The sequence below is a fragment of the Colius striatus genome, chromosome 25, assembly GCF_028858725.1.
Source record: "Colius striatus isolate bColStr4 chromosome 25, bColStr4.1.hap1, whole genome shotgun sequence".
In the NCBI taxonomy this organism is placed as follows: Eukaryota; Metazoa; Chordata; class Aves; order Coliiformes; family Coliidae; genus Colius; species Colius striatus.
The window spans coordinates 1,522,853-1,635,871 of NC_084783.1; the positions used below are offsets into that span (position 1 = coordinate 1,522,853).

Sequence of the window (113,019 nt, forward strand, 5' to 3'; positions counted from 1 at the left end):
AGGGGCTATTTCTGAATGCCACTTGTCTCCCATCTGCCTCAGGGAACTCATGTCCCAAGTTTCCCTGAGGCTCATCCAGCCTGTTTTTAACCACAAGAGGCAAAAGCTTCAGCAGAAGGATATTCTCCAGCTCTGGAACCCTTCCAAGAAGTGAGGGCAGAGCAGGAGGCTCCCCACATAGTGATTCCTCCAGGTACTTCTGACAGAGGCTGGAGAGGGGAGGAATTGCCAGACAAAAGTATCAGAGCACTTGGAGTCAGGCTCAGAGCACAGCCATGGCTTCTCTCTGTCTGCTGAGGCACCAAGGGTGCAGCCCTGGGAAGGATCTATGGATGCAAGACCAGAGGGAAAGAGAGGACTCTGTGCTGGGGTGGGGAGAGATGTGCAGATGGCATGAAGTGGGGACCCAGGGGGGCAGGGGAAGCCCTGCTTGGTGAGTCACAGTCCACACATGGACCCTGAGTGCTCCAGTGTTGCTCTTCTCTTTGTGGGGCTTTTCCCATCTCCTCTGGCATTAGGAAGAGGAGCTCCCAGGACAATGTTTTTCTTAGGTGTAGACCCAGGGATGTGATCCAGGCTTCCCAGAATGACGGGGGTTGGAAGGGACCTCAAGAGCTCCACAAGTGATAGAGAACTGCTGGAGAGAGGCCAGTGCAGGGCCAGCAAGATGCTGAGGGGATGGGACATGTGTGTGAGGAGGAAAGGCTGAGACCTGGGGCTGCTCAGCTGGAAAGAGAAACCTGAGCTCAGGGGAGCTCAGCAGTGCTGCTCAGTCCCTGCAGGGTGGGTGTCAGGAGGATGGGGCCAGTGTGTGGTGGCCAGGGACAGGACAAGGGATACCAGGCACAGGCTGGCACACAGGCAGTGCCCCTGGCACAGGAGGAGCAAGTCCTTTGGTGCTGAGCTGAGGGAGCCCTGGCCCAGGCTGCCCAGGGAGGGTGTGGAGGCTCCTTCTCAGGAGGTTTCCAACCCCACCTGGACACGTTCCTGTGCCCCTGAGCCAGGGGAAGCTGCTGGAGCAGGGGCTGGGGCTGGAGCAGCTCTGCAGGGCCCTTCCAGCCCCAGCATCCAGGGATTCTGTGGTTCCTGCTCAGTGCAAAGAGACCTGTCAGTGTCAGAGCTGCAGCCTGCTCTGCTGGAGACAATCCCAGCAAGGGAAATCCTGTCCAACCCATGGCTCAGCTCACAGAGAGCCCTGCCTGAAGTCATTGTGTTTACACAAACAACCATCATCAGTGTAATGGAGATCAAATCAGCAGGAGCTCATTGAGATGCAGCCACAGTCTCCAGCATGGAGCTGAGCTGCTGGCACAGGCTGGCACAGGAGCTGGGGGATGGAGCTTGCCCTGGAGCAGGGGATGGTCCTTTCTGGGCTGGTGTGGGGTGCTGAGTCTCCACAGCAGCTCTGTGCATTGCACCCAGCCAGCTTCTGGGCTTGGGGAGACCCTGAGGACTCCTCAGATTAGGGAGCAAAGACTGGAGCTGGCTTCTTCACAGACAGTGTGTCAAGTGCCAGGGCACCTGGAGAGGGGATGGTTTGCACTCTCCTGTCACAGCCCAGCAGCCCTGGGGCAAAGAATGATGGGGAAAGACACAGTCACTCAGAGAGATGGGCAATGGGCACCTGAGCCAGCAGGAAACCCAGAGAGATGTGGGTCTGTAAAACAAGCAACATCTGGAAATGATGTTGTGTCATCATCTCAGGGAGCTCAGACATCTCATCCTGACCAGGAGCTGGGATGCTGAGCTCCTGGCAGGGTTATTTGGCTAATCATAGTGTACCAGACAGATGAAAATCCTCTCTGAGGGGCTGAAGAGAAGGTTGGACAGACTGGGACAGACTGGGATATACTGGTCTGAGTTGGGAGTGGGGTGGGCTGGCACAGAGGATGCTCTGCCAGGGGGTACCCAGCATGAGGGATGCTCTGAGGCTGCTCCACAGCTGCACAAACAGAGCAGCAAAGGCTCCTCTGACTTATCTGTGAGGGGATGTGAAGGAAGCCTTGAGGAACTGTCTGTTCACACTCTCCCAGTCCTGCCACAAGCCAGATACCTACCAAAGCACCATGGATACTGCAGGGAGGCCACTGATGTGACCTCATCCCCTTTACCCCAGGCAGGGAGTGTTCCCTGCACTCCTTCAGTGGGAGGCTGCTCTCTGTAGGCACCTGTCAGGAACAACCACTTCAATTAGCAGCTGAGATGGAGAGTGCAGGGAGCTGGGGGGTTATTCCCAATGCATCACCCCCCTGCAGCAAGGGGACATGCTGCCCTGTGCTGAAGGGGCTGAGGAGGGGCACAGTTGTGCCTCTCTGGTACTTTGACACACAGAGTTGGCTGTTGGGAGCTGCTGGTGATTTTTGCACTGGGGAAATTGGTGAGGAGGGAGCAACACAAGGAGGGAGGGAGGGAGATGCTCCCAGCAGCTCTGTGCAACCTTGGCAGCTCAGACACATTTCTAAGTGCCTCCAGCAGGCAGCTCAAGTCTTTTCTGGCCCCTCCTGGGTACCTGGATGAGGAGGGATGAGGCCATTCCTCTCCAGAGCAGGTAGCAGTGGGTGTCTCCTCTGGTTTCCCTCCCATGAAGTCTCCCCCTTCTATCTGCCTCTGTCTCCTTGGGGCTCCAGGATCTGAGTTGTCTGTTCTCTCTTTCTTGGGGATTTGCATCAATCAGCAGGTGCCATGAGCCATATGTGGCCAGAGCAGTGATGGCTTAGGGGAGAAACTGTGCTCAAAGGGGCACCTTCCCTGGGAGGTGTCAGCCAGCCAGGCTGTGCCAAGAGCTCAGGACTTATGGTGGTGTGACCAAGTAGATTCATTTTCCCCCTTGCTGACCTCCTCCTGGCAGGGGCCTGGACCCTGATATTGCTGCATCTTTGAGCTTTGGGGATGTCTCTTGAAGCTGGGTGTGGATAATAACCCTGTGGCTGATCTATCCTGGACATGGTGACCAACCTTTGGGTGACAGTTCATCCTCCAAATGGCATCTCCTCAGTCCAGCCTCCAAAGCTCCTGTTGTCTTTCTCCAGAGCACAAAAGGCATCTTTTGAGTTTGCTGCCAGGGATGTGGCTCCCAGAGGTGGGGAGGGCAGGTGGGAGGCAGCAGCAGGCAGAGCTGGTGACACATGCTCATCCCCGGGCAGCTTGTGCAGCTTTGGGTGCCTGGTTCCTCTCCAAGGCACACAGTCAGGTTCCTGCAGAGATCCCAGAGCCTGGCCACGTTTCCCTGTGAGCTGAGTGTGAGTCCATGCAAGCCTGGCAGCTCTCTGCATCCCAGAAAGCTGGATCACTGCTTGAGCCCAGGGTGGGAAGCTGCAGCCAGGGCTGCAGGGTGACTTTTGCAGTCCCTTGAACATCTTCATGGCCAACTGTGCCCACAGCATCTCTCTGATGCACCATCCCTCATCCTGGCTGTGCCTGGCAGGAGTGTGCCTGGCCCACAGGGATGCTGTGCTGCCTCTGGAGCATCTCAGGCTGCCAGGACTGGGGCTGTGGGGTGGGACAGACATGGGCAGGCTGCACACAGCCTGTGTTGGGAGGGCAGCAATGCAGACACGTCACCCTGGGGATCAGAGGGGCTTCTGTTGGGGGCAAACACAGAGCCAGGAGCTACAGGCAGGGGATGGGCAGGTTCAGCCCCTAGCCCAGCTCTCTCCCACGGTCTGGCTCTCCCAGGCAGGCAGCTCAGGAAACTTCTCTCAGTCTCCAATTGCTGTGCTCCACCTTTTATTCTAATTGCTTCTGCATCGCCATAGGAACCCGCTTCCAGCCTGAGTGAGGAGCAGCTGCCTTCCCTGGGAGCTCTCCAGGAGAGACACACAGGCTGCTCCTTCCCTGGGAGCTCTCCAGGAGAGACACACAGGCTGCTCCTTCCCTGGGAGCTCCCCAGGACAGACACAGGCTGCTCCTTCCCTCGAGATGGCCAGTGATGGAGCCAGGAGCCCCAGGCAGGCAGGTACCGTCGTGCCCCGGCGCCTCTGGGGTGCTCAGGCTGTGGGGAGCAGAGCCAGGGAGTCTAAAGGGATGTGGGGTGGGGAGTTTCCTCTGTGTTCAGCTACCAGGGAGCCCCCCCAGCCCTCCTCACTCAGGAGATGGGTCTGGCTCTGTGTGCCTGGTGCTGGGGGCCAGTGTGTGCTCTGGTGGTGGTTGTCAAGTCAGGATGGAGAAGGCAGAGGCTGAGCTTTGGGTGGGAACAGCCTTTCCTGGGGGATTATTGGCTTGTTTGGCTTGATTTGGCAGAGCTGGGATTGCCATGTGTGCTGGGATGGCTGTGGACAGGAGGCATGTGAAGGGTGTGCTGCAGAGCCCTGCACTTGGCCAGGTTTCTTGTGCCCCTCAGGGATGACAGGGGCTGGGATTCAGGGGCAAACATCTCTGCTTAGCTGGAGCTGGGCTGAAGTGTTGCCCCCTTCACCTGCAGAAGAGTGGCTGGGACATCCCTCACACTCAGCCTCATGCTCCTGCCCTGGCCTGATGCACTTGGTCCTTTTCTTTGTGTCTGTGCTCTGCTCATCTCTCCTGGCTGGAATCCTGCCTGGCAGAGCTGCCTTGCTGGGGCAGCCCCTCCCCAGCCCCTGCATGGTTTGGGAGAAGTGCTGGTGGACAAGATGATCTTCTTTAGGCTCATTTAGCAGAAAACTGGCCAAGCTCAGACATCAGGGTTTGGGGTACAGATGTTCTGGGCTGAGCTGGAATCATTCCTTGTGCTGGGAGGTGCATGAAGAGAGATGAGAGCATGCTTTGGGGTATGAGGGGATGGATGTCTGTCTACATTAGACCAGTTGAGAGGTCTTGCTGAGACTTGAGCATCCTTGCAGCTGGTCCAGACCCATGGCAGGATGTCCCCTGCACCTTACATGTCTTTATCTGTCCACATGCTGAGATCCAGAGAGCTTACAGGTGATAGAGGGAGGCTGAGAGGGTTCCTGAAGGAGCCCCCAGGATCCTGCTGTGGGTAACAGGGAGCCCAGATGCAGGCTGTGGTATCTTGGTAGAGACACTGCTTGTCTGGTGTTTGCCTGTACAGCCAGGCTGGGATGGACCCTGCTGGTGGTTCAGAAGGCAGAGGTGGAGTGGGAGGTCTCAGCATCCCTCCTGGGGCACAAGATGGTCTGTGTAATGATTGTACCCACCTTGGTGGGGGCAGGAAGGTCTCTCCTTGTCAGGGCTGTTCAGTGGAGGGTGCTGAGCTGAAGGCTCCAGTGCCTCCCTGCAGCAGTGAGAGGGGAGTTGGGGAGGAGAAGCTGCACACTGTGCTCTCTGCCAGCAGCCTGGGATCCTGACATAGGGAGCAATATTCCTGCTGGGCCTGGCCATCTGCTGAGGAAGGACAGAGGAGATGGCCCCAACCTGAGCACCCAGCAGCTGGTGGCAAAGCCAGGAGCAGATTTCCAGGGGCAGCACAGCAATTTGGCTTTGGGAAGCATAGGAAGGGCAGACAGGACTGAATCTATCTGGCCCAGGGTGCATCCTGGAGAACACAGCCCTGGGTTTGCATCCCCTTCCAGTCCAGCTTCCCCCAGGCAGAGCCTCAGGTTGTGCCCACACAGGCAGCCCATAGAGCAACCTGTGGGATTCCTTCCAGTGACCCAGCAGCATCCACTGCAACAGGCAATGGCAACCCTGCAAAGGACCCAGCTCCTGAGCTCTGTGCAGCAGTGCCAAGGGTGCTCTTCCCAGAAAGGCACTGCCCTGCCTCTGGGACCCAACCAGCCTCTTACAGACAGACCCTTCTTCTTTCCAGGCAGCACCACAACCCTGCTGCACTCCCCAGTAAAGCCTTTCCCCATCTCTAGGGAGCTGAGGTGCTAGAAATCCTCCTGCTTAGGCAGAAACTTGTCTGCCTGCAGCCCTGGTGAGGGTGTTTGCTTTCCCAGCTCCCCAGCAACCACATTTGCTCTCTGACTGCAACAGGCAGATGTGCAGCAACACCATGAATATCAACCAAAGGGAGACAGGTCCTCTGAGACCCCATCTCAGCTCCCCCAGAGCAGCAAACGTGCCCTCAGCCCTTACCAGAGCCTTGTGTTAGTGCTCACACCACCCTGCTCCCCTGCCCAGCTCCTTTTAGCCACAGAAGCCTCTTTGTTAGCCATTCCCAGCACCTCAGCTGCCTCTGTCTTTTGGGTGGGTTGGTTTTCTTCCCCTCCTGGATGTCTCCAACAGCTTTGCATGGGGAGCAGCAGCAGGGCTGTGCTGTGTCAAAGCAGGGGGAGTTTTTAGCACTGTTAGAATGAATTTGCTCTGTGTGCAGTCATTTTGGTTTGGTCCCTACTCAAGCTTCATTGCAATGGAAGCATCTGAGCCCTTTCCTTGCTCCCCTCCACCAGAACCAGCCCCTCTTTCTCCTTTCAAGCCATCAGTCTCATTTCTCAGCGTTATATAATTGCAACACAAGGGTCTATTTTTGGCTACCAAAGTCCTAGGGTGGGCACATCTCAGAGTGTGTAAACTCAGTAATTCCTTCAGCTGTGGAGCTGCATCCATGGCACAGTGCAATGAAAGCCCTGTCCTCTGTGCCTGTGTCCTGACACCTTCCACTTCCACCCTTTGAGCAGATCAAGCCTTTCCCCCCCTCTGGTGCAATTCTCCTTTATCTTGCAAACCCTCTTGCTCCTTACCCTGTTGAATTGCTGCTGATAAAGAGCACAGAAGGTGACTTTCCACCTCCCAGCACCCTGACACAGCTTCCTCCATGAAATCTGCCTCATCCCTTGCACCCAGCTCTATGCACAGAGAGAGAAGCTTTGCCAAGGCTTTGCCAAGGCTGCCAGCCTCAATCTTGTCTTTGGTGGTGGGAGTAAACTGCCTGGAGGAGGAGCAGATGATTTTCTGAGCCAGGTTACTCCACTGGGAATTGGAAGTCAGCAATACTGGAAATGTTGGGCTCCAGCAATTGCTTTTTCTGCTTGGCACAGCTGACTTTCTCCAGTTGCTTTCCTTAATTAGGCTCTGATGTTGCTTTGGCCACTTTTTAGAATCACAGAAGGGTTTGGGGGTGGAAGGAAACTTTAGAGCTCGTCTTCTCCAACCCTCTGCAGTGAGCAGGGACATCTTCAGCTCAGAGCCCCATCCAACCTGACCTGGAATGTTTCCAGAGGTAAGGCATTGGCCACTTCTCTGGGCAACCTTTGCCAGTGTCCTCACCACCCCCAGCTCAACAAACCCCTTCCTTATCTAGGTGAACCTGATCTAGGTGAACCTGACCTAGGTGAACCTGACCTAGGTGACCCTGCTTCTGCAGGGGGGTTGGACTGGATGGTCTCTAAAGGTCCCTTCCAACCCCCACCATTCTGAGTCTAATCTGGCTCTCCTCTCTTTCAGTTTGAAGCCTTTACCACTGTCCCCATCTTTCTTATCAGAAAGAAAGTCTTCCCAGAGCCTTCTCTTCTCCAGGCTCTTGTGTTTTCTCATCCACTACATCTCTAAGTCTTGATTCCTGGTCCAAAACCTACAAGGACTCCATAGGTGGGATAAGCTGGAGTGAGCAGCTCTGGCTGGGTGTAGTCCAGAGCACAGGCTGAGTCATATTGGTGCTGTGCAACCTCATCCCTGCTGAGAGCCCATAAACCCCCTTCACTGCCCACTCAGAGCCTCAGTCTGGAGGTGTGTGCAGTGGGCAGGGTGAGCCCTCAGTACCAGATGGCATCAAGAAACACAGCTCCCTGCTTCTTTTAAAAGCAACAGCTCATCAGATAGTTGCCATTCCCAAATTAACATCGAATTTGTGTCTCATCCCCAGGAAAAAAAGCTCTCACCAGAGCTGAATTGTTGACAAGGATCCTCTCCCTTTGTGAGCTCTATTAAGCAATTTCCTTGCTCATGGATTCTTTTTAGTTACTAAGGGAACATGAATCTTAATAAAACTCAATCAGATGGTCCTTAAATAACAGCTGCCTTGGTGGCACTGTTTGATCAGGGGGTTTGGGCTCAGCATTCCTGGGGAAAAAAGAAGATGGGGTTGTTCACACACAGTCATGGAAAAGCAACACATCCCTAATGAGGGGGGGGATCCTTCATCCTGGGTACTGGAGGATGGGAGCCCAAAGGAGACCACTGAGCACAAAAGTCTTGGCTGAATGTGCCTGTTCCTTCCAGTGCTTTTGATGTGCACACACACAGTTTGTGCTTGGGTCACTTATGGCACAGCAGGGCCTATCCTGAGCATCTCTGTCCCCAAGAGCTACAAAGGAGCCTGTTTTTCCTTAACCCAGGTGTGTGTGTGGGCAGTGTGGATGAATCTCCCCTGAGCACACAGCTGGGTGGAGAAGGGTCTTTTTAACCTGGTGACTCTGGTCTGTTGAACCTCTTTTGCTCTCTTTTTTGTTTCCTCCTGCTTTGCATCCCCAGCCCAAGAAAGCTGGACCCTGGAGACCTTTCCTCAGTGATGTGGCTGTTTGGATGCAGCTTCTCCTCCTGCTGCAGTAGCAATGCTGCTGGCCCCATGCAGCTGCAGTGAGGTAGGTGCTTTCCTTCTCCATCAGGACTCAGCCCTTTCCAGACCTGCTGCAAGACCAAAGGCACAGAATCACACAATCTTAAGGGTTGGGAGGGACCTGGAAAGCTCATCCAGTGCAGCCACTGCCAGAGCAGCACCACCCAGAGCAGGGCACATGGGGACTCATCCAGATGGGCTGGGATGTCTGCAGAGAAGGAGCCTCCACAGCCCATCTGGGCAGCCCCTGCCAGTGCTCCCTCACCTCAGCAGGGAAGGAATTCTTCCTTGTGTTGCTTTGGAACCTCTTCTGTTCCAGCTTGTTGCTCCTTGTCCTGTCACTGGCCATCCCTGAGCACAGCCTGGCTCCAGCCTCCTCACACCCACCCTTGATGTAATGACATGAATGAGATGCACTTGTGAACCCTCCCCCTGATTATTCAGCTGACTTGCTGTAGCCTGTAGCCAATCCCTCCCTCCCTCACCACCTCTCTTTTCCCCCTCCAGGAGCTCTTGGCCTGCCCAGGAGTGAATGCCAAGCTCGGTGTGGCTGTGCCTATGGCGTGAGCTGTGCTCTGGGTGCATTGGGCACAGCGGGAGGCTGAAGCTGCCGCCACCAACCTCCCCTCTGCCTCTGCCATGAATGATGCTTCCACCATGGATTATGAACTACTCTCCCCTTCCTTGGTTGAGCACCCAGCTGGCACTGCAGGGATGGATGCTGAGCAGAAAACAGTCTTTGCCTTTGTCATCTTCCTCCTGGTCTTCTTGGTGATGCTGATGGTTCGCTGCTTCCGCATCCTGCTGGACCCCTACAGCCGCATGCCAGCCTCCTCCTGGACTGACCACAAGGAAGGCTTGGAGAGGGGCCAGTTTGACTATGCCTTGGTGTAAAGAGCAGGGATGGGCTGCTCCTGGCTGCTCCTTGTGCCTCCCACCCCAGCTGGCCCCAGCCCCATCCTCCCCTTTCCTCTGTGCTGTTGCCCCTGGCCAGCAGCGATGCTCTGGGCAGGGAGCTCAATCCCAGCTCTTGTCCTGGGTGGGTTCTTTTTTTTTCTAGGGGTTTCTGTCTTTTTCTAAGCACTTTGCAGTTCTCTTGGCAGCCTGTGGGACTCTTGGAGGGATGTGTTTGGAGGGCTGGGCTGGCTCTGCGTGGTCTCTGCTGCCCAGCCGCTGCAGCCCAGGGCAGGAGGTGATGGGGCAGGGCATGGCAGGACCTGCCCTCAGCCCATGGGGCTCCTGGTCTGGCTGCTTCTGCTTGGTGCCAGGCCAGAGCTTTCACCCCCCACCTCCTCCTGCCCCCCATGGCTGTGTCCTCTGGAGAGTGCTGCCTGTGGCTGTGTGTGTGTGTGTGTGTGTCTGTAGCTGAGCTGTGTCTGTCAGGGGGTTTATAGGCACCAGCCCCAAGTGCTGGCTTTGTTCCTCTCTGTGTGGCAGCCCCAAGTGCCACCCTTGCCATGAGAGAGGGGGAGATGGAGACCTCCCCCCTCCACACCTCCATGTGCAGCCTCCTGTTTGGCATCCAGCCCTGCAGCCTGCTCTCTGCTTTACACCACAGTGACCTGTCCCTGCCCAGCTGCTGAGAAGGGGCTGAGCAAGGTGCAAGTCCTGCAGCTCCCTGCAGACCTGCTTGGGATCCCACCAGGGATCAAAAAAGTCCCACACAGCACTTGGGAGATGCTCCTCAGCCTCTCAGGGGTATCCCAGTCTCTGCTCAAGCAGGACCTGGGTGGTTTCCCCGTGGCCAGGGAGTTGCTGGGGGTGGCAGGTCCTTCCCTGGCCATCCTGCATCTGGGTCATCATGGGCTGTGTAAGTAGGTGAGAGGGGGAACCCCCCCCCAATGGCTGTTCTTCTGCCCCTCTGTGGGAACCATGCCTGGTGAGTAGGGGTGCTGCAGCTAGCCCCAGGGCTAGCAGAAGCCATGGTGGGTTATGGCTGTGGGGCCACTAAGAAGCTTTGTACTAAGGAATTTGGGCCCATGGTGGGGGAAAAAAACTTCTTCCCCCAACCATGGAAATAAAGCTGCACTGTGCTAACCCCACACAGCTCTTCTTCTGCTCTTTGGTGCAGCCCAGGAAGCTTTTCAAGGGCTCTCAGCTGCTCCCCAAGCAGGGCTGGGCTATTCCATCTCTCCCTGAGCCAAGCCCCACATCTCCCAGGGCAAGCTGGAGCATCTCCATAGGGATGGGTACCATGGGGGGCAGGAGCATCACCACCACCACATTGTGCCCCTGAATCTGTTTGGGGAGGGATCAGTTTCCAGCTGTTTGAGCTCAATGGGAGGACGTTTTTGTCCAGGTTTCATCGTGTGATTGACCCCCCACTCCCTGCCCCCAGCTCCCAGCATTGCTCCTCCTCTCCCATCACCTGGCAAGGCCAAGCTGTTGAGCTCCCTTCTGGTTGCTGGCAGGGATGCTGTGTCCCTGTCTGCCCTCTTGTGGCACATGGTTCTGCAGCCAGAGCCCAGGGAGAGTTTGCTAAAACCGAGAATCTCAGCCTGGACTCAAGGGCTGAGCTGAACTCAGCTGGAACCTGGCCCCTGGGTACAGGGCACAGTGTCTGGGCTGTGTCCCTGCACACCCTGCACAGCCCAGCATCACAGAGCTCTGGTGTCACCACCAGCCAGCAGCCAGAGGTGTGCTGCTGCTCAAAGGTGGGTGACACAGGAACTGAGGGTGATGACAGCATGGGCAGAGTCTTCCTTGGCCACAGCACCAGGGCAGGATGGGTGCTAGCAGTAGCTTTGCCTCTGCTCTCCTGTACCTGCCCTCCACAGAACCCCTGAATGGAGGGGGTGGGAAGGGCCCTGCAGAGCTGCTCAAGCAGGTTCCCCTGGCTCAGGGGGCACAGGTGGGGTTGGAAACCTCCTGAGAAGGAGCCTCCACACCCTCCCTGGGCAGCCTGGGCCAGGGCTCCCTCACCTCAGCACCAAAGGACTTGCTCCTTGTGTCTAAGTGGGACTTTTCCTGTTCCAGCCTGTGCCCATCACCCCTTGTCCTGTCACTGGCCACCACAGGCAAAGGTGTTGCCTCCCCTCATCATCCTCCTGCTGCAGCTGGGTCAGGCTGTGAGTGAAACAACATCCCTGAGGAGCACAGAGAAGAAACCACCCCAGGCTCCCTCGCTGCTGGGGGCAGGACAGGACCTGCCCCACTCCCACCCAGCCTCCCTTGTCTCCCCAGCAGATGTGCAGCAGGGTGATGCTGCCCAGAGCAGGAGAAACACACACAGCCACTTAACCCAAAATAATTTTATTGTTGCTGTTGCTCCTTGATACAAAAACCAAAAGGGACCTTCCCCAAGAGCCACCTCTGTGTGTGCAGGCCAGGGGACACAGGAGTTGGCTTTCAACACTTCCCCTCACCCTTAAGGTAAAAATCCAACCAGCAAGAAATGGCAATACCCAAAAAAACCCCTCCCCACACCACCCCAAACCAACAAACACCACAGAGAGAGGGATGAAGGAAACCTTGAGCTTGTTCATCTGAGCCTCTTGGCTCCACACACACACACACACACACACACACACACACAAACCCAGCTCTGCTCAGGGCTTGCAGCAGATTCCTTGAGCTCATTTAGTTTAAAGGTTTTGCTGTTGGTTCTTTACCATTAAAAAAAAGCACCTGTTGGAAAAACAAAACTAACATTCCCCCCCCTAAAAAAAAACCACCACCAACCCCCCAAATCCAGACAATAATTAAAACCCAGCCCCACATGAGGCCACCCATCCTGCCACAAGCTCTGAGACTCTTGCACAATCCAGAGGCTGGAGCTGGATTTCTGCACAAGAGCTTTCAAGTTTCCCCTTAGCTCCCCAATACAGTACACAAACACAGAGCAGGAGAGAGCAAACCAACCCCAAATCACCCTCCCCCAGCACCAAAACCAATCCCAACCCCCCTCCCCCCCAAAAAAAAAGCTACAGGAATATGCACTCCTCACAAGAAGCAACCAGAACTTTGGTGGTTATACATAAATATGACAGGGTGGATGGATACAGTGCACTGACATGGACCATTCAATACCAGCACCAGCTTCTGAAGGCCAAACAAAGCACCTTAGGTCTGTGGGTAAGGTAGTCTTGTGTGGCACCAGAGTGAAGTAGCACCTTTTCTTTCCCCTGATGATGCACAGGGTTGATGCAGAAGGGAAGGCAGGATCATGCTCAGCTAGGAAATGGTGTGTTTGCAGAGAGCAGCTGTGTGAAGAACACTCTGGAAGGAGGAAGAAAAGCTCACCTGGACAGAAGGGTCTGGACAGGCTACTTGAGGCAGCAGGGAGCCCTCAACTCAATTCATTCATGTCTTTCCAGACTCTTCTCAGCACATTTCATCTGTCTGCATTAACCAGAGGCTGCCCATCTCATCACCCTGCATTGCCCAAGGTGTGTGTGCTGTGAGTGCAGCCCCCTCTCAGCCCTGCTCCTGCCTGGAGTCACACAGATGGGGCCCATTGGCACCATGAAGCTCTGGCTGGCCCTGCCTGTTCCAGGCTGCACACACCTCCCCCCATCCCCATCTTGCTCCTGCTGGTGGGAAATTGCTTTTTCACAGGGTTTTGCAAATGCTCCCATGGGTGATGGCCAGGAAATGTCTCCCTGCAGCAAAGCCACACACACACACACAAACACACACCCCCCCCCTGCCAAGCCCTGCTGCTCCCCTCTGGCCTGGGAAGCATCCAAATGCACTCAAAGCAGCCTTATGACATTTACTTTGTCCAAGCACATTCAATAATGCAATTCTTTGCCTTTCCTCAGAGCTCCTCCTTCATTTATAGATACCTTAAGGCTTGGACTTGCTGGAGCTCTGGAAAAGCCCTTCCAATTCCCATCTTTGGAAGGCAGGCAGGTGCTCAGCAGGCTGTGGTGTGAGAACCTTTGGTTCCCACAGGAGCCTGGCTGCTCCCTGATGTGAGGTTAGCAACCTGAACTGCCCTTTCAACTCAGAGGTGACCTTTTCCATTTGACAGAGGAGCCCTGAAAAGACCAGAGGACGTGGAGAGGACAGGGATAGACAAAGCCCAGCCAGTGTAGGTAGGGGATGGTTTCTGTGGCACCATCAGGACAATGCAGAAGCAAAGGAGGAAGGAGAGCTGTTGGGAAATGCACTGATACCACACCAGACACGTGCCAGAGCTGCTTCCAAAGCTGCCCCCAGCCCACCCCTCACTTTTCCAGGGCTGTGGGGTGGTGTGAGGCCTGTGCCCATGAAGGACTGGAAGCTTCCCCATGGCACTGCCCTTTGCCAGCTCAGACAACCAGTATCTCAGTGAGAGGAGACAGGCAAGAGCTGAGCAGAGGGAGGGAGCCCCTGCTAACAAGGCAAAGCTTTTGAGCCCTTTGGCAGCGTGCCTTGGGTTGGGTTTTGACTCAAAACCACCTCAGAAAGCAAGAACATCCCTGGCTGGCCACGTGCTGAGCCCAGAGGGCCATTTGCCATGAGCTGTGCAGTGCAGGGGGGAGGGTGGCAGGGCTGGGGGTGCAGCGACAGGAGAGGCCGTTTGTTTCCAGCGGTGGATGGCGAGGCGAAGGACCTGGGCTGTCGGTTGGGTGGGTGGATCTCACAGATTCTTTAGTAGAGCTGGAGCTGGAGCTTCATCCTCAGTGCTTGGCCCAGCTCCCCTGCTAAGTAGTCGAGGTGGTTCTTGGCCTGTAGGTGCTGCAGTTCCCTCTTACGGGGCACGCTGACGATTTCCAGCAGGTAGGTGCCCGGCAGGATTTTCTTACGGCCGAGGTGCAGGAAGCTCAGCCCCTCCTTTTGATGGATTCTGAAGTAACCCTCTTCATTCCCTTGAGAGATGAGGTACCTCACACGGTTCTCCAAAGGCTCCACAGCTGGCAGGAGCTCCAGGATGTGTTCTTTGTGAGCCAGGTCTGAGAGGTTCAGCATCATGGACAGAGGAGCGTCCAGATCCATGCTGGCCAAGTTCACAGCGTGGTCCTTCAAAAGGAACCAGGCACGTTACTCACACTGACAGAAGCTCATGGCCAGGGGGAGAAGGGCTTCATTTAGAGGAGTTCTGCCCCACAGCCTAAAAGCAGCTCTCAGAAGTGGCTCTGACATCTCTGCTCCTTGCTTTCAAGTGTTTCTCAGCATCCTCTAACCCAACCAGTTCACTGCCCTCACCTTAAGGGGAACAACCAATGACTTCAGACATTTTCTTCCCATGAAAGGCCCATAGTGTCCTTCCAGTTCAGTCTGTCCTGCTCAGGCCTGTGACCTTCCTGGGGGCAGCCTTGGACAGAGGTGAGAACTTCCCTCCAAGGAATAACCTGTGTTTATAGTGACTAGTCCAGTCTGGAGTCAGACAGTAAGTGCTAACAGTCCTCTGTGGCTCTCTGGGAACTGCTACCCCATCAGCTCCCCTTGCCAGGAAACCTGTGGGCTTTACTTCTTGGTTTCATGTATCTCCAGACACTTATGGCCAAATTGTCCTGACCTCCTCTAATGTATTGGGAAAGACTTTCCATTCCTGCAGGGCTTCTGCACTCACTGGCATCCACAAACACCCAGCACAGGGTGAGCTGCTGCTTCTGTCTGGGCTGAGGCAAGCCCACAGGAATGGGCACACTGCATGGGATCCACTCCAGGCAGTTCTCCCCCAAGTGCCCCTGCTCTTGCCTGGCTCCATCCCACCCAGGATGCTGTGGATTCCTTACCTGGTGCTTCTCAGTGCCGTTGACGCTGCGTCGCTGCCGACCCCTCTTGGGGTAGCCATTTATCTTGCACTCATAGCAGGTATCAGGGGAGAGCAGGTTGTCTTCATCCTCTTCTTGGGGAGCAGGAAGGTAGGAACCTTTCCCAAAACCCAAGCCAGAAATACAGTGTCTGGTGGCAGAAGAGCACAGAGACCCAGCTCAGATTCATGCTTCAAGGAGGAAATGTTCCCATTGCCCTCACAGACTCTCCGTGTGGCACCAGAAAATAACATGAAGGGTCATGTCTGGGCAGAAGAAATGGCTTGGACAGAACAGCTCATAGCCAGGACATGCCTGAGAGACATCAGGCCACTTCTTGTTTAGATGTGGCCAGTGGGTTTAAAGTCTCTTCACTCTGGACTAAATGGGCCTAGAGAAGCAGCTACAGTGGCAGGGATGAGTGAAATGGGAGATGCACTTTAGCATGGAGATCTTGTGATGGGTGAGGAACACTCCAGCATGGAGAAGCTGAGGACTCATGTGGGAATGAGCCCTTACAGTCTCCTGGGACTCTCTTCCATCTTGGTGGGCAGAGAGCACAAGTGTGGCAACAGAACACACCTGGGGAGGGACAACCATGCACTTGGCAGCCTGCAATATCCAGGCACCTTCCTGCTGCCTGCTCCCTTACCCTTGTCCTGCTCTGAAGTAGCCTCCAGGACAGCCACAGAGATATCCCCCATCTGTGTTGGAGCAGCCATAGCTGCAGGGGCTGCCTCCTGCTGAGCATTCATCCACATCCTGGCACCCACCAAAGGCTTGGTCAAAGTCGAAGCCGGACGGGCAGACGCACTTGAAGCTCCCCAGAGTGTTGTAGCAGGAGGCAGAGCCACAGGCAGAGGGGCTGGAGCACTCGTTTTCATCTGCACCCAAAGACAACCCAGAGAGGCAGGAACTTAGTGCAAGGGAGCTCATGTGCTGCTGCTGCTCCCCAGCCTGCCTGGCCCAGGGAATCTGCCCGTGGTCGCTGCTGAGCTGGCAGCAGGCTCCCTTCTCCTGCCTCTGACACCTCAGCCCATGCAGGGCCCTGAAGGACTGCCTGGGCTTGTTTTATTAATCCTCCTGCAATGCAGGGAGCTGCTGGCATCAGGAGCTCTGGGAGCTCAGGGCTCTGCAGAGCAGTTTCCTGGTGCAGACAGAACCTGGGGCAGTGCAGGGCATGGCAGGGGCATCCTCTGTGCAGGCACAGCCTGTCTCTGGAGCAGGGCAGTGCTGAGTTTAGCAGTGTCAGACAGGGCTAGGGGTGGCTGGAGAGGAAACTCAGGGCTCAGCTGTCCCCTGTCCCCCATCCCCACAGCTCCAGGATGCCAGAGCCCCCGTTCCACACTCACCCACACACTGGTTCCACTGGTAGTGCTGCACGTAGCCCTGTGGGCAGCCGCAGCGGTAGCCCCCCAGCACGTTCTGGCAGCCGTGTTGGCACCGATGGTTCCCATCACACTCATCCACATCTGCAGCAACAGAACACAGAGCAGGGCTGAGGCAACTGCTCTCTTGTCTTGTGGGTAGCACTGGGTGCACAGGGACCATCTGCACATGGCCCATTGCCTGGCAGCCAGCAGCCCTGAGGGTGCTCATGTGGGTGGGTGGTTCTTCTGTCCAGTTATGGCTTTACAGCTTGGGATTGAGTAACAGCCTCAGCCCCAAGGCCCACTTGCAGCCCCTTGCAGCCCCTGCTTAGATGTTTTTTGATTTAAGGTCTGGCCTGGACCATTCCCAGACCTGCTTCAGGCTGCCTGTGCTGAACACAGGCTTTTCCTCAGCAAAGCACACAGTGGGGTTTGGCTCCCCATTGATGAGACCCAGACCACCCCTTTCCCAGCACTGAGACTTTCATCTGCTTGTGCAAGAGCCAGTGTTTGTCCAGGCAAGTCAGGCACTGAGCTCTACTTTGCACCAGAGATTTCTGTGTGGGTTTCTAGTGCCCCACAGTAAATAATTCCCCTTTCTTGGCTGCCTTAGAGGCTGTGACTGAACTAGGAACTCTTCCACATGGAACCTGTGTCTGTCACAGCCCCCCACACACAGACCCACCTTCACAGTTGACACCAGTGCTGTCCAGGGAGAATCCTTTCTGGCACTCACAGTTGTAGCTGCCTGGTGTGTTCAGACACTGTCCTTTGGCTCCACACAGAGAGGGCTGAGCTGTGCACTCGTTATTGTCTGCAAAACATCACTTGTAAGTCCACCCCCAGGGATGAGGTTGACACTTTTGCATCTTGTTGCTCAGCCCAGGCTGAGCAGCAGACAGATGACTCAGATGCACAAAAGCAGGGCAGAGCTCTAGAGCCAGAGCTGGGAGGTTGGAAAGATTCCCCTGGGCTTAGAGCTAACCCCTGGAGATCTTGCTGGTGCTGTACAGCAGAGCAGCCTCTACTCACCGATGCAGGATGAGTGGTGCTGAGTGAAGCCTGGGGGGCATTTGCAATTGAATCCTCCAATAATGTTGACACAGAGGAACTGGCAGTTGTGCTGCTTGGTGGAACATTCATCCAAGTCTAAAGCAACAAGCACAAGAACATGTGTCACCCTTTGTCTTCCTGAGCTGTCTCATCTTTGTGATCTGAGCCTGTGCATGTCCATACTGATACACCATGGTCCTGAGCAGACCAGGACCTGACAGGGACCAGCCTCAGGCACAACACACCTTCTGTGAGTCTGCCAGATTCTTACAGGAGAATAACAAGCCCAGGGAACCTCTCCTCACCTCAGCTGCTGATCACAGAGAGGCACATTTGGAAGATGCAGAGGTTTTTCTCTGCCTCTCCTGTAACCCAGAAGCCTCAGGCTCTCCCAGTTTCCTAAACCACCCTCCTGGCAGCCTGACAGAGCAGCACTGGGAGAGGTGGGCAAAGCCTCCAGCTGCCAGCACCCAGAGGAGCCTGACAGTGACTGACTTGGCAGCCCACTTGTAGGAGGTCCAAGCCCCACACAGGCAGCCCACACAGGTCCAAGGTCCCTGGAGCTCAGCACAACTTGGGATATGGGCAAGCAGCATTTTTTCTTCCTGATGGGACAGGTCTAGAGTGTCTGTGGAAGGATGAAACCCTAATGCATCAGCCCATGAGGGTCCAGCATGGCAACTTCTTCCATGTCAGGCCCTGTCCTGTGGCTGAACAGAAGGACCTGACTGCTCTTGCCACCCCTCGTGCAGCCAGAGGTGGGACAAAGTCTCTGCTGCCTTCTCCTGGGTAAATACCTTTGCAGATCTTCCCATCTTCTTGCAGAATGTACCCTCTGGGGCAGGAGCACTGGTAGCTGCCTTCTGTGTTCTTGCAGATGAAGTTACATGGCTTAGGGGACTGGTTACACTCATCCAGATCTAGAGAGACAAGACACATCAGCTTGTGGAACTGGGTCCCCATCACCCCTTGGACCATTCAGTCTACCAAGAGGCTCCTGAATACAACCTGATCCCAGGTTTCATGGCCTCACATAAACTAAGTGGCCACTGGATCCTGGCACTCTTTGGCCTGGATAAATGAATCTTTTCCACTCCCCAGGAAGCAGGTGAGAAAGACAAAGGCTCTGAGAGAGCAGCTCAGTTTGAGCCAGCACAACAAATCTAGGAGATCTCCTGCAGGAAAAGAGCTGGATCAGCTCCCTGCTCAGACATGGGATGTTGTGTGACCAGCTGGGTCCTTCCCAGACCTGTTCTAGATGAAGACATGGGTAGATGCTCCTCCTGAGTACTGGGAACATCAGGGATGGAGCCAGCCCTGTACTTCTGGAGCTTTGCCAGCTCTGCTCAGCAGGGAGTAGCAGCCATGGCTCTGACAAAGCCCAGACCTTTGAGACAGGCTGGAGGGCACAGAGCTGGAGCAAGGGCAAGGATGTTTAGTGAGGAATCCTGTCCTGGTGCTCAAGGTCATATCTGCTCTATTCACAGACACACAACTTGGTTTCTGGCAGCCAAGGACTCTTTGCCACTCCCTGTGCAGGACACACAGCTGCTGGTATAGCCCTGAGCACCATCTCAATGCTGGAAGGACTGCACATTCTCAGCTCCTTCAGTACTTCTCCAGATGTGGAGCAGGCAGCTGTGATTCCAGGTCAACATCTGGATTCACATTGTGCCTCTCAGGCTGGCTAGAAGCAGCTGCCCTGCCAACAAAAGGCTTGGCTGCTCATAGCCTTTCATCTCTGACCCACATTCCCTACCAGTCCCTGGGACTCCTGGGGACAGAAGGAGAAGACAAGGAGCCTCAATTTTAAGGAGTAAGAAAACTTGGAGTGATGGCTTTGATGATGCATCAGGGCAGTGCCCAGAGCCCTGCTACAGATACACAGGGGACTGCAGCCAGAGGTGAGAGCAGGTCCCAGGTGGGGGTTACAAGACCTGAAAAGTAGGGGTGCAAGTGTGCCAAGGACTGTCCAGAGACGTGGGTTTCCTTCTCCAGACTCACCCACGCAGGCTGTGCCCGTGATGTCTGCAGTGTAGCCCAGCCTGCAGTGGCAGCGGAAGGAGCCGATGCTGTTGATGCACTGCCCGTTCTTGCAGAGGTTGGGCAGCACTTTGCACTCATCAATGTCTGCAGCAGGGAAGGAAGGAAGGATCTGTTAGTGCCAATGCTGCCCCTTGTCCCCACCTTCCCCATGGACCTGGAGAAGAGAAGGCTGAGGGGAGACCTCATCAAGATTTAGAAGTATCTCAAAGGTGGGTGTCAGGAGGATGGGGCCAGTGTTTGGTGTGTGGTGGCCAGTGGCAGGACAAGGGGTAAGGGGCACAGGCTGGCACACAGGCAGTGCCCCTGGCACAGGAGGAGCAAGTCCTTTGGTGCTGAGGTGAGGGAGCCCTGGCCCAGGCTGCCCAGGGAGGGTGTGGAGGCTCCTTCTCAGGAGGTTCCCAACCCCACCTGGACACGTTCCTGTGCCCCCTGAGCCAGGGGAACCTGCTGGAGCAGAGAATTGGACTTGAATGATCTACAGAGGGCCCTTCCACCCACCCCCAGTCTGGGATCCCATGAATTCTCCCTCCTCTGCATCTCTGCTTTCTCCCCTCTGCACCGAAGGCGATTTGGGCTTCAGCTCACCTCTGCCATCAGTGGAGTAGCCTGGCCCATGAGGACACATTTTCTTGTAGTGGGCAGTGCCAGGCAGGGGGCAGAGCTCGCACTGAGGGCCCCAGCTGCGCCCGCTGTTGCAGCAGCACTCGGACTTGGTGACCAGGTTGCGGTTGGTGGAGGACATCTGGCACATGGTTTGCAGCACTTCAGTGAAGCAGAATCCTTGGCGTGTGTCTGGCCAGAGAGAGAGAGAGAGAGATTGGGGACACAGAGTCAAGCTCTGAGGCAGTGTCAGCATCAGGGATAACACCCAGCAGCCTGGTCCTGCCTGTGCCAGCCCCAGCACGGAGGGGAGTTTGCTTTGGATAACGCTAAAAGGAAAGGTGACGCCTCTTTCTGCTCAGAGCCCATGAAGCATCTGGAAAGCATCATCAGCTACTAAAGAGAGGGTGTGCTCCACCAGGACTGGGGAGTTACCAATGCACTCTGTGCCAGAGGGGCTGACTTCAAAGCCTTCGTTGCAGTCGCAGCGGTAACTTCCCACCGTGTTGACGCAGCGGCCGTTGGGGCAGATGCCGGGTTTGGTGCGACACTCGTTCTCATCTAGGAAGGAAGGAAGCACAAAGTTTCAGCTTTCCCCACACTCAGCACTCTCACATAGCTCCAGAGGATCATTTCCACATCTTTAGGCAGCTGAGAAACACTCTGGGACTCTCCCAGAGCAGTGGGGCTGAGTGCTCAGCTTCCCTGGTTTGCACTTCTCCACCTGCAAGTGGTTAAAGGTTGGGCTAGGAGTGAGCTGGGCTTGCTCTGAATTCCTGCTGGGACCACTGCAGGGCAGGTCTGGGCTGACAGGAGGCTGCAGTGAGGTGGGGGTCAGTCTCTTGTCTCAAGTAATGAGCGATAGGACAAGAGGAACCAGGCTGGAGTTGCCCCAGAGGAGGTTGAGATTGGAGCTGAGGCAGAACTGTTTCCCTGAGAGGGGTGTCAGCCCCTGTGCCAGGCTGCCCAGGGAGCTGGGGCAGTGCCCAGCCCTGGAGGGATCCCAAAGCCCTGGAGCTGAGGTGCTGAGGGCTGTGGGTCAGTGCTGGGCTGGGCAGGGTGAGGGGAGGGCTGGGACTGCAGCAGCTCCAAGGGCTTTAACAACCCAAATGATCCTGTGATTTTATGAGACACAACTGAAGGGAACCATAGCATAATGCTGAGTCATCCTGTGATGGAACTGTGTAGACCCATGGGGCCAGAGACAGAGATTTTACATGTGTGGGGGCTTCTAGTAGGACACACAGAAGTTGTGACACATGGGAAACTCTGGCAAGGGGCTGCTTGACAGAAGGACATGAAATAGAGCTACATGGCCAATGCCATGGTCTCCAGCCCCACTGGGAACCCCTCCCAGCCTGGTCCTTGGTACCTGTGCAGCCCTCTCCATCGGGCCTGCGTTGCATTCCTGGTGGGCAGATGCACATGAAGGTGCCAATGAGATTCTTGCACAGCATCCCTCGAGACTCACAGTCGTGCAGCCCCTCTGCACACTCATCCAGGTCTGCAAGAGAGAACCTAGTGAGATCATGTTCCACCTGCCAGCTTTGCAGCACCCTGAGGGGCAACTAAGAGCTGAGTGCTCCCACCTGCACTGCTCCCACCTGCACTGCTCCACCAGCCCCACTGCCTTGGCACACAGCATGGACACCAAGGTAGGTGAGAATGAGCACAAACCCTGAAATGCCAGCTCAGTCCTGCCTTGTCTGTGTACAGCAGCTAAGTGCAGGGGGATGGGGAGAGGGTGGGAGCTCCCCTGATGGGTACAGAGGGGATTTTACCTCTGCACATTCTTCTGTCCTCTCTCAGGGCATATCCAGAGGGGCAGGTGCACTCGTAGGAGCCAAAGGTGTTGATGCAGCGGAAGGCACAGAGCAGGGGATTGAGAGCACACTCGTTGATATCTGGGAGGTAGGAGAGAGGAGAGGGCTTGACTGTGCTCTCAGCAGAGTCAGCTGGGTAGTGATGGTGGTGAACCTTCCCCAGGACAGATTTCCCCCCTTCCCATGCATTCATCCCTTGAGGACTTTGTCCAAGCAAGGCTTTTGTCATGGTCTCCAGTTCAGAGGGACAGGCACTCGGTGTCTCCTTGGATGGGGACAGGGGGCTGGCTCCTTGGTGAGGCAGCTCTTGCATTTAGGCAAGTCTCCAGAGGCCCTCCTGGGCTCCAGCCTCAGAGGAAGCTGAAGGGGACCAGTGCTGATGTCCACACTCATGTGGGGATGAGCCCTAGACAGCCTTTCTGCACTGTCCATTGGAAGCTGAGCTGCTGCTCACCCAGGCAGTGACCCACACGTGGCCCAGAATACAACGGGGGATGTTGAGATTACAGGTGTAGAGATTGCCCCACAGCAGCATTACCTTCACATGTCATCATGGGACCTGGCTCAAAGCCCTCATCACAGGCACACTCGAAGCCTCCCACCACGTTGGTGCAGGTGCCGTTCCCACAGGGATTCCCAATGGAGCACTCATCAGTATCTGGAGGAATCCAGGACCACGTTAGATGGATGAGTCAGAAAGGAAAGGTGCAGCCTGATCTCTTCTTGCAGCCAGAGCATTCAAACAAGCCCAGCAAGGCCAGGAGACAGGGGTAAAAAGCAAAGGGGTAGGGGAGCAGCAAGTTCCTTCGTTCTACACACACACACACACAGCTACACACGTGCTCAGAGCTGTTGCTTTGGGCCACAACAACCCCAGGCAATGCTGCAGGCTTGGGGAGGAGTGGCTCCAGTTGGCCCAGGGGAGGTTGAGGCTGGAGCTGAGGCACAACTGTTTCCCTGAGAGGGTTCTCAGCCCCTGTGCCAGGCTGCCCAGGGAGCTGGGGGAGTGCCCAGCCCTGGAGGGATCCCAAAGCCCTGGAGCTGAGGTGCTGAGGGGTCAGTGCTGGGCTGGGCAGGGTGAGGGGAGAGCTGGGACTGCAGCAGCTCAAGGGCTTCTCCAACCCAAATGATCCTGTGATTCTATAGCCTGTGATGTTAGGGGGATGAAAGCAGGAGGGAGCAGGTGCTCCCACACAGGCTCTTACCCACACAGTTGACTCCAGTGTAGTCCAGGTTGTAGCCGAAGGGACACTCGCAGCGGAAGGAGCCGTCGGTGTTGATGCAGGCCCCGTTGATGCACACACCCAGGTTCTCTGAGCACTCATTAACATCTACAAGGGCAACCAAGGCAAAGAAACCTCAGGTGAGCATGTAGCCAGAAACATCACCCTGTCCTCTCAATCTCAGATACTCCCCTCTCCAGAGATGGGGGCTCAACCTCTGCAGAGCAGTCAGAGGCCTTGAGCCTGGGAGGACACCCAGTCCCTCCTCTCCTGCCACTGACACTCTCCAGGTAGCTGAAGTTTGGTTGCTTCTAGGCCAGCTCCACTTCTCATCCCTAGACCAAACCTTACCTTCTCGAGTGTCACCTGGGCCTGGGATGGCTCCATGGCCATATGGACACAGCTCCTGGAAAGCAACTGGAAGAAAGGAGAGCAATGAGAGAAGTTTACAAGGACTTTTAGTCCCAGATGAAAGGTGGTTTAGAGGCTTCCAGAGCATGACTGAGAGCTTGACAGCTCACTGCTCACAAAGCCCTGGCTGGCTGGAGAACAACCCATGTTTGCCTTGGCTCTGGAGGCACTGAGATGTTTTTCTTTATCTAAAGCCTTGCAGGGATCTGGGAGCAGATCCAAAACAGAACTAAGGCTGCCTGTGGTTGCTGGAGACCCAGGGAGTATTGCAGTCCAGTAAGGGCTGCTGGGTTTCAAGGCAGTGCTCTCCAGCTGGAGGATGGATGACTGGCACTGCTGCTTGTCTTGCCTGACCTGCACACTCCACACACATCAGAGACACACACACAGTCATGTCTCCCATGGAGCTGGGTCCCAGCATCACCTACCATTCCCTTCCTGTGGGCACAGCTCACAGGGATCTCCCCAGCCTTCTCCTGGCATCTTGCTGCAGCAACAGCGAGCTTTGGTGGTGTTGAAGGCCTTGGGGACTGAGCACTTCCCGTTGTCAAAGCGAGTGAAGCAGAAGCTCTGGCGAGTATCTGTAGGATGGGCAAGTGCTCAGGTCATTGCAGACATCCAGGATGCTTCTGCTCCCTTCCTCACCCTCATTTGCTGCACTCACCAAAGCACCTTCGGCCGTTGTCAGACAGCACAAAGCCTGGAGGACACACGCACTGGAAGCTGCCAGGGGTGTTGGTGCACGTCCCAAACAGGCAGATGTTGGGCTCCTCTTCACACTCGTTGATGTCTGGGGAGCACCAGAGATACATCACTTAGACAACAGCCAGAGCTCACTCCTTTCCTCATGGCATTAAAAGCAGCTGAAGCTGTGATGTCTGGGGAGCTGATGGCTGCAGGACATCACCCCAACCCTGACCCTCAGCCCACCCTCAGGCCACGTGGGACAACGCAGAGGCCAGGGCACAGCAAAAGCAGCTCCTCATGGGAGCAGACCTGGCCTTGCTCTGCATCCAGCTGCTTTCAAGAAGATATCTGGGGGTGGCAACACATGCCCCAACCCACTGAGGAAGAATATGGTTGCTCTGGGAATAGTTCACATGCTGTGCTGGGAATGGGGGAGGCAAAGAGCCAACATTACCAATGCAGTTGTCGTTCTGCACCTCGTACCCAGGGGGACAGATACAGCGGAAGGAGCCCTCCAGGTTCTGGCAGGTGCCTGGGGAGCAGGTCCCAGGCAGGCTCACACACTCATTGATGTCTGCAGAGGAGAGGAAATAACCAGTGAGAATGTCTGTGCTCAGCTTGAAGGACTTGGGTGCAGGGCACCTTACTGCAGCCAACCTGCAACAACTGCAGCCAACCTGCAACTGCAGCCAACCTGCAACAACTGCAGCCAACCTGCAACTGCACCCTGCTCTGCACAAAGGAAGCAAAGGAGGAGGTAAGACATTTTCCAGGATGCTCTGCCTTGTGTATCCTGGGAACATGGACTTGGTGCTGCAGGAAACAGAGTGCTGGACACAAGCAACCAGAGGATAGTTCCTGCAGGATAGTTCCCAAGGCAGCCCTGGTACAACTCTGCATGCTTCAGGGGCATGGGCAGGGCAATGTGTCTCCTCACTGCCTGCAGATGTCAGCACATGGGAAGGGACTGGTTTGAGTGTTCTCTGCATTGCTGGAAGGGGGATGCAGGCATAGCAGGGCCCAGTCCAGCTCTCCATGGGCAGTTAAATGACCAGGCTTTGGCTCCAGAGGACCTGGGGCTTTGTGAGCACTTCTGGAGAGTTCACTGCTCGGTCACCTCTAATGGAACCAGCTTGTGGACGACATCTCCAAGCACTGCACAGTGCCAGTCGTGCCAGCACCCAGCTCAGCCCACTGAGGAGGGCCAGCCTGTTGCCAGACACTCACCTACACAGTTCTTCCCATCAGGGGTCCGGTCATACCCCTCTTGGCACAGGCACTGGAAGGAGCCGATGCTGTTGATGCACTGGCCGTTCCGACACACCTGCCCCATCAGGGATGAACACTCATCAATGTCTGTGGGAGGGAAATGATAAGCACAAGGGGAAGAGAGATGCAGATCCCACCCTACACCTCATACAACTACCCCTCCAGTCACTGCCTTGTGACAGCCAGAGCTGACTGGGTGCCACCTCGTGCCCCACAGCCACGTTGGCCCCAGCCAGCCATCCATGTGGGCAGGAGTTCATGCAGCTCACCCATGCAGTCATTGTTGTGTGTCAGCTCAAAGCCAGGGAAGCAGAGGCAGTTGTAGGAGCCAACTGTGTTCTTGCAGGTCCCGTTTCCACAGGGCTGTCGGTCACACTCATCAATATCTGCAGAGAGAAGGTCCCAGGTGATCCAGGGGCTGAGTGAGCTGAGAGCCACTGTCCTGGGTGTGCAGCCAAGGTCTGAGGGGGCTGCACAACACCTCTGGACAGGGGGTTGGCAATCACACTGACCCATGCACATGGTTTGTTCCCCAGTGGCCTTGAAGCCATTGTGGCAGATGCAGACGTAGCTGCCCTCGGTGTCAACACAGTCCCCATGGCTGCAGACATTGGGGATCTCCTGGCACTCATTGCGACCTAAAACAAAGCAAAGTTGGCACTAAGAGCTCAAGAGAGACAGGGAAGTGATGGAGAGAGGCCAGTGCAGGGACATCAAGATGCTGAGGGGATGGAACACGTGTGTGAGGAGGAAAGGCTGAGACCTGGGGCTGTTCAGCCTGGAGAAGAGAAGCCTGAGCTCAGGGGGAGCTCATCAAGACTTAGAAGTATCTCAAGGGTGGGTGTCAGGAGGATGGGGAGACACAGAAAGTTCCACTTGAACACAAGGAGCAAGCCCTTTGGTGCTGAGGTGAGGGAGCCCTGGCCCAGGCTGCCCAGGGAGGGTGTGGAGGCTCCTTCTCAGGAGGTTTCCAACCCCACCTGGACACATTCCTGTGTCCCCTGAGCCAGGGGAACCTGCTGGAGCAGGGGCTGGGGCTGGAGCAGCTCTGCAGGGCCCTTCCAGCCCCACCATTCAGGGACTATGGTTCTCAGTGAGCAGAAGAGATGAAGCAAATGGGAAAAGCTGAGGCTCTGGCCTTCTGCAGACCCCTGGCTGATGCTGGGAAGCTGCATCTGTGAGCAGCAGCACAGTAGAATGGAGTCTTGGCTTTTTGAGCAGTGGCTTTGCAGAGAACAACTTCACACACCATGAGCTCTAAAACCAGATTAACTTCATTAGAGAAAATGGCCTACAGCTGCACCTCACAAGGACCTTGTTGTCATCTCCCAGGAGCCCACAATCCCTTGAGGATTGTTCCAAACCCACAGGTAGCCCCTTAATCACAACACAGCCAGATCCTAGTCCCCAGGCTCAACCAAACACCAGGCACCCACTCAACCAAAGACCAGGCACCCACTCCTGGCACTGCCACGTCCCTCATCCTGCCCTCTCATTGCTTCCACACATGGGGTGGGGGCTGCAAAACCACCTGAAGAGCCTAAGCAGAGGTGTCAACACCTCCCAGGTGTGTCTCTGGAACAAAGGTAGGTACAAAGGTACAAAGAGCTCCCATCTTACCCACACAGGCTCCGCTGGGTGACAGCTTGTAGCCCGTGGAGCACTCACACCTGTAGCTGCCTGGGATGTTGATGCAGTCGGCGTTGCGCTGGCACAGGTTCTCCCCACTGCTGCACTCGTCGATGTCTGTGGGGGGAGAGCAATGCAGACCTTGGCTTGTGCCAAGAATTCACCAGGCACCACCATCCTGGGAGGCCTGGAGTGGATAAGTGGGGTTAAGGGAGTTGTTGCCCTTGGTTTGTTCCACTCAGGGTGAGTTTTCAACCTTCCCCTGTGGCTTTGCAAGGAAATGATGGGAATTGGAGTTGGGACTCCAGACTTGGCAATGCATTTGAAAACAAACACAGAGAGAGAGAGAGAGAGAGAGAGAAAACCAGGCTGGAAGAAGAATGAGAATCAGCACTTTTTGTCCAGCTATTTGGGGTAATGGCCATAAGCTGGCACACAGGCAGTGCCCCTGGCACAGGAGGAGCAAGTCCTTTGGTGCTGAGGTGAGGGAGCCCTGGCCCAGGCTGCCCAGGGAGGGTGTGGAGGCTCCTTCTCAGGAGGTTTCCAACCCCCCCTGGACACGTTCCTGTGCCCCTGAGCCAGGGGAACCTGCTTGAGCAGGGGCTGGAGCAGCCCTTCCCACCCCACCATGCTGGGACTGACTCATTGGTGTTGGATGTGAAGACTGCAAGACTGAGAACATTTAGACTCCATCCATGGCCCTCACCCTGGTGTCCCATGAGGTGGTGAGATGCTGGTGCCAGGCTGAGAACCCCCACCCTCCTGGGTGCCCTGGGCAGCCCTGGGTGCCCTGTTACCTTCACAGATGAGCAGGATGTTGTTGTAGCTGAATCCAATGGGACACTCACACCTGAAGCTGCCAATCTGGTTGATGCAGACACCGTTGGTGCAGATGGCAGGGATCTCACTGCACTCATCAATATCTGCACACAGACAACAGCCCTCAGCATCCCAGGAGGGTAGTAAGGAGGAAAGCATCCCCCAGAGCTGGGAGAATGCTGCCCTTGTTCATTCTGTAAAGAAGCCTAGCAGGAAAGGGCAACCAGCCAAGCAGTGGAGCAACTCTTGCTGAGCTGATAAGGGACCCTGCAGATCATGCCAGGGTAGGGCCACTCTGCAGAGCTTTGGGTACATAACATAGAAAGCTCCAAGTTGTAGGAGCCATGGGATTGCTGGCAGAGCCTGCAGAGCACATGGGATCCTCCCCAGGACATCCACCTTGTTTTCTCTCTGCAGTAACATGGACACTTGCTCAAGCTCTGGCATCAGGCTGCAAGTGGGAAATCCAAGGGGTCACTGGAATACTGAGATAGCTCCAAGGTCCCTGACTGTCAGCACAACCCACCACCAGCCCTGCCAGCCCTGCACTGGCATCCTCCATTGCACTTTCTTCCTGCTTGCAGACAGATCTGCCACTGCTTTTCATCCTCTCTCCTCTGCTCAGGGCTTAATTTACTAAAGGAGGGGAAGGGAAGAAGCTCAGAAGCTCCATGGGAAGAAAGCAGAGGGGCAGAGGGCAGAGCAGTGCCCAGGGGCTCCACTCACCAATGGGCTTTCCCGTGTGGATGTCGATGATAAAGCCAGGGGCCTGGTTCCCACACAGGATCTGGTACTCGGCTGGAAGGGGAACACCAAGGTCATGGCCATGGGGTGCAGCAAGGGATGGGAGGGACAGGAGGAACAACTATGTCTGGAGTGAGCAGAGGTGGGGGTCTGATGGACACAAGGTCACAGGGACCAGCACAGGGGGAAGCCCAAGAACACGTGTGACACCAGGCAAAGGGCTTCCAGGGCTCATCCACACACACACTCAAAGGCAGGCACACACCTCCCACACAGCCTCACTCCTCCATGCAGCACCCTCACTGCAACTCTGTCACCCTCAACCCAGCCTGCCCATGCAGCACACACATCACCAGTGCCACACACACCACCCCAGTGCCATGACTGTCCCCTCTCAGCCCTCACTCAGGGCTGTTCCCCTTCTCCTTCACTTGTGCCTCCAAGCTGAGTTTGGGGGAGGCCATGGGATCAAGATGCACTTCCAGAAAGGTCAACTTACGGCTGGCTGGTGTGGGGCAGGGCTCACAGGGCTTGTTCCAGGCTTTGCCAATGTTGTAGGAGCAGCAGCACATCTTCTTGGTCATGTTGAAGGACAGCTCGTTCTCACACGTGTCGTTGTAGTTGCGGTAGCACACGCTCTTCCTCATGTCTGCAAAGGCAGCCCCAGGCAGCGTGTGGTGCCAGCCCCAGCAACGGGTGCTGCCAGCCCCAGGGCACTCCTTGCTGGGGATATGCCACCCTGTCCTGTTTCTGGCACTCAGTGACTGCAGGTGCCCAGCGAAGCAGCTGCAGTGATGGGCTGAAGCCCTGCTCCACTGAGTGTTGTGGCCTGCCCTGCAGCAGGCAGTGGCAACGCTCTGCTGGGTCTCTCATTGCCCTGTGCCAGCCACTCTCCCTAAAACTGCTGGCAGGGTGAGTGTGAGCCCCTCTGGCCCAGACATCATGTGTGCTGTTGAGGCAGGGATGTGCTGAGGCACTGGTAAACTCAGCCATCCTGAGTCCCAGCCGCTGCTCCCAGCACTTCTGCTCCATCTGCTCAGCCCCATTGCCCACACTGTGCACAACCCAGGGGCCAGGCACAGGCAGGGCACTGCCAGACCCCTTCCCACTGATCCCTCTGCCCACCACACCATACCCATGCAGTTGTTTCCTCCGTTGACCTGCATGTACTCAGGGGGACACACACAGGTGTAGTTGCCCAGGGTGTTGTAGCAGGTCCCAGGGCCACAGATCCCGATGTGAGCTGAGCACTCATCAATATCTGCCAAAGAAAGAGGATCAGAGGTCAAAGCACTGGGCACAGGTAGAGAAGGGCATGAGGTATGGATGGGCCTGGCCCTGGGATCAGGCTGCTCTGGCACTGGGGAAGGAGACAGGCTTTGTGATGAAGATGGGAAGTCTGGAAGAGAAGGGAGGAGGGATTCTGCCAACCACTCCTAAGGCAGCCCAGATACATGCACACACACGTGTGTGACACCACCCAGCCCAGCACAGGCACCAGGGTGCAGCTACCTTCACAGATCCTGGTGTCCTCGTTCAGGTAGTAGCCAAGGGGACACTCGCACTGGAAGCTGCCAAAAGTGTTCACACAGTTGCCTCCCTGGCACAGACCTGGCAGCTCCTGGCACTCATCGATATCTGAGGAGAGAGAGAGCAGCTGGGAGGTGTTTGCTGCCTGCCAGCCCAGCCCAGGCAGTGCCTTCACCCTGGGATTCCCCAGGGCTCATCTCCTGGTGCCCTGTGTCCTGCCCAGGTGGCTGGAGCCCAGTTGAGGAGAGACACTTGCTGTTGTCAGACAGTGGTCAGGGGCTTGTGGGGACTCATCCAGCCCAATGCCACAGCACATGGTGTCCATATGGGACTGGGGACCAGCACTCAAGCCCCTGCAGAGGGGACATGGGTGCTGGGTTGGCTTACCTTCCAGGATGACAGTGATGGGGTTAGGCCTGAAACCTTCTCCTCCAGGGCACAAGGTCTTGTACTCAGCTGTGGAAAAAGTCAGTCAGGGGGATCCTGAGCTGAGTGGGGTCCCATGAAACAGGAGGAGTAGGGAGAAGCAGGAGAAACCCAGGAGAAATAGGCCATGAAGATGGTGACAGTGGTCTAGATGGAGCAGCCTGGCTCCCATCACATGCCAGGACAGCTTAGCTTCCCTGTCTCTGCCTGCCCACCTTTGAATGGGGTTGTTCCACATCCACATCGACTTCCCACCCCCAGCCCACTGGACTAGGAACAAAGGATCCCAACCTGGATCTCCCAGGCACAACCAGTCTGGTATCCTTCACCCCACTTCACCTCTCCCCTGCTCTGGTCCAGCTGTCTGAGCCTGCTCTGACACAAGAGCTTCCCTTTGACATCCCCAGCACACCCTGGACTCAGGACTCTCAGCCTGGGTTGAGAACAGGGAAATGCCCCTGTTTCTTCTCTGCTGTGTGCTGCCCATTCAGCCCATGCCCAAGTTCACCCCAGACATCTTCCCCACTCACTTGTGTTGGCTGGAGGACAAAGCTCACAGGGGTTGCCCCAGGCCCGGCCCAGGGAGCAGCAGCAGGATGCTCGAGTGACCCCCACTCCAATCTCTGCACTGCAGGAGATTCCCCCATCCCCTCGGTCCTGGGTGTCCAGGAAGCAGTTCCCAACACGAGTATCTGCACAGAGACAGCACTGGGTGAGCAAAGCCTCTCTCCAGCAGAGACTTGTGTGCACAGGAGGAATGGATGGCACTATTGCCTCAAGAAGGAGAGGGAAGGGTAAGGGCCCAGTCCTGTCCAGCTGTTCACATTGTCAGCTCCCTGTGTTGCACTAAAGCACATCCAGAGTGTTCTTGGAGGTTATGACTTAGGGTCAGAGGTCACAGCATGCTGGCCTGTCTTCAGCAGGGCTGGAGGACCTAAGTAAAGCTGCCAGTAACCCACAGCCTTTCAAGAAACAAATACTCAAGAAGAGCTTCAGAGCTGCCTAGCAGTGACATGACTTCATACAGGAGAGCACCCACATCAGTGACACAAGATAAGCCAGGCTTAACAGGTACTCTGCTGCTGCTGCAGGGTTAAGCCCATCACAGACAGACAGGCATTTGACAGGACAGACAGTAGCCACCCACCCCAGTCTCTGGTAGTGGCCAGTTCCAACTCTGTGGGACCAACAAGGACCACCAAGGTCTTGGGTGGAAGGTGTGTTCACCTGACAGGTCCCCACTCACCCACACAGCCCACACCAGTGGGGTTCAGCTCGAAGTCCTGTGGGCAGTTGCACAGGTAACTGCCAGGGGTGTTGACACACAGGCCATTGATGCAGTTGACAGGATCTGCACATTCGTTGATGTCTGAAAGGATGGAAAGGTGAGGACTGGAGAAACAACCAGATACAAACTGCCACAGAAACCACAGCCCCAGCCTTAAGCTCTGTGTAAGGGTCTATCCCCACAGGATCTATCCCCACAGGATCTATCCCCACAGGATCTATCCCCACAGCCATGGTGTCTCTAAAGCTCTTCATGGGTAGGCAAAGCCCTCTTAGAAACAGCCCTTGCTTCATCCTACCTCACACCACCCTTCCCAGAGTCAGAAGAAAGGAGCAGAGCCACACCAAGCTTTCTCTCCTGCCCACTGAGGGCTCACCTTGCAGCAGCAGTGTGGCCTTGCCAAGAGCAAAGACATCACCACATCACACAGGGATGCTGAACTGGCTTTAGGCTGCTACTGCCAGTCCCTCTCATGGTTGGAGCAAGCTCACACCAGCAGATCACAGAGCAGTGAAGCTCATCCTGTGAAAGCCCTTTACCTGTGCAGTTGCCTCCACTCCTGTCCAGTTCATAGCCATCATCACAGGCACAGCGGAACATCCCAGGCAGGTTCTGGCAGGTCCCAAAGACACAGATATTCTGGAAGGTGCATTCATCAATGTCTGCAAAACAGGGAGAGCTGGGTACTCAGGAGCTGGCAGAGTGAGGGCCAGGACAGGCCTCTCCTCCCATCTCAAAGCAGAGCCACAGGTCAGCTGTGGGTTACTATCAGGATGGTTCCAGTGCCATGAGATACCATCTCCTGGCTGAGCAGGACCAGGCATGCTGTGTGTATGCCCTCTCCCCTCATCCTTCTTTTGCTGATTGCCCACATCTTGTGTGGATTCTTGGCTTAGTCCAGCCTCTCTGCAGGCTGGGAACCAGCTCCTGCAAGTGGAAGAGCTGGCACCTCAGGAACCTTGCACCACCAGGAAACGTGGGTCTTGCTTTGGTGAGTCCTGCTCAGGAACAGATCAGGTGGCAACAGTGCAGTGGAGAGACCAAAGCCAGAAAGGAGGTGGACACTGGATCTCCTGGAGCAGCAGTCAAAGCTCTGGGCACTTACCCTGGCAGGCCTTGCTGTCCTCTGTGGGGTTGAAGCCCATCTCACACTCGCAGCGGTAACCCCCAGGTGCATTGAGACACTGTCCATTCTCACACAGGTTCACGTTGTCAGCACACTCGTCCACATCTAGAGAGAGTCAGGCAGGAGACTCACATGGCATCCACCCAGAGATGGGAACTTCCCTCAGCTTGCCCAAAGATTTCCCATGAGCTTGCTCCCACCCCTTTGCTGGGAGGCTGTGAGGAAGGGGCTGCAACACTTCTCATTGCCTCCATCCTCCTCAAACACCTGCTGACAAGGTGGATCTCTGGCAACTGAACAGGCTGTGGTGCAGGGCAGGGTGCAGTGGCTTTTGAGAGAGAGCTGCCCAGGCTGCCCAGGGAGGGTGTGGAGGCTCCTTCTCAGGAGGTTTCCAACCTGGACACGTTCCTGTGCCCCCTGAGCCAGGGGAAGCTGCTTGAGCAGGGGCTGGGGCTGGAGCAGCTCTGCAGGGCCCTTCCAGCCCCCATCATCCTGGGGTACTGTGATCTGCCCAGACAAAGGCTGCCAGATGCCTCTCCATGCTGGTGGTTAAGAGTGGGTGACTCCATGTCTCAAGCAAGATGCCCAAAGCACGTTCCTGCTGCCAATTGAGTCCAGAGGCCTCACCTGAGCAGGAGAAGCCGTCCCCGTTGAAGCCCTCTCGGCAGGCGCAGCGGTAGGAGCCTGGGGTGTTGACACAGTTGGCATTCAGGTTGCATTTGTGCTCTTCAGTTGCACACTCATCCAGATCTGAGCAGGGAGAACATCCTTGTGAGTGTTCTGCCTCTGGCCTTTCCCCTAAGCCTGAGCAGCAAATGTAGGTCCTCAGGGAGCACACAAACGACCCAGGAGTCTGCACTCTCCAGGCATTTGGAGCACTCCTGATGCTCCAGCACATCTCTGTGAGCCTTTATGGCTCTTGAAACTTGAGAGCATTTTAAGCCCAACCTTCACACGTGCCCACAGAGCACCTGGCCACATGAACATCCTCTCCATGAGATGAGAACTCACCATTGCACTTCAGTCCATCTCCGAGCCAGCCCGTGCGACACTTGCACTTGAAGCTCCCGGGCACGTTGATGCAGGAGGCATGCATGTCACAGTTGTGAGCTCCAATCTCACATTCATCAATGTCTGCAGGAAGGAAGGACATCAGAGCTGACACAGCTCAGCTCCTCCAAGAGAGGAGGGAGCAGCTGGGTACAATTGTGCTAAAGGGTCTGGGGATCAAAGGCTCCTGGGAGTCTGAACCCCAGGGGATGGGAACAAGGTGCCAGGAGCTGAAAAGTTCATCTGTGCTCACCCCTGGAAGATGAAGACAAAAGCAAGGGCAGGCCCCTGGCTTGGTTATAAACTAGGAAAGCATTGGTTCCTGCCTGCAGCCTGCCTTCCTGGCAATCTCTGCCTGCCCAGGAGGGGCTCCCAGCACACAACCACGTCCCTGGGCATCCACAGCATCCCCCCACACAGGTACCAAAGTGTGGTGTTCCCTCCATGGCAGCTGCAGATGGGGTTTGTGAGGACTCCCACCAGCACCCCTAGTTCCAGGTCTGGTTAGTTCTCACCTGTGCAGCCTGTGGTTCCCTTCTTGACAAAGTAGCCCAGCTGGCAGTGACAGATGAAGGAGCCCTTTGTGTTTTCACACTCTCCATGCAGGCAGATGTTAGGGTTGAGGTCACATTCATTCACATCTGCAGGAGGGAAAAAAAAGACTTGCTTGCACAAGAACCATGATATGAGTCTGGAGCAACCATCTGTATCCCTTCCTCCATCCAACAGCAGCCCTGTGATGCAGCCTTGTCCTCACCAATGCAGGTCTTCATGTCCAGGGATGCCATGAAGCCATCGAAGCAGAGGCAGCGGTACTCCCCAGGGATGTTGGTGCATTGCCCACCATCACAGATGTCTGGGTTGTCCTCACATTCATCAATATCTAGACAGAGGAGACCATTAGCAAAGTAAAGACCTTTGAACCTGTGAAAAGGTATTGCAGGAGCAGGAGGGGGCTGGAGGGAGTCACTGGAGGGGGTCACAGGAGGGGTTTTGCCCCAGATTGTGTAGTTATAGGACTCTGGAGCCTGGAATGAGGGGCTGGGTATTGCACTGCAAAGCAAAACCATCTGTCCAAGGAAAGCCACTTCTCTGGAAGTGACTTAAAATGGGCCCCACCCCCCCTAAAGCCAACACTATGGTTGACTGGCAATGGACACTGGGGTAGTGGCAAGAGACACTGAGGTCCCTGGGGCAGCAGAGACCTGCAAGAGCCAAGCTGACTGCTCACCTGCACATGATCTCTTGTCTGGCATCAGTGCATAGCCTTCACTGCAGCTGCACTCGTAGCTGCCCTCTGAGTTGGAGCAGTGTGTGTCACAGCCACCGTTGGTGATGGTGCACTCATCGATGTCTGGGGGAGAAGGGGCAGGTCAGGCAGCAGCTTGGGTCACAGCCAGGGACACATGCCTTGCAGCAGAGCTGCTCAGACACAGTGCCAGTAACACAGACAAGGTAGGAGAGGTGTTGAAGAGGAAACACAGCTCCCCTTGCCAGGAGAGAGCATCTCTGGCCTTCTCTGCCAAGCACTTGCAGCTCACAGCAGCTTCAGGGCTGACAACAGCCACAAGCTGGCTGTAGCTCAACCAGGGTGTTCTCCCCTTGCCCCTACTGAGCATTACAAGAGGTATGAGACCAGGAGAGGGTTCTGGATGCATACCAGGGCCTTGGCAAAGGGGAGCACTCACCAACACAGCCCTGCCTGTCCAGTGTGGCCTGGAAGCCTGAATCACAGGAGCACTGGTAGGTCCCGATGACGTTGACGCAGCGCCCGTTGCGACACAGGTTGTCACTGAGGGAGCACTCGTTGATATCTGTGGTGAGAAGAACAGTCTGAGCAGCCAGCCATGCTGCTGTCACCTTGAGCATCATTTGGTACCCATCCCTGGGTACCCCCCACACTGCTGAATTTGTCAGAGTAGAACAACAGGCATCATAAATGCAATGAAACCCTCAGGGGGACCTTGGTCCCTCCTGGATGAGTGTGTTCTACCCACATATGGGACTGGAAGGAGAGATTCATGTGCCCAACAGGACATTCAAGTCTCCTTGTACCACAGAATCAGAGAATCTTAAGGGTTGGAAGGGACCTCAAAAGCTCATCCAGTGCAACCCCCCTGCCAGAGCAGCACCACCCAGAGCAGGGCACACAGGGACTCATCCAGCTGGGTTGGGATGTCTGCAGAGAAGGAGCCTCCACAGCCCATCTGAGCAGCCCCTGCCAGGGCTCCCTCACCTCAGCAGGGAACAAATTCTTCCTTGTGTTGCTTTGGAACCTCTCCTTGTTCCTTTGGAACCTCTGATGTTCCAGCTTGTCCCCATTGCCCCTTGTCCATTGGACATCATTACCCTTGAAAGGGCTCTGGTCACAATATGGTTCCCCATCATCTCACCTATGCAAGTGTTCCCTTCAGAAGTCAGCTCATGTCCAGGGGGACAGATGCATTCAAAGCTGCCATCTGTGTTCATGCAGATCCCCCCTCGGCACAGCAGCGGGTCCCGCTCACACTCGTTGATGTCTGCAGAGAACGACACGAGATGTGGGGCATTGTCCCTTTCCTCTGGGTTTGACCAGCTAATGGAGTGCTGCTGGTGTCATGCACCACAGTCCTGTCACCAGGATCGATCCCAAACCAGAGGAACATCACAACATCAACAGGACAGCAAACCCAGAGCTGGGTTCCTTGGTCTCAGTGGAACATCACAGGTGACATCAGGAGGAAAGGAGTGAAGAGCTTTGTGCAGAACAGCCAGCAAGGACTAGAAGGACTGTTCTTAGATCACATCCCACCTATCTTAGTACATTTTCACAAGTCCCATCAGTGTTGCCTTGGAAAATGTGTGGTTTGATTGACAGGAGACTAACAGACAGGCTTTCTTGGTAACAACCTTCAAAGCAGTTCCAGGATCACCCACTGAGCTGGGAAACAGGCTGGACAGTTCTGAGAGGAAATAATCACACATGGAACTGGAGAAATAGATGAAAGTGCTGTGAGAGTGGAACCAGGCTGCTGGTTATCTGAAAGCTCATCAGTGGGAGAAGCCAGGAGGTCATCTGTGGAGACTGTGACATCCTCAGTCCCTCAGAAATGGAGGAGGGGAAGGAGGAAAATGATGGGTGTGAGCTGTGGTAACCCACACTACAAATTGAATGGAAAAGTCAGAAAACCATGCCAGGGGCAGGGATACATTTAAAAGAACCCAGATAATTAAATATGAGAAACAAATCAATGGTACTGAAGCATGTCACAGATTGATGTGGTTTGAGTGTCCAAGCCAAAGCAGAAAGAGCAGAAGAGGAGGACTAGATCAGGCAGACAAGTTAGTCTGGCTAGACAGACGAGAAGGGGAACATGCTATGCCAGGAATTAGAGGACAGCAACAGTCTGGCTGAGTTGTTGGACACAAATTGAGGTACTGAGGTCACTGGGGGGATTTTTTTTAAGCTAAAACAAGAGAATGATTAAATTGAAACCAGATGAGAATCTGACAGAAGAAAGCCAAGCACAGGCCAGAGGGGAGGAGCTGTAAAGACTTCTCTGAGGATAAAGGATGGTTAAAGGGGCAGGTGAAAGGGAACCCTGACACTTGTAACTGGGAGCTGAGCTGGGCAGAAGAATGCTGATGGTCCAGCAAAACTTCTCATGAAGGACTTGATCTGTGCAAGTGTTTGGGGAACTGCACAGGGGCCTGACTAATGGCTGTAGCTGGTGTGATGTAGCTGTGGATCCCAAGGAAAGGTGCAGAAACAGCAGCAGTTGGGTAGAAACCACATCTAAGGGAGGGCAGGCTGAGGGGCATTTCAGAAAAGACTCAGAGGAAAGGAAAAATTGGGTTAACCATCAACATTCAGGGCTGGAAGAGACATAAACCTCCTGCTGAGCAAGGGATGAGGGATTTGCATGTTCTCAGGGCTGTGCAGGCACTTGATTTAATGGCACATGTAGGATGTGCCATGACAACAGGGGGCCAAGCAGTGCTGTAAAGACCAAAGCTTAATATATCCTCTAATATAGGAGTGGAAATAATCCATCTACTAATGTCAGTAGTGATCTAATGATGATCTAACTGGAAGCTACTTGCAAGGAACATCTATTATCTAGAAAAGAGACCAAGCTGCATGTAACTGGATTGAAATAACTGGTGTGGTATGTGAGACAGAGTTTAGGGCAGGTAGATGGAGCTGGTGAAGAAGATGACTGTGGTGGCATAGATAAGGCACCACACAAAAAGCTCTACAAGCTGAGAAACACCATGCAACAGTGTTTTAAACTCCATGGTTTAATGTATGGGTTGGACAGATGATATTAACACTGCCTGGAGATGGGTGTACATTTAGAGTGTGGCTATGGAAACCATCAGTGGCAGGACAAGCACTAGATGGGTAACACAAGGCTGAAAAGAAGGAGGTGAGATGTCAAACCAAGAGACAAGCCAAGTGTGTACGAGAGCTGGGCCTCTCTGAGTTCAAGCTGCTGGCCTGGCACAGCTCCCCAGTGTACAGCCAAGCCCCAGGATAAAAGTTGGGGTCTCCCTATGTAGCAGCAATGAAAATACCAGGCTTGGATCCTGTCCCAGCTCAGTGGCAATGCCAGGCCCAAGCTCCAGCTGCTGGTGGCTGAAACAAGAAGGAAAGGTTAGTGGCCAAGGTTTGGTGCAAGTGAAGGAAGAGTACAAGGTAAAGAATGAACATTGTACATGAACAAGATGAAAGGGAAACAAAAGACCTCTGTATGCCATCACATGGGGACTGCAGGGCAATGCCCTTTGGGTACAGCAAGCAAGAGAGGGGTGGGAAAGAACTTGAGAGAAGGTGGTTGGTGCCCTCATGGGCTCCCCTGTGGGCTCCCACAGCTGAGATAACAGTGGCCAGGAGGTGGCAGGGCAGGATCAGCCCAGGCTGCTCCCCTGGACCAGGTGCCATGGCCAGAGTCCCCGATGCCAGCCTCCTTCCCCAGCTCCTGGGACACCACCAGCCCACGTGCTGGGCACAGGCTCTGACCTCTGGTCCAGGAGGTCTTCATAAACAGAGGTGTCTGAGGGAAGGCTCCCAGTTTTGGCCCCAAGTCTGGCAAGCTTTTCACAGCCTGTCCTTGCTCTGTGTGGTACAGAGACCTGGGGCTCTATTAGCAGGGTCACTGGTGGGTTATTGGTCCAGTTAAGGCACAGCATCCACACAGGAGGCACAGGCTACAGCTCTACCTCTTTGCCTTCCTTCTCTGGACAGGTTTGAGGCTCAAGACAAGCCTTGCTGGGGACACAGCCTCTGCTTTTATGTTCTCCAGCTTCAAGGGCCCATGCTGTGTCTCATGAGCCCCTGACTTCACTCTGTATGTGCTTTTCTGTCCTCACAGGGCTTCATCTATGGAGCATTCCTCTCTCTATATATCATAGAATCATATGTTGCCCTTTAAGCCCAGCTCTACCTTTGCTATCAAAGCAAAGCAGAAGGTTCATTTCCCTGGGGAGTGCAGAGGCTGCCAAGGCTCTCTGCAGCACAGAGACTCCCACAACTCCCCCAGAGGGCAATGAAGAGATTTGGCTTGATCCCAGGGGAGGAGCAGCCAGACACACACAGTGCAGCTTGGCACTGAGTCCTTTGTTAAATGTGGCACCAGCTACTTTCTCCCTTATTGCAAAAGAGTGAGAGCACTGTCCTGCCCCAGAGACAAGTCCTTACCCATGCAGTTCTTCATCATCATGAAGCCACTCTCGTAGCCCTCGAAGCACTCGCACTCGAAGCTGCCCGGGGTGTTGACGCAGGAGCCGTGGCCGCAGAGGTCGGGTGAGATGCGGCACTCATCGATGTCTGTGGGGATGAAGAGCAGCTGGGGGAGGCAGCACAGACCAACAGCACCAAGCTGCCACTGGGCTGCCTGTCCTGCACATCAAATTCAATGAATAAAGGCTGGCAAGTGGGGTCCAGCAGAGCAAGGAACTCTCTGAAGGGAGAAACTTGCTCTCTATTGCAGGACTGATCCTTCACCACACGAGCAGGAGGAGCCTTCTGCTCATGGGCCTGCCTTTGGCTTCTCAGCATGTCCCTGGCTGCCATAACACCTCTGGGTACCACCATCATCCCACAGGGCAGGCAGGGCAGCAAGATGGGCAACAGTGGTCTGTAGGAGGGGCTACTCTTCCCTTACCTGTGCAGTTCCTTTCCTCAGCATCCAAAGCAAAGCCATTGCCACAGAGACACCTGAAGCTACCAATGGTGTTTCGACAGGTCCCATGAGTGCATAGGCCAGAGAAGACCTTACATTCATTCACATCTGTGAGTGAAGGCAGAGGAGCAGAGTGTCAGGGAGGGGATGTCTGCAACGGTCCCAGGGCAGGCAGCAGGTTCCTTGGGCTGTAGCTGAGACGGGCTGAGCACAGCCCACCCTCAGCAGCTCCCATTTCTTCTCACCTTTGTAGAAGGGTCTTCCTGAGAGCACATCTCCTCGGTTGGCAAAGCCAGGTCCCCTTGGGCAGATGGCTTTGTACTCACTGGAGCCAACCTTGGGACACTCTTCACAGTCGATGCCCCAGGCTGAGCCCACGGAGCAGCAGCACATGTCGATGCGGTACTTGCCTGGCAGAGGCTCCGTGCACTCATCCTCATCCCATTTCATGTAGCACTGTTCCACACGCACATCTGGTGAGAGAGCAGAGCTCAGTCCCTGCCTGCAGCACCCAACCTCTGCTAAAAGCAGTCATAGCACTTTCTGACACATAGTTAGCAAGGTTCTTGGGACAGCTTTGGCTTCTCCAAACAATGCCCAGGTCACTTGGATGAGGTCACTTTGCTTGGGATGCTGTAACATCAGAGCACAGGTAACCAGAGATTTGGTTTGGTTGGCAAAGCCCCTGAAGCTGCTGCAGTCCCAGCCCTCCCCTCACCCTGCCCAGCCCAGCACTGACCCACAGCCTCAGCACCTCAGCTCCAGGGCTTTGGGATCCCTGCAGGGCTGGGCACTGCCCCAGCTCCCTGGGCAGCCTGGCACAGGGGCTCACACCCCTCTCAGGGAAACAGTTCTGCCTCAGCTCCAACCTCAAACTCCCCTGGGGCAACTTGAGCCCATTTCCTCTTGTCCTACTACTTGTTACTTGGGAGAAGAGATCGATCTCCATCTCACTCCAATCTCCTGTCAGGGAGTGGTAGAGAATGATGAGGTCTCCTTTGAGCCTCCTTTTTTCCAGGCTGAACACCCCCAGGTCTCTCAGCTGCTCCCCATCAGACTTGTGCTCCAGACCCTTCACTTAATTGTATGGGGATGGTCAGCCTTTGACCATGGCCAGAGAGTGAGCCCTGCACCTTAGTAGTGTAGATGGGCCCTAGGAAGGGCAGAGGTGTATCACTGTGTGTCCAGAAAGCAGCCACAAGTTGCTGTAGGGCTCCTGGCATGTGTCATTAACCTGTTAGGTCATCTCTTTGGCTATCCCTGAACTTCACCCAGCGTTACTGGCTGGATCAGGGTACCTGAAGTAACGGCAGCCTTGCCTTGGTCAGGCTGCTGTGTTTGGCAGCCCAGATACAATGTGCCATCCCAAGGCTACTCTACACGGTGGGCAGGGGTGTTTGGACCTCTGTAGAGGGTGAGATGAGGTGTCCTTACCCACACATGTCCTAGCAGTGCCATCAAGGGTCAGTCCCTCTGGACACTCGCAGCGAAAGGAGCCGGCTGTGTTCACACAGCGACCGTTGGGGCAGACGCCAGGGAAGACCTCGCACTCATTCACATCTGTTGGCACAAAAGCAAGAGACAGGCATGAAAGTGGCACGTGGCCAAGCCCAGTATGACCTTGAGAGGCTCCTGGAGGAGATAGAAGAAACCCAGAGATGCCCACAAGACTAAACCAGGCAAGTTGTCCCAAGGAAAACCATGTGGTCCAACCAGAGCCAAGCCCAGATGCTTCTGCAGGGAAGCTGCACTGCAAAGCCTGGTCAGACAGACAGACAGACAGACAGGGGGATGCTGCTGCACATATGCATGGCTGAGGCAGCACTGACAGCATGGCCTCAGGGCTCACAGATATGAGTACTGCTGATGGAGCAGCTAAACCTGGAAAATACCCTTTCCAGGCACACGAATGACAAGAAAATAGTAGCAGTCAGCATGGATTGACCAAGGGGAAGTTGTGCTTGAGTGGGGTGACATCCTGTGATGCAAGGACAGGCCCAGTAGAGAAGGGAAGAGTGATGGCCATTGTCTACCAAGCCTTCAGCAAGGCCTTTGGCTCTGTTTGCCATAGATCCTCACAGACAGCTGCTGAAGTTCAGGCTGGATGAGCAGATTGCAAACTGGCTGAATGGCAGCACCCAGAGAGGGGTGTTCAGTTTAGTTGGGGGCCAGACACTAGCAGTGTACCCCAGGGTCAATACTGGGGCTAATCATGTTTAACATCTTCCTTAGTTATCTGGATGATGGGGTAAAGTATGGTCTCAGTAAATCTGCTGCTACAAAACTGGGAGGATTTGTACCATGCTGTGATCCAGAGGGACCTTGGCAGGCTGGAGATTCAACAGGGCCATGTGCAAAGTCCTGCACCTGAGGATCAACCCCACACATGAGTGGATGCTGGGGGTCACCCAGCTGAAAAGCAGCTTGGTAGAAAAGGACCTGGGGGCTTCTGGTAGACACCAAGTTGAACATGAGGCAGCAATGAACCCTTGCTGCAAAGAAGCCTGATGGTATCCTGGGCTGCATTAGGAGCGTGAGCAGATTGAGGGAGGTGATCCTTCTTCCCCTCTACACAGCAGTGATGAGGCCACAAATGGAGCACTTTGTCCAGTGTGAGCTCCTCAGTATGACAGAGATGGACACACTGAGAGAGGCCCATATAAGGTGCAGATCCCCCACCAGACAAAAGACCCAGGACAGAGCAACAAACAAACACCCCAGCCACAATAAAGAGCCTCGTGCACCCTGCAGCACGTTACCTTCACAGGTGACCCCCTTCATCCTGGCATATCCCCTGGGACAGGCAGTGTCTGGAAGGAAAGAGAGGCAGATGAGCAGGGGAGGGGGGCTGTGTGCTGCCTGGGTGGCCCGTGGCAGGCAGAGGCTCACCGATCTCGCAGCGCTCGCAGGGGCTGCCCCAGGCTGCCCCCAGCGTGGCACAGCACTCGGATTTCAGCGTGGCCCCGTTGATGTTCACCTCGCAGCGCCCGTCCTGGATGTTCAGCCAGCATGTGCCCTTCATGCTGTCTGTAAGGGTGAAGACAAAGGTGTGAGTGGAGAGCAGCTCTTTAGTAGAGGTTCTGAGCTTCACAGCAGCTGGGTTGCCACGAGGAGCAGCCAAGAGGAACCGTCCCTGAGCTGTGCTGTGACTGTTGGTCTGTGTTATCTTTTAGGCTGTGGTAACAGCACTTTGCAGCACTGACACAAGCTGTGCTGGTCCCCAGAGCCCTGTCCCACTGCTCTGCTGCAGAGCAGCACTTCTGTGCTCTCTCATACCCACGCCTGTTGTGTGTCCTGCCCTTCTCCTAGTCCTCTTCTGGGTGGAAACAGTCCTTTCTCTCCAGCTCTGCAAGGCCCTGACCATTAAGGAGTGGGAAGTGGTACCTTCTTACCATCTTGATGAGAAGGGATCTACTACATCTTGAAGTCCCTTGGTGTCAGCACACTACAAACCTTTCTGGTGAGTGAGAACCCACCAGCCTTGGGATCCCTTGTAGAATCATTTGGGTTGGAAAGATTCTTTAAGCTGCTGAGCCTGCCAAGCCCACCACTAACCCATGGCCATCAGTACCATGGCTTTGGAGTAGCTCCAGGGATGGGGACTCCCCCATCTCTCTGTGCAGCCCATTAACTGTTAATTGTTACCAACAGCTGAGGTAACATTGAGAGGGGGAGACACCTCAAAGAATCCTCATCTCTAAGGCAGGAGAACAGGACTTGCTTCAGATGAACAACAAGGGGTGAGGATGGGTGCTGCTGCTATCAAAGCTCCCTGTAGAAGGTCAAATCCTTACCCACACAGATGGTGCCACTGGGGTCCAGCTTGCTACCTGGGGAGCACTCACAAGCAAAGGAGCCAGCATTGTTCCTGCAGACACCGTTCACACAAGGGTTAGAGGTGCACTCATTGATATCTGTAGGAAGAAAGGGACTGTCACTGTTGCGAGTGCCACAGGACCCAGTTTTCTGAGCCAGACACTGGGGGAGATGAGAAGCAAGGAACACAAAGAAAGGAGTCTTTCAGCTATTCAGAGGATCACCAGTCCAGATCATAGGAGCCTTGCATGTAGGACACAGGTGGGCACTGAGAGCAGACACCATGGGATTAGTGAGCTTTGTCAGGACTGAGGGAATGGTTGGACTGAGGGGAGTTGGTGCAACTACTGGGGAACAATGGACTCACTCCCTCAGGGCTGCTCCTGGCTGTGGTGGGAGCAGCCCCAGTGCTGAGTAGGGCCGTCATGTACCTGTTGGAACCAGATGTGAGGCCACACGGCATTTGCCATTTTTTTCACCTTCCTTACAGAAAACCCTGAGGTTTTCTTTTTCTCTAAACAGCCATTTATGTGCAAAGTGCCAGTTCTCAAATGTCTGAGGAGTTTGTGGTCAGGAAACAATTTCCCCCCCTCCAGACTGGAAGCTTGCAATCAAATCCCCCAAAACTTGCCATTTTGGTCAGCTTTTAGCTACAATTTTGGGGGCCTAGAGGAAATGGTTCTGGTTTTCAGTCACTGAAAAGCCCAGATGTTCTGGGTTTGGATGTCCACTATTTAGAATGAAGTGTGAAATCTCTCCCCCTAGGAAAAAAAAACCCCAAAGCCACAAAGCCAAAGGCTGGAGCTGCTCCAGCTCAAACCGCTGCGGTCAAAAGGGAACCAGAGGCATCTCAGACCTCGAGTTCCCTTTGAGGCCACACCTCAGGCTGTAGCTCTTTATAATCTTGTGAAGATGTTCCCTGCTGCCTTCAGAGTCACATTACCTTCACAGGTATCTGTCTCTGTCCTGAAGACAAAGCCCTTGGGGCAGGTGCAGGTGTAGCTGCCGGGGGTGTTGCGGCACAGTCCGTTGTCACACAGCAAACGGTTGACAGTGCATTCATCAACGTCTGTGGGCAGAGAGATGAGGTTCCTGAGCTACACCACCAGCTGCCACCCTTCTATTCTGCCAGTCCCACAGAGCTCTGGCAGCCTGAGAGGCACAGAAAGGCAGTGCCACCCTCAAAGCAACACAACGTGGAAAGGATGTTAAATCATGCACATGTGCCAAGGATGTGCACAGTGCTCCAGGCCATTAGCTGCTGGATCACCTCAGGCTCACATCAGCTCCATCACAGAGGGTGTGCATCTGATTCCCACCCTGAGCTCCTGAGCCTGGGCTGCCCTGAACTCACCCACACAGTTCTTGCCCGTGGGGTCTGACTCGTAGCCCAGGTTGCAGATGCAGCGGTAGCTCCCGCGCAGGTTCTCGCACATGCCGTTGGGGCAGATGTCTGGGTTGAGGGCACACTCATTGATGTCTGCACAGAGAAACAAGTCAAGTCAGATGGACCATGGCAACCACAAACACACAAAACTGCCACTCCTTTCATTCTTTGTTGCTCCTTGGTGTCAGGAGTCAGCTGGGGCATCCCTCTGCAGAAATCCCTCCTGTTTGACCCAGTGTCCCTGGGGGGTCTTGTTCTTCTACTGGTGCTGTGGAGGTGGGCATCTTTGTTCTGGGGATACACAGCTGATCTAGCATAGGGGTCTGAGCTCAGGAGGAAAGAGAGAACTGGATAAGGGGTTAAGCCCAGACTCAGATCCATATCAATGGCTCTCAGCTCCTTCTTTTACGTTCTCAAGTCCCCTTTGCAATGTGTCTATCCCAGGTACTCACTCAGGTCAGATCATTTCTGAATCCCTCCTGTTGCAAAAGGTATGAGGAAGAAGCTGTTTGTAAGCATGATGCTGGGGCCAACTAGGGTAAGCACAGAGCATGATGGATAACTTCCCTGTGCAAACACAGCCCTACCACAGGGGCTCATTGCCAGAGGCAGAACAAGGCAAGGAGTTCTCTATTGGAGAGCGTGCTGGGGGCAGCTGGGCTAGTTGAGGTTCATGTCTATAGCTAGATGGTCACAGCAAAGCCCTTCTGATGGCAAAGCTTCTGTATGTCCCAGCCCAGGCATGGTCCACGAGCTCAGAGGTTGCACAGGCTGCCAGAGCACTCTGCTGCCAGGCTGGAAGAAGTCCTGACCAGGCCAAAGGAAATTTCCTTTCCCTATTGCTGACATAAAGAACAGTCTGAAAGCAACTTGGGCAACCTGGAAAGAGAGAAGGGAGGACCTGTGGCCTCTGCCTGGTTCCTGGTGGGGCAGGGACAGAGATGAGTAGGTTTAGGTGAAGGCAGGGCCTGGGAAAGGGGCCAACTCCTATAGGGTAGCAAAACCCCAGCTTCAAAGGCTTGCAAAGTGCCTCAGATAAATCTGGCTCAAACTGAGACATTTGTTGGTGGTTCTGCAGCATTGCCCACTCCATCAACAGCACCAAGTGCCCAGTACATGTGGACAGTAACCCAGAAGGGTGGCAGCCTGGTGGGCAGCATCTCTTCCTCAGCATCATCACCTCAACTGCCTTTTTGGAGCAAAGCTCCAGTGCCTAGGCAAAGAGATTTTACCCTGGCAAGAACCATCCTCCCCGGAGCACAGGGCAGGTTTGTGTTTGTACAGCAGTGTCCTCACACTGCCATAGTGCCAGATGGCAAGCAGCCCAGGCCAGGCCTTCCCAGACACTGCTGGCCTTTGTCTCCAAGCAGTTGTAGTTCAGTTCCATCCCCAGGGAAACACAGCCCTGGAGAGTGCTGAGTGCTTGTAGCTCTGGCTGCAGGCAGCCACAGGCTGACCAGAGTATGTCTGACTTTAGCCTCTTTCTAGAAAGCATCTTATCATGAGCCTGACTCTGGCCAAGACATGGTGCCCTGGAAGGAAGCCCAAGAAGCCACTGGGGTTTTGCCTCTGGCTCCTTCCCATTTGGAAAGTTTCAAAAGGCTGTAGCTATCTGGCTGCTTCATGCTCTTCCTGCTGATCCAAGCACTGCCCAGGGCTGGCAGCACAGCCTCCTGCCTGACCTCCTGCACAGCTGTCTGATTCAAAGCAGCCCCTTGGCAACACAGCCCAACACTGAGCTTATCACCTCCCTCTCCCTGGGAGACTGGGACCCCTCTTCTCCTGACACCAAGGAGCTGGAGGGCAGAGGAGGGAACCAAGCAAGAGGATGCAATTGGTCACACTCTGCATTCCCATCAAAGCAGGGAGGAAAGCCAAACTCTGTGTGTGCCTCCCCACAAATGTAGTTCTCATGAGGTGCCAGGAATCAAGCACTTGACTCAATGCCCAGTCCTCAGGGATGCTTGCTCAACATCAACTCGTGCTGCTTCAGGGAGGAGAAAAAAAACCACACAGCACCCCACTCCCTCTATGCCCAAGCTGCCATCCCACCCACAGACACTCAGTGACAGGGAGGTAGGTGCTCACACCCACCCAGGCAATGCAGCTGCCCTGTGCTCGCTCACAAACCGCTCCCCATGCGTGAGCACAGCGAGCTGACTCTCCAGCACGGTGCCAAGCCTCAGCACTCGCCCCCACACTCACACAGATGCACTCAAATCCCATCCAAAGCAGCTGAAAGGAAGAGCTGAGAGTGCCATTCGATGTGCCTGGCCTGGGATCTGCCAGGTGGGATGCACATACCTCTGCCATCAGCCGTTATCCCGATGCCGCTGCTGCAGAGCGCCTGGAATTCCGCTGTGTGGGAAGCACAACAGAGCCATCAGCTCTTGCACACAGCTCATGCACACTGCAATTAACTCTGGTTAACATTGGATTGACTGCTTGTTTGGTACATCTGTGGGTTTCCAAGCAGTGTCTGTTTATGCTCATGCAATGTGTGTTTGAGAGCTGACACTTGCAGTCCAGCACTGGGAGAATCCCCTGCAATGAGATCAGCAGCAGCTTTGCAGATCCAACCTCCATTTGTGGATGGTGTGGCATCCTTTTTCCCCCTACCTAGAGCTGTCCTGTGTCAGCACCAAGCTGCCTAGGCCATCTCAGGGACCTGGCTCTGAGAACTTTCCTGGCTCTTTGCAAACTCAGATGGAAAAGGAGCTCACCGGAGTTCTTGGCCGGACAGGGTTGACAGGGCTCTCCGAAGCCATGGTCTGGGTTAGCACAGCAACACTCAGACTTGGTGACTGCTCCTGGAAAGGGACGAGCACAGGTGCCCTTTTTAATGCCTCCATAGCAGGTACTTCTCATGTGGGTGTCCACACAGACCCTTCCATCCACCCCAATGGCCAGACCCCCGAGGCACTCGCAGCGGAAGGAGCCCTCGGTGTTGATGCACCAGCCGTTCATACAGATCCCCGGCGTCTCGCACTCGTCGATGTCTGCAAGAGGAGGCACAAACAGGCTGTTACCTTCCCACAGGCAGCAGCTTTGGACTATTTTGCATGTAGACTTGAAGACTAAGAGGGAGGCAGTGGTGTAGGTTAGTGCATTGCATCCCCTGTGTACTCTGCTGGCTGTCCCTGAGGGGTCAAGGGAAGGGAAAAGGGAGCTGGGCTTGCTCCTGAGACTCAGCTCCTGAGACCCAGCTCCTTCTCAGAGTCTGGTCTCAGGCCCAGAGATGACTCAGAGAATTCACCCTGTGTCACAGCAGCACGTTGAAGAACTGCTATGTTCCCTTCTGTCTCCTTTCTCCACTCTCCCTTCACATCCCAACCATCCAGGCATTGCACACAAACTGCAATGGAATGTGCTGCAGAGGCTGGGAAAGCTGTGGAGGTGGCTGCTGACAGCTCACACTGACCACAGAGCACTTCACAGCCCTCTTTCAGAGAGAGGATTCCAGCTCCAATTTGTGCTGAAGTAGTGGAGGTGCAAGAACTTTTCCCCTTGTGCCCATTCTGAGAGAGGGCAATTTCTGGTTGCAGAGCAGGAGACAGCTGGCAGCCTTGGTTTTTCTCAGCTTCCCTTAGCCTCAGACACATCACAGGACCCCTGGGAAGGTGGACAGCAGGCTGGGAAGAGGGCAGAGGTCAAACTTGGGGACCTACTCACCGACACAGTAGCGGCCATTGGGAGCCAGCACAAAACCAGGCTTGCAGATGCATTTGAAGCTGCCATCCTCATTGATACACATCCCATTGAGACACATGTTGGTTGTGGCACATTCATCATGATCTGGAGAGGACAAGTAGAAAATGTGAGCTGAGCCTGAGAGCCACAGCAAGACCCTCCTGAGCAAAAAAACTCTCATGGTCAAATTGCTTCTCATGGCAGCGGGTGCCAACCCTCAAGGCAGAGATCCCAGTGCATCCCTCATGCTCTCAGTACCCTGGTCAGACAGTGCAGGTCGAAGCAGGACTCAGACACTGGCTGCTGGAGAACATCCTGCTTCCAGACCCAGCCCTGCTCTTGCTCCTGGACCCCAAAACCCACAGGAGCACCCCAGGAGCACCCCAGCTCTAGCACCCCAATAAAAACATCGTCCTGTTTCCATCCTCTCAAGTTGGACTCTGCCCTAGAGATGGAATACAGCACAGATTAAAATAACCACCAATCCCCAGTGAAGACAGTCTCAGCTCCAGTCCCAAGCTCCCCAAGGCACATCAGGGAACAGCTCACCAACACAGTTCTTGCCATCAGGGGTGATTTCAAAGCCAGCGTTGCAGATGCACTGGAAGCTGCCGTCGGTGTTCACACAGCGGCCGTTCCTGCACATCACTCCATTCATGATGCACTCATCAATATCTGGCAGAGAAACAAACATCAGGAAGCAGCAGCAGGTGGGGTGAGAAGCAGTTCCAGCTTAATAAGCTCCATGAGAAAAATCAGGCAAACTGAAAAGTTGTGGAAAGAAGCTCTGGAGGCAGCACAACACGAGGTTAGAGCTCTGGGATCTCAGACCCTCCACAATGTCCTTATCAACCTCCTAGCCCAGAGCCCCTTTTGCAACTCAGGGCTGTTCAAACCCCACAGGAGACAGCAAAACCCCTCAAGCTGCTCAGGCTTGCCACAGAAGGGTGGTCCCAGTGCCTCAGCAAAATGAATTCCAGGACAGAAGTGACTGAAGTACAGCAGCAGGGGAGGAGCACATCATGAACACAATGTCCACCTGCTCCAGCACACAGGACACTGAGTGTCCCTGGCTAAAGGCAAAGGAGGGAAGGAAGAAGAGTATCTCAGGTAGAGGGTTGTTAACAACCCTTTGTCAAGAGCTGGGTAAGACAGGATGAGTCACTTTATGAGCATGTAACTGAAAACCAACAGCTTGGCCCCTGCAGTCTGACAAGTCAGACACTTTGCAGAGTTCAAAAATGAACAAAAATGTTACATTTCAATAGAGTTCTGCACTTGAAAAGGACTCTTAAGCTCCTTGATTGCTGCTGCCTAATTTTAAGGTAGATAAAGATAGAGGAAACTTCTCCTAGGCAGATTTCAGGATGCTGCTGGCAGCTCAGTTAGGTTCTTCTGAAATCCTATCACACACCTGGCTGGGAAGTTGTTTGGTGCTTGGGATTCCTCAGTCTGTTTGCCCTTCACAACCATTTTCCTTTGGTACCTAGGTCTCTGATAACTCCCCTTGACACTCTTACATCACACTTTATCCTCCCAAAAGGAGAGACAGAAAATACTCACCAATGCAAGCCTGCTTGGTGGGGGTGCTCTGGAAGCCTTCGTGGCACTTGCAGTGGTAGGAGCCAGGTGTGTTCACACAGTCTCCATGCACACAGGGGCTGCTGGAGCACTCATCCACATCTGCAAGAAGAAAAGCCTAAACCCATGAGTCACCATTATACACAGCAAGCTACCAGGACAGGCAACAAAGTCTGCCTCCTGTGAGCTGCTGAGCCAGTCCTTCCAACTCCAGTGCCCAGCATCCTGACAGCACAGCCAGCAAGGTCCCTCTTTTGATAGACATCATCCTTCTAATTCCCTGGAGTCACCAAGCTTCTGAGGAGGCTTGCACAGCCACCAGCTAGCTGGGGTGACCACGGGGCTGCAGCCTAAGCCTGTGGGGTAAGCAGAGCAAGAAGCAGCCCAATACCTGGCAGAGCACTCTGCCCTTCCTGCACCTTCATCATCACTGGTGCTCCCTGGAGCCTGGTTCTATGGGGCTTCCCACTTATGAACTGGCCATGGGGACCTGTGGCACCACCCCAGTACTGGGACTCTGCCCAAGCAGTGACAAGCAGCTAAGTCAACAGCAATGTTGTGGCTACCAAAGCAGATTTGTCACCCTGGGGGATGCTTGTGGGCAGACAGATCCGTTCTGTCAAGCTGCTTCATTACCTGCCACGAGCCCTCTACCTCCAGCCTCTCATGGGGAGCTCTGATTAGGACAGGGGCTGTGGGGCAGCAGCTCAAGGTGCTGTTAGGAGAGGGCACAGGGCACAGTTGGAGCTGACCACGTGCTGGTCAAGCAGAGCCTACTCACCAATGCACTCCCCACGCACGTCCTGCTTGTAGCCCATGTTGCACTCGCAGCGGTAGCTGGACGGGGTGGGGATGCAGCGGCCGTTCAGACACAGGTTAGTGAAATGTTTGCAGATGTCAATGGTCTGATTCAAAGTGGCAGTTCCTGGAAAGCACAGAGACAGCATCAGGCAGAGGATCACAGCTCTCTTGATAATCCCTAGGAGGCAGGGTAAGTCCAAACACAGAGCAGTGCTGCCCTTGGGCACAGCTGCATCAGAAATCTCTGCAGGGTGCTGCAGCACCTGGCATGTTCCTACCCCACTGCCACACAGGAGATGGCCCAGCCTCTGAGAATCATAGCAGTGGTTTGGTAGACAAAGCCCTTGAAGCTGCTGCAGTCCCAGCCCTCCCCTCACCTGCCCAGCCCAGCACTGACCCACAGCCCTCAGCAGCTCAGCTCCAGGGCTTTGGGATCCCTCCAGGGCTGGGCACTCCCCCACTCAATCAATATTTATTGACATGCAGTTCATGTTCACAGGCTTCAGCCCTTAGCAAGGAGCTATTTGGGGATGCACATGAGAGGGGTGTCCAAGGTGGCAGCAAAAGCAGTTTTGTTTTGGGGAGGCAGAGCGTGGGGCGGTGACGCAAAAGCTTCATTCCTACTTGGTAATTAGAAAGATATTCTGTACTGGACCCAGCCTCCCCTCCTTTGCTCTGCCAGCAGACACTGTTTGATCTGCTTCTGGGCTCAGCATCCTGCACAGCATTAGTGTCACATCCCATCACTCCCCCCGTGTCAAAACAAAGCTCGCAGCTGGCCGGGAGCTCGGGCTCTTTGCTCCCGGAGCAGCGGGACAGCACGCAGCCAGCCACGCTGCCTGAGCTCCGAGACAGGCAGCCAAAGCGGGTCAGCAGAGTAGGAAAATCATTTGAATTACCAATGCTTGAACTTCCTGGGCCCATTCCAGGCAGACCTGGGATCCCTCCTTGTCCGTTTGCCCCATTTGGGCCGATGCCTCCAGGCCCGTTGAGTCCCGGCCCGACACCGTTGGGCCCGAAGCCAGGAATTCCTGGAAAGCTCCCAGGGAAGCCTGGCACGACTGGGAGTCCCTCGATGCACAGCCTGCGGTACTCATCTGAAACAAAACAGCTGCCTCAGTGCTTCCCCAAGAGTGCCTCAGTCCCCCCCTCCTGCCTCTGTCAGAGGGCAGAGAACAGAGCCATGGGGACAGGCCTGGAAGGAGTAAAGAAAGTGGGTGCTGATGGGAACAGGGCAGATGGGTGAGGAGGATTTGAACAGCCCTCACTCTGCAGTAGATGATGAGACACAGCTTGCCAGGGTGTTGGGCAAGAGCTGCTCGAGGTGCGTGGGACAGCCAGTGCTGTGGCTCCCTTCACACAGCAACGGGCAGGACACAGCAGTGCCAGACACTGTGAAGCTCTGCTCTGCTCAGGGCTGGTGATGAGAAGAGAGGCAGAGACACATCTGTGCCTCCTCGAGGCCTCCTGCTGCCTGGGCTCACCCTCATCTGGCCCTAAGGCTGAGTTACAGTGGGAGCCAAACAGAGCTGAAGGGGTAGGAGGAAAGGGAGCAAATCTTGCCTTGGCTGAGCTCATCTGGCTCACCTTCAGATGAGACCCAGGCGAGGCAGCCAACGTCCCTGTCTGACCTTTCTCCGTGTGTTACGCTGGTGATGCTCCACGCTAAGCCTGGGCTACCACTAAAGCCACCAGAGCCAGGAGCTGGCCCAGCAGCAGCTGGAGCATCCTTCATGTGGCACTCACCAGAGCCCCGGACAGGGCACATCTCTGGGGTCTGAGCAATGGCCCAGCAGCGCCCCGAGTCACAGCAGCACTGCATCCTGGTGTACTGGCCAGGGAGGTCTCCTGCACAGCGGCCGCCGATCAGGGCAGAGAAACACGTCCCAATCCGTTGATCTGCAAAGAGGGAAGAAGGAGACACATCCAGCACGTGCCAGCAGCATACTTCTGGTCAGGTCCTGAGTGCCTCTAACCAATGGTGTCTCTTCCAGCTGTCCAATGGCCCGACCTGTTCTGCCTCATCCTTCTAGAAGGTTCTCCAGTATCTTCACCTGGGGCACAACACTCCTCATTCCCCAGTGTTACATCTCACATTCCCATTCAGGCTCCTAAAATACAATAAGCAGCCTGACCAAGAGCCAGAAGCAGGCAGAAGGTGGGCAATCCATCAGATTCCCCTTTGGGAGCTTGCCCTGCAGGAAGGACAAGCTGACACACCAGAGCCTGGCTGAATTCACACAGATCCCCCATCTCATCCCATGCTTCCTCACCTTCCCAGAGAAATGGGATTATTTAAAGGTGTCTCCCTCCTCTGAAGGAGTTTCTACACTGACAAGAGGCGTCAGGGATGAGTTTTCCCACTGGACCAGCCCACCAGCTGGGAGAGGGAGCAGGCTGGGGGGTGGTGGTCAGCAGGAGACCACTGCAACAACGACACTTCCACCACTGGACAGCCTGACCCATCTCAGTGGGGACAGATAAACTATTCTGGATTAACAAAATAGCACCCTGGGGCTGAGATATCCCATTCTTCTGGCTCTTCCTCTGATGGTAATGTCTGTCTTGCTTATTAGTATTACACTTGTGACCAAGGGTTGGCACCAGTGCCAACATAACAGTACAACAGACCCTGAACTTGGCCATGTAGAGAGCAGTAACTTCTCCTCTCTTGGGCTGTTGGACCCAGCATGATATATTTTCCTCTAACTTCTGCCACTAAAAACACTTCCCTATGATAAAAACAACCCAGCACTGCCTGCTACTATTTTGAGGGTTCCCAGACAGTGAGTGGGCATTCCCCAGCCTTTCCTGCTCTGGGCTGGAGCCTTGGCTGCAGCAGCCCTTTCCCAGAACCACAGAAGAATCTCCAGGGTTGGAAGGGACTTTGAAAGATCATCTAGTCCAACAGAGCTGGCAGGCCAAGGTGGTCAGACATGTCCTTTGGTCAGGCTGCAGATCCATGTACAACTCTTCCAGTGTTAGTCAGTGATGCCCAATGCTGTGCTAAGCAAGGGCTTTTCCACAACCATCACTGTCCAGTGTGGTCCTGCACATCTCAGGCCTGGCAGGGATCTGCCTCTCCTTCCCTGTATTCAGTGGCAGATGTCCCACATCCCAGGCTTCTCAGGAGGAACCATTCCCTGCCAGGTCCCAGTGGTCCCAGCATCTCTCACTAAACAAATAGAGCTATTCCCAGTTCCACATCCCTCCAGCCTGATCATTCCTGTTCCCAGTGGAGGCCTGTTTCAGGTCATGGGTGAGTTCCCACAGCCTGGATTGAGCTGGGAGGAGAACGTGCCCTGGATGGTGGTCAAAGTCCAAGAGCCTGGCCAAAGCCACAGACACCAAAGCCTGGCACCAGTGTTTGGTGTGTGTGGCTTCTGGACAAGGCCCAGGAGACTGAGGGTCTTTCACACGTCTAGCAGGCTCTGTCTGGCACCAGATCCTCTAGGAAAACCTGGAATCTTCCACTCATTCATCTCCTGTCCTTGTTTCTCAAGTAAATTAATGAGGGGGAAAGTCTAGTCTGATTTTTCATCTGTGCCTCCAGACTGACATCAGCCAGCAGGCTGACACTGCCCTCAAACAGAATGGGAATGAATGGCATGGGGCTGTTTGATCTGTGGGCTGTGGGTAACTTTGCTCTCTAATCACAGCTCAGCAACTTGCAGAGGACAGTGACCCCATTGAAAGCCAAGGTGACTAAACCAGCAGGTCTTTTTCTCAGCCCCATCCTGCAGTGCTGAGGCTCAGCATCAACTATTCCCTTTTAGGAAACTTTGTCCACCAAAGGGACTTGCAGAAAGACAGACAAAGACCAGGAGAAGTGACACTGGAGTGAGGTGACAGGTCTTAGGGCTGAGCTTAAATGAACTTCTGGATCTGAGGGTGGTAGTTTGGAATAAACCCTTTGGGCATTAGAGATGAGAGATCCCACCCTGCTCCTTCTGTTCTTCTGGGGGATGTTTGCTGTCCCAAAAGCTGTGCTCCACAGTGACAGCCAGTTAATGGGCAAGGAGTGATCTGGAGAACACAGCCTCCTTCCCCACAGACAGACATGTGCTGACAAGTTTGACAAGGCAGGGAGGTCACAGCAGTTTGTGTCATGGAGGGAATGGTCTAGCCCTGGTCCATCTGGACAAATGTTTATTAAATTCAGCTGTCTGTGCTGCAGTTTGCAATAATCTCTCTCAGAAATGAAGGTCAAAACTAATTGAAAACTCATCTGGAGCTGCCTTGGGCAGAGAGAGGGGTGGATGGAAAGAACAGTGGGTCCCTGCAGTCCCTCTGTGACCTCCTGCAGGACCACCCACATGCTGGAGGTACAAGCACAAAGCCACAGAGGTTTTGTTCAGCTTTCCTCTGCAGCTGTTCAGGGAACAGGTTTGCACAGTAACACAGTCAATCAGATCATGCTGCAGGCAAGAGAGGAGGTAAAATTCCCCACACAGAGGTGGGGGACAGAGCCACAGGTCTGTCAGAGGTGTCTGACTCACACAGGCTGTGGATGCTCAGGAGGTCCAGCCATGAAGGGTAGAGCAGGAGATGAAGTTTGTCCTGCTTGTCATACTGGGACAGGAGCAACTCCAACATGGATCTTTCTGCTGTGGTCTGGCAGACTCTGAACCCATCTGTCTGGGCCATGGTGCCCTGATGCCCAGGAGAAGCCCTACACCAGGAGCTGCATCATCTCAATGCCCTGGGAGCTGTTGGGAGGCTCTGCTCAGGGTCCCTCCCCAGCTCCTGATTGACTTGTTTTGAGCCTGTGCCACTCACACCACTTCCCTTTAGTCATTTCTTGCCCTCACCAGTATCTCCTCACGTTACCTTTTCCCTCTTGCTCTTTCCTTCCCTGGATAATAACCAAAGTGACCGAAAAGGTGAAGCCCTCAGCAACACCCTCACAACGTTCTCTAAGCCTGGGGCTTTGCAATGACCAGCAAGATCCAGCCTTACCCAGACCTTTAGGCAGTAAATATGCCAATCTTGCCCAAGAAGAGATAAGACTCAAATCTCTCAGAGCTTTTCTCCACTACCAGGGAAAAAAAGAGCAAAGAAAGCAATGTGTAGGAGTGCTGACTTGCAACAAGCAAAGGGAACACCACGTGCATGTCTGGAAATGCACCTGAAGGGTCACTTTTCTCATTTGAAAACTCATCTTTTAAGCTATTCCTGAAAAGAAAACCCAAACCCCCAACTCAGGGCCCAGTGGAGCAGATCCTCCTGCAGCCTGCTAAACACTGAGCCTGCCTGCTGCAAGCATCACTGAGTGAAGCTGCTAGGAACAAGTGTGGAACTGGATTCTTGGTGTGAGGCACAGGTGGCTGAATCATTCCTAACTGTTCACTTCAAGGGCTGACTGACAGACTTTCTCCAGTGACACCACAGCTCACGGTTTACTGGGGCTAATGAGGTTTGGGATCGACTCAAGCTCGGGGTCTTTGCTGTTTCAGCTGCAGAAACTACAGGAGATTATTCAAATGCAATAAAAAGGGGTTTACTTTGCTAAAAAGGGAGGGGAAAGGGATGGGAATATGTCAAAGCTGCCACTATAAAGTCACCACATGGCCAGGGCTGGTGCCCCCTGATATATGAGACACTGTGATCACTTCTAGTCTAAACAGCTGAGAGGTGGGACCATCTCTTTGGCTCTCTCCTCATGCTGGAAAGGTGGCCACATGATTTATCCCTTCTCAATTTTACAAGCTATGTATTTGCTTCATTTCATAGGCCATAAATTGTGGGCTCCAACTGCCATCAAGTCCCCAAAAAACAACCCCCTCCAATGATAGCAGCAGAGTTTGCAAACTGTGGCTCTTGGGGCAACAACACCCCAATGGTCACTTTGCCAGTAAAAATAGTCTGTCCCAAACTGTGACAGCACCCTGGCAGCATCTATTAGCTCAGGGAAATGGTTGGAGAGTGATGTATTGAGTTCAGATGCAGTCACAGTCCACTGCAGTTAACTAAGCTCTGGACTATTTTTAAGTTGGGGCTTTCTAATTTTATTTAGTTTTCATTTCTCAAAGCATTTGGTTTCAAGGAAAGTGGGGAAATGTCCATGTGAGTCATCTGACAGCCCTCACAGCCCTCTGGGCTTGTGGCAGGGGCTGGGAAACAGGGAGGGCAGGAATGTCATTCTCATCAAAATCTCCCAGCTTCCCAAACAAGGTGACCTGTCCATCAGATTTACAACATTTTTCTTTCCAGAACTAGAACATGATTAACTTTTACTCCAGGTTCTGTGGATATGAAAGAATTTGGAAGGTTGGGGGTGGGTTTTTGCTCTGTTGATTCTGTTTCAGCAGAAAGCTGAACCTGACATTTGCCATCTCACCAACAATGATCTTTGCCTTTCCTGTAACAATTCCTCTTAACAAACCTTTGCATCCTCATCTCCCCAAAGGCAAATGAACTTTCTGAACAGTGAGACAAACCTTGGGATTCATTTTGACTGAAGTGCCCCTGCTGAGAGCAAGTAAACAGAGAGCTGCTGGTAGGAACTGGTGTCTGTTATAAAGAGAAATAGACCATCAAATATTTACAAGGCTTGGAAAGGAATTTTGATGTGTTAAACACACAAGATTCACTCCAGGCTCTGTAGTCTGGAGGCAGGACAGCTTGTCTGTCTGAGGGAAGTTTGCCTGGACTCAGCACACTTCTGGGAAGCTTTGAAACACAAACACCTTGAGCCAAACTGAGATGGGGAGTGAGCAGGTGTGTCAGAGCTGATGGAGCCTCAACAGCAGCCTCACCAAACCCTTGGTGCAGTCTGAAGGATGGGGAGTTATTTTGCTCCATAGCTTTGCAATAGCTCCAGGGCTGGGCACTCCCCCAGCTCCCTGGGCAGCCTGGCACAGGGGCTGACACCCCTCTCAGGGAAACAGTTCTGCCTCAGCTCCAACCTCACCCTCCCCTGGGGCAACTCCAGCCCGGTTCCTCTTGGGCTGTCATTCATTACTGGGGAAAAGAGATGGACTCCCAAGATGATCTGTTGCATAACCTTCCAGCAATCTCTTGTCAAACACTTCAAGGTCTGAGGCACCTGCAGTCTAAGTTATGGAGCTGGAGAAAGTCCTGGTCTGCAATAGGATCAAAATCTGTGACCAGGAGTTCAGCCACAGCTGGGAAACAGCATCGTCCAGCAGGTACAACGCCTCCTTCGATTTGTAAACCTTCATCACCAGACAGTGGTTTGCAATCACCAACTCTGGGCTTCAAAGTGTGATCTCTAGCTCCTGAGATCTATGTGGGATCTTACCAAGGCAACGTGATCCATCAGGGCTGGTCATGAAGCCACGGGGACACGTGCACACGTAGCTGCCCGCCGTGTTGGTGCACTCGCCGCCATCGCACACGCCAGAGATGGCACCACACTCATCCACATCTACAAGAGGACAAAACAGCTGTGAGGATGTTGCCTTGCAAAGCCATCTCCTTTCCTACCTGCAGGACCACAGCTGGGATCACAGAGGATAGCAGCTGGTGTTATGGGATGCTTGAGACTATAAGTGGCATCCTGGAAAACAAGGCTCTCCCAGTGGACAATATAAAGGGCTTCATGGAGCCCTCTGCTTGTCTCTACTGACAGTGTAGGGCTTTGTGTAGGCTCATCTAAGATGTTGAGCTCCCTGGAGTACAAAGGAAGCTTCAGGACAGAAACATGCCTGTGCAGGTGCATGACTGGCTGGAGAGCAGGTCCCTCCATGTGACTCAGAGGCCTCTGAAAGCAGAGATGCAACATCAGAGACAACATCATGGTCTTAAAAAGGACTGGGCTGGTGCATTACTCATCAGATCTCCCCATACAGGAGGGATTTAGTGCAATTTTAGGTACATTCAGGTACCTAAATCCAGGTTCAAAGGCTTCTGTGCTATCAGCCAGGCAAAGGGGGTCAGGACATATCACTGTGCTCAGCTCCAGCATCCGTCTTGTTTTAGTGTGAGTTTGGAGAGATCAAACCTAATTATCCACAGCAATCAAAGACACACCACCCATGGCAGCAAGCCAAGCCACACACTGCTCCAGCAGCCCACTGCCCTGTGTGGGACCCTAAAATGTACCAGTGAGGTGCCTCTCTCTGGATTTAAGAGCATGCAGAATCAGGATATTGGTCAAGGCACAAGAGCTGGACTCAGACACCAGAGAGACCAGGCAGCTGCAGAGCCCAGACTCGTGGTAACAACTGCAGAAAGATGACACAAGTACCAAAATTCAGTGACAAACACCCCAGTCCTGGAGCTTCTGCCATTTGATGCTCTCTACAAGCATCTGGTTAGTGTGGAGTGACAGCAGCCCCTCACCACAGGCTGATGGAGACTGCAACCTTGCTCAGAGTTAGATTCTAATCCATGCTGGAAGAGCTGAGTTGGAGAGATGAGACTGTAGAGTTGTCAAAAATTTCCAGGTCCCTTTCTGTTAGAACCTTGAAGAAATTCTCATGTAGAAAACTCAACAAGTGCCTGTGCAGATGATACAGAGAGAGACAGCCAATGTGCAGCTCTCACCTGGGACCTGAAACTTGGATAAATCAAAAGGAACAGAGGGGGCAAATCAACTGTTTTGAAAAGAGCAACCTGTTTCCAACAATTTTTGACCACAATGTCAGCATCATTAAATGTCCAGAGCCCAGCCTTGCTTGGGAGGCTTTTGACTCCAAGGATTAGTCTGGGGCAGAGTTGTAGCAATTTTCCTCTTGCCAACTGAAATCTGTTTGAGAGGCTGAGATGCAAATTATATCCAACCTCTAATTAACCCACCCAAAGCAGATGGTTGGTGGTCATGGTCCAGGTGGTAGTAACACACAGCAGGAATATTTGCTCAATAGTTATAGTGGCAAAATGAAAGAGAAGTAGCCTGGCAATTGGCAAAAGAAATTCCTCCTGCTGAACAGCTTTATTTATTGTATTTTAAATCTATCTTCTTGTTGTGAATGGATAAGGGGTTTGGGTTTTATATGCAATTCAGATGCTGCCTGGGGCTGGCAGGAAAATAATGAATAGGAACTGGTCAAAGTCTGCTCCTTGGAGGGGATTTTTCTGCTGTGAACAGTGTAACAGCCTTGCCCAGCCTGATGGCATTAGCATGTGTGGAGGTTTGGAGTTGCTGCAGGGCAAAGACTAATCTGAGACAAAAAGGAAAGCAGTAGAGCAAAGAGCTCTCATCTGGGAGTGGGGATGGAGGGTGTCTTGGGAAGAGCTCATCTAGCAGGCTGCAGTGACAAAGGCATCATACACACACATGGGAGTTACCTGAACCCACCCTGTCAGGGCAAGGGAGAGACCAGAGGAAATCTGTGCTGGAAACAGAAGCCAATGGATCCTGTGATGATGGATAAAAGCCACAGTGAGAGAGGTCTGAGAAATGGGCAAGACATTTCTGTGAGGAAATGGCTGCTCAGAGGGGTGCTGAGCTGTGTCCTGCCCAGGGTGAAACTCAGATGAACCAAATGTGTCAGGAAGGAAATGTGTGACTGCAATCTCACAGTGCCATGCAGTGGCAAGAGATGCTAGTGCAGCCCTGAGGATGGATGGGAGAAACCCTGAGCAGCAGGTAGGTGATGCTACCTCTTAATTAGGATCATTCCTGGATGCCACAGCTCTGTGTGGTGCCAGCTCTTACAAGGGGGCTCAGAAAAATGCTTCAGAGTCTAGGAAGCCCACTCAAGGCCTGGAAAAACCTGCTTGATGTGAAGAGACTCAACTCTATTTATCCAAGAAACTGTGGGGATGTGATGGGACCATAGAAAAGAGATGCACAAAGATGATGCTGAGAGTTTGTGCTTTGCAGTCTCACCAAGAGAAGATGGAAGCTGAAGTGGAGACATAAATTCAGGCTGGAATGAAGAAGACAGATTTACACCAATGCTAAATAACCTTTGGCCTCTGGGACAGGGTTAGTTCTCCAAGGCTTGGGATGGATTCAGCTCACCTAACACTGTAAAAGGATTCCCTGGCATCAGCACAAATTCAAGGCAGGTAAAGGGGCAGGAACTTCATCAACTCTGAAATGAGAGAGGCCATTCTGCTCTTGCATCCCAGGCACTGTGAGTCCACTACACCAGCCTTTGGCTGCAGGGTGGGACAGCCATGAACATCTGATGATGATGGCTGATCACCTCCATCACCTCCCTTTGCTCTGAGGGAAAAGAAAGTCTACAGTGTTAGACCTCTGTGAGAAATGGCTGCAGAAATGACCTGGACAGTGATGCATGTCGAGCTCTGGTCAGATGTGGTAGATAATTGCAGAGCAGGCATCTCCATCAGAGGCTTTTTTTCTAGATGCCATTTACACTCAGAGGAAAGAGAGAATGTCATCCAGGCTGCAATTCATCACATCTGAATGGAAATGTTTAAACAGCACAAGAGTTGTGCTCTAACAGTGATGATTTTTCCCTGCAAAGTGAGACACAGACAATGCCTGTGCTTAAGTAAGATGAGCCAAGCTGCCCTTTGAAGTGAGCCATATGGTATGGACAGAGACCTCCCCCATGGTCAAAGAAATGACCCTCAATCTCTCCTTCTCGCTCACACAACCTGTTACAAACACAATTCTCTTCTGTTTTACTTTGGCTGCAACTCAGAGCCCTGAGGGAGCCAAGTGAAACCTCGATCTCAACGTGCACAAAACTCAGCCCAAGTGCACAGGGTGGGTTAGACAGGAACATATCAAGAGGGGAAGCTGCATTTCTGTTTGGCTTCTTGGGAACTCCCAAACGATGCTTTGAGCTGACCAGAGATTTCAGCCACCTTTTGCAGCAGCAGAGATAACACCTCTGTTCTTGCAGTGCTCTTTGATGCTCAGAGCCCCTCCAAGAGACAGACATGACTTGAAACCTCCAAAGGCAGCAATGCAAATCCACAGAAAACACTTCCCCCACCTGGGCCCCTGCAGGGAAAGAGATTTTATCACTACAGCCTGCCTTGTCATTTAATTACAGGCCTGTGTTTGGTTACAATTTGCAGAACACTGGAAGGGAAAGAGCTTTCTGAAGCAAAAGCTCCTTGTACTATTAGAAATAGGAGCTTAAAACTTTTGCATGGCCCTCCTGAAGCTGCTTGTCTCAGGGATCTGGAGGCCAGCTGACAGACAGGCATCTTGTTAGATCAATGCTTATGACATAACGTCAGTCCTCCAAGAAAAAGCATATGTGTGTGGGGGCAGCAGCTGCATTCCATCCTTAAGGAAAAACAGAGTTAAATCAAAAGGTTAAAGCAAACTGCAACCTTTTTCCCCCTCCCCACCCTGTAAGATATTCAGATGAGAGCCCTGGTAGCAACCCAAGGAGCAGAGCCAGAGCCAGAGCCAGAGCCAGAGCTTCTCAAGACTACTCACACATCCTGTACTTTGAGAAACTGAGCTCTGGGCTTTGTTGTTGTTTCAGCTCTTCCCCACCACATTTGAGTCCTTTATTTTCTCTTGGTAAAGCATTTCATAGTTTGGAGTCATTCAGAGCCTGAAGTGTGTGTGTGTGTGTGTGTGGAGGCTGACACTGTGGGATGGATATGTACACCTCTCATTAACACCCAGCTGCCAGCTCTGGGTAGGTAGGGAATGCTTCCAACTCCAACCTGGCTACTTCAGGACTTTTCCAAGCCTCTGTTAAAAATTAAAGCAACATTCTGTGCACTCTGCTCTTGAGACAATGGCAGAATTCAATGCAAACGTTGATTTTGGATCTGCTCTCCAACTCCCTGCCTTGGAGTTGGCCTCATTGGGAAGGCTGAAAACTCTGAAAGCCAAAGGCTACAGAGCTTCAGAGAGAGAGAGAGAGAGCTGCAGCCTGCAAAGCCCATCCAACACGGGTGCCCACAGACATGTTGAAACCCCAACCTTTCCAGCTGCTGAAAAAACAGGACTTGATGGAGAAAACATCTCAGTGTCACGTAGCAGAGGTCATGCCTCATCAGCCCCTCTCTCGTGCAGCTCACGGGAACTCTCAGACCTTCCCTTCCAGAAAGCACAAAGAAACCACAGAGGAGAGTAATGGGACTCTCCAAACCACACCAAATCCATGGAAATGAGCTTTTAATGGAGGCAAACAATGAGCTCTTCTGTAGGCATTTTGTAAGAAGATTGAAAACACGCTAATGAAATGGCTCTGGTGTTGCAGCCGTGGGGAGAGGGGCCAGCAGAGCCCCTCTGCTCATGCAGAATGCAGCACAGCTCCCTCCAGTGCAGAAACATGAATGAGATTCAACAGAGGGGGAAAAAAAACCCCCCAAACCCCAGAGCCTTGTCTTCATTAGTAGAGTTGGAATTTCGTGCAGTGGTGACAAAAACCTGGCCCACAGGGATGGGAGTGGAAGCTCATGTGGCACTCTACAGAGGCTGAACAGAAAGGGGGGAGTGAAGAGGTGAGCTTTGTAATTAAGGGATTTGACTCTCCCTTGGCAGAATTCACCTCCTGGAGATGCCAAAGACAGTCAAAAAAGATCTACCCTGGATGGATCTGCACAAAGCATGGGGTGCCTCTCACTCCCTTGCCTGGGCTTTCTCTGGGTAGTTTCTTTCCTCTCGTGTGTGTTATCATGCTGGAAGGATTTGGGATGAGCCACTTCTTCCTTTTGGGGCAGTGGAAAGCTGGGTGAGGTACTGGCATGACATACTTCACTGATAACAGAGCTGGCTCAGCATTTGTTAAGCAGTAGAGGAAGGGCTATGAAGAAAAAGCAGTTAAATTATTGGCAGAGAACCACTAAAACTATGGAAGGAAAAGCTTGAACCAGCCAGTGATTCCACCCTTAACTCCATGCCATGGAATTGATCCCTTGAGTGTAATTTTGATGGTTGATTCCAGGATAATCTAAAACTGTCACTCTAACAGCCTCCTGCTTCCTTGCCTTTCACTGACAAAGCTCTTTGTGGCAGGAGGATGAGTCTGAGCTCAGCTTTGATGTTTCTTTCCTTCATTTTGCACCAGCAGTGCCACTTTCTTGTGTCCTGCTCAACAGCTCTTTTCTCCCAGCAGCATTAAGTCAGATGGATAGAAGCCTGTCCTGCTCTCAGTGCTCACACACTTCTCCTTCCCCTGCAAACTACAACTCCCACTCTTGCCCAGCTTCCCCATAAGCCAGGCATCTTACCTGACAATTTAGCCCTGAGCTGGCAACACCTGCACTCTTTGCCCATCTTTTCATACAAACACAGCACAAATGCAATCCTTTGGCACTTGCAAAGCCCAGCCTTCCCCTTCCTCACCCTCAAATCCACCCCTCTCCACTGCTGTGCTTCACAGGCTGTTTATATCTTTCAGGAGGTAACTCTCAGTGCCCCAAAACTTCTCATTAGATATTGCACAGCCCCAAGCTCAGGCACTCTTCATCCCTCAAAAAGTCAGGCACAAAACAAGCCACCATTTGAAAGTGTCACACTGAGTAGAGATGAACTGCTGCAGTAACTCTGGAGCTGAGTTAACCCTGAGTGGGGAGGATACTCAGCTTCAAATCCAGATGTGATGTTGTGTGCAAGAATTCACGCTTTACAGATAGAAAAAGGACAACATTTTCCTTCTGAGGCTGACAAAAAGTCATGCAGTGTATCCAGCTGCAGCCCCCTCACATGCCTGGGAGATCAGAGCCTGAGCTGGCCTCTGTTATCAGCATAGAAGATCTTCCATAAGAAAAGCATCTTTATTCTTTGGGGATTCAGGAATTGAAAATGGAGCCTTAATTCCAGGTGCCATTTGTGTTAAAAGATAAGTATCACTCTGGGAAACAAACAACATTATCTCTACTCCTGCCTATTCCCACCAATAAACAGCCCAAAGAAGATTAGTGCTACATGCTGCTGTGTTAATGAGGGAGATGTCATTAATCAGCAGACACAGTGACATGGGCTCTGACCTTTGGCTCAAACACAATCCCATCTGCTGACTTCACTCCTCAGAAGGAATGTTCTAAGCAGAAAACACAAGCTCCTGGGAACTAGGGAAGAATTTAACACAGACATTTAATCTAGTTTTACTATTTCCTGGATGCTGGGCTTGGATAAGGAACCTAAAACCAAGAGGAAACCATCTCCTGTTCCTAAAGCAAGATGGTCTCAGTGCAAGCTGAGAAATCACTCCTTTCACCAGCTGTAAAGTTAGTGCAGACAGACTCAGCAAGGGAATTCCTGCAGCTTTGAGATTTTAGGCTTGGAGCACACCTGGATAAAAGCAAATATCCTCTTCTGCTTGTGGTTGTTATTTGGATTCAAACCCTTGGCTCAGGGAGGTTACTTGGACTGATACAGCTGCTTTGGCAGGACAATTGCAGCAGATCAGGAGCTCAGTGCTGTACCAAACAGTTTGCTCCTAGTGTAACATGCAGCAAACTCTGAGACAGCACCCAGGTCTTTCTGTGTTTATAAAGTATTAGCAGCAGATGAACCCCTCCCAAGATGCTGGCTCTCTATTCCCTAATTCAGAGTTTTAGTGACTCACACGGGGTCAATGTCCTAGAAAGGAGCAGTGACAACCCAAAGGCATCCTTTCCACTGATTGCCTGGTGGGGATGTGCTGGTGATTCCTGCTTGGGAAACAAAGCCTCAGAAACAATCCCAACCCTGTCAGTTTAGAGCATCCCTCACGTTCACGTCACTCTCCCAGAAGGACCCGTAGCTCAGTAAATCATTCCAAAGCCAGCATCCTCTTTTGGTGGTCTCCTTAGCAACTGAGGTAAGGTAAGTGATGGAACAGACACCATCTAGATGCTGGAGATGTCTCTTTTTATGGCCATCCAGGAAGGAGAGTGAAAGGAAGCTGTTTATGGCCACCTCATGCTGCTTTTGCAGGCGCTCTGGGAAGCGCCGACCCACGCAGAGGCCCCTCGCATCTGGATGACAGGCTCAGACAATGGCTTGGTTTTAATCTTGCTATATAGGAGATTCCAGCTAAACTGATTTCATATGTGCTTTGCCTGGTCCTCAGCCAGCAGGAGTGAGGCAAGAACAACTTTTTTGTGTCCTGAGGTTAGGCCCAATGGTTCTAGTGCAACTCAGCCTCTGCCCATTGGCCAGCCAAATCGTACTGGACATCACTGGATTTAGGGAACTGGTTCTTCACCTGAGATGCACATAAAGGGGCTGGTTTGGATTCTACTGGTTCCAAGACCTTGGATGTCAGAGCACTGCAAGAAAACCTTCTGTTAATACGTTAGAAAGTCTCTTGGCATCCTGCCAAGGAAGATCCACGGACACAGATGTCTTCTCAACATAACAGAACCTCTGTTGCTGGTGTCTCACTTTGGACAGGACCTTCTGAAGGACTAAAGCCAGGTCACACAGCATGCACTGACAGAGACTACTGCCATTATCCTAGCAAGGAAAATGTCTGGATTGAAGGTGTCACCTGGAAGCAGGGATGCTCCTTTCCTTGAGGACTGACTGATGGGAGAAACCCCATGAGACAAGATATGTCCTCAAAGCCACAGTGTCATGGAGGTGTTGTAATGCTTATAGGGTGGCTGCTCTCTCTAAGAGTTATCTGCCTACAGTTCTGCTGCTGTAAATAACTTTACCACCTGGAAACACACTCCAGGTGAAATGTCTGGATTCCAGTACATTCATCAGCCCTTGTCTTGGTTACAGCAGAGCCTTGGAGAGGAATGGGAGTGGAGTTGCTGAAGCCCAGCTAGGTGGGAATCAGTCACACCAGCACAACAAACACTTTTCAACCCTAAAATGGCAAACACAGACCAGCAGGATTTCATTAGGGCATGTGGGAAAGAGCTTTTACAACCAAGGCAGGAAAAGTTTAATGCTGTTTTCCCTTTTCATTTGCCAGATGTTTGGAAAATACAACAACTACTTCTGAGAGGTGTAGCCTGCTTGGCAAGGTATGAGTCTGGCCCACAAGAACTGCTGCAAAATGACTGGGCAGAGGGCTGCACACCTCAGAGACATGCTGAGCAGTGATAAAGGAGATGCTGAGACTGGACCTTAAGGAACAGGAGTCAAAAATAGCATGGGACTTTACTACAGCAATACAAAATAGCTTGACACTACTGCAGCAATGCATGGACATCATGGACCAAGACATTGCCTCACACTGTCCCAGGTGAGTCCTGAGTTTAACTAAGGAATACAGTGGGACACTTTATTCTGGATCCAAGAGCAAAGAGCAGTTCCAGGGGCTTCCAGAAGAAGACAAAGTTCTGCCTTAACTACCACAACCAGTCTAAATATTGCCAGGTGAAACCATGCAGAAGTCTGCAATCTTACCTTCACATCTGTGGCTGGTCTCACTCTGCTTGTGTCCTGCAGGGCATTTGCACTCATAAGAGCCCACTGTGTTGATGCAGTTACCACCTTGACAGAGGCCAGGAATGGCTTGACATTCATCCACATCTACAGGAAGCAGAGCAAAGGTGTTAGAAAGTGCAGCCATTGCACTGGGTGTCCTAGACATTGAATGCAACCCCTGAGCACATGATTTATGTCTGTTGTAATTGCCTGCATGATCTTGAAGAAGCCAGGGCTTGTGGTTGGAACCAATAGTACAATCAACAGATACAAACATTGATCACACCCCAGTGCTGAGACAAGTTCCAGCAACAGCAGCACCACAGGATGAGGTTGTACAGAAGGCTGGAATTTAGTTTTAAACCTGGAGAAACACCAGCCTGATTCACTGCATCCTGTGGGATGGGAGATGCCACCTGAGAAGCACAGCATGGCCAGAATCTCTAATCGAGCTAAAAACCACCTCAGGTGATCCCCTGGGAGACCCAAAGTCCAGAGTGATGCTCTGTGACATACAATGATGGGTTTAGGAGTTTACTGGGGCTCGTGTCAGGCAGCTATCACTTGTCCTTTCAGGATGGGTAAGGGAGCATCCTTTTGGTGTTCTCAGCATTTACCTTGGCAGGCTCCAGTACGAATGTTGGGAATGAAACCTCGGCGACAGGGGTGAGGTTGGGCAGGACACATCTCACAGGGGTGACCCCAGGCCCGTCCAATGGTTGCACAACACATGGTCTTGGTGCAGACAATGCCACTGAGTTGGCCCTGGCACATCTGGTTATTGACTTGGCTAAAGCAGGGACCAGTACGATAGTCTGAGGGAGAACAAGAACACCCAGAGGTCAGATCCAGACACAGACACAAGGTTTTCTGTCCAGCACACAGAGCTCCTGTTGCTCTTTCTACCAAAGCCAATGAGTTCTGGGAAAAAAAAACAGTCTTCAATCATGGAAAGAACCAAAATTGAACACCAGGCAGGAGACCAGGACTGGAGGTGATGATCTTTCTGCTCTACGTTTCATGTGATCACCCAGAGGCTCTCCAAGCCAGCTCTCCCTGCTCCCCATCATGCTCATCCCATGAATTAGTCTTATTTCATGCCTTGGGTCACTTCAAGTACTGGCCCTAGAACTCAAAATCTGAAGAGGCATTTTCAGGGCTGCAAGTTTACCTGTCCCATGGAACTGCTGATGTCAGCAAAACCACCACACTTCGTTTTCATTAGGGTCAGAGGGACACATGGAGATGACACAGCACAAGCATCTCTCATGGGCAGCCTTAGGGCCTGACAGTCCTCTAAACACAGAGGATGATGGAGATGTCTTGCTGTCAAACCACTTCTCCTTGGCTTACAGAGGAGTCCTGGATCTCACCCACAAAACATTCTGGGAGAGAGTTCCCAAACCTTTCCCCATGATGCCTACTGTAAATGATGCAAAAGGATTTCTACACTCTGACAGTCTCTGTCAAGGCCACCTTCTCCAGTGTTACACCTCACTGTGGTTATTTGGTTCAACTCTTAAAGGTTCCCTGGCAATTTCAACTAAATCTTTCATACCCAGATGCTGTAGAAACAACCAGCCCATTTGCCATTCCCACAACCAGCCCATTTGCCATTCCCACAACCAGCCCACAAGGCTTGTTTGCCCTAAGGAATGTGGTTTTGCCACTGTCTGTGTTCCCATGAGCCTTGATTAGGGATATTAGCACAGCAGGTGTTCATCAGGACACTAAATTCTAAAACCAAGAGGGTTTTTTGTCTTTCTGCTGGGAAGAGGTGATTGCATGCAAGGGTCAGACCTGTGGCTGGACAAAGGACCTTTAACCATGTTTAACCATGATTGTCAGGCAAGACAATTCCACATTAAACAAAGAAGTTAAGTGTTGGTCAACCAGCCATTATTTCAGAGAGGCTGGCTGAGATTTGCACAGTTGCCAAGGGAATTTGGGTGTTGGAGTGCTCAGTAGTTAGCAATTGCCTGTGAACCCAAATCCCTGCATTGGTACCTGGATTAGCCCAGAGCTGCCTTTGCAGAGAAACGTCTGGATTTGACATGTGAAGCAACAAAAAGCTTCTGTGGAGGATGGTTAGGCCTAAATAACCCTGGCACCCACACCTACAGGTTAATCATCCTGCTTCCAGAAATGTCTCTGTACACTATAGATGCTCAACAGGGCAAAGCTCCAGTTTTTTGGCCTGCAAGTTCTCAGATATGAGTCTTTCCACCCATAATCTCTGCAGTCAGCTTCCTTCTAATGAAATCCTGGCAAATGTGTGCAGAGAGTGAAAAACAAGGAAAGGCATTAAATAGTTGGGCTTGAAACAAAAGCTTTTCTCCCACAGGGTGCATCTGCATGACAGCCACCTTGGCAGAACCTCTGTTTGCATGAAACCATGACACAGTGCCTTTATCTTGGGCTGTAAAAGATCATCTGGAAGGAAAAGTGGCTTTAGACTGCCAATGCCTGTGCTGGTGTGCCTTCCTCAGCCCTGTGGCTTGTGCCAAGTGAAAACTGTGTGAGGTTCATCTGTGTTATAATTGTTCCCCCTTGCATCAGGGGAAGCATGAGCAACATGGAAACCACACAAGAAAATCTCTGGGAAAGAATCAATTAGCACAAGAATTGCTTAGTTGCAGCTTAATGCTCCCTCTGATTTGTGTTTCTTTGAGCAGGTGGAAGCACAGTCATACTTTAATGCTGGCAGAAGTGTCAAAAGAAGTTTGGTCTGTGAATGTCACAGAGCTAACCAGCAAGAAGGACTTGGGAGGAAAAGCAAAAGGCCAAGATTTTGAAGTTACATTGGTAAGAAGGTGACTTAGCTCATAAAAATGCCTTTGTCTGGAAATCAGAGCAGAAATATGTCCTACATTTGTAATGGTGAGTTACCAAACAATTGTCTTCTCTTTCTTTTGACCCACATTTTAACAAGACACCAAAACACATGTTCCTCATTAATGGCTCCTGCCATGCCAAGTTGAATGCTTGAGTTTGTTCTGCTTCATCCCTAGAAAAGACAGCAACAAAATCTGAGTTGTTTCCTCACCCATTGTCCTTTAGAAACCTGAAACGCTCTTGCTCAGCTTTTCAACCTTGATTAAAAGGCCAAGGAGAGCTCTTTAGAACCACACCACTGAAGAGTTCATGTCTTCCCAACAAAGAGCAGGGAAAGAAATTGCTTTGTGGCTCTATTTCAATGGAGTGACCAACTCAGCAAACACAAGAGATGGTACTAAAGTATTAGGAGAGGAGTAAAGAACGAAAGAGAGAGCATCCTCACTAAACTCATAGTTTGCTTTCATCCTGAGGGCTGCTTGCAGTCCTGGCCCCAGCTCAGAAAGCAGCTAGGGGAATGGGGAAAGGATCAGCAAAGGCAACAAGGATGATCAATCCTGTGAGAGGGATTGTGTGTGGGGAAGAGCTGCAGTGCTTAGCAGGTTCCTCAGCCTGGAAAAGAAACACCTCAACAGCTGATAGGGGGGTACAAAAGCACGAGAGGCTGCTGAGGAACAGGCTGCTCACTTGCAGAGCTAGAAGCAGGAGGCATCACAGGCAGGTTAAGAAGTGATGCTGGCTCAAAATAAACTGAGGAAAGTGGATCTTCAGGCAGCAGAATTCATCTGTTGGTGGATGTTATGAATTGGCAAAGACCCTGAGCTGCAGAGGCCTGGTGCCCAGGAAAGTCTTGCAAGAGAGGATCATACAGGATTGCCCTGCTCCTACACTGTTCCCTGGGCATTAGTGTATGGACACTGCCAGAGCTTTGAGGCACAAACTCATCCCAGCCAGGGGCCCTCAATCCACCCTTGCTCCACTTTTGAAGCCTTCCAGGCAGTTAAATCCTTGAGCTGCTTTTGGTTCAGCATTGTGCTGCAGCATCCTTGCAGCTGGAGCCTCTGGGTGAGAGAACTGTGGCTAGGTGGGCTGCAGCTCCATTTGAACACGGCAGTGTCTGTGTGCTTGCAGTGAAATATCACACACATTCTGAGCTCTTCTGAAGCCTCATTGACCTCAGGATGCTGCAGAAATGCCTAATAAAGACAGCTTTGCATTCCCTTTTGCCCAGTCAAAAGGAGCAGGGAGAACATGTGGCTGATGTCATTGTGGTTGTATCTACAAAGGGCTTCTGACTTAAAAAGCCAGATCACATAAATGCATAACCCAAAACTGATGCATAGCAGCACTGTACAGGGAGAAAGGGGGCAAACTTTCCCCCCTCCCCACATCATCTCACTGAGGCACAGCTGGATGCACTGCAGCAAGGACTCCTTGAGCTTGCTAATGAAAGCAGGACTGTCAGGAGAACACCCCTTCTTAACCAAACCCACACAACTGACCAAAATAGATTTTCATATGTAGATTACTTCTTTGGAGGGAATGAAGCCAAGGAAATTGCAGTCTGGAGTGCAGAAAGCTTGGCTGCCTCCCAGCTCCCAGCTGTTGCTAATTTTAATGGTCAAATGATTAAATTTTTAATGAGGCACCAATCAGATTTTATTAAGGAAATCTGTATGCTTAGGAGAAGCCTGAAGCCCTTTTACAGCCCAGGCATGGGGTCCCATCTTCCAGGAACTCTGTCACAGGTAAGTTGTCCTTCAGACATTTGATCTTTGCTGGTGCATTTCTTGGAAAAGCAGAGACAAGGTGGTTTCCTTGCTGAAAGCTGAGATTTCTTTCTGTTCCTCCTTTCAAGCTTAGCCAGCCACTCAGGGGTAGATCACAGAATCACACAGTGGTGAGGGTTGGAAGGGACCTTTAGAGCTCATCAGTCCAACCCTCCTGCAGAAGCAGGTTCCATCTAGATCAGGTCACACAGGAACGTGTCCACGTGGGTCTTGGAGACCTCCAAGGAAGGAGCCTCCACACTTTAACATGGAAATCCAGATCATGGCTATGGATATGGCTATGGATATGTTCCACCTTTCCATCTGTAGGTAAACTTCTCATTGAAGGGATTATGAGATCACTGGGTCAGGCTTCATTTGGAGAATTAGTCAGAATCTTTTCACCTCTACAGAAGAGATTTTTAGCCCAGCAGGGCCATGCACATCTGGGCCTTTACCATCACTTGGATGTGAAAATCCCCACTCTGTCATCTCTCTGCCTGACAACCTTCCCAAATCTAGTTTTAACAGCAGGAAACACACAGCCACCAGCTCCTCTCACAGCTCCTCCCTGCTCTGAGCTCATTTTTCTTTCTTGCCTTATTAATTCCCAAGTAGACTGAGCTCAGCACGTTCAGTCTGTGGATTTCTTATCAGCATGGAGCTAGATTAGGTTACTATTCATGCCTACTTGTCTTGGACAGAGAGTGCTCAAATTGCAAAGGGCAGCATGGAATCAGGGTTGAGGCTCAAAGTGTTTGCATGAACCACAAGAAATCTGACTCCTTGCTGTGCTCTTTGTTTTCAGAGCCTCACCTCCCCCCTTTGAAGCACCTCCTAGCCTGGGCTTAGGGAGTTTTGCAGATGCTGCAGAGCCACGTTGGGGCTGCAGTGAGCCTTACCTACTCAATCCTGCATCCAACACAGGCCCCAAATGTGCTCAAGAAGAGGAAGCATCACAGCAATAGACTTCATTCCCAGTCTCCATGTTTGGCTGGTTGTCATGGAGATCATTAGGCATCCCTTTAGCTAATGAATGGTCATTCCTGACAACTCCAAGCCACAAAGCCTTGGGGAGTTGATGGGTGGGATCCATGCCATTACACACCACATGCTCTTAGAGCCAGCCATGCTGTTCCACTTGTGAGCAGCTTCCTGAAAATATCCCTGTAGGCATTTTTAACTCTCTTAATTAGTGTGTCTAGGACATAAGTGGAGAAACATCTCACAGTTGCTGTGCACAGCTGCCTTCACCCACTTGCTACAGAGTCCTGCTTGAAGGGGTGGGACATTAAAGTGCAGTGAGTTCAAGCACTTCCAGTTCAGCTGAGCCAGCAGACAAAGCTTCATCATCCCTCTGTTTCCAGCCCTTGGGGTGCTGTGCTGATCAGAGATGCTGCTCTGGCTTTGCTGACCCTACTTAACCCAAGTTCAACTTGCCAGAACCTGTGTCCCCTCCTACAAAAGGTAATAAAGAAGGATGCACTACCCTTTGCCAGCTGCAGCTGTAATTTATGCCAGAAATGCAGCTTGGCCTCATTAAAAAAAGAATAATCAGTTTCAGACTATTTGAAATCACCACTCTGAGGCTATCAAACCTTTATGTACAACAGTTGGAAGGTGCCTTTTCTATTGCTCAGTTTCCCCAGTGCTAAATGAAAAGGATGGAAAGCTTTTGTAGGGAATGCTTGCCTGGGACAGGCAGCAGAACCCAGTGCCATTATTCTTCATGGAAATGGTAATTTCAGCAACTCAGGCTGAGTTCTTTGAAACAGAACACTGCCATAAACAAGGGCATTTCTCAAATGCTTTGTAACACCTGAACTGAAATAGTATCTGAGCATGAAATATTTACAGCTTTAAATCATACCCAATTCCAACTGCTGCTCTGCTGGGGCAGGGATGGGGGGAGGCACTGAAGTCAATGTGTTCCTCCCTTTTAACTGGTTCCTCCTGTCACTTGGGGAAAACTGGTGGGTTTTTTAAGCAAAGAACTGAAGCATTTTGTTGGAAAAATAAGTCACAAGGAAAAGGATCACTTGCTCCACTTCTGTAACATCCATCTGCTCAGCAGTGTCACCCAGCAAATTAATCCCTGCAATGGGAGTGTGGATCCTTGCATAAAGGTGCAACAGCAGAACCAACTGCACTGCTTGCCCTGTGATTTCAAACACAGTCCTAGGAGCAGGAATATGCCTGAGCCCAGCCATTCAAAGCAGATCTGCAGAGTCCAAGCTGGAGGCAAGGCCAAGAGGCTGAGGAGCTCTCAGCCTGCTGTTCCTCTGGCAGCATTTGGCTGGGATCCCCCCGTGAGGCCACGGGCTGGGCAAATTCCTTCCTCACCAAACAAATAAATAGAGCAGGGAGGAAGAAGAGAGGGGTTTTTTTTTTCCTTTGCTAAAAATCAAATTCCTTCTCACAATAAACAATGCTTTCACTGAAGGCTTTCTGTGAAACCAGCAAGGACAAACGTTGCCTGTAAGTAATCCCTGGAGAGCTCCAGACCTGGCTGGGATGAGGTCACTCCAACACATGCCCCAGGCTTTGGCAGCTCTCCATGCTGCTTGCTGAAAGCTGCAGCAACCGAGTACAGGAGAGTAAGGAGAGTGGATATGGAGCCTGATCTCTATTTTTCTGTTTACAATTAATGATTTCCATCAGCAGAGGTTTGGTCTCTCAGGCCATGGGAGCACAGCCTCGCAATCCTTTCTGCCTGTAACCTTCTGGGCTTTTGGAGCAAGGCAAAGAGGTAGATCTGGGAGTGATGGAGAGCTGATGCAACCAAGGCAAGGCACTGATCTGGCAGATGCCTCTGCAAACCTCTCCCCCAAAAGATTCCCACACCAACTCTGTGATGGGGAGTGTTCCCTACAGAGCCCACAGTGAGGGCTGGCTGTGCCCTCTGGGACCTGATAACTTATGAACTGAGTGCTTAATTCACACCCTACTATGAGACTATGAAAGCACACAGGGAGGCAGCATCCAAAAGCCACCAGCCAAACAATGAACCACAAAGGAGCCAACTCCAAATCCTGTGATGATTTCTGTGCAGAGATTTTACCCCATTGACTGTAGGTCTCAGCACACAGCACAGCCCTAAATATCTCCTGAGCCTCTCGAGCTGCTCTGATACGTGACAGCTCTGGTGGGAGGGGGGATGGTGGCTGCAGAGAGAACAGCGTGAGGGTCTCAGTAAAGGGCTCTTTTCTCATGGAATACTTTCTCCACCTAGTCATTTCCTTACCTCATACAAACACAGCCACATTCCTCATGTTTAACTATTTGGACTTTTGCAGAAAAGAAAAAGCTGGCTGGGGCAGTTTGTGAGGCCAGACATTCCAAGTGCTGAAAAAACATATTCAAAGGAAACAGTAAAGGGAGAACTTTTTTAAGTTTTCCTGTCCTATTTTTACAGTTTCCTGTGAAAGCCTTAGCCTGATGAAACCTGAGATAGAGCTCCATGCACAGCCCTCCTCCAAGGGCTCTCCACTGCATCAGCATCCGAGGCACAAAGCACACACACACACACAGACCATGAGATCACAACCCCCTGGGCTGTTGTGTCACTGCTTGGTCAGTTGGTGTGGTGATTCTTCTCAGGCTGAGTTAATGGAAATGGAAACATTGCACTCTCCTTTGCATCTCCACTCTAGCAGGCTTTGTCCTTGCATGCAATGGGAAACAATCCAAGACCCTGCCACAAACAGGTTATGTGGACTCTGCTTGATTGGACAGGGCTGGAGCTGCTGTGCCACCATGAGCCAAGTGCCCAGTCAAAGAATTGCCCAAGGATCTTGAGTAGATGTGGACCAAGCAATGCCTCTCCTGCCAGCCTGCATTCCTCCTCCTCCATCTTCATGGGCTTGCAGGGAACAGAGGTGATGCACAGCCTGGGGTTGATACCAGTGATGGGAACTGCAGCTGTTCATGCATCTACCTCCCCACGTGCTCCACTGAGCCTGTGAGGTGACATTTCATTGCACTGAATCAGGTGGCAGCTCACAGCCCTTGCAGAGAGAGCCTCCAGATTGGGGTGAAATGTGAAAACAGGCATTTACCTTCATGCTGCTTTTCTCCCACTGGGATCAACACGTGTCATTGCATCCAAGAGTGAGGAAGGGTCAGGAGATAAGGCAGTCACCTCTCTGTCTCACCCAGAGGTGCCAGCTGCAGACAAGAACCTCCCAACCCATGAGGGTCCAGCCTCCTCAGCTCACTTGGCTACAGCTGACTCAATGCTCCTGTGTTTCTCAGTGGCAATGCAAATGCTTTTGGACAAGGTTGACTCTGCATCTCTCCACAAAGACCCTCTTTGCTAGCACCTGTACTTTTGCCAAACTTCACCTCTTCAGGCTGAAGTGGGTTTGTAACCAGGACAAGCAGCTTTGGAAAATTCCAGTCCAAACATTTCTGTCACATTTAAAAATAAACCTTGGAAATGCTGTTTCCATGAAGGTCTCTGGAGGAAATCAGTTCTGATTCCAGAGCCTGGTTCCCATTGTGCACAGGGGACTGGCCTCTGAGCCAGATGCTGAATACCTTTGTTTGCTGCTTGGTGTTAAGTAGCTGTGCTTTGGGAGTGCTGCCCACCCTCTGGCAGGGGAAAAGCAGTATGTGATTGTCTCATTAAGGACTGTACCATAAAGCCCACGGGCATGCAGGAAAATTACATGTGCAGGATGTGTCTACATCCCACCAGTACTCCCAGAAGAGCAGGACTTGCTTTCTGCAGAGATCACAGGGAAATGTGGTTGCACAGAACTGTAATCACTTTAATAAGTAAACCTGTGTGCAGAAGGAAAAGGGCAACCTCCAAGTGACTACAGAGTTGAATTCCATTCATGGGGAGGTTTCTGCCAGGCCTTTCTGCATCGATGCTGGCAAATTCCAGCTGTAGATGTCAGAGCCCTTGGGACTACAGCTCAATATCCAAATGGTTTCTCTACTGCAACATAAAGAAATGGGAGCTTATGGCTCACCCTTGGAGGCAGGCTGATGAGAAGGAACTCCATCACATATCTCAGCTATGAGTTCTGTTTTATGTCTTAACATCTGGATTAGCAGAGCACCAGGAGAAAATCAGGCACACGCCTGCTTTCTAACGAGGATGAGAAACCTCTCTGTAAACACAGTCTTTTATTAAAAAGCTCATCTAGGGGAAAAAAAACCCATCATCTTCACCACTGCCAATAGCATCCCTTCAACAGACTCTTGGGTGAAGTAATTTCAAGCTTAATCTGGGATTGATGGCAAGGAGGGTGTTCAGCAAACTCAGCTGTGGGCTACACTGGCAGCACTCAGATGGTTTGGAGTGGGCACAGAAGAAAGCAGCCACCACAGGCAATGCTTTCTCTTGCCTTTTTCCTTCCCCAGAGAACTGAAAGCCAAGAAATTAATGAATTCTGTTGGTGAGAAGATGCTGTTTGGGAGCATTTTCACTTGAATTCAACCCAGTCCTGGTTATGGTTTTGGAAAGAGGAGAGTCCTGCAGTGATGGCTGTGGAAGAACAGCAGACACTTTTCACTGCAGTCTGTGTGACTATGACCAACTGTTGCTCTAATCTTTGCATTTGTTCACATGTTTGAGACACTGCACTCAGTGACAGGGCTTTGTTTTCTTGTACTGGCTATTGAAGAGCCAGAACTCAGACGCTGGATGCCAGTTGTAAGTTTGCTGCTATCTTGACACAGACACAATCCCTTCCAAGGCTCTTCACGGAACACAGGACTTGGGAACAATTCTGCAAGGCTTCAAGAGCACAGCTGGCTTTCAGCTCAGCCCAGAATTGTTTGCACTGAAGACCACCCCATGAGTTTGTTGGTTAAACTTTCAGGAACCTTGGAGCATTAAGAGGGGAGGACATGCAGCCACAGCAAGGGCCTTCTGAACCAGGCAAACCAGAGGAACCACAGGCAGTCCACACCAAGATCAAGACCATTACTCTGAAAATCTTTCCTTACAGAGTAAAAGAAGACTTTCTTTCATGAGAGGTAGCAACTGACATCCACAGTGAAGCTTTTCAGCGTTCAGATGGAAAACAACCCCCCAAACTAAACGTCATCCTTGGAACAGGGAGCTGCTCACACACCTTCACCTGAGCCAAACGATGGGACTTGTTACAACCATTTTTTTCCTACTTGAAGGAGGCTGAAATCAGAGACATGACATCAAAATGTTTCCTTTTCCCTGTAAAACTATTTAAACCTCCCCACAGATTCATTTTCTTCTGCACTGCAGCTTTTCCTCCAGCACTGATGTAATGTTGAGTTTGTGTTACCAGAGGCTACTGGGGTTATACAATATATTCACCCAGGTCTTCAGCCCTGAAGATGTCAAAGCAGAGAAAGGAAATGATGCTGAGATTCTTTGAGTACCTAACTCTTAAGGTATTTACCTCTGAAGTGGAGTATTTCCTGAATGAAGTGTGAAGGTAGGTAGATTCCTTCTATTACAAAGCAGCCTCTTTCTGGAGGCCTAAGCCATTGAACACGCAGCTTGTGGGGTGTGTGACAGCAGAAGCTGCTGCTTGGCATTCAGGAGCTTAATCCATTGCAGGTTGAAAAGGAAAGTCTTTCTTTTTACAGTTATCAGAAGAAAGTCAAAGTAAAACCCTAAATAAATCTGTGCTGGGATAGATGGATGGGGTTTGAATGGCTTCTTTAATGTTCTTTAATATTAATGATAACACAGATGGGCACATTTTTCAGTGCTTGCCAGTTTAAACTGATACCCCAAAGCCTGTAGGAAAGCACACACCTAGAGAGCAAAGGAGCAGCTTATGGCCACACTAGAAAGAGCAGTCTTACAAAAGCAGAGAATGGAGGGGGTTGGAAGGGCCCTGCAGAGCTGCTCCAGCCCCAGCCCCTGCTAAAGCAGCTTCCCAGGTGTGTCCAGGTGGGTTTGGAAACCTCCCCTGAAGAAGAGTCCTTCTCAGAGTGTGCTGCATACAGCAGTTAGGAATGGCTCACCTGTAAGAAACGTCCCAGCAGCTGCTCTGAAGAGGAAAGAGGAAGGTGAATGATGTCTTACTAGACAGGACCTGGCACTGGTGGATGCTCTCTGCCCACAGAGATGCAGGCAGGAATGGCCAGAGGACTCCCCCATGTGTGGAGGCTGGGCTGAGAGAGCATCATCACAGCCTTGGGCTGGAACCTGTGCTTCCTACACCCGAATCCAGTGGGTTTCAGGCTCTGCTTTGAATTCATCTTTCTTCAGAAAACTCTTTAGGAAGGAGACAGAGAGCTCAAACCAAGAGCTATAGAACTGAACTAAGGAGCTATAGATGATCCATGTTGCTTCCAAGCCTGCTACTTGAGTCTCCTGGAGACTCCCAAGGATGCTTGTAAAGATGTCAAATACCACAGCTGCTTTACATGGAGAAACTGAACAGAAACTCAACAGTGGTCGTGTCTGCAGTCAGCCTGGTGCTCAGGGACTGCATCTGAACTGGCCTAGTGATGGAGCAGAGATTCATTTCCTCCTTGGAAGGGTTAAATTCTCTGCTGTCACACTAATTATTCTCAGTAGGTCAATTCCCAACCACCTCACCTGGGCTGCAAACTCAGAGACTGCCCAGCCAGGAGCCTCTTTGAGAAGTGTAACTTTTAACATCTCTTAGCAAAGCAAACCCTCTGTTTGTCTTGGCAGGGAAGACCTGTGTATACACAGCTGGAGAGCTTGTTTTGTCTCTTAGTACAAGTCTGGACTAAACCAAATCTCTAAAGGCTTTGTAAAAATGCTCTCTTTATTTAAAGAATTTTATACATTACAAGATGTCTCCAAAGTCTGCCCCTGCTCAGACCCTTCTTGCCCTGCTTCTTCCACTGTCCCCTGCCCCCTCCACTACCACACACACCATTTTTCAGCCCCTCCTGGCATTGCTGTATCCAGAAGTTTCTCTAAGTATTTTCTAGCTCTCTTTTCAAATCCATATCCATTTAAGAACCTCAATGCTTCAGATCCCTGTGAATGAGGTAAAAAAGCAAGCAGCTCTACAGCTGCAGTTCTGGAGCTTGGGTTTAGGGGTTTAGGGCAAGGAAGCTTGCAAGGAACAGCCTTCAAAAAGAGAAAGGCTGTTATCACAGCACCTTTCCCTACCTAAAGCAATGCAAACCCATCTGTGCATGTGTATGGGTGGTAGAAAAATACAGAGAGAAGGCTGAAAGAGCTGAAGTGCTCAACTGATACCTGTGTTTGCAGGGAGAGCACAAAGGCAGAGACTGGAACAATCAAAGGTTACTTGACTAAATGTGTGTGGAGGCTTTTAAAGAGCTCTCCCTCTCTGCATCTAATAAATGTGAGCCTCAAACCACAGCAGTGGCCTTTTATGGAGCACTTGCACCATGAGGTTCAGTAGATGCTTTTGCAGCCCAGGGAACATTGCATGATTGTGTCAAGTCCTGTGTATTTCTGCTGGCCACTGTTCAAGCAGAGCTGACTGATGGCTGGGCTACCAGAAACCAACTGTTATTCCTATCTCACCCACTAAATCACATTGCCAAGAATCCCCAACTTGGAAAAAACCCCAAAACATTAAAGGCAAGTACAATCCAACCCTTGGACATGGAGTTAAACAGAATTAGCCCAATCTCAGGAAAGTGAGAAGCTAGAAAAACAGAACATTTCCAGGGTGCTTTGATCTTAATCCTGGGAGTTTGCACATTGGCCTCGTGTTTCAGTTTCATTTCTGCTCTGTGGCACTCTGACCCTTGCCAAAAATCATATCAGAGCAGCACTGTGAGATGTCCAAGAGGAAAGGGAGAAATTTCATGTCTCAGCCAAAACCTCAGCCATACCCACACTGCCCCAACGTAAATCTGATCTAGGCACTCAGCAAACACTGGGTGAAATGCAGCAAAGCCACATGTCACTAAGGGCCATATTCTTAGCTGGTGAGAACTGTGCTTCTTCCCAGGAGCTGGCTGGATTCATCCTGGATGAGCAGCTGGCATTGAACCACGTGAGATTTACAACAAACCAGAGCTGGCTTGTGCTTCCCTTTGCAACATTTTTAGCAAAAATAAGGCTCTCTGGTGGAAAACCTGAAGCTCTGGTCACAATTTTCAAGGTTTTAGAAGTAAATATAGTGCTAAACCATACAACTGGTTTTGCAAAGGCTGTGGCCATGGCTGAGGTGTCAGGCCCAGGCACATTGGAGAATTATTGGCTGTTCACACTGGTGAGGAGAACTCATTTTCATTGTTGATGGTACATGGTATTAAGCTGCTCCTTAAACTGACACCATCTCCACCCATGAGCCTCTTCTGACTCCCTCCTGTCTTCTACCCATCCCTGGAGAGAGAGGGGAGTGATGTAGGACGGGTGTTTGGCTGCATGAGGTGCTCATTACAGGCTGGATCATCAGGGAGAGGAACTGAGCAGAAACTCACATGACATTCAGTGCCATTAACACATATCCTTAAACATAAAGCTCCTGATGCTACTGTCTCTCAGTGATGGAAGTGAAAACGTGCTCCTTACCTCTCTCACACTGGGGCCCAGTGAATCCATAGACACAAGCACAGCGGTTTGGCCCGATGCAGCGGCCTCCGTTCTGACAGCCATTCTCACAGACAGCTGTTGTGGAACAGAAAGAGAAACCCGTGATTTCTGCTCTTGGTGAAACCACAGTGGGAGATGTGTGGTGCTGGCAGGCCTCAGAATATCACCTCCTTTGTGTTGTTCACCCCTTGGGAGCCTCCTCCAAACACAGTGAACGTACAGAGGAAAGTATGATTTGATTTCTTCTTTTTCCTCCTGGAAAATTGCTCCCTGTTTATGAATGAACCCATTTATAAAGAGGCTATAAACTCTTATTTCACTTGAGAGGATTTCCTGCTCTCTGGAATCTCAGTTCAGTCAGGTCAACACTGGGATTTAAATGTCAAGGCCAAGATGAATGGATACGAACGAGAAACTGCAAGAAGGCAAATGTTTAATGTATGACAAGAGTGGAATGTGAAGGGAGCAGTCAAAGAAGAGTCAGTCTGCTTAGCACACAAGTATTCATAAAGCTGTGCTACCCTTAGTTTAAAATCTGCAGTCAATAGTCTAGGACTAAAGTCTAAGCAGTAAACTGCTGCTCAGATCCTGAGGCTAAGCGCAACAACTAATGAGAGAAGCAGTTAGGACACTTCCTAAAGCTCCTATGTAGAGCTGTGCTCTCTGAGCTACTCACTTGCCAGACAACAGCACTGCATTGAAGACTAAAAGAACACAGTCTCAGGAAAGGTGAGGTCCATAGCAGCCTTGTATGATACCTCAGCATGGCCCTCACTGGTCTAGAGCCAAGCCCTGAGCTGCAGAGAGGCCAGGTACTGCTGCATTTCATAGCCTTCTAAGGCTACATCCCTCTAAGAGCCAAAGAAGCTGAAATCTGCTCTGCTGGGACATTGCCAGTGGGACTCTCCATTGTTCCCCACCCTGTCAGTGATGTCTTGCCAATATCTGAACAACTATGAAAACTCTACTGAGGATATTATAGGTGGAGCTGGTAGCAGCACATAATTAAGGTTGCCTAGCACGTTCCATTGTAAGCCCTGGATTGCTGTTCCTTACAATTTTCCCAAGCTTTAGCTGTTCAGATGAAATTTTCCATCTGGTGTCTGCCTTCAGTTGAACTTTCTTTGGAAAGTTTCTGCACAAACCAATCAGCCAGAGCTGAGCAGAAGTCAGAGGGAAATAAGGTGTTTTGCCTCAGACTCACAGACTTCACTGAGAACTGTGGTGATTACAGGGGTCTGAAATCTGCCTGGAAGGTCCCATTTGGTCAGAGATTGTTTCACAACCCTTGGCACATGCCTGCTCACTAGACACTTAGTGAAGATGGCATCTAAGTTGTCAGTTTAGTTAGTTCCAAAGTGTGCATTACATTGCCAAATATCTTTCATGGGAAACTAGGGGGGGAGTCAAATATCTCCCTATCAAAGCCATAGGTGCTTGGACAAAACAGAAAACCAAGTCATAAAGCACTGAAACAATCCTTTCAATGACTCTGTTGAGGTTTCTCTATAGAAAGTCAACGTTGCCAAATAAACAGAACTCAAATGTAACCCCCTCAAATGTAACCAGGAAGAATTTCTGGCCAAAAGATGTTGGTTTGCTTGGATTTCTTTTTGTTTTCCTCCTGCTGATTGAAAGAAGACTTCATTGGAGCTAAAGTGAAGGTTTCCTGTGAAAAGCCCATCCCCAGAGAACATGTTGCTTCTCTAGAACTCCACAGGGAAGCGACAGCTGATGCAGACACTTTCTACACATGTATTTACTTATGAGGAAAATATATCTAAACCTTTCTACAGAGATATATCTTTACTCCCTAAGGAGAGTGAGCTGAGATTCCAAAGGAGAGGAGAATACAGTGATGGCACCCAGGAGCACTTGGGTGTGTGCCAGGCCACCTCCCCAGTCATGAGGCTGCTGTGCATGCAGCAGGCACTGCAGGTACTTACGCTGCCCACAGTAGGTTCCAGTGAAGCCCTTCTGGCAGAGGCAGGACTCCTCATTGCAGCTCCCACCATTCATGCATCTCACATTGCAGGTTTGGACTGTGGAGAAGAGCAGGGAAATATAAGATGATGATGCAACAAGTTGTCTGTGACAGGAGGTGATCACCTCCCTCCCTTCTGCTCCAAACTTCCTTGTGTCAGTGCAGAATCCAGGAGTCCATTCAAGTTCGATGGAGAGACTGATGACCTCTTATGGTGGGATGTGACCCCAACAGTGTGGTTAAGGGCTTGCACTTTTACTGAGGTATAATCACCCCAGAGTTGCTTACAAAGGTAGTTTCCATAGTCTGTTCTTGTTCCTGTACCTGGTAGTACTGAACAGTTCAGGTGGGGGAAAGCCATGACCACTATGGGCAGTGTGAAAGTAGGAGCAATTTAAGGGATGGAACTCTCCAAGCCCATCTCACACAGGGCAAGGTATCACTGTTCTCTCACAGCAAACAGTTTCAGAGGACATGTTCCTATGAGACCTGATCTAGGTGATCCTCCTCCTGCAGGGGGGTTGGACTAGATGATCTCTCAAGGTGCCTTCCAACCCCCACCATTCTATGATGCTAATATAAACCACTCCACAGAAACCAAAGACATCATTTTCCTTCATCAAGGAATCTACCTCAATTAAACAGCTTTCTACAGGACATTCTGCCAGGGCTCCTGTGACTGCAGCTAAGGCTGTATTTCCTCATATCTCCCTTTCTTTGACAACTCCCTCATTCTGAATGATCCTTTCTTTTAGGATGCTACACTTTTCCAATATTTTCATGCCCCTTTTTTGTTGGTCTTTTAGATTCTTGCTCCATTTTCAATACAGGCTCTTCACTCTCCAGGCTGTCTAATCTTTAAAATGCCTTCACACTGAAAGACTCAGGAGGTGCCTGAGGGGACAGAATGTCTTTGGTGGAGGAAAACCAAAGGAAACTATAGATATTCTCTTCCTTTCACAACTGCTATCTGGCCTCATTGGTGAGATCTATTTAATAGGAGAGGGCTTTTTTAAAGACCTCTGGATATAAAAGCAAGTATTATCTCTCCTTTCTATGTCAGAGTTCAGCTTTCACACTAGATTATGACCCACTGAATGTGACTGAAGGAGAACAATAGCAATAAATAATAACAAGAAGCAGCTTTATACTGATGCAAACACAAAGCCCAGTATTGGCTTTAACTCTTTCACCAATAATCAATGCTTAAGCAATGTGCTATGAGAGGACAAGAGCCTGAAAGAGAAGGTTTACTGCTAAACATTGAGTTATAAACACAGGTCAAAGAGCTTCCATTCTTTACCAAAAGTGGAACAATGCATTCTTCCTTTGTAAGATGTCACAACTCTGATTGCAACGGCCTGAGGTTATGGCAAGCTCTGGGAAAACTGGTTTTCAGCATGTACACCACAGTTCATGTCTGCCAGGGATAGGGAAGGCTGTGACTTGGCAGCTTGAAGAAGGTGGAGCTGGAGGGTGGCTGAGTGGATGCTCAGCTGTGGCTTGTGTCTTCTCTGTGCATGAAACATCAGTTCCAAGCAGGGAAGAGCTGGGGCAGGGCAAGTGAAATGTCTGTCCAAAAGGCAGTAGGACTCAGAAACGTCCAACAGAGATAATGATATGGTTGACACCTTGTTCATAGGAAGGCTGAAAGGAAGGAGGGCTGGGATGAGAAGCCTCAGAGCTTTGCATTCAAACTGCTCAGCACACGTGCTGTACATTTAATCCATGAAGTGCCAGTGTGGTTTGAATTAGCCTCCATGTCTCCTGCTCTTCCTATGGCTCTATGGCCAGAGATCAGGCCAAGTTTAGATGAAAGCTTCATCGTTAAAGAAACTAAGCTTGAGGCTTCAAAGCATTGCCCAGATTGTCAGACATGAGACCAGTCTCTCTGGGAAAAGGCACTGCTTCCAGCACATGCTTACCCCTACACCCCTCACTGCAATTCATCAGCTCTGGGAAAGCAATTCCATACAGCAAAGCTGGGAGGGCTGCCCAGAGACAGAGGTAGCTAGGAAGTGTCTGTCTGTCAGAGCTGTTCATCCTCAAGAGCTTTTCCCTACACAGCATCCTGAGCTTTGCATTCAATGGGTAAAGTATAGTGAAGCTGCAAAAATCTCAGGAGTTCAGGGTCTGGACACAAGATGTTCAGTCAGAAACTCTCCAACTCATTGGCAAAGGCTGCTCCTGGACCTGCACAGAGCAGAGCCCACTTCTTGCTTCTGCCATGATTCCAAAAGCCCTGAGGTCCTATCACCACCTGACTTATCTCCGAGGCTACCACTGTTAGACCTCCCTGCAGATCTGGGGTGCAGAAGAACATCTTTCAACAGAGAATTTAAAGGCCTGTTACACTTTGTCAGGTTTTTCCAGAGTAGCTGAGACCAAAGTCCTAAGACAAAGAGCATGGCAGCTCGCCCTGGGTACATTTCCCCCTGATTGGATTGGGTTAGTGTTACAGTTTAGTGGCTGCAACTATTCTGCCAGCCATCAGAAGTGGAGCCTGCAAGCAGGTTTTCCCTCTGCTTACTGACTACTACTATCCAAACAGCCACTTGCAAATTACTCCTAAAATCTCTTTACTCCCCCCAGAGCAGGAAACCAAGCTTTTTGTTATGACAGAGAGGCAGAGTGGCTTTTATTGCTGCTGGAATGCACAATTTGTCTGCTTTACCTCCCTGAAGCATTCATGATAAATGCAGATCCAAACATCCCCACAATGAATGCCAGATTTGATGAAGCCCCTGCAGAGGAACCTACTCCCCCCCCCTCCCCTCGAGTGCAGGCTGAAATCCACCCCAGGCTCAGGGGAATGCCAGGTCTGTGCCCAAATGTATATACTGCTCACAGCATTCCTTGCATTCCTCTGTGATTGCTAACATATGGACCCTCACTCCACAAACTTGTGTGTCCCCAGCACCCTTCTCTCAGCAAAGCACTGGGGAAGAGCCTGAGGAGCAGTTCAGGCATCAGCTCTGGTGCTGAGCACTTTCTGGGGACAACTGCAGGGCTGTAGCACAACGTGGCACTTTGGAATCAGATTCTGGGATTTTCCTTCTTTGAGTCACACCCTGAAATGTGGTTTTGAGGTCTGGGGAAGGGGGTTAGTTCTCTGGCCTTCAATCAGATGCCTGCAAGTCACTTTATTAACAATAGCTTGCCTAAAGGTAGGCAATACTGGAAAATCAGCTCCTGGGTTGTCTCTAGCAGTGGCCAGCTGAGACCTTGAAGGACTCCACAAAATCCCATACATTTCTGCATTTTGCATAGGGCAGCAGCACAATCATCCTTCTGAAAGCAACCCTGTGCCCCAGCTCTGCTCCTCTGCCTGCAGCTTTTATTTTTGGCTGGTGTGTTCTGGTGTCGTCACGTGTGGGTGGGCTGCTTCTATGGCCAAGTTCAAGCACTCACCCACTATCATTGCCCACATTTGGAGATCTCTTTGGAGAGTTATTTTGGCTGGAAAAGACATTTAGCTCCTGCAGTCCCAGCCTTTACCTCACCCTGCCCAGCCCAGCACTGACCCACAGCCCTCAGCACCTCAGCTCCAGGGCTTTGGGATCCCTCCAGGGCTGGGCACTGCCCCAGCTCCCTGGGCAGCCTGGCACAGGGGCTGACACCCCTCTCAGGGAAACAGTTCTGCCTCAGCTCCAACCTCAACCTCCTCTCATGCAATGGGTGGCTGTTTCTTTTTGTCCTATCACTTGTTACTTGGCAGCAGAGACTGATATGTAACTGTCACACTGCTGAGTCACAGACTGGTAGGGTTGGAAGGGATCTATAGAGATCATCCAGCCCAGCTCCCCTGCAGAGTCCTCCATGGTTTGTTTTTCAGCAATCTTATCCCCCCCATTCCTCTTCCCAGAACTTTTCAGGTTATTTTGTGTTCTGAAGGTGTGAGATGGGAGAAGAAAGCAGAAAAACATGGCAATGCAGTTTCTGCATCACCAACTCTGCCAGTGCAGAACTCCCTCTTGGCAGAGCATTCAGCTGACAGGGCTGAGCAGCTCTCCCTCACACCCAAACCACAGCCCAAGACAAACTTTTTTCCATTGGAAACACAACATTTATTTGGTTAACAAAAGAAGTGACAGATCTAATTCTACTTCAAAGAACAGCCAGGGGATGGACAGACTCTTTGGCAGCTGTATCACAGTTTGCTGCTGTGAGATGTGGTTTCTGAGCTGCATCCTGCCAGGTTCCTCATACCAAAGTGGCAGCAATTGCAAGGAGGTGGCCAGTTTCCTCCAGGTATCATGGGCAGTGAGGACCCTTAGCAAAAGCACCACAGAAGGTGAAAGGTTTTGTGACTCCTGCCTGATCCAGATTAAAATCTGGCTGTCAAAACACCAAATGTTTCTAAGATTGCCTTAGACTAGGAAAACTGTAAGAGGGCACATAACTACTCTGTGGAGGGAGAAGAATCACCAGCAACATTCCCTTACCTCCAGCTGAGCCACAGTTGGGAGAGAGTTGCCCATTGGAGCACGTGCACATGTTTGGCCGTGAACAAAATCCATCACCACAAGAATTCCTGCAGATTGCTGGGGGAAGAAAAGGACAGTGATCAGCACAGAGTCACAGTCTGTGAACTTGCTCAGAGATGTGCTTCAGGCTGCCAAAAGGGTGGGAGGTGGGCTTTTGTAAGAAGATTAGTGTGGGGAGGAAGCTGGGGCACCTCCTGAAGAATCTGGGCAGAGCAGCAGAGGGAAGGAGCCACTTGCTCACAAGGAGTTCATGGAGACATCTTCCTTTTATCACAGGACTACAGCTGGTCCTGCCACCACATTCCTTTTTGGCAGCAGCAGATGGGGAAGGCACATCTCACTACTTTTACCTGCTAAAAGTGTGTCTCAGCAGAGACAACTGATGCACACAGTCAGTCAGGTTGTTCTTTTCCTAAACACTTCTGTTTCCATGATGCATTTTGCAGCTCATGGTCTCAGCAAACTGCTTGTTACTGTGATGCAACTCCTGCTGAATGAGGGGCTAAGCCTGAGTCAGCCAGAGCTGCATCAGCAGGATGCCTTCATATCAATCCCCATCCTTTCTTGCCTGGGACCCCTGCTAATCCCTTCCCCTTCCTGTGCCATGGGAGCCAAGAGCATAGCTGGCAGTATTGTCCCACCTGTGTAAGCACAGATTTTATTAGAGCCCCATGAAAGTATCTCATCTCTGTGTGTTTTATAAATACAATTACACCACAGAGTCCCCTGAGGACCTCCAGCCCAGATGGCATGTTTTACAGTTATGAGAAAAGTCAGCAGACAGCCCTGAATGTCACTAACCCCACATGCCACCGAGCAGCTCTTTGGCTGGGAGCCCCTTAACCCTTTGCTGCAGCCAGCATCCAACTCAATCCTTCTGCACAGTCCACCCAAGGGATGCTGAGGAGGAGTTGTGATTTTGCCATCTCTTCTCATGAGGAAAGGAGAGGGAGCAGAATGCTGTACTGCACCATTACCTGGGGTGAAGTCAGGTGCATTCAACTCCTGAGACATGGTGTCTCTTTCTTGCTCTTCTCTTTTGACTGAGTGTGAGGCCACACTCTGGCACTGCTTACTCACTGTGTGCAAGGACACATCCATTGGCCTCGTGACTTGCAACACAACAGACACCATTTCCTTTGAGAGGAAAATATTTGCCTCTCTGGGCTCAGTTTTGTACATTTGAGGTCCCAGACAGCTCTATGTTAGGAAAGCCAAGGGGTTTCTCTCTAAGATGACCAAGTGTGTGACTCTGAAGGTGGGATTACTTCTGGAAAACATGACCTGTGTTATGTGGGAGATCCCACTAGAGGAGCCTATTGTCTTCTCAGCTTAAAACCTCCCTGATTATTTGTAGAGAGTTTTGAAAAGGGTTTTCACATACAATTCCAAGTGTGCTCTAATGCAGAAGATTTAGTGAGAAAGCTAAAATACTGGGAGATACAAGAATCCAATAGTGCTGTCTGCTATTCTCTGTGTCCAGGTGATGTCTCCAACACTCTGTCCATTTACTGAGCTTCAGTGTGAAACATGACCAAATGCAGGTAGAATTACCCCAATTGTCTCCAAAGAGAATCTCATCTATTTACTCCTGAGCTGACTTTCACTTCCCACAGGAGCAAAGGGCAGGCTCCCTCATCTCCCTTTCACCTACAGAAATGCAAACCAGCAGCCCTTTAATGGAGTTTATTGATGGATATCAGAACTTGAGGGTCCATGAATGCTCTGCTCCAAATAGGATAACTACCTGCCAAACCAGAGGTGTGATTTCTCTCCATCAGCATCCTGCCTTGGATGGTCACTCAGAGAAAGGTGCAAATTGCTGTTTGTGGACCCTGTCTGGTGATATCATGTTTGCAATGTCAGCACCCAGCTGCTGCTCTAGCAACTAACTAAACTACTTCATCTGAACAAGCAGCTCTAAAATAACTCTCCTGGGAGTCACCAATAAGCTTTCCTTTGAGGCTGATCTCCCAAAGCAGGCACCCAAACTGTCAAGCAAGGAGGAACACAGTGGCAATTTGGCAGAAGATAAAAGGCCACGTGCTAGATGGGACCAATTGCAACCACCTTGCTTTAGTGAGAACTCCCAGCAATTGCTGCTCCTGTCCCAGGGGCCTATGAAATGTTCTGCCATCTGCCTTAGTGAGATATGCTTTCCTTCCCACACAGCAGTTAGTTCCCTTGGTACCCTTAAGAGGAGAATGGATACTCACGGACAATACACTGGTTCCCTCCAGGCAGCGTTTTCCAGCCAGGGCAGCAGTAGGAGTGGAACCTCGAGCCACAGACATTGGGTCTGAAAATGAAAAGCAATGGTTTTTTCCCCTCTGTTTCTGAGCAGTGCCACTGGATAAATTCAGCATGGCTCAGCACTGCAGGAGAGCTGCTGAAAAGCTTCTTGTCTGACATTTCTCTGCCAGACTCCGTTCCCTCTCGGGGAGTTTGAACGAGCCACGTTTCATTCCCACCCAAAAGGAACCCCCATGCAATGATGTTTATGCATAAGGTGGACAAAGTCCTTTCTGACTCTGCATTAACAAATTCATCCATGCTCCAACTTCTCCAAACAGGCTGCCCAGATTTCCTTTGCCTTCATTTATTTGTTGGGTGCTTTAATCAATGTCGTGTACCAAAGACACCAAGGAACCCAGCATGTAGCTCAGCATGGCATTTACACCATGGTACATGCTACACATCCACACAGGAACTAACAGGCTTCCCAAGCAAAACTCCCAACAGAAAACATGAAACCCACAGGCCCAGGTAATGTTCATACTCCCATAACGTTGTCAGGTGCAGAGCCATGAGAATGCAGCCTGTGCAGAGATGCTGGGCTCTGACACAGCATCACACAGATGAAGGAAGGCAGTAGAGGAGAGAGAATAGTTCAGACCTTGCCTGGACCCTGGCCAACAACTCTCCAACCTCTTGAAGGTTTGCTGAGGGACCTCATCATTTAGATAAGCATTTTTTTGAACTGAAATCACCAGTGAAAGAGCACACAACCACCATCTATCAGATTCCAGTCTGGACCTTAGCAAGAACTTGTAGTGCTTTACAGCAGCAGATTCTTTCTCTGACTGGGTGAAGGCAGTGGAGTCCAGAACACCCTGAATCAGTTCCCCAGGCATACATGTGTCTTCCATCTTCAGCTTGATTGCAGTAGATGCACAGGAGATGCTCAGAAGACATGCAGCAAAGGTGAAGCACACATCCAGCATGTGAGTGCAGAAAACACAGAGCAGACACAAAGCAGACACACAGCAGATGCAGCAGGCACACAGAAGACGCTCAGCAGATGTAACAGAAACCCAGTGTGTGTACAGCAGTCACTGAAGATGTGCAGAGCACACCCAGCAACCTCAGCAGAGGCACAGAGCAGACACAAAGCAGGACCAGGGCAGAAGTGCAGCACACGTGTGGACACAGAGCAGATGTGCAGCAGACATGCAGCAGGCACACAGCAGATGTGCAGCAGGTATGCTGCAGGTGTACCTTTCCCAAGTGGAAGAATGCTTTCCCATGGAAAAAGGAACTGGGAAGTGTTTGCATTTATGACAAAAACCACTGAGATGGACTCAGAGCAAACTCAAAGGAAGAGAGAGGCTGTGGGTGCCCCATCCCTGGAAGTGTTCAAGGGTAGGTTGGATGGGGCTTAAAGCAACCTGAGCTAGTGGAAGGTGTCTTGGACCATGGCAGGGGTTTGCAACAAGATGAGCTTTAAGGTCCCTCCCAATCCAAACCATTCTGTGACCCTATGGAAACCAAAGCTGGCCACAGTGTCTTCTTTGTCAACTTCAAATAAACAATAGGATTCTAGAGATAAGCAGGGACAAAACAAGGATGAATTTCAATTGATGGCATCAAATGCTGCCTGTTGGCAGTGGCTCCATCTGAGCACTGGGAGATGCCAAGCAGAAAACACTGGAGCAGAGGAGAGCTATGGCCCTGTGATGTAAAAATCCATGGCTGTTAGCAAGAGAAGCCTTTCTCCTAAATCCACAGTGGAGTCAGAGGCTGGGAGACAGTCCACACCACAAGACTGCCCACAGGCTCAGGGTGCCAGTCTGCCTGTGCAGACAGAACACAAGTTGCATCTGGCTGTTGCTGCAGCAGCCTGTTCCTGTTGCCAGCCTGGGAAACACAGCCCAGAGCACTGAATTGTCATCTACCAGTTGAGCAAGCAGCTGAAAAGGACTCACTCCTGCCAGTTATTGCCAGCTGCCTAGCATGACCCCAGCTGAATTGCACTCATTGTTAAAGGTAGGAGAGGGCAGACAGCACAGTGTGTCAAGTCCTGGCTCAGAACACTTTGCAGACTCAGGTTCTAGCCAAAAACTAAGTCAAGTTGCTCTGAGCTTCCTGCTCACCCACAACTACAGGTGTGCACACAGCTCCTTGTCCACAGGAAAATGAATTTCCAACTAGAAGGAACTCTCCAAACCTTCTTCAGAAAGTTCTGCAGGGTCTATTGGTGTAATAACTGCAGTGTCTTGCAAGGAGAACTTCTCTTGCCACCCATCAAGACCCAGAGCTAATGAACCCTTGGCTACATGCAAGTGTGTGCTTTCCAGACAGCAGACCAGGATTTGTCTCCCCTGTCATGAGTAATTAGTGTGCCTCAGTTGTCACTGGCCTTCAGACGTGGTATTTCCATTCCTTAAATTAGAGGAAGACAGAAGTCAATGGAAATTGGTGGCTTGCCAGGGCTGGGGTAGTTCTCAGAGCTGCTCTGGTCTGCACAGGGATTGCTCCCCTGGCTGCTCACATGTTCTCCCTCTTGCTGGCCTCACCCAGGGGGATTCAACATATTAATTCAGGAAGAATTCACTCCAGTTCATTACTTTGGGCCAATTTCCTGCTCTTCACAGCCTGTGCAGTGATTGAGCTGTGTACCTGGCATCAGTCTGCTTTGGGGTGTGCTCAGTGGGCCAGCAAATGCTTCTCCCAGCTCATGGCTTGCTTTGTGTTTGCCTGGAAAAGTTCAGGCTGGGTGTCTGCTGCCTGAGCACGGGGACCCTTACCCTTAGTGATCACATTCTTGATGTCCCTCCCTAACACCATCTAAAACCTTCCTCCTGATGGGTGAAAACAGCTCCTCAGTGCTGGGACTGTCTCCTGAGCACTGCTTTCCAAGGTATCATCTGTTTCACAGCAAAAGGAGCCTGAGCTAAGAGGGGTCTGGCTGCATTGCTTCTCTGCACCAGTTTGAGCCTCCTGGTAAGGGCAGAGATGCCTTTACAGGTCTTCTCTGCTCTCTTGATGAGAACAAGCCAAGGTTACAGAGTAGGTGCTCTCAGAGACTCATATTGCTTCATTTTTGTAAACTAGGACTTTGTTAACAAAAATATGGCTTTACACTCTTAGCAGGCCCCAGATGTCAGGCAACTGACCAAGCACAAATTCCTTTTTCTCCAAGCATTTCAAACAAAACACTCAGTAAAAAAACCACCCTCCTGCCCTGCCAAAGTGTTAGTAGTAGGGCCAGAGCCCAGTGTTTTATGAAAGGGTGAGCAGCAGCTTTCACACCAGCACAGGGGATCAATGCCTAGTGAGCTCAGGATGAGAAGCACCACAGCTCAACTATCCAGTTCAGATAAGACACTCCACCCATGATCCCCATCCTTAAGATGTGTGGGATGCATTCATCACAGAAGAAACCCACAGCAGCAGCAAACGACATCCTGAGCTAGATAAGGAGCAGCATGGCCAGCAGTGGAGCAGCTCCCTTTTCTGCTTGGGAACAGTCTCCTAATCTCAGGAGCCCATTAGGCTTGCCCAGTCTGTTCTCTTTGTGTATCCTCTGGGTATCTGAGAGGCATTAAACCATTCTTCTGCTCTGCAAACACACAGTGTGGGGTGCAGCAGTTCTGATGGCTTACATGGCATGAATGGAAAGCCCTTGGGCACGTTTACAGTCACTATCTTCCCTGCCTCTGACCTTATTTTCAGGGGTTTTTCAAGATTCAGCTTAGAAATATTTATGGAGCCATCAAACCAGCAGGCAGCAGATTTAGCCAAGTCCCAGTGCACTTCTGTTCAGCCTTAGGAATGGTCATTGGCCTGAACACTGCTCTAGATTTCTCCAAACCATTCAGAGTTACCTTTCACTGAAAATTTACCACCTTGGTGGAAACTGAGCTTATGTGAGAGACCAGTGAGGATTTCTGGTTTGATTCTGCAAGAAGGAAGGCTGGCTGCTGCCCACAGAAGAGCTATTTTAGGAAGGAGTCACAGAAGCTTCATTTTAGATGATTTACCCCCCACTGCAGCCCTTCTCTTACCATGAAATTCATGCCTGATGTGTATGAATCACCACTACAGTCCCTAGTCTTACCCACGTGGCTTTTCCAGAGACAATGATCCCACCTCTCCCATCTGAGCTGCAAATTTTTCCTGTAATTCAAGATTCTTTCTGGGTTTGATCTCAGGCTGGTTCTTTGCTGGGCCCCAGGGATTCTCTCCCACAATAACTGAGGTACATCATTGCATACATCAGTCCCCCTTGGCCTCTGTGGAGATCATCAGGGGGCAATAATTACTGCCAAATGTGATAGTGGTTTTTGCTAATGCAACTCCTCACCCAGAGGGATTTGGGATCATGTCATGGCATGAGAATAGATTTGAGACAATGCTGACTTTTGGCCTAAAGGGGAGCATATTTGCATCCTCATTCTGTACTTACCAGATCCCTCAAATGGACTGCAAGGATTTATATCAGTGTTGTGAGCCCAGGGCTGTGACAGCTGAAGGTTCACTGCATGTGTGTGTGTTCAAGCAATGTTTGGTGATTTGCAAACCATGAAGCAGAGCAATACCCCTGCAGAAGCAGCTCTCCTTACCCAAGCAACCTCCAGTTTCATGTAGGGATGTTAACTCAGTCCTGCAAAGGAGGTGCTTAATTCCTCCCATATTCCATCTGCTTTTAATGCCAAATTCAAGCCCAATAATGCTTACCATTATTCATTTATGTCTTCAGCAGAGGATGTCTATAAAATCCTTTACCACACCCCTTTCTCTTTGTCAATAACAGTATTTTCTTCCCCACTTATTCAGACCTTGACACAAAAAAAAATCTTCCCTTATTTGTGCACATTTCAGTTCAAACCCCATGTATCAGCAAGGAAGCACAGAGAAGACTTTCCTTTGAAAAAGCCTGAAAATGGAACTGATTTCCAGGAACTGCTTCACACTTTCACTTGGAAAGCTGCACCACCAGCTCTTCCATCTTCTTCTTCCCCCTCCCTGAAATAAATCAAAACTTCAAATACAGTTCTTAAGACTTCCAAACAAAACCCATATAACCTATTCACTCCCATGCCAGATCATATTTTGCCATGCCAATACTCTCCTTCGTGTTTCTTGCCAATAACAAGAGAAACCAGCCTAGGCCAGAAATCCAAAGTCAACCATTTCACAATATGAATCAAGCCACGAGGGAAGTTTAGGAACAAGTCTGAAGTCAGAAGTTTCCAGCTGCTGCCTTGGTTTTGTTCCTTCTGTTGTTTGTAGTATTTCATCTCTGGCTTTATGATTAAATATCAAATGTGTGGAGTACGTGGGCCTGGAAGCAGATGAAATGTGCTGAAGAGGTGACTGGATCCCAGGGACAGAACCTCCAGTTGCACCTTGAGTGAAGTGATGTGTGATCACTCTATAAGCTCAGCTTATAAACAGAGACCCACAGCCTGCCTAGGGCAGGGATGTGGTGGGAGAAGGCAAGAAAGCTTTGATAGAGTTTGACCATGTTCTTCCTCATCATTTCCAAGTGGAGATGCCTCCAAGCTTCCTCCCTGCAGATGGAGAGTCCTCTGTGCACACATGAACATGAATTTCACCCTCTTGTAATAAAACCAGCATTGAGAATGGAATAGAACAGGATATTTCACTTAGGAGAGGCCTCCAACAATCCTCTAGTCCAACTATGATGACATTTGGGCAGCCAGAAGCAGCACAGCCAACTTCAGACACCAGTTTTGAATAAGCATTTGACTCCTGTTGTTACTATTTGGCTACACATGCCTGTAGTTGCAGCTGATGTAGAGACACACTCCACACCAAATGTGCTTTTGAAAGTATTTCAATTGGTGTAGCCCCTGGCTCTCTCTCCACAAACAACCCACACAATCAGACTGAGAGAGTCTGCTTGCCTAAAATACAGGATGAAGAACTGGGACAGTTGAGCATCTCTCTTCTCACTCTAAACAGCATTTCATTTGCAAGCAAGTTTTCCCCAACTTTGAGGCCAAGAAATCATTTTCTTGAGGAATGAAAGTGGAACCTCTGCATTTAAAGGACTTTTCTCTGGGACTCTGAGCAAATCAACACCTCCCCCTAGCTCTACAGGAGCAGCAGAGATGGCAAAACTGCAGCAAAGACTTGCTGACTCCCACTTAGGGCTTACTCCTTTCAACATGATGCTTGAACTTGGCAGTGGCAGAATGGGGGCCTGAGTCATGAAATATCTGACAGGGCTGGTTGTGCTTTGGGCATCAGGTCCCTTTAAAGGCACATGCTTCTGTCAAACCTAAAGCAAGAGGGGAGAAAATGACCATTGCTGCTGGTCAAGAACACCCCAAACCCAACCCTTCTGTAAGTCCTGTACTGGATGGGGTCAGATTAAAATGCTGCTGGAAATCATCTGCTGTCTGTGCTCACCTCAGAATAAACTGTGTAAGTGGGAAAACTCATCTCTGCTACAGCCAAGCTCCTCTTGACACTAAACATCATCCCATTGTCAGCCCCAGCCTGTGACTTTTTCCTCTCTGCTGCACCTGAGCTGCCCAGCTCAGGGTGTTGAGTTCACCTACATCCCAGCAACTCCTTCTCTGCTGGTGTTTCAGTTGCATTGGGCCTCTGCTCTCCATTCCCCAGTACCACACTGAAAAATAAGGTGTGAAAAATCTATGGGAGAGCAACTTTGAAATGCCTCCTATTCCCCATTTCCCACCATTGAGTCACCTCTGTCTCTTTGTACAAGTCAGAGCATTGGAGGAGGTAGGACAAATGCCTCCCCAAACATCCTCTCTCCACCCATCTTCTCGATTGCAGTGGCCATTTCATAATTAATGGGCTTGACATCATTAGTTGTGTTTAAAGTCAGGCTATAGCTGAGCCTTTCTTCTTACTTGAAAAAACAGGCAGCCATGAACTTAGAGGAGCTCACACTGCCAGCAAACAGCTCAGCTGGCTGCAGACTAATCTTTTCTTTCCCCTTTGTTAAACACATTCTGGCTCTTGGAAACTGTTCAATAGTTCATTAAACTAATAATCCCATTCAAATCCTGCCTCATAAATGGATTTGTCAGTGCTGTTCCTTTCAGGAGACGGTCATTTTAAATTGTCTCTACTCTAATGAGTTTAAGGACAGATTAAATCATGCCTTTGGCTGTGATTTATTGCTCCACATTATTAATTGTTATTTGTGAAAGCACTGGTGAATAGCAGGCTTGTTTATTTTGTATCTATTTCATGCTTTGCATTTATTCCATATCTTCCCCTTTATTAAATGAGACTGGGATGGGATCAGAGCCTCAGATAAATGTTTCCAGCAGAAACACACACAATCTGTCCTCCTGCATTGCTGAAGCCTCTCTTAACCAACAAGACACGTACAACTGTCCTCATGGACAGCCAGTTCGCTCCAGACGTCACCACAGAGCTGTGTTGCTCACGTTGGACTTATTGGAGAGCAGTTTCTCACTATGAGCTCTGTTATTTAACTGATTCCACTCATTTCTGTTAGTACTAATTGACCAAGACTTCACACAAAGCAATTTGCCACCAAAAGACAGCCAATGTCCACTAAGCACTTGGGCTTAGTCCAGACTTTTCCTGGGAACCCCACAGGGAGTTATTTTTGCTCTGTGTAGAAGATATTTGAGACAAAAGGAAGGAAAGAGGCCTCAATATGTTGGGGTATCTAATTTTTCCAGAGCTGGTAAAACTTTCCCTATCAAGACATCTGGGTCACTTCTCTGGGCAGCTCTGGTGTGATTCTATTTCTTGTCCAACACAATTTAGAGATGGGGAGAATCTGTAGTTCCACACAACCAAGAGAAAAAGAAGCACATTCAAGAATAAATGGTAGAACAAAACCCAGATCCAGCTTGTCAAGATAGGTGGCTGTCCTGGGAGTCCTCTAAAGTACATCTGTCATAATCCATTTTGGGGGAAAAACACCCCCACGTGTCTGCCACGGAGAGACTGACCTGTAAACAACATCTCACCATTGTAGGAGGCTTTGAAATCTGGCAGGACAGAAGGTCTCAAGTGGAGTGTGTGAAAGTAAAACACTTCTGTGATAGGAAAACAAGTTATTTCAAGGAACAAAGAAGACAGGGCTACAGACAGTCCAGAAGCCCTGAGCAGGTTCCCATAAAGGGGAAGAGGAAGCACAAGTTAGGACTCTGCACCACTGCTTCATTAGATCTGCCCAGCAAAGCCTCAAAACCTGTTTGTTTCCTTCCATTGAGAAGTAACCAACCCTTGAACATTCCCACAGAAAGCACAGTGTTCAGGATGGTGGTGGCTCAGCAGGGAAGCTGCCAGTCCAGGCCCATGTGATGCAGCTGAGCTTTGCTGTGTTTTAATTCCAGTTCTAATGAACTTCCTTTCATTTTCATTCCTTTCAGAACCAAAGAGGTTTCAGATGAAAGTTGGAGTGAACTTAGGCTGTCTCTCCAAAAAAAAGAACAGTTGTGGATCTTTGAGAGCAAATGCCAAAGCAAATACTTGAGGTGGTGTCATAAACTATTTAAGCAGACAACCACAGACAAATGTGTTTAGAGGTTCAGATGTGTGTCTAGGAGGTGTGGCATTACAGAATAGATGATTCCACAAACCACAGTAATCAAGATAAGGCACCTGTGTGTCTACATTGTAAAATAACCCCAAATTTAGAAGGGCAGCTCCACCTTCCTTAAATAGGCTGCACCAAGAAAACTCACTGCTTATCCATTTCTTCTGCTGCTGCAGTGCTACCCTCTGAGTGAGCCACACCTTAAATCAAGACTGAAACTTCACACCTTAAATCAAGACTTAAACTTTCTCAGGAGAATCAGATACCCAAAAAATCAGTTAAACTTCACAGCAGCAAAGAATCCCAACCAAACCCAGGTCAGGGAAGATGCTGATCCACAGCTGCAACTCTCAAGAACTGTTTCAAGCCAGAGCAGAAGGATAAAGGACCAGCACTGTCTGGGGAACCTACTAGCAAAAATGACTGGCTCTGTGGCTCTGCAGGAGGTGGCTTTCACTGGCTGCCAGACCCATCTACAGCATTGTGGCTGGTGACATCTGTAGCTGCTTTCTAAGCCCAGTAGAACATTATTTAAAACATCACTCTTCAACAGATTTCTCATCTCGAGTGGTTTTCTCTGCTTGTAAAATAGAGGTTTTTAAAGAGAGACGTTGCTGATGGGCTGGAAATCCTGAAAGGTATTTGGACACAACACCTAGGAGACTATCAGGGTCACTTGACACAGAGCATGGGAAGTGCTGGGGGAAGAAGCTCCAGCCACTCTGGGGTTTGCCAGCTCCCTCTATGTTGCCCACCATGATTCCCTCCCTTGAAACACGACTGCTGTCCCAAGGGCCAAGAAACAATGATCCTTCAGTTGTCTTATAGTCACACAGACTCCCTTAAACAGACCTTGCACTTATCCCAGTGGGGTTTTTTTCCCCTTTTCCTACAGCAATTGCTTCAGAGGACATGAGGAAAGCAGAAGAGCAAATGAAAGCAGCAGTGTGGTCCTCATCTCTGGGAGCCAGACACTTCAGGCCTGATTCTGATCCTGCCTCAGACTCACTGTGTGGCCACTAAAGAACCTACACAAGTGGTAATTTGGTATTACTTAAGTGTCTGTCCATGTCTGAGGCTTGAAAGGAGAAAATGGTTTTCTGAAGTAATTTCTAACTTGGGAATTTGGACTTCATGTTTAAAATGCACTTGAGATTTAGGCCCCTCAGACACACCAAAGGGCAAAATGATTGAAGATGTAAATCATTTCTGAAACCAGGATCTGGTCACCTAAGTCACTGAGTGCTACAAGACCACTGAACACCAGTGGAATAGAAACACTCACCCTTTCCTTGCTCTGCCCTTCCTTTCTCTTCAGAGGGCTGCATGAGGTAATGTTATCCATGTACACATCAACTCCTTCCCATTCCTTCTATCCCCATTATGACCACAGTAATCAATCACATAGAGCCCTGGGCAGCCAGGCTGAACAAGAGTCTCTGGATCAGGTAGACTGTCATCCCACCCTTCTCAAGAAAACAGTCTTCATCCCCACCAGTCAAAGATTAGGGACGTGTTATCTGAGGGACGACGGACTCAAAGGGAGGAGCACAGCAAAACTACTTACAGGTCACACTGAGGGAGACATGGGGGGTTCCTAGCCTGGGAGGGAGTTAATAGCTGCTTCTGGTAGCTCGTTTTGAGATGACAAAACCCCCAGGACAGTTGCTGTCCCCCCTTTCCATATCCACCACAGCAAGAAGGAGTGGCCATACACATTTGAATTCCCAGAGTAGATGCCACCAGCCCCACAGTCCTGCCCCTGGCAGCTCAATGGCCAGGCTCAGTGTTCCAGCTCCAGCCCAAACACAGCCCATCTGACTGCCTGGGCTGAAAGCACAGCCCTGCATCCCATTGAAGCAGCATTCCCCAGCAAGCGCCGGAGGACTCTGGCACAGCCCAGGCTCCACGCCTGTATCACGTTCTGCTCTGATTCTGCCCACTGACACAGGAACACTTTCCAAGTACTACAGCCAGGCAGACTTAAAATAACACAGAATCAGGCCAGGAACCATCTTGAGAGCATGCAAACACAGCTGAGCTCCAGCACAAGCTTCGGGATTTTCTAGCTGAGCCCTGTCTCCCTCCTCAGGTGGAAAATGCTCATGGGTCCAGCTCTCACACCAGGCTATAGATGAGCTCACAAGCCACAACTATGCTACAAGACCAAGGACTGATTTAGCAATGATTGTTGTGTAAAAGCAGTAATCAATGGCAATAACCTCCCAACAGAGCCCAGAGCATTGACTGAGAGCTGAAGGCAACTCCAAGCTTAAAACCTGAGCTGAAATCATCCCCACTAGCAACAGTGGAAAGCTCAGCCACAGCTAAATGCACAGCATCCCTCCCACAGGCAGGCAGGAGGTGGATGGCTCTTCAGAGTCTTGATCCTCCCAGCAACACAGCACAGCTCACTGCATAGCTCCCTGCTCACATGGGAACCTGGTTGGTCATCCCCCATGGCACAATCTTTCCTCCTACTGTAGGTCTGCAGGGCAGACTTGTTCCTGGGCTCAATAAAGGCAATTCTGTACACATCTCTATATGCTATAACAACCCAAAAGCAGAAAAGATCATTAAACATACCCTCGTAAAGAGTCTTGGCCTCTTCTTCTCACTCTGTTTGGTGGCTGTCTTTCTTCATAGCCTGCAAATCTGCCTGTCTGCAAGTCCCCTTCATATTGACCCTGGGCTCGCTCCACGTACATAACTGCTGTACATCCCAGCATGAACCTGGCCAACCATAATACCCCCATGATGGCACAGATTCCTCGATTCCCCTGGCTGCCCCGAAAGCTTCTTCCAGCTGGAGGGTCCCTGCTGCCTTGGTGGAAGATGGTTTGTGGCAGCAGCCCCTAAATGCCAAGGTGCCGTCCTGCCGTCCTCTTTCTAGGAGCAAAAAGAGAGGAAAGAGACACACAAGTGTTCTTAAAGGCTTCTGTACTTTTACAATGGTTGATCATCCCAGGCAGCCCCTCCTGGAGTTCATACAGTAGGGTCCTACAGTCACACTGAGCTTGGCTTTTTACACATACAGCCAACACGTGCCCACTGTCATTCCCTACCAGAGCATTGCCAAACCAAGAGCTGGAAACCAAAACACCTCCAGGAGTCAGAGTTCTACCCTTGCATCTGTTTTCCTGCTCTCCTGATAGAGGAATGAAGAGTAATAAAAGCACATCCATCCTGAGCCTGCTCGTGGTGGTGGGTTATGATACCGACCTCAGCATAGTGCCTTGGTCCAGAGGAGCAGCAGGAGATGTGGGGCTATGAAACAAGCTCTCTTTTAAGGCACTGTACACCAGACAGGTCAACTGAGGCAGCAAGGAGACCCCTGACACCTCTGGTTGTGGACACAGCTTGAGGTGAGCACAGCATGGCCAGCTCTGCAGGCCTGGGGCCAGCACCTGAGCCCACGAGGTGGCCATAGCTGGGCAGAGGCCAGACCTGGAGTTTGGCCCTGAATCACACCAGGGCAGGTCCTCAGCCTTCAAAGCAAGCCCATTCTGACAAACAAATCACCTTCCTGAGAAAAGAGGCACGATGCCTGCCTCCCCATGGGGGTGGGTGCCATGGCAGAGGGATCCCAACAGGCAGGGCCCAGGGGGACGCTGGGGGTCAGCCCTTGCCATGGTGTGCTGAGGGGACAAGAACCACAGAATCATTTTGGTTGGCAAAGCCCTTTAAGATCATCAAGTTCAACCACCAATCTCACACTGCCAAGCCCACCACTGAAAGCAGTCATCCACAGAGGTCTTTGGAGCAGCTCTGTTTTAGCCCTTACAGCCATTCTGGGTCTGAGAGGCCCCAGGGAGCAAGGGAAAACTGCCCTGAGCAAAGGGTTTGGGCTCTGGTAAAACACAGACCCCCTGGGAGACAGACCCATCTGTTCACTCCCTGAGGTGTCCCACCATGGCCTGGAGCTGAGGGTGCCAGGAGCAGGCAGGGCTGTAAAGCTGAGCTCAGGGAGGCTACAAGAAACCCTGATGAAAAAGCTCTGTAAAATGGATCACAGAGCAATGTGCTCCACAGACTGCACCTCCTCCTCCTCCTCCTGCTCTTCCTCCCACCCTGCTCCCACCACCCCTCCCATTCCCCACGTCTCCCGGTGAAAATGGGGCTGGGGATCCCTTCCTTCTTCCTCTTGGCCAGTGGATGGTCAGAAAACATCTCAGGACCCCAGAAGTTTATTTCTTCAGAGAGGAATCCTCACAGGTCTCCTCTCCCTACCCCAAAGGGGGAATAATGTGCTGCCTCTGCCAGAGGCACAGGCTCCGAGTCCACTCCAGCGGGGCCCCTGAGCCTCCCCTGACTGTCCCCCTTTCCCACAGCAGCACTCTCCCGTTCCAGCCCAGCCCCAAAGTAGGCAAAAAAACCCCTCCAAACCAACCCTCAAACCAAAAATCAGCCCAGACAAGACAGAAAATGTGTCTGTACACAAATAATAAATGAAATTAAGAAGCGTTTCAACCCTGCTCCCAGTGTCCCAGCTGGGAAGCTCTCTGCTCTCCAGGGCATGCATTTTTCAGGCTCTAATATTTCAAATGCAGTGAATGAGAAAGACAGAGTGGGAAGGGAAAAAGGCAGGGCTGGGAGCAGAGGCAGAGACAAAGAAACTGCCCTTCCTGCAGCCCTGAGAGCTCTGCTACTTTGCTACACACGCCTGGCTGCTGAAGGCTGGGATATGATTATCTTCAGCGAGACAAAAGGGAGAGCGTTTCCTCTGCTCCCAGAGGTAGAGAAAAGATGGAAAAAAGAAGTTGTAAAAAGCAGGAAAGTTTTGCACTTCAGGAGATTTCCAGCCTTCATGCAGAAATTTAACCCAAAGAAAGTCCAGATGCATCCATTTCCTCCCGGAGAGCTCAGAAGCATGACAAACGACTGATACACAGGCACGTATGCTGAGAGCTTTCACACAAGTCTTACTAAGAGAGAATGGAAAAGTCATTTACACCATCCAGAGAGTTTAAAAAAAAAAATGAAAAGAGGCTCAAAAACTATTTTCAGCGCTGAGAAATTCCATCAGACAGCGCTTGGAAGAAATGCACTGAGAAAGCAAAGAGAGAATCAATCACTAATTCAGGTTTAAACTCGTTTGTAAGCCTGGAGGGGATCAGGAAAGACATTTCAAAACCATCCCTGTGAGTGTGCAAATTAATCCATTAAAAAAAATGTGCAAAACAATTAAATACAATTAGGCAGACAAACAATTAGGCAGATAGAGAGAAAGAAATCAGCTCTTAGCTATGCAGATCTGGATTTAGTCTGAAACTGTTTAAATACCTTTACGTCCTGGAACTGGTGATGTGCCCAGAGCTCCTTTGTTTAGTGGAGATCTGGGTAGAAAAGAAGGGAATAAAACCCTCACTCTTGGAGGAGAGAAGAAAAGGTACAGCCTCATCCAAATTGGACAGGGGGAGGGCCTTGCAGCGGAGAAAGGGGTGCAGGAGGAGTGGGAGTAGCAAGAGGACAACCCTACCGCATTCTTCAGCCAAAAGTTTGTAACTTCAAGGAGGGGCTGGGGGAGAGGTTGGGTTTAGCAAGAGCTGAATGCAGACATGATTATCACCTAGCCATTCCTCCTGAGCCCAGGGCTCCTCTGGTTCGGTTAATTAGGGAAGGCTTTCAGTTCAGCTGGATGCGGTGGCTGCTTGTCCCAAATTTAGGCTGGAGCTGCAGGAGGCAGGAGAGCATTAGTAACAGTGACTTCACATCAAAAGAGCTGGCAAAAAATAATTCATTTTTAATTTGTGTCTGAATTTCTTTAAAGAAAAAAGATCAAGTAAAAGGAGCTTTTTTTCTTGCTGATCATTTCCCTGCACTTGGGGCAACTGATGTGAAACAGTTAAGGAAAGGATGGGTGACCCAGCCCAGGACCTTCAAAGGTTACCTCAGTTCCACAGGAGAAAAACTTTGGAGTTCAAAACATTTTCCCTAAATAAATGTGTTTAAAAAAATAAATAAAAGTCAGATGGTGACACTGAGTCCTTCTTCTAAGGAAGAACTTTGAGTGGCAGCTCTGAGTTCAGTTCCACTCCTTTGCTCCATGCAAAAAATCCCCTGCCTCTTGCTTTAAGAGGCATTACTGCTGGTTTTTCCTTTAAATAATAAAATGCACACAACCCCCCTCCCCTCTGAGCTCCCTCTGCTCTGTGGCCCTGCACTCCTGTGACTTTCCAGGCAGTGGAAGTCCCCCAGCACAGTTACAGTGGGTCAGAAGTCTCCCCCAGAAAGCCCAAATCAAGCTGGTTTTCAGGTCAAAGAGGTTGAGAGAAGTTTCTGCACCAAACGGAACCCAAATGGCTGTGCTCAAGGCACCCAGAGAGCTGAATGCCTCCTTATTACCCCACCATCTGGCTCAGAGCTCAGTTACCTCTTCAGACCCAGCAGATGAGGGTTCAAATGCAGCAATCAGCTCAGTTCACAGAGGTGCACAAATTCCAGGGCAAGCCCCAAGCTGACAAGGGAGACTATCATCTCTTCTCCTCCTGCTTGGCTTTGAAACGTCCTCACTGCTGCCTTTGTTCTCTTTGCTCTTCCTAATCAACCCCCTACAAGCTTTAGAGAAGTCAGAGCGATGCTCAGCCTAATTAACAGCAAACTTCTGGAGTCTAATGGGGAGAAGGCAGGGCTCATTTTCACAGGCAACCAATAATGGAGCATTGCAAGGAATGCAGCTCTGTCAACACATCTGCAGCCTCTGAGGAGCTTGAGATACAAAAACTATTTCCTGGGCCTGATTATTTCAGTCAAAATAAACGTGGACATTACCTGCCTGAGAACAGCAGAAATGGGGCATTGTACAAAGCAGACCAGGAGTGGAAACAGCACAAGAAAGTGTCTTTTTCTCCCTCTCAAGGGCACTGCAAATTGCTGACAAGAGTTGAGGCAAAAGATTCCTTTTCCAGCTGAGTCTAATCCTTGCTGACTCCTCCATCGTGATCACCAGGTTGTTTAGGTGAGCACTGAACAGTTAAAGGTATCCTGGCACCTAAAAATGCTCACAGGGCCTTTGTTACCTTTGCAGAAGCTCCCAGAAATCTCTCTGGGAATTTTGACCACCAGCTACTTTTAAAAACCAGTCTTTCAACTGTCCAAAGCTGGTGATGGTTCCTAAATGGGGAACTTTCCTTCTTTCTTGCCCAGCTGTTAAATCAACCACGGATCTTTACTTTGGGAAAGCATTTGTAATGCACTTGGATTTTATTTGGGTCTCCAGTCTAGGCTAAGTGGGATAGGGAAGTGTTCTTTGTGCTTAGAATAGGTGTTATCCCCTGTCTCACCTCTGGCATGATCCTGCTCCATCCCCTTCCTCTGTTAATGCACATGGAAGTGATCTCAGAGAACACATTTCATTAACATTTCCTGGGCACATTTTCTCTCCTCCCTCTGGAGCCCCTCTGAGGGCTGCAACTGACTGGCACATGAGGGAAATACACTCTCCTTTTTTCCTGCATTCCACTTTAGAGGGTTGAGAAGCATTTTAATCCTTCCAACATACCCAAACCTCGATGAACACGGTGCTTTGAGCTCCCTGCTTTTCTAGAGCAGGGCTTTTCAGCACAGCTGCATGTGATTAGAGCACAGCAAGCCTCAGGATTCAGGAATCCCAGCAAGATCTCCTTCAAAGTCTCCTTCAAGCCTCCAACCAGCCTCTTTATTTCCCTTCCATCACATGCTTAGGAGTTACAAACACTTGCACACGTTTGTCTGCCTCCCCATCTGTTTTTCCCCTGGGTGTTTTGGTGTTGCTTTTGTGCAGGATAATATGCTCACCCCAAACATTCCTGGGTCTAGCTGGTCCCAGGCAGCATGAAGAAGGTGATATCTAGAGTGTGTAACCTACCTCTGCTGTTTGCATGCAATGGAACCTCAATGCAGACCTCAAATTGGGAGTGAGAGAGGGAGCTGGAGAAAAGTCTGCCTACATTCAGGCAATAATGGGGTGCACATCAGCCCTCTGAGAAACAATATGTGGTGGAAAAGTTGCTGTTTCTCACCTGGATTGTATCATGGTCTAGAAAACTCTGCAAGGAAAAGCTCTGAAGTGTGAGGAGCAGCAGGATGGTGAAATAAACTCCCAACCAGCCCATTCAAAATGACCCTCAATAAAAAGCAGCTGCCCTTCTGCACTTTTTTGAGTCAAATGGAGAGTCTTTCTTTGTAGGAATAAAAGCAGGGAAGTATTGATCACACCAAAGATCTCACTGGGGCAAAGTTTGCTCTAGGAGAGAAAAAGGAAGCACTATTTTAAGCAAAGGCTGCCTAACTGCCAGTCACCACCCAGGGCATTTCCCTTAGCGTGGCCACTGTGGCTTCCAAATCGTACCCAAAGAAAACTCCGAGGGGCCAAACTTTTCTGGAAGCTCCTGAACTGCTCTAAAACTAATTTCATAGCAAAAAAAAAAAAACCAAGCAGAAAACCAACCCAGAAGACAAATCAGTTGCCAGCCACTGAAAATTAGCCAAGAGTTGCTCATGCCAAGGGCGCTGTGTTTAACATCTCTGGCTGTAAAGCAGCGCAGCGCCTCGCTGTAGTTCACAGGGCTGTCACGAAGATAAACTACTTGCAAAGTGTTTCAGTTTTAATATGTGAAGCACGCTGGAAAAAATGCTTCTAATTAATTGTTATTAATTATGTGCTTAGAATAGAGCTGTGCAAGGAGTTGAGGGGGATTTTTGAGGGGGAAGAAGGGTCGTTCGGGGGGGATTTGATGAGGGGTGGAGCTTGACGTGAGCGTAGACTTTGACTTCAAACAATGCAGTTACTTTTGGATTGACATGAGCATATCATTTGACTTTAAACAGTGCAGTTATTTTTGGATTTGGAGAGGTTTTGAATTAACTTGAAGGTATTAAATGCCTTCAAGCTCCTGAAGCGCTGTTTTGAGAGGAAGAAGTTCGTCATAGCATTGTACAATAAGCAAGGTGGAAGATTTGCAAGCAATTCATCATCTGTCAGAACTATTTGACAAACTCAGTAGAGATTTCCAAGTTTTTTGGCACAGAAGTGGCCCAGGAGTTTTTGCTGTGTGTCTTGTGCACCTAGGCTGGACTGTGGGCAATGAATAATACAGATGACCTTGTGACAGGGCAGAGGAAAAGATCCCATCTCTTCGTTTCACTGAGCTCCAGGTAGCACATGCACTGCATGGGACAGTCCTCTGGGATACAACAGTAGGAGATCCTCAGTAATTAATGTCATTAGAATCACAAAAATGCACAGAGGAGGATGTTTAAAGTGAGTTGTTTTCTTTTTACTGCTTGGCTATCTCGTGGCTCTTACTCCAGGCAGTTCATGGTATCAGGATCTTATGCATGTTAAGTGGAAGGAGAGATGGGAATTTGGCCTGTCAGTTCTGATGTTACACAGCATTCCGCCTCCTTCCTCTATTTCTGTGTAAAAGTGTAGGAGATGATGCCTTCAGTCATATCAGTGACTGTCACAAACACGTAGCAAAGCTGAGTTCAAGTAGCTTGAAGTGACTCCTTTGAGTGGAATCTGAAAAAGGCATTTGCTAAAATTAGTACATGTTGCCTCTTGCAGGATGACACAACTGCTGTCAGGACAGCAGCAGCTCTGGATCCTGATGTCATTTAAAAGGAAACACTAATCACGTTGAGGCTCTTGTGTTCAGATCCTTGTTGAGAATGGAGGTCAGGGAATGTGGGATTTAGGCTGCTGCTCCGAGCTCCTTGAGCAAGGCTGAGTCCTGGCTAGCAGGAGACAGCCCCGTGTTCTGGATGTCTGGGCTGATGATGTTTGCCAACAGCTTCCTTCCAGTCCACCAGCATCACCGAACCAGTCTTCTGGGGCAGACAGAGGAGAGCTGGGTCCAGCTGGGCTGCGAGCCACTGTCCAAGCACCAGCGAGATGCCTTCTTGGCTCTATCAGCTCTGCCTGACTCCAGTGTGGGTTATCTTGTCTGTACCCTTCCTCAGACTTTGGGTCTCACTCAGGGGCATTTAGACAGGACTGGGTCAGATCCAGATCCTCACGGACTTTCCTCTGGAAGTCACGGGAAGATCCGAGTCAGGCTCAGGAATGAGGGCAAGGGGCCAACAGAAGCCATCAGGTCCTCACTGCTTTCTCCCTTTCCTAGAGCTGCAGAAACACTCCCAAACTGTGCACACAAATGTGAGGCATTAATGCTCCTGTGAGAACCGAGATGCCTCCTGAACCAGCCTGACCCCTCTGCTTCCCTGCAGCCAAGGGCAAGGACCAAACCCCAGGTACCCACTGGTGCTAAGCTGCTATCGCTTGTCCCGCTCAAGCAGAGGCTCCCATCTGTGTGTAAGATTTGCAGCCTTAGAGCTCTGTGACCACAGTTGCAACATTCCTTTTGTTTTCTAGGAATTCGACTCCACCAAGAAGGGAAACCACAGGGAAATTGTTTCAGTGTGCGCCCTGGATGGGGAGAGGAGGGATGGGGCCGAGGGATGATGTATAACACACAGCTCCACAGCCAAGATGTTTTAAAAAAAACCCCACACTTTTATTTAAACCTAAGGAAAGTCACTTTTTTGTTTTTACTCTCTCTCTTTAGCTTGGCAGGCAGCAGCGGCCGTGCTGAGCCCAGGCAAGTGCAGATCAAAGCCAAGCAAGTCTGCTGCAAAAAATCAAGCACTGGACATTTATTAAGATTTTATTCATAAAAAAAAAAAACAAGCCATGCAGTGAGTGCAGGGGGATTTCACTGTGGAACTTTTGACATGGGAGCTGCCTTATTTAGAAGGAAAATTGCCTCTTTCTCCTGCCAGGAGTAAGGTGATCCCTCCATTTCCTGTGAAATTCAAATCAGGGAGACAAACACCTTTCTTGTTGCCCTCAGGTGGGCTGGAGTCTGCATCCAGCCCTGAGCTCGTGGGGGTGGGGAGGCTCACAGCCAGGGACTGCTCATGTCCAGGCAGATGGGAAGTCTCCCCACCACAGCTGTCTGCCCGAGCCCCAAAGAGGCCCATGTTATTCTCTTTCCCCTCGGTTGAATTCAAAGTCCCAAGTTTTCAAACCCTTTTTTCTTTCTTTCTTTCATTTGTAGCTCTTTTCTCCCCTTTGTGCAATCTGTAGCACAGAAGTTTAACTTGGCAACGGTGCTGGAACAGATGGAGAACACTGGAGCGACTCCCCAGATCCCAGGAACTTCTCCTCGATGCCGTGTGCAGGATTTCCAGCCACTTACTGCTCGGAGCTGCCAAGGCAAAGCCTCAAAACCATTTTTCAGATAGAGGAGCTGGAATTTTCTGTAGGACTTCAGCAATCCACAAGTCACCACATGAGTGTAACTCTGCAGTGGAAGGTCCAAAGTCTGTGAAGTGAATTAAGTGAAAACAAGAGGATCATTTTAGGGAAAGCTGTGATGTCCCTTCCTACAACTCACTGTGTAGAAGCATCAGTGTGATGGAATCCACAACTGGCTGATCCTTGAAGACAAAGGTCAGGCAGAGCTCTGCACCCACCTTTCATGCACATCCACACGAGGCACAATCCAAGGCACAGGTTGGAGCCGTTCCTCAGGGACAGAGAATGTCCTTCTTTGCTTCTTTCAGTGTAAACAGATGAGTGGAAAAACATGATCACGCTCATGAACGTTGTTGTGCACAACCCAAGCCCAGAGCAGTGTTGTCACAGGGAGACAGAGCAAAGGAATGAACCCAGAGGGAGTGGGGAGGGTCAAGAGGGGAGCAGGGGGCATGAGCTCCCTCTTTCCAATCGTAAGGTGGTTACTGGTCTGTTTTACAACATGCAACAAAGGGCAGATCAGCCACAATTACAATAAACACAACTTCATAAAGTTTACAAACAAATCTGAAGTGGTGGCTGATGGAATTTTCCTGGGGAAAGCAAAATTTCTACAAGCAATGCTGTTTGAAGCTCTGGACTCCCCAAAAGCAAGAGCAGGGGATGAACTGTGCAGTGTGAAGCACAAGTCATGAGAGATGTGCCCACTCCCCTTGGCCTGGCAATGGCTATTTCAAACACTGATGTTTTCAACCCATTTGAACCCAGTAGATGCTGGAAATGTCACTGAAGAGAAGGTGACCAAGCACTCTGACCAAGCTTTGAGCTGAACAACGAGCTTGTAGAGGGCTTTGAAAGCAAACATGAAGCACAGTATATCTGTGTTTATTCATCTTTGCAGTTATGCAGGACACTGTGTTAAAGCAGCTTTGCTCTTCCTTGGCTAGAACCTGAGATCACAGACCAGAGATTTCAGGACCTCCCAGGTCCTTTTGCTCTGGACAGCTAGCAGGGTCTGTAGTGACAGTAACCCAAAAGAGTAAACTAAAAGAGAGGAGACTCAGGCTAGATACAAGGAAGAAATTGTTTGTGGTGAGGGCACTGGCACAGCTTGCTCAGAGGTGCTCAATGCCTCATCCCTGGAAGCATTCCAGGTCAGGTTGGACAGAGCTTTGAGCAAGTGAGTTGAAGATGTCCCTGCTCACTGCAGGGGGTTGGACAAGATGAATTGTGAAGGTCCCACCCCAAACCCTTCAGTGGATCTGTGATATACCATCCAGCTCGTTGAGCACATGGTGCTTCCTGCAGCTGCATTGCCCTGAGTGGATCCTCTTTCATTCTCCTCCAGTGACATGTCACCTGTACCAGGGCCCTTGGTTTCCTCTGCTCAGAGGAGATGCACAGGTTTTGATTTGTCTGCTGTGTGCAGGATCAATTGGCAAAGACAAACTCACCTCAGGTTTCATGCTGCCCCTGTGTTCTTGTCTTCACTTCTTGTCCCCAGATTGGCCTCCACAGAAGGTGCTGCACAAAACTGCATCTGTATTGTGAACATTGCCAGACCACACAGGCAACGTCGGAGCTGGAACAGTACAGCCTGTGCTGGAACACTCTCACCATCATAGAACTGCAGTGCAGTGCCACAGACAACAAACCATCCCAAGCAGCAAACTCAACCCTGAATTCTCCCTGCAGTAAACTGCAATAGTTGAGATGCTTGAGCCAAGCCCAATTCTGCCACCCACGTCACGTTACACCAGAAGAAGGAGGAAACAGCTCCATCCAAAGTAGGATAACAGGGACTGTTCTCCTGCCTTGAGAACAACTATCATGTCATGGATCATGTCTAGGTCCTTAAACTCTCTTCCTGCCCCAGGACAAGGCAGTGGCATCTAAACTGGACTGTGGCCTCGCTTATCCCCGGACCTGTGCATGGTAACTGGCTGGAAGACTCGTTGTTGCCTTGCTCCACACCTGGCTACTAGCCATGTATCAGCTTGGATATCACAGACCAATGGCCAGCACTCTGCAAGGGTCTGTTTGGTTCCTGGTCTAACTTTGTTGTCTAAGAAGAATCCAAAATCTTCAGGATGCATTTGAGATGAGTTACTGAAAAACACAGAAAGACCTAAATGAGAAGAAATTTGGGCCCACGAACCACTTGCAGTGGCCACTTACAAACAGTCATGGCCCAAGGACAGGGGGTTCCTGCCTCAAATCATGAGATCAGTGCAGCCCTCAGCATCCTCACAAGAAACACACACAGCAAACGTCTTTGTGTCTTGGGCTGTTGGCAGCAGATCATCCTGTGTCTCTTGGGAGTTGCATCATTATTTTGTCCTCTTGCAGATATTGCTGATATTTCAAGGTCTGGGGAAATAGATTTTCCTTTTTCTTCCTTTGGCTCATTAACAGACTCTGCTTGTCAGGGTCGTGTGCGAGTCACCATCACCCTCTGTTATGAGTTAGTCTATCAGCTGATGTCATTGTTTGGCCATAGTAACCTGAATGTCTTTAGTCT

The 113,019-nt window shown here is 51.1% G+C and overlaps 2 protein-coding genes across 2 annotated transcripts; one reads left to right on the forward strand and one right to left on the reverse strand.

Moving 5' to 3' along the window:
- Window positions 1-9,020: 9,020 nt before the first annotated feature.
- CTXN1 (cortexin 1) lies at window positions 9,021-9,563 on the forward strand. Its single transcript, XM_010203966.2, has one exon. The coding sequence runs from the start codon at window positions 9,074-9,076 to the stop codon at window positions 9,326-9,328; it is 255 nt and encodes an 84-aa protein (XP_010202268.1). The 5' UTR covers window positions 9,021-9,073; the 3' UTR covers window positions 9,329-9,563.
- A 4,448-nt stretch (window positions 9,564-14,011) lies between these two features.
- Window positions 14,012-102,015, reverse strand: LOC104559128 (fibrillin-2-like). The gene is made up of 64 exons (XM_062014843.1): window positions 101,846-102,015; window positions 90,672-90,754; window positions 88,414-88,512; window positions 83,931-84,026; window positions 81,964-82,059; window positions 68,496-68,693; window positions 67,858-67,983; window positions 58,915-59,040; window positions 53,397-53,549; window positions 52,550-52,747; window positions 51,631-51,774; window positions 50,832-50,951; window positions 49,818-49,943; window positions 49,251-49,373; window positions 48,302-48,577; window positions 47,883-47,936; window positions 45,546-45,671; window positions 45,135-45,260; window positions 44,170-44,289; window positions 43,265-43,402; window positions 43,135-43,185; window positions 41,810-41,935; window positions 40,621-40,848; window positions 40,358-40,483; window positions 39,892-40,020; window positions 36,605-36,730; window positions 35,900-36,025; window positions 35,443-35,565; window positions 34,969-35,094; window positions 34,727-34,852; window positions 34,173-34,295; window positions 33,789-33,911; window positions 33,141-33,266; window positions 32,575-32,697; window positions 31,994-32,116; window positions 31,278-31,439; window positions 30,709-30,777; window positions 30,304-30,429; window positions 29,927-30,052; window positions 29,291-29,440; window positions 28,774-28,845; window positions 28,026-28,151; window positions 27,220-27,345; window positions 26,112-26,237; window positions 25,869-25,985; window positions 25,558-25,686; window positions 24,785-24,904; window positions 24,308-24,433; window positions 24,072-24,224; window positions 23,584-23,649; window positions 23,215-23,340; window positions 22,548-22,667; window positions 21,968-22,090; window positions 21,559-21,690; window positions 20,622-20,747; window positions 20,172-20,378; window positions 19,545-19,670; window positions 18,338-18,460; window positions 17,520-17,636; window positions 17,173-17,301; window positions 16,470-16,589; window positions 15,770-16,001; window positions 15,100-15,268; window positions 14,012-14,380 (listed from the first exon to the last, which is right to left on the reverse strand). Exons 1-64 carry the CDS (start codon window positions 102,013-102,015, stop codon window positions 14,012-14,014), a joined length of 8,616 nt encoding a protein of 2,871 aa, XP_061870827.1.
- Window positions 102,016-113,019: the final 11,004 nt, after the last annotated feature.

Excerpts from the sequence above, each read along its gene's own strand:
- CTXN1 (XM_010203966.2), top strand. The coding sequence starts at position 9,074 with ATGAATGATGCTTCCACCATGGATTATGAACTACTCTCCCCTTCCTTG.
- LOC104559128 (XM_062014843.1), bottom strand. The coding sequence starts at position 102,015 with ATGGGGGTATTATGGTTGGCCAGGTTCATGCTGGGATGTACAGCAGTT. Across the intron at positions 25,687-25,868 it reads ACACAACAATGACTGCATGG|ACATTGATGAGTGTTCATCC; the intron begins GTGAGCTGCATG and ends TCCCTCCCACAG. Across the intron at positions 22,091-22,547 it reads TCCCATGATGACATGTGAAG|ATATCAACGAGTGTGCTCTC; the intron begins GTAATGCTGCTG and ends CCTACCTCCCAG.